This window comes from Spermophilus citellus, assembly GCF_964194105.1.
Source record: "Spermophilus citellus genome assembly, chromosome: 15".
Taxonomy (NCBI): domain Eukaryota; kingdom Metazoa; phylum Chordata; class Mammalia; order Rodentia; family Sciuridae; genus Spermophilus; species Spermophilus citellus.
The window spans coordinates 69,339,474-69,450,496 of NC_138195.1; the positions used below are offsets into that span (position 1 = coordinate 69,339,474).

At 40.4% G+C, this 111,023-nt stretch overlaps 1 protein-coding gene across 3 annotated transcripts; it reads right to left on the reverse strand.

Moving 5' to 3' along the window:
• Positions 1-7,863: 7,863 nt before the first annotated feature.
• On the reverse strand, positions 7,864-108,501 carry DNMBP (dynamin binding protein). 3 transcript variants are annotated; one of them, XM_081267538.1, is made up of 17 exons: positions 108,306-108,501; positions 78,731-78,883; positions 76,153-76,275; positions 66,292-68,298; positions 29,225-29,418; positions 28,376-28,475; positions 23,300-23,447; positions 22,444-22,461; positions 21,460-21,659; positions 19,842-19,972; positions 18,799-18,903; positions 16,113-16,241; positions 14,489-14,821; positions 13,914-14,093; positions 12,250-12,448; positions 10,251-10,795; positions 7,870-9,496 (listed from the first exon to the last, which is right to left on the reverse strand). In XM_081267538.1, exons 2-17 carry the CDS (start codon positions 78,873-78,875, stop codon positions 9,311-9,313), a joined length of 4,743 nt encoding a protein of 1,580 aa, XP_081123664.1. In that variant the 5' UTR covers positions 78,876-78,883; positions 108,306-108,501; the 3' UTR covers positions 7,870-9,310. The 3 variants fall into 3 exon arrangements, with proteins under 3 accessions (XP_081123666.1, XP_081123664.1, XP_081123665.1); XM_081267540.1 differs by lacking the exons at positions 66,292-68,298; positions 76,153-76,275; positions 78,731-78,883; positions 108,306-108,501 and adding an exon at positions 50,177-51,341 and having other exon boundaries at positions 7,864-9,496; XM_081267539.1 differs by lacking the exons at positions 66,292-68,298; positions 76,153-76,275; positions 78,731-78,883; positions 108,306-108,501 and adding an exon at positions 34,455-34,638 and having other exon boundaries at positions 7,875-9,496.
• Between the last annotated feature and the right edge of the window lie 2,522 nt (positions 108,502-111,023).

Consider the following 111,023-nt stretch of genomic DNA (forward strand, 5'->3'; position numbering starts at 1 on the left):
TATAGGGTGTTGCTTTTTTCCATTCTCAGTTAAGATTTTTTTTCCCTGCCTTTGGTCTTTTCTCCCTTGGAATCCTATTATTACCATTTAGCTTTTCTTACACGGGCACTTTCTTTAAAAGAACTCACAGGAATTTATGACCAAATTCATCTTAGATTTGAACCTAGACTCTCTCCAGTTTCCTATGTGTCAGGCAATGTTCTAGCACTTTTTTAAATGGACAAAACAAATGTATAGGTGTCCATCTACACCTAAAAATAATAAATAAACATTTAAAAAATTTTCTACATGTTGATGAAAAGAATGTGCATTCTGTAGCTTTGGTTGGGTGGAATAGCTGTACATGTCAGTTAAGTCGATTTGATCTTTACAATTATTTAACTGTTTCTTGACTTTTTTTTGTCTGAATGATCTGTCCATTGATGAAAGTAGAATGTTGAAATCCCCCTCTATTGTACTGAAGCTTCTCTCTCCCTTTAGGTCTATTAGTGTTTGGTTTTATAAAATTGGTTATTCCAATATTAGGTTCATATAGATTTATATCATCTTAATGAATCAATTCCTACAATACTTGAAAAAATATTTTTTAGTTGTAGTTGGACATGATATCTTTATTATTTATGTGGTCTGAGGATTGAACCCAGTGCCTCACACATGCGAGGCAGGTGCTGTACCACTGAGCTACAGTCCCAGCCTTCCTACATCATTGTATAGTGATTTTCTTTGTCTCTTCTTAGTTTTTGTCTCAAAGTCCATTTTTTGATGGATGTAAGAATAGCTACTCTACTAGCTTTTAAGTTCCATTTGCTTGGAATATATTTTTATCATTTCACTTTCAGATTGTGCATCTTTTCTTTTGAGGCGAGTTTCTTATAGGCAATGCGTTGTTTGGTTTCTTTTTTTAAAAATTCATTCAGTCCGTATATATCTTTTATTTTTTTATTTTTATTTTATTTTTTTTTAAAGAGAGAGTGAGAGAGGAGAGGAGAGAGAGAGAGAGAGAATTTTTAATATTTATTTTTTAGTTTTCGGCGGACACAACATCTTTGTTGGTATGTGGTGCTGAGGATCGAACCCGGGCCGCACGCATGCCAGGCGAGCGCGCTACCGCTTGAGCCACATCCCCAGCCCCGTATATATCTTTTAATTGGAGAATTTGTCTATGTTCAAGGTTGTTATTCATAGGTAAGGACTTCTGCCATTGATTTTTTTTTTTTTCAAGTTGTTTTGAATACTTTGTTCTGCTGTTGTTCATCTTTATAGTTTGATGGTTTATTGTATAGATAATGTTTGATTCTTTTCTATTTCTCTTTTGTGTATCTTCTCTTTAGTGGGACATATCTTTTCACATGCTTTCATGGTGGTAATTATCTTTCTCTTCTGGATGTAGGATTCCCTTAAGTATCTTTTGTAAGACTGGTTTGATTGTGATAAATTCTTTTTTTTTCTTTTCTCTTCTTGGAAGGTCTTTAATTTTTCTTCATTTCTGAAGAACAACCTTGCTGGGCATAGTAATTTTGGTTGGCAGTTATTTCCTTTTAGGACTTTGAATACTACATTCTACTTCCTACTGGCCTCTACGTTCCTGCTGAAAAATCTGCTATTAGTTTATAGGGGACACCCTTAAATGGGACTTGCTGCTTTTCACATGTGGATTTTAGAATTCTTTGTCTTTTACTTTTGACAGTTTAACTATAATATGCTGTAGTGAAGATCTTTTCTGCACATCTATTTGGGATCCTATAAGCTTCCTGTACATGAGTTCCACATTTTCCCCAAGATTAGGGAAATTTTCTATTTTATTGAACTTCTATGCCCTCAACTTTTTTCTCCCTCTCCTTAAGGTATTCCACGAATATGAACATTTTTTGTTGTTTTTTTAAAATATTTATTTATTTTTTAGTATTTGGCGGACACAACATCTTTGTATGTGGTGCTGAGGATCGAACCCGGGCCGCACGCATGCCAGGCGAGTGCACTACCGCTTGAGCCACATCCCCAGCCCAATATGAACATTTTTTAAAAGTGGTGTCAAAGATCTTGAATGCTCACTTCATTCTTCATTTCTTTTTTTCTTGTCTCACTGGAATATTTCAAAAGATCTGTTTTCAAGTTCAGATATTTTTACTTCTGCTTGATCTAATCTGTCGTAGTCTGTTGAGGTTTTCAATTTTATTTTTATTTAACTTATTGAGGTCTTCCACTTCTAAGATTTCTATTTGAAACTTTTTCAAACTCTTTTCTGAATTTATCATTAATTTCCTGCATTGTCTTCATAATTTTATTTAACTGTTTATCTGTATTCCTGTGGATGTCATTAAGTTTCTTTATAATCATTCTTTTAAATTCTTTATCAAGCATCTCATCCATTTCAATTTCTTTGGAATCTGTCGCTTAAAAGTTATTCTCTTTTGGAAGTTTTCACTACCTAATTTTTTCATATTTCTTGTGCTTCTATTGAGATTTATGCATCTGGTGGATTAGATATCTCTGCCCCCTGTATGGGGGGGTCTTCTTAGCATGTAACTCTCTTGAATATGTATCATGGGGTATTAATTTCTTATGCAATGTTGACTTTCATTCTAGCTGGTCTCCTTCGCAGTCTTCCTGTAGCTTCTTTGGCTGTGATCATTGACTTTTGCACAATGTATATCATGGCAAATCTGGAGAGACCCACTGCCTCTGTAGGCTGTGCAAAAGTTGGGTCTAGCAGTTCAGGTGGGTGTGGGGTTCTGTGGGCTGCTCCTCCATGGGAGCAGTGGTCCCTGTGAGGCAAGGTGGTTTCCATAGGCACTACTGATACTAGTTGTGCCACTATCAAGGTCCTCTGGCACTGGTGGCCCAAATAGTGGTAGGGGGCCTGAAGCACTTGTCCTTTGACCAATCAATGGTGTGGACCCAGACTTCGAATGGCGGAAGTGGTGGTAGGAATCACAGCACCTGCTTTGTGGTGCTGACACCCAGTTCTGACAGCGGTGCATAGTTAGACAAGGTTTGGTGTGACCATTAGTGGGAATCTAATAAGTCAGACTGGCAGCAGGAACTGTCCTGTTTATCTCTGCCATATCAGTGATAGTGATTGCAGGACCTTGGCCAAAGCCAGGCAAAGTTCCTCTCGGGACCCTCTTTGCTCTGTGTGCCTGGGGATCAGGAAACAGCTAGAGCCATGAAGTTGCTTAAGGCTCCCTCAGCACAACACTGTGGGCAGGGCAGCAGCAGTGACTGTAGCATTCCCTCCTTGCCCGGTCAGAAGCAAGTCTCTGAGCACCAGTGCAAGGGGAAGAAGTGGTGGGAACTGTGAGTTTCTGCCTTGGGTCTTGGCCCTTGTATGAGTCCATGTGCTGCTGGCGACACCCCAGGTCTCAGAGTACAAGCTCTCTAATCTTCTGGCTCAAGGGGGGCACCCTCCATGTTCCTCTGTGTTGCAACACCTGCTCCCTACAATGGAGGTCACCCAGTGGACTTAGATGACACTCACTCTGAGCCAAATTGGGCTCATGAGGCAACAACTCTAAAGGCAGCACAGTAGAATGTCTGGTATCCCAGAGACAGGAACGTGAAAGTGTTTCTGACCCCTAGGGTGGCCCAGTAGCTCACTTCTTAAGATGATCCTGGCAGCTCACTGGCTGGGAGATGCTGGAAGATTCTTTTTCAAAGCAAGGCTACTGTGCAGATTTCAGGTTATTTAAGTGGGCTGCAGGCCGGTGAGGTGAAACTCTCCAGTAGCTAAGATTGCCAGCATCCACACTGATAAGAGTTTCTCAGATTCTCTTTCACACTTACCCTGCAAAGGGGAGACTCCCCTCCCCCAGTTGTGGAGACAAGATGGCAAATACCAAGGTATTTTGCTTCTCTTAGTATGCCGTTATCCCAAGCCTCTGAATCTTATAAGGTTCTGGTCTCTTTCTTCCTGATTTTTGGTGTTCTTCCATGGTTACTTACCCTAAAATGCAGGTATACACCTATTATTTGGGCTCTTCTTTGTGGAGGAGGAAGTGAGTGTTAGAAAGTATTGGGTGTCTCTGTTTAGCTGTCTTGAATCCCCTCTTTCATTTTTTAAATATTTACATATGTGTATAAATTTTCAATCTGTTAAATTAATCATTAGTCATTTTCCTGAAAATTTTTTTGATTTTTCTGAAGTTCACTGAATTACTTTAAAAGAGTTATTTTGCATTATGTCAGGTTATTCATGCACGAATCAGCTTGGCAATAGGAAACTAGTAGAGAGAGGTTTTGAATTGGAAAAAGTTACTGATGCTCTTTTTCCTTTGAAAACATGCGTTCCTGATTGTTTTTGATCTTTGTGGCCATGCATTGGTGTCTGCACATTTGGAGAAGTAGAAGTCTATCCCAGTCTTTGCAGACTGACTTTATTTGGGAAAGCCCTTCACCAGTCAGCCCATCCAGTACTTCTGGGCAGGCCATCTGGTGTGGCGAATGAACAAGCTTGCTGCTGGAGTCCTCAGGCAGTCTAGCTTGATCTCTGTCAGCAGTCAGCCTGCCCTAGAACCTGGATCTGTGGGTTGGGGCCTGGGTCCTGGATCCACTGGGTGGACGTGTTGGTTGTATTCATGTTGGGAGCTTTGGAGCATGGGTCTGCAAGAGGGCCAGAGCCTGTATCCATGGGGGCTGGCCTGAAGCCTGAATCCACAAGGCCTGACCTGGTGCTAGGGCGGGTCTTGAGTCTGTGGGGGCTGTCCAGGTGCTAAGGTGGGTCTGGTACCCAAATCCAAAGGGCTGATGGCATAACATGTCTGCAGCTGGGATCTGTGGAGCTATTCTGAGTCCAAAGGGGCAGACCTGGGCTCCACTGGGTCCATGGGTGCTAGTGCTGTGGCTGGAAGCAAAGTCCTGGTGCTCACTTCCCATTCTTTTCCCCAAGAAGAGGTATCTCCATGCTGTGCTGCTTGGGGCTGGGGAAAGGGGTGACATGGGTGATGTAAACTGACTTTTTATCTTCTTCATTGTCTTTTTCTTATTTCTGAGTTATACCAGGTGCTATAAAATCTCACTTGGTTTCTTCAGTTCTTGTGAAGATATTTTCATGTGTGGAGAGTTTTTCAAACTGTTTTTGTAGGGGGGTTAAATTATGTTTTGTGATTTCTATCTGGGTAAATTTGGTCACATTTCTTATCCTTTGAGCATCAATTTTGTCACTTCTACCTATCTTAAAGCATTGTTGGGAGGAGTGAAATACAATAATAATAATACACAGTGCCTGGCTTACTGAGTGGAAGATGTTTTGACCTCTGAGATCCTGATTGTAGAATGTTTTCAGAATCTCTTGAGGATGTGATATTGTGTGCCACGGGATATCCCTTGAGATCAAGGAACACTGGCATCATATAGAATACAAAAAAAGCTTTGTAATCACTCCCATCTCATATTTGGAGGGAGTTTGCATAGCTTGAACATTTAGGTTTTTGTTTTGTTGCAATGTTATTAGGGATAACTGGGGCAGATGTAGATACAAAAAACTAAATTGACCTAAAAAACAAATGGGAGCAGAGATGGTGGGGGTGGGGGCAGGGGAGAAACTGAAGAGAATCGGCTTGGTAATAGGGAACTGAATGGAGAGGGATTTTGAATTGGAAAATCTAAGGAAGAGTCAGACTGATGCTAGATGAAGGCGAAGTTTGGGGTCAAGAGATGTTTGAAGGATTTTTGTTGTTGTTTGAGTGGTACTGGGGGCTGAAGCCAGGGCCTCGCACATGTTTGGCAAGTGCTGTAGCACTGAGCTACATCCCCAGCCCCTTTTAAAATTTTGTATTTTGAGACCGGGTCTAAGTTGCCTAGGTTGGCCTCAAACTTTCCATCCTCCTGCCTCAGACTCCCAAAATAGCTGGGATTACGGTGTGCGCCACCATGCCCAGGACAATAATTTTTATAGGAAGTTTTGCTTTAAGACATGTAGGGTTATCCTCTCCTTCCACATCCTCAAGAAATTTGTAGTAACGGCCTCTACTACTCTTCACTGCCTTGAAGGGAATTGTTTGTTAAGTAAAAGGTTTATTTGTTTTGAAGCCCAGAGAGGGACAAAAGTCAAGAATGGTGCTGCTCACGAAGGCCTTGATCTTTTTGGCTTTCCTCCATCTGATTCGATCCTTTCACATTACTAGTCTTCTGGCAGATCAGTAGAGCTGGAGGGCGGTGTGATGGTGGATGCTTTGGGTGAGGAGGATATTGTGGGAGTGACCACCAGCTAGTAAAAACCAGCTCCTGGGTAAAACACTCTTCATGCAGGACTGTATTCTGAGTTTCTCTTCCTCAAAGCTTTAAATTGAGTATAGAGTATAGGTAGAGGGACTGACTCAATTGAACATATCATACAAAGCATGAGGCTATGTTTAAGTCCTCTGCATAACTTCTTCCCATACTCATTATTTTCCTGCCCTTGTCTGCACTTTCCCCAAGCTGGAGATCTGGGAATGGCATATCCCAGAGCTTCCAGCCAAAAGGTTCAGAAAAGATACAGAAGCCATTACTATTCCTCTAGCAAAGATGGGAGGGAATGAAGTCTTGAGCAAACATGAGTGTTAGGAGAACATCTGGAAAATACCAATCAATTGTCTATACTGCAAATAGGTATAGAGTATCAACCTGCAGATATCAGCCTGCAGTCTAGGGCTGCTGGGTCTGCCTGGAGTAGGGTTTTACTGGGTTGGAGTCTGAGGCAATGCTGTACTCACTTCCCTCTTTCTCCCACCAGAGGGCGTCTCTCTTTAATGCCTTGCTGCCTGGGGCTGAGAGGGGTGGTGTAGTTAAGGTACAACTGCCCCTTCCTATTTCTATACTATGCGCAGGTGCTGTGACATCTAACCTGGTTTCCTTAGCTCTTAAGAAGGCATTTCATGCATGATGAATTGTTGAAATTGACATTTCCCTGAGGGATGAGTGCTGGAAAATCCTACCCATCATCTTGCTGATGGCCTGATCTAGCATTCTGCAGTGTTGACTCACTCATTCCTTACCACAGCCCTCTGAGGTGGACAGTATTACTACCTCTACACTAGATGAGGAAACCAATCATGGGTTAGGCCAATTGCAAAAGTCGGGCAGCTATTAAGTGTCAAGACTCAGAGAGCCTGTGACCCACATTTAAACTCACCAGAATCTTGATGTGTGACTTTGGCAATTCAGAATGACCTCAACCACTTTCCTAGCTTATAAAATGAAAGAATGGTCTATAATGACCTATAAGCTTCTTTCCTTGTCTGCCTATGCAGTCACATTTTTTTAAAATATATTTTATTTTTTGGTTTTAGGTGGACACAATATCTTTTTTATTTTTATGTGGTGCTGAGAATCAAACCCAGTGCCTCATGCATGCCAGGCAAGCGCCGCTACCACTTGAGCCACGTCCCCAGCTACTGCAGTCACATTTTCTATTGCTCAATGTCAATGTTGAGCAGTGTAATCCCAGTTACTCAGGAGACTGAAGCAGAAGGATCATAAGTTCAAGGTCAGCCTGGCCAACTTAGTGAGACCCTGTCTCAAAAAATAAAAAGGGCTGGGGAATGCAGCTCAGTGGTGGAGTGCTTGTCTAGCCTACAAGACTCCTGGGTTCAATTCCCAGTTGTAAGGAAGAAAAGCAAATGAGGCAATTGCTTTGTCACTCTTCTGTCCTCAATCTCTCTGCTACCATTCCTCCTCCTCTGCCCCCAACCTTGCCTGAACTGCTACTGTGTGACCTTGTTGATCTCTATTGTATCTAGTATACCCAAACCTGAAATTTTAGAAACATTTCATCCCTTAGGATTTCAGCTTTCCTATCCTGCTAGCGCTGACAGTAAAGGATGGCTTTAGGGAACCACCTGCAGCAACAGAAATTGTTGAACTATTTGACCAGATAAACTTGAGAAAAATGTTCAGCTTACACATGGAAGGAAATCAGGAAAACATACTCATGGCCATTAGAAAAGCTTTTATTTAGAAAATAACTACTTAAATATAGACATCTCCAAATATAAACACTTTTCACAGGAGACCTTGCATTACTGCCCGACACCAGCAGATGCTGTGGCCAAGGAGTCCATGGGGTCTCCTGATTCACCAGGATTTTAAGGCCAAATGTGGGGTTGGAGGAGTAGTGGCTGTGAGGCTGTTTTTAATTCCTTTTCTTAAATTTCAGTTTCAAATTCCAAGCTAGGCTTCATATCTAGGGAAGATCTCAAGTACAGGAGTTCTGCTAAAACAGGATTTTTAGGGACAGATTCTTAGGGTAAGGGATTAGCAAGAATCTTCCTGTGACTGGATGGGCGGGGGGTCTTGAGAGGCACTTTGGAATCTGTTTGGCTTTCAATATTGTCTCTGAAGCATGGAGGTTAGTGGTGAAACTAATCTAGGATGAGCTACTTCTGGGACCGTGTATCCTGACTCCTAAGTCCCATGGGCTGTCTTCTGCATCTGCAGATATAACCAAATGGTGGTAGTGTACTTTGAAGGAAAAATGCACCTAATCTTCCACCAGGCCTGACTGGTTTGAGATTAATATAGAACCAATACTTTTAATGGATGACTGGAGCTCTGACCCTGTTATTCTAGAAAATTCTATCGGTTACTCAGTACAGGGAGAGGTGGCCACGAGATGGCACACACAGATGCATCTAGCAAGGGAGGAACTTTCAGATGAAAGGAAAATGAAGACCTTAAACACTTCTTGGTAGAAGAAAGCAGTTGAGTTTTGTATAACCAATTTCGGAACACAGTGAAATAAAACACTGTATTTTAGCGGCTTTGTAAATCGGGGGTATTTGTGTATGAAGAGAGACAGAGAAAATGTGTGCTAGACACTGGAGGTGTCTCAGAAGCGTTGGAACACCAGGCTCTGTGCAATCCTGACAAGCTCCTTGCCACCAGCAGAATCCCAACCTAAAGGGTCTCCCCGAGCCTGGCTTTACTTTATCCAAGTCACAGCTTCAGGTCAGGTGATCGCGGAGCACGGGGCCACCCCAGACTCAGTAGGTTACAACCGATGCCAGCACAGCTTCCTGCATATACAGAACACTGGTCTTCTGACTGGAAATTTCTCACTTCCAAAGGCCAACCCCTGCACTTGCCTCTCTTCTCATGGTCACTGAATCACTGGCAAGCCCCAGGGTCCATTTCAAATTCTAGAAATTCTAGTGAGCATCAAGGTTTACAACCCAATCAAGAAGAACAAGACTTGTCTTGTGCCCTACCATGACACGGTTAAGCAATGTGGCAGGGCCTGGGTCTTGGGCACAGGTGCCTCTTGGCGGCCCACCAGAACCTTTCAGCAGACTGAAAGCCAAGGCAGCAGGGATGAGCGGCAGGCACACCAGGCTCAGGTGTACTCGGCTTTGCGGATATAGTTGGATGGGACATAGCCTTTCTTCCCGTTAATTTCAGCTAACCACCACTCTGTATTGCCTGTGACATCTTTGAACTCCAGGATTCTGAGTCTCTGATTGGCTGACACGCTCAACTCATTTGGGTTTCGTGCCTTGAAGGTGTAAACAGCAAAATAGACCTGTGAGGGGAGAGAGTGAGTTAGAAATGGAGCGTGCTTTGCTGTCCATGGAACGTGCTAGGGGTGGGCGGTAGGGGTGTTTTTGTAGCTGCATTCAGCTACTGAACACTTAAATGTGGCCAGTGAGACGGAGAATTGAATTTTTAATCTTAATTTTTAAGTTTAGATAGTTATACATGGCTGGAGGATCCCATAGTGAATAGGGCAGATTCAAAGAAAACCAAAGAACTTAACCAGAGATCTCCCAGTTGTGAATCTGAAAACAGCTTTTTTTTTTTTTTCTTAAAAACAAAAACAAAAACAAAGTGCGTTTAAAAAATACAAGATATAAAGGCTCTACTCAAATTCACAAGATAGGGACAGGTCATTACAAAAATAGGAAAAGAAACTCAAATAGTGCTGGAATTTCATTTCTAAATTCTACATATAAAACACTTTTTTTGAACTAAAAAACAAAACTAGGTTAAATAGCAAGCTTTATACAACATAAGAACAACTAGTAAGCTGGAAGAGCTAGAACTGAAAGAGTGAAAAAAGGTTTCATCAGGACACCTTTTTACTGCCCAGAGATAGTTCTCAGGCGCTCTCTGGACCCCTTTTGCTATCACAGAAGGTGCTCAGTGGTAAGGTGGGGAGGTTCCTGCGTGCTGGGTAAGATCTATCTGTGGGTTCTCAGATCACCTCCAGGTCTGGGCAGGCTTCTGCCTCCACATCTCCTGTGCCCACTCCCACTGGGGTAAGCTGGGGCACTTACCTGGTTGCCCTTTGCCTCACTGCTCTCCGGCTCTTCATTTCTATCTTCCAGAGCCTGGGCTGCTCGTGTACATCCTTTTACAAGGTCTCTACCTTGCCCATTTCGTCCTGGTACAGAGGAACCAACCACCTCTGGATGCCTTGAGCTTCGGCAGCAGCTCCTCAGGGCGGCAGCAGGTTGGTTTATATCTCTGGCCGCATCGACAGAGTCCCCTGGCCTGGGCTGGCAGGTGGGGTCTGGATCTGAAGGGCACCTGGAAAGGCCACTCTCTGGACTGCTCAGGTTCAAGGATGCACTGAGAATTCCTTGGTCATACTCCTTCAATAAAGATGCATCTTGAGGCTGCTTTGGGCAAGGCCCAGATGTAAAGGACACAGCCATGCTGCTGGGGTTGAAGGTTAAGGTGCTGTTGCTGTTCTGTCGTGGGAATCTGGGGGAGGAGCCACTGTGCTCTGACTCAGTGGAGGAGTGGCTGCTCACAGAGGCATCTGAGCGTCGAGCATTATACGGCCTCAAGAAGGAGCTGTACACAAAGCCTTTGGTGACTACAGATGTAGCAGAAGGCAGAGGGAGGCAAAAAGCAGGGAACCAACAGTGAGAAACTGGTTTAAAAGCTAGGTTGATGGTAGCAACAAAATAAGATGCCTAGTGACAAAACAGACCAGAATATTCAATCCTAGGATCCAAGGGACATGGATAGAATGAAAAGCTATGGCTACCTGTCAATTCATTCTTATCACAGGAGTAATAGGGGGCCTGTGGACAATGGAGAGGCTAGTAATTAAAAAATGCTGGGCTTGGTGGCACATGCCTATAATCCAGCAACTTTTGGGAGGCTGAAGCAGGAGGACTGAGTTCAAAACCAGCCTTAGCAACTTAGTGAGGCCCTAAGCAATAAAATAAAAAAATAATAATAAAAAAAAAAAACTGGGAATGTGGCTGTGGTTAAGTGCCCCTGGGTTAAACCCCTGTACCAAACACACACACACAAAACCAAACCAAACATAAAAACCCAAAAATAAACTACATGTTTGAGACTGGGTATACAAAGAATTTAGATCATCTAGACCATGGCTAAGGAAAAGACTCTGCAGAGTGTATGTTCAACAATACTACGTGTGGCAAAGAGGGATCTGAAGACCATCCTTGTGTCGAGGATCTCCTCATACAAGACCTCATTACAAGTTTGAAGCTAGCCTCAGCAACTTAACAAAACACCACCTCAAAATAAAAAGCTAAAAGAGGCTGGGGATATAGTAGAGAGCACCCCTGAGTTCAATCCCCAATACCATTTAAAAAAAAAAAAGATGATTTGGGATACTGTGAACATTGTTCAGTAGAAAGGTGTTCACGGGAGTTCAAATACACAGAGCTCACGTACAGCATAAGCTCACTTTTACAAGGGACTGTCCTCCTGTCTGAGAGGGCACATAATGCTTAAACTCTCCACAGCAACAATGTTAAACTAGGATTATAATTAGTCGCACATTGCTTTGTTCAGAATTTGGCAAAAAGTTACTAAAAATACTTCTATTTTTCAAAGCTTTTTGGATTTTTGGAATCAAGGAAAAAGGATGATAGACTAATGTTATTATTTGTAATCTTATTTGAATTCTGAAAACCCCCCTTGAGTTGTTTTAAAAGTCATTCCCTAAATAGTTAAAACTGTTTACTTTTTAAATTTTCTCCCTATAAACAAAACCCACAGGTTTCCAATCCACACACAAAGGCAAATTTACAGAAAGTGGAGAAGGCAGCTTATCCTGGGGCTTGCGACGGGGCTCCACCAGGCAGCCCCACTGTCTGGACAACATATAAAGCATGGCAAGATCTTGCAAGATAAGTCCCGGAACCTCTTCTGGAATTTGTCAAAACGGAACCAAAACAAGTTGGTTTTGTTTTGGTAATGATCTGACATGAACATTCTCCAGAGCTGAAGAGGACTTTTCGGGTTGTTTTCCTACTTTAGTTCCTTTCATCTGATATCCAAAATGCTTACCTCCATTGTCAATCAGCCAGCGGTTTTGACTGCCCATGGGGTCTTTCTTTTTGATCACACCCACCAGGTCACCTTCCAAAAGTGAGACATCCAAGTCCTGAGCAGCATTGAAGTTTCGTTCTGCCTGGAAGAGTTTCTCGGGGGGATACCTTGCCAGCAGGGAGGCTTTGAGTTCTTCTGACTGTAGCATGTAACTTGGCTGAAAGGCAACAGAAGAGACACATCAACAAGAAGCCCTGCCTGGCCATTACCCTAGCAGCCATATTTAAATTCATCTCAGTCTGAGAAGGGAGGCACTAACCATCAACTGCTCACCACCCCATCAGATGCTTTCATAACTGAGTAAGCCCGTGTAACCAGGCAAATCTCAGGGCCTCTTCGTAATGCTTTGGTACCTTTATAGTTAAGAAAAAATCAAAATGCCTAAGTAATATCACTGGGTTGTCTTATAATTTGCTAGATGCATCTAAATAATTGAGTTTCTCTATCTTGACTTTACCATCTATAAAAACAAGTAACAGTCATAAAAAGAAAAACTAAAGGTAATAATAAATTTGGTTCTCCCTTTTAAGGTAATCTAAAAATCTATGGGATTATAAAGAGCAAAAATATCATTAGCAAAGGCATAGCAGCATATTTTTAGATTATGAGCCCATATAATCTGTTGTTCCTTACCCTAATGTTTAAAATATGGAAGAACTGAGTTATAAAAGCAGTTGATGATTAACTGGCCAAAATACCTTTCTAACTCACGATCAAAAATTGGCAGGCCTAGCAGAATATACCCTTCAATCAATGTATTAATACTTCACTAAGAGCCAAGCTTGACATATCAGGTGTGAGGAAACTACAGATGGCTATTATCAGGTACCAGGAGGCACAGTGCTGATGCTCAGGAAAAGTAAATGAAGGCATGAGCCGGTGACAGATGATGCCCAATATAAACTGACCACCTATAGAGACACAGCCACGTCCACCAACACGGAGGAGGAGGATATGATACTTGCATAACACTTATATGTCAGGGATTTTCTTTTCTTGTACTGGGGATTGAACCCATTAAGCCACATTCCCAGTACGTTTTTATATTTAGAGACGGGGCCTCCCTGAGTTGCTTAGCCTTGCTAAATTGCTGAGGCTGGCTTTGAACTCATAATCCTCCTGCCTCAGCCTCCCAAGCCACTGGGATTACAGGTGTGTACCACCTCATTCGGCATGCCAGACATTTTCTAAGTGCTTTCCATATATTAACTCATTTTAACATGTGAGAACCCTATGATGTAGGTACAGTCATCAATGTCTAGAGATGAGGAACTAAGGCCTAGAACAGAAGCAACACGCTCAAGGACAGTGAGTAAGCATCCATCCTGATGAACCCAGATGATCCAGCTCTGGAGTTCACACTCCATTCTCCCCACCCCATCCCAGGAATTGAATACAGGGCCTCACACATGCTAGACAAGCTCTCTACTGCTGAGCTACCCCAGCCTTTTTAAAATTGTTATTTTGAGACAGTCTCACTAAGTTGCCCAAGCTGGCCTTGAACTTGTGATCCTTCTGCCTCGGCCTCCTGAGTAGCTGGAATAGCAGGGGTTTGCCACTATGCCCATTTGGAGTTCATACTCTTAACCCCAAGGCTGTGTTACCTCTCAGTCCATACTCACCAGGCCCAGGAGGGGCTTTCGAGCTGACTGGCGGTCTGTTGTTTTCCTCTCAAAAGGCTTTTTGGTAACTGGGAGAGACTCTGGGAAGAAGGTGAAGACCTGGAGTTGCTGCATAACCCTGCTGTGCTCCTCATGGAAGATGGCGATCAGGTTCCCCTCTCTGCCGGCAACTTTGAGTAACTGGAGTCAATGGAAAGAGATGAGACAGGAAATGAGAGAATAGGGATGAAAGATCCCTGGGATCAACAGAGCCTCTTTAGAACCAACCGGAAGCTGGAGTTCTACTGCAGTTTGCCGGTGTGAGCTACCAACCGCAGACAACATAAGAGAGGAGGTGCTCTGCATCACCTCCTGGGTGGCAGCATTTCCAGGGATTGCTCAAGGTGGAGAAAGTTTTAAAAGCCCCAGGTTTCATTCAGGGCACCATCAAGAGATCAAGAATTTCTGAAGGGCTGGACTGAACGTCACACTGAATCCCACTAATTCGGATAACCTTTTGAAAAACCCCACTGTGCGCTCTCAGAAAAGCCCCAGAACTTCAGAGATGGCTTTCCCACAGAGGGTAAGGGACTCACTGAAAGGAGCGGCTGCAACTGTTCCAGCGCCTGCTGCACAAAGTCGCAGTGGGCTTCGGCGTAGCCGTGGATGCAGTTGGTGAAGAGGCCCTGGGCATACTGCTGGAACTTGGGCAGCTCATCCAGCAGCTGTGCATTCAGGGCCTCATAGTTGTTCCGGGCAGACTGGAGCTCCTCCAGGGTCTTCTTGTCCTTTAACTTCTCTGCCCGTTCTGTGCAGTTGTAGAAATCCAGAAGCTTGTCAAAGCGCTTCTGTACCAACTTGTGGGGCCCTGTAAACATGCTCAGTAACTGATTCAAGGGAGAGATGACAAGCCGCTCTGTCCTCTCCTTCTGTAGGGACAAGAAAGGCACATTGTTCAGAACCCTTTCTTTCCGAGTCTCCAAAACACCTGTGAGGCTGACATTGTCGTGCCTGTACCAGCTGCTTTGTCCACAGTGGACACAAGCTGACCCCATGCAGACCTGCAGCTGGGCCCCACTAACAGATTCCATAAAATCTCAGCATACACATCAACAATTCTCAAACATCAAGGCATTTTTGCAAAGGATGCTAATCCCACTTTAGCTCCTCAGTTGATGTATGCTAAACTGCACGTGGATATTTTTGCATTAGAAACGAGATGTGATAGGCTGGGGATGTGGCTCAGTAGTAGAGCATCTGCCTAGCACGTGTGAGACTGGGTTTGATCCTCAGAACTGCATAAAAACACATTTAAACACATAAAATAAAGGTATTGTGTTCTCTACAACTTAATTTTTTTTTTTTTTAATGAGACCTGATAGTCTACCGGGTAACATTTGTTATGTGTTGTTCATACAGCTTGATTTTTTTTTTTGGGGGGGGGGGGCAGAGTAATTTTCACATAACTACTTGGTAATATCTGTTTTTTTCTTTTCAAATGATTTTTCTTTAATACCCTACCCTCAATGTTTGTCCTTCTAAACAGATAAAAGAAAATAAAAAGGTACTTGGTAGCATCTCATTAAAAGTAATTTACTGTTAGAACACCTGTGAATTTCCCAAGTGTGCCTCCCTGTTTTCCTTCAGCTATGAGAGAACTCCAAGAAACTCACCCCACCCAATTCTTTTTTTAGTTGTCAATGGATCTTTTATTCTATTTTATTTATTTTTACATGGTGCTGAGGATCAAAGCCAGGGCCTCACACATTGCAGGCAAGTACTCCATCACTGAGCCACAACTCCAGCCCCCACCCAATTTTTTTTTTTTTTTGTACCTGTGATGTGCAATTAATCCCATATACATCTGTTTAGAAGTTCCCAAGCAATTTGGCCTTTCTTCAGAAAATGGCTTATACTTTATAAAGATCTACTTGTTAACATTTTAACTTGAAAGGAATATTTAGAAATTATCTTTTAATCAGAATTACCAGTAATGCCAGATTAAATTTCCTAATTTTCCTTTCCTAGTTTGCCCTCTGAAACTAACTTGATCACAAAAAAATCCATTGAATACACACAGGCCCTACCTGTCCCCCAAACTCGATCATATTCTGAATATAAAGTTAATATGAACATAACTGATGGGCAGAATTAACTGTTGCATGAACTGACATTTGAGATGACCCAGCTACAAGAAATAGGCTGAATATAGCCACTTACAAAATTTGTAAAGAGCTGGTCACTGATGTAGCGATGCACCTTCTCAAACTGCTCCAGGTCGCGGTGTCCCCTCTCCATGCACAGGTCCCACATGCTCACGGCAGCCACCACTTTCACACAAGCTGATTCCTGGAGCCAGTTAGAGACACGAGTAAGAATACACAGAATTTTCTAGCCTTCAGCACTCATCCTGTACAGAAGTCTGAAACAAAGGGTTCCATCATGCAAACTCTCTTCACTAGTATACTATTTCAACTTTGAAACGAGCATAATTTTATAAACATTTATGGGGCACACAAAGAAGCTAAGACTTCTGGTTACGGAAAAACTGGCGAGGTTTAGAGAGCCTAACATTTTTTTGTGCCCTCTAGATGACAGGCTTTCTTAATTCACCAAAAAAATAAAAATTAGAACCAAGATGATTCCTGCAGAATTGATGATCAATCACCTCCCCCTCCTGGAGTCCTGGCTCCCGCTTCACCTTCTCAGGAATGACTGCCCGGACCTCCCCTCCCCTCTGTCCTGCTTCCCCTACTCTGACTTCAACTCCCCTGATGATTTTCACTCTGCTGCTTCCTGTCACTGTAAAAAAAATGAATGCTTGCTAATTGTCTCCATCTCCCTCCCCACTTAGTCAAGACAGTTTGAGTCCAGTGCTGGTTTTCTTTGCCTGGCACAATGTTGGGCTTTGCATTCTGAATTTTTTAAGAGAATATTTATTTTTTAGTTTTTGGTGGACACATCTTTGTATGTGGTGCTGAGGATTGAACCCGGGCCGCACGCATGCCAGGCGAGCGCGCTACCACTTGAGCCACATCCCCAGCCCAGCATTCTGAATTTTTATTTTTTATTTTTTGGTACTGGGGATTGAATACAGGGCTGCTTAACCACTAAGTCACCTCCCTAGCCCTCTTTTATTTTGAGATAGGGCCTCACTAAATTGCTGAAGCTAGCTTTAAACTTGAGATCCTCCTGACTCAGCCTCCCAAGCTGCTAAGATTACAAGCATGGGTCATCATTCCCATACCTGGCTTTGCCTTCTTTATTATGTTTAGGGATGCCTATTAACTCAAAATCTAAAAGTACTAACAACTCCATGAGGGTATTTCAGGGATAAACAAAGTAAACTGATCGGTATCAAAGCTTATCAATTACTCATACATTGGTTTGATATTTTATAATATTTTTTAGATCTTTTGTCTTTTTGTCCTATATCTATACACATAAATAAATCCAGTACTTTGCTGGGGGAATCCTCCCAATTCCTCTTCAATTCAGAACTAATGTAAAACATGATGTCCTTTTTTCTTTTAGAAAAGCATAAAGTCCCCAAATATCAGGCCATATGCCAATATAGATACCAAATTATATGGTCAATGAATTTTAGTTCTTCCAGGCGCTCTATCAGCTAATCTACCTAATTTTATTATTTGGCAAGACTTTTCATTTTATGTAAGTGACAAGATTATTTTACATGTTCTCTCTTCAATTTCTGCCATTGTGGTCAAAACCAAATTGTGCTGTCCACTGAATGGCTATCAATGTTATACATATTCTACCTCAAAATATTATCATCCATTACTATGAAAATGCCTTCTAAGTTGGGGGTTCAGGCTTGCATTTGCTATAGACTCATCAAAATTAGGCAATAACCAAAGAATCTGTAAGGCAAGGGAACATACTTGGTAGCTGCCCTAATATTGTTCTTGTCAAATTTCACTTTAAGCTAATGTGTCCTGGAAAGTTTTATAAGCCTTAGTTTAGATCTAATTACATTTTTTTTTAAACCTAAAGGGAGTTATTTCAGATCAGTGGGCACACTCAATAAAAAATGAAAGATCTGGAAAACAATGTTGGATGCCCACATCAGACCTTGTAACTAAAATAAATTCCAGCTAGATCAATGATTTAAACTTAAAATAATGGCACAATAAAAACACAGGAGATATTTTTTGATCTTGGGATAGGAAAGGCCTTTCTACATGACACCAATTTAAGAAGCCATGTTTTATAGCAACACAATCCACAAAAGCTGAGTTATGGATCCAGCCTAGATGCCCATCAACATACGAATGGATAAAGAAAATTTGGTATATATACCCAATGCATTTTTATACAGCCATAAAAAATGAAATCATATCATCTACAGGAAAATGGATGGAACTAAAGAATACCATGTTAAGTAAAATAAACCATACTCAGGAAGTCATAAAGAAGCTAGAGAGTAAAAAAGGGGTAAAGGGGAATTTTCACCAAAAAAGGATAGGGATGAGTGGGGAGGTAAAGGGGAGGTACCAGGCAATAAAACTGACCAAATGTTACGTGCACATATGAGTATATTGTAAAGAATCCTATTTTATAATTATGATGTACCAATAATAGTAAACAAAATTAATGCAACAGTGCTGATCTTGTAAACATTGGATTATTTTTAAATAACCTACAGGCATTCCAATGAAAAGCACATCTTGGGGCTGGGGCTCAGCGGTAGCACACTTGCCTGGCAAGTGTGAGGCACTAGATTCAATTCTTAGATTTTTTATTTATACATGGTGCTATCAACAACTTAAAAAAAAGCACATCATGTCAAAATGGTGAGTCTAGATTTCTTAACATTCATTGAACAATATGCTCCATGAACAAGAAAGTAGACAGAATTTCTAACTAGAGTGATACTGATACTTACCCGGATATGCTGGAGGTAGAGAGAGAGGTCTCGAATAAAAGATTTAATCAATCTTTCTTGCATTCGGAAATTCTTTTCTGTTTCTTCAAATACTTCATCTTTTATCTGTTCAAAATAAACAAGTGCTGTTAGGAAATTGGGACCTTCTCTCAGTCTATCTTACTGTCAAAATTGTCTTTCTTAGGAACATCTTTCATTTAAATATTAAGACTTTAATGTTCTCCTGAATCATACTAAACTGAATTTAAACACCTCTGTGTGGCTTGAAAGACCTCTAAAATACACATGGGCCCTCCTATCTCTAGCCTCCCCTCTTCACCATCCCCTGGTCCTGCCACACCTGCTGACCCAAGGCCTTTTCTTGAGGGGCTCTCCCTGCCTGGTAGGCCCTGTCCTCTCCCTAGGTCAAACCTGGCCCACTCCCATTAAAGCTCAGATAAACTTTTGGGCCAAGAAGAAGCTCACTTGTCGAAATTTTCGTTTTTCAAAGTATTACTGACATTAGGGGATAAGTGTAAAACTTAGCAACTGAATATTTTCTGGCTTGTACTTTCTTCTAATTGTCATCCTGAATATTTGATATAATAGAATGAAGATTAGAGACTTCAGATCTGCTCTCTGCACTGTTGCTAAACTGCATTTCAAGTCATGCAATCTCCTACCTTTTGTGTCCTTATTGGTAGCATAGGGTATCCAACTAAGTGATCTCTTAAATCCTTTGTAGCTTAATATGTCTACAATTTTAGATTTGCCACCCCAGAGAGATTACAGGTTCCTTAGAGTCTTTAAAAACCATAATAATTATTATATGCCAGCTTATCTGGCCTTCTAATTTGCCTTTGTGTATATTGTAAGTGGCTCACCAAGGAACAAATGGAGGGTTGAGGGATTGGATTCACTTCATCAGTAGCTGCAGGGGCCCTGCTTCCACTGGCTACAAAACCAGAGGAGGGAGCAAGAAGGGAACTGTACCCATTGACAGCAGGCAGGCTGCCCCTGAAAAGCTGTCAGATGCACTGTGCCTTCAGGGGCAGGGATCTCACCTGGGGAGCAAAACCAGTGAGGTGCTTCAGGTGACTGCTGACTCGGTTGGATTTCTTGATAATGGAGTGGATGTTCAGCTTGGAAATTTTCTCCATGAGGCTATCTTCATCACCCTTCCGATATTTGAGCACTAGGGGGCGAGTCAAGATGGTCAGTCAAAAAAGCACTTTCCTGAGCCTGATTAAATGAACCTAACAACCTGAAAACATGCACATTTTCCCAAAACTAATATAAGATGGAAATAACAACTCAAACTGGAGCTAGTGTTTGTCAAAGAGCTTACCGCTGAGTAGACAAAATATTAATCCAAATAATCATTTATGAACAGATTCAATACCTGAAGAACAGCAGAGAGAGGCTGTGGGCAGCTGGGAGAAGAGCTCAAGAGGAAGAGGAGAGGGGCAGAGGGACAAGGGAAAGAACCAAAAGCTGGAGTCAAGGAAATATCTGAGTCTGGTGCCTGGCTCTGTCACTTAACCAAGGTATGGCCTTAAGGAGGTGGTTTTACTTTTTTGAGCCTCATTTTCCTCTGCAATAAAATGCAGAAAGTAATAGCAATTTTGAGCCCTATAATTCCACTAAATTATAGTCTCATATACAAATGAGATCTTTATATCCAGTGGTCTCACATGGTTAAATGGTATACATTAGTTACCTGATTAACACTGTCGTATATCAGGCACGATCTGCAGAAATGCCTAGAGATACCAACAGAAGGATTTCAGGGGGAAGACTGGATGGGAGTAGAAAGGACACTGTTGTAGAAAACGAAGACTACATCACATCAGGAGACAGAACCAAGAGAAAGGGCTCAATGGCAGGGAGCTCTCAAAGCCAGTCAGCATCACATATGAATATGGTTGATGTGACCGAGGTAGAAGAGGGAACAATTTTAGATAACTTTAGATAAAGTGTGGAGAGCAGTAGACAGGGCAGAGGTTACACAAACTAGTAACTAGTTAGCAGTTACACTACATTATGGATTCTCCAAGGATACGAAAACAAGTCAATCCAGCAATCACCATGCTACAGCAGCATGGTGATTAGGGCCTCAGTATTGATAGCATGGAATGAACTGGATCTATTACTTCTCTTCTATCTAGAAGGAAGGTGTCTGGTCAACTGATGGTAAGGTGCTGGAAGGGAACGTGAGGGGCAGGAATGAGGGGACCCCGGGAGGCAGGCAGATTGAGGTTTTTCTAAAAGAAGATTAAAAAGTCCCAAGTTTACAGGAGGCAGTTAAGACCTCCAATTACCTGTGTAGAGAAATCTGAGCAGGGATTGAAGAGAACCGCCCTGAATGAGCAGAGCAAAGGTGCATGCTGCAGACCTCTCCTGGGCAAGCCCTGTCCAGTCTGCCTGGTCTGGGGTCAAGGCTCTCACTGCTTGCTGCTTTGTCACTGGCACCTTATTTCCAATGGCCCACAGAGGTGCTTTTCTTACTATTACTCTATTTTTTTCCCCGGCTATCACATTTGTTCCAAATTCTACTACCCTTTCTTTACCACAACCCTATTACACCTATCACCTGCCTTGTCCAACCCTGAAGTAATTCTTTCAAGAAGGAAGGCATTCTCACAGGGCACACCGACTTTTCAGCAGTAAAGCTGTTCTTACCCAGGTCCTTTCGACGTTTATATTCATTAATGTTAACGTTGATTTCTTTGACAGCAAGGACTGCGCTGGTTAAAGGCACTTTATCTGGGTGGGATTCTGGAGTGGAATTCAGCAGCTCTATTAGCAGCAGCGGGTAGCGCATCACTCTCTGTACTGGTTTGATGAGGAAGGAGCCCAGGTTAATATAATTGGTGCATCCCCTGTAAAGAAGGCAAAAAGAACTTCAGTCAGTTGTCAATAATACAGTGTCTTGGGATTCTGTTATTCCTGAATAGGGCTCTGTCCCTTTACTCTGCTTTCCAGTGTCCTTCATTCAACAAATACGTTGCTCAATGACTGGCCCACATTCTAAGAAATGTGTTGGTAGGGATCTTTGTTGTTGTGCAGACATTACAGAGAGCACTTACACAGACCGTGTCGCAGACAATATGGGTCTACCATTGTATACATAGTCTATTGTTAATTGAAAGTTTGTTATGATTACTTACTGGGCATCTGATAAATACCAAATACTGATAAAGAAAATGTGGTACATACACATAATGGGATATTACTCAGCCATAAAGAAGAATGAAATTATGGCATCTGCCAATAAATGGACAGAACTAGAGAAATAAGCCAATCCCCAAAAACCAAAGGCCAAATGTTCTCTCTGATGTGTAGATGCTAACACACAATAGGGGGAGGAGGGAAGAATAGAAGTTCATTGAATTAGAAAAAGGGAATGAAGGCGGGGGATGGGAATAGAAAAGACAATAGCGTATATTGGACATAACTTTCCTATGTTCATATATGAATACATGATCAGTGTAACTTGACATCATGTACAACCACAAGAATGGGAGGTATGAATGTTTGTAAAATATGTCAAAATACACTCTGCTGTCACAAATAAAATAAAAATAAATAAAAGAAAGTCACCCTTTGAAGGGTTAGGAAAAATCAACAGAATGAGCTCACACATCAAGTAGCAAGAGCACTTACCATTCACTGTACAGGGTCCTACAGGCAGGGGGCATGAGGACAAAGAGAGAGAGCTTATTAGAGAGATGACATTAATTTTTTTCATTCTTCTTAGAATTTACCTACACACTGGGAAAAAATTACGTGGGATAAAAGAAAATGAGGAATGTCTATGGTGGCATATCTAGTCTCTTAAAGTTAGTAAGCCCCTATCTTCACTTTGATCTATTTATCTGTACATTTATAACTTGCCTAAGACCAGGAAAATCTTATCTAAGAAGGTATACTTGGTCTTCTCATATATGCTCTTTATTTTTTTTTTAATACTGAGCATTGAACCTATGCACACTAACCACTGAGCCACATCTCCACATCCTCAGCTTTTTTTATTCTTTATTCTGAGATAGGATCTCAGTAAGTTGCTGAAACTGGCCTTGAATTTGCAATCCTCCTGCCTTAGCCTCCTTGTTCCTGGGATTACAGGGTTATGCTACCACACCTGGTTCTTATACATTCTTGTTTATTTGGACCAAACTATCTTTTTGAGTTCTGCTTTTCCTTTTTCTTCATCTTCCTTTATTTTCCCCAATACTGGGGACTGAACCCTGGGCCTTATGTATGCTAGGTAAGTGCTCTAATTCCTGGCTGCTTCCTACCCAAAATGTTGACTTAATACTTGGTACAGAGGACAAGTGGTTTAAATGGCCAAAAATACAAGCAGGAAACCTTTAAGATTTCCATGTATATAATGAGAAAAGGGCAAGCAGGTCATTTAATGGATCCTGTTTAAGACATGACAGACAGGTGTCATAAGAAGTCTGGGCAAATACAGGCTGACTGCTACAACAACAATAGAAGCAAAGTGGTCAAATCCTACTTGAGATCTGCCAAGGAGTTCTGAAGATGCTTCTGGATCTTCTCATCCTTCTCATAGATTTCCAGCAATGAAATGGCCTCATCATGATTCTGGCAGTAGACTTTGTATGTTCCCTCAAGTTCATCCCGGTGGTCAAGAAACACAGGTCCTTTGGAGTACATAGAGGCATACAGCAATGTCAGTAACTTTCTTCTCGTTATAAAGTGTATCACCAAATTTTAACATCAGCTAAATCCTGTTATAAGACTTGAGGAGGCTATCCATCAAATTAATACATTTCCATGTAATAGCTTAAAGTTGGAATCATTTAAAGCAGAATTAACATTTTACAGAACTACAGATTAAACCCAGGAGTGCTCTACCACTGAGTTATATCCTCAGCCCTTTCTATTTTATTTTGAGATGGGGTTTCACTAAGTTGCCCAGCCTGGCCTTGAACTTGTGATCCTCCTGCCTCAGCTTCTCAAGTAGCTAGGATTATAGACATGCACCACTGCACTGAGCCCAAGCAAAATGTAGAGAACCACCTTATTTATGTATTTATTTTTTAGAACCCACACACAGCTATTCCCTGAAGTCCATTTAATTACAGTAAGGCATTTATAAGCATCCTCCATGTGGGCGTGTGATCAGAACCCTATAAGAATCCCCTCACACTCCAATCTCCAGGAAAATCTGCACAAGGACAAAGAAATCCTTCTACAACAGTGGTTTGTGACTTTTATTTGTGCATAAATTAAAAACATAGGATAAGTGCAATTTATTATGCTATACTATATTATATTTGTAATGTTTTTAAAAGCCCTAATCTGTGGTATAACAACACATGTATTTCTTTTTTTTTTTTTTTAATATTTTTTAGTTGTCAATGGATCTTTATTTTTTTATTTATATGTGGTGCTGAAAATTAAACCCAGTATCTCACACATGCTAGGCAAGCGCTCTACCACTGAGCCACAAACCCCAGCCCCACATGTACTTCTTTATACAGCATTAAACAAAAAAATACAGCAATCAGCATGACAATCACCATACTTTCAGTGACATAAGAAACCAGGAAACATTGCTTCTAGTTAAGTGTTGCTGAAACTTTAAGATAATTGCAACAATCTAATGTGATATAAACCCCTGACCTCACTTGGTAACAGTCACAGATATTGCTAATACTTCATGGTTGTTCCTATGTTCACACTTTATACATGTTAAATTTCAGCTCAAAATTTGTAAAAATTTTTTTCTAACCAAATCCATATACTCTGAAATCTATTCACAGGCTCCTAGTCCATGGCCAGTTAGGCATATAGAGCATATAGTTTCCTAACCAAACTTCTACACAGAAGTTTCTTTTATAGCTGCTTCCTGAGTGTGCTGATTTCCTGGCTTGTTAAAATTATTCTTCCTCTTGCCCTGTTCCTTCTGTCAATATACTCCATCCTTCTACCTTCAGCTTGCAGTGCTCCACAAGAAAACACCTCATCCTTGTTCTCCTCCTTCAAATATGATCCTGCGTCCCCATGACTGTTCCTACTATGGCTCTGGGCATAACCCTCCCTCAGGGGACCCCAACCCATTCTCTATAATGTCACCTTTGTTCTTGTGTTGTGTCCCACAGAATTCCCTGTTCTTGAAGTTAAATCCATTCCCTGATGTACGGCTCCTTTCTCTAAGAGAAACTGGATTGTTTTCTGCCACCTCACCACCTGCCACCCATCTAACTGAAGTCTCACTTCCGCCTCCTGCACTCAGCAGACACAGCAGTGAGAGTGGGGCTGCTACTTTTTGATCTTCGGAGCGACTGAATTCCTGAGCCTCCAATGTGTTCATTCCCACCATCCTGGATTTCCCTGCCTTTTTCTCTGCATTTTTCCTTCTATCCCATTCCTGACCAGCATCTGAGAACTCTCACTTGCTGGCGACTAATATCAGTCACACCCTCTGTTCACTGTACATCACCACCAACTAGCAGAGCTACACTCCAGTCTCCAGGGGTGCATGATCCAAAAATGGGCCATGAAATCTACTTAATGGGTCAAGATCAGCATTTTTTAAATGAAATAAAATGGAAAAGGACACATGAGAAAACATCACATATAGTAAAACAACATGTATCCTGTGCCATTATGTAAAACACCCCCCCAAAAAAAAATGTTTAAAATAACTTAAAATCACAGCCTGGGTCACATAAACTGTTGGGAGATACACTGTAGAGAGGACAGTCTACATTATGTGCTGCCATTGTGTGGCTGAAAAAAATGAGGCTAAGGAACTGGGGTAGAGAAAATGTGCAACTGATGGTATGTGATAAACCGTCTCTGGGAAGAGACTTAAGGACACTAGTAACTGGTGGCTTCTGGTTGAGAAGAGCAGGGTGGCTGGGAACAGAGAGGAGGCTTTTCATTAAGTGTTTTTTTTTTTTTTGTACCTTTCTAATTTTGTGCTATGTAAATGTATTAAAATAAAAATTAGACTAAAAATATATTTCTCTCTCTCTGTTTCCTGGCTGCTGTGAAGCAAGCAGCTTTCTTCTGTTAAGTCCTCTTGCCACAATGTTCTGCCTCAACCTGGGCCCAGAGCGACGGAGTTGGCTGACTGTGGACTGAACCTCTGAAACCTTTCAGATTATTTTCAGGCCCCACTTCTTAAAGATCTCACCTCCCAACATCATCACCCTGGGGACCAAACTCACAACATAGGAATCTTGGGGGACAAACCACATTCATACCACAGCGCCTGCTTTGTGCTAGGTACTGGGAATAGAATACTTCTAATTCTGCCATGGGCTGCCTTCTGAGTGGAGGTCCTCCTCATTTCATCTGAGATCCAACCCGCCCACAGGGGGCCTTCTGCAGGGATGCTCTCCTCATCCAGCTCAGGCTCTGACATCCTGCTTTGGGTCATGGCTGGATGGATGCCCTCCTTACCTTGCTTAACCTGGGACACTTTGTGTTAAGCATCTTTAATGCTGACATACCATCTTCACCCTCCATGAACTCCACACAGAACACTGGCTGCCATCTCTTGCCTGGACACTTTCCTCACCCTATTCAGGCTCTGACACCCAGCTCTCCTTACAGCTCAGAGTTCCTTCCCATCTGCGGATCTTCCCACTTTTGTTATTTTACCATATTTACCTCTAATCTTTTTTCCATATATTTTTTTTTAATTTTTTATTGATTATTTATATGCTGATAATTAACTATGGTTTTCTATTTTTATCCTGTTTGTAAAAACACATTTGCCCAAGACATTAAGAATATTTCATATAATAAAAATTTTAAAAATATCTTAAATAAAACAGGAATGATTCATGTTAACATAAATGACACTTAAAAATAAAATAAAAATATACTAAACTTAAGTTTTTAAAAAATTGCTTATATAATTCATATCAATCTATAAAACCTTTGCTAATGGTTTCACAAAGCTTTAATTTGCCTTTCTTGTCCTTTTCAGATCCTGCACTTATCAGATGATCAAATCCTGTCCTTTACCATTCCCCACTGAAGGAACTGGCTGGCCTTGGGGGTGACAGTCCAAAGCTACACTGCAGTGTTCACCCCCCCACACATATGTGCCCTGCCTGCAGCCCTTCTGTAAGGCAGGGCCACCCTGGCCTGGCTGCTAAGCCATTCAATTTCCACGATTCTCCACCACTTTTCCCTCTGTGCCTCAACACAGCTAAGCCTGCCACCTGAGCTTTGCTTGACTTAGGACAAGAAACGAAGGGAAGAAGAAAAAATATTAAGTGTCATCCAGCAGTGTGATGAAGCCTGGCCTGGGGATTTCCCAGAGGCAAGACCACCTCAGTGCAGGTGCAACTCTCACAACCTACACCTCAATTCACCCTGACAAGAATAGCTTACCCTCCCTTTGTGAAAGAAACAGCTGCCAACTGACCTGGCATGAACATAGGTATGAAGAAGGGGGAAGAATCCCCAGGCTCAGCTGGGTCTGAACGGAGGGCCTCTTGGTCAGGCGGTCCTCTGACCCCTGACTCTATCTGGCCCAGGCCCTCAGCCTGCTCCTACTGTCCATCCTATGTAAGAACAAACCATTTGCTATAAACTGTAAAGTCTTGAGTCATCTTTGATGTGAATGGGACTAAAGGAGAAAAGTCACCCTAGGAAGCTCGTTAACTAGGACTAGTAGAAAGCTGAACACAACAACAAGTAACAGAACAAATTGGAAGAAAAATGAGTAATTACTTGATTATAATTAATCCCTCTCATTGCTTTTATAATTCAAATAAATGAATTATAGGTACTTATAAAATCTTATAAATTGGCCCTTATGCTTTATTTATTACATTAAAGCTGGGTCACCATGGCTTCTTTCTAGTCAACTCATCATTGGCTCCTCCTTTCTCACCTTCCTGGCCTCCAGCAGCAAGGCCCAGGCTGCCGTTTCTTTACTCCTCTATAAAGTGACAGACATACAGTTGTATTCTATGACTGACACAGAGGTTAGTGGTGTGAACTTGGAAGACAAAGACCTGAGCTGAATGTCAGCCCATCGATTACTAGCCATGTATACACAGGCAGATTTCCTTCACTTTCCTCATCTGTAATACAAGACTCAAGAGTAGAGAACTGAGATCCAGTGTGATAATCTTGAGATGCGGAGTGTGTGATAAACACTCAAGAAACATTAACAAGGTTGCACTGTCCTTCACATTCCTCAGCCACTTCCCCCTTCCTTCAGGAGGACAGAGCCCTCATTTTGTTCCCATATCCACTTTTCCCCAGGTAAGTTGGGTAAATGCTGCCTAGTCTAACCCAACAGCATGACCCCTTGCCCCATTCCAGTGATCAGTTTAGGAACATTGGGACTCAGTTCTGGACAATGGCTGGCCACAACCGTCAGTCTGAAAGACACCGTACTCTATGACATCTAAAACTTCTATTACTAACATACTTTACCACCTCAAAACAAGCTGAGGTTAAAGGAGAAGCAGCAGTCAAGTAACCTCTGAACTAAATAAGTAACATGTCACGTTCCTAGCATAATGTTTAGCACCAGGAAGGCCCCTTCCCACCCCCCACCTCCCATCGCTGAAACAATGGCAGGAGCTCATACCTACAGCATTGCTGATTTCCAGGGCAGCCAATAATTGTTTTGAGACCTTAATCACCACTGGCATATTTCCAAAAAGCCCTTCAAAATCGATGTTTGGTACCTGAGAAAAGGAAACAAAGTATAAAGATGCATGGAAGTGAAATTAATGGCATATCACTAATATTAGGAACATCTCTTCAAGGATTACACAAAATTTGCCCAGGTCATAGTCTTTACTTGCTTTCACCAAAAAGTTTCTAGGACAGAGACTTCCAACGTTTAGTGACACACTTTATCCTCAATTCAACTATGCTTCAGTTTGGATGTAGAGTATCCCCAATAGGGCCATGTGTTGAAAGGACTGATTGCTAGCTTGTAGCACTATTGGGATGTGGGGGATCTTTAAGAGGGAGGGCTTAGTGGAAAGAAGTCAGGTCACTGGGGACATGCCCTTAAAGGGGATCCTGGGACCCTGGCCCCTTCTTTTCTTCTCTCTGATTCCTGGCTGCCATGAGGTGAGCAGCTCTGTTCTACCATGCTCTCCCCACCATGATGTTCTGTCTCACCACAGGTCCCAGAGCAATGGAGCCAGCTAATCAAGAACAGAAACCTCTGAGACTGAACTCAAATAAATCCTTCTTCCTTATAAGTTGCTTACCTCAGGTCTGTGTCACAGCAATGGAAAGCTGACTAATACAAACTACTCTTTGCTCCTTCCCCACCATCACCTTAGTCTATAATTATAGTGCAACAGCCATCAGAGATTTTATTTCAAACCCAATAATCTGTGGTGAGAACTCCCACATCCTAATGCTTCAGGTTTGGAGGACCACGTTCAAAGCCAGGCTAATTGTGTCCATTAGTTCCCACCTGTGCCTGCTGCAGGGGAATCATAATCCGCTCAATGCACATTTCCAGGTCCCGAATATAGTCTCTTTCTGTCTGAAGAAGTTCTTCCACCACCTTGGCTCTCTTCTCCAACATTCTCTGCTCTGGGTTTTCAGTGGACACAGATCCAGAAGGAGCCACCAGAGAAGAAGACTGAGAGGAGAGGAGTGTCATTTCTAGAAGGAAAAGAGAACTGTTCAGAAGCTCTGAGTGTGAGAGCAGGACTCTTCTTCAACAGCTGAAGTTGGGAAGAAGCATTCCTTGAGAGCTAAACCTCTCTCTGTTGTTAGCCAATCATCATTGAATCTGACTGAAGTTGTCAGTTCTAAATACAAATGGATGGAGAGCTTAGCAAGCCATGCCTGCAGAGAATTCTGACTGTGCAATACCATTTCTAGACTGTCCTAAAAAGAAGCCAGCTCACTCAGGAGGACAAACAGTACTTACAAGTTCTTTGTGAAAGAGGCTGGAAAGGGGTGCAGGCTTTATGGAGAACCATACTCAGCCAGGTACAATGGAGCACACCTGTAATCTCAGCGGCTCAGGAGGCTCTGACAAAAGATTTGCAAGTTCAAGGTCAGCCTCCACAACTTAGTGAGATCCTGTCTCAAAATAAAAAAGGGCTGGGGATGTGGCTTAATGGTTTAAGCATCCTTGGGTTCAATCGAAAGAAAGAGAGAAAGAGAAAGAGAGAGAGAGAAAGAAAGAGAGAAAGAGAGAAAGAAAGAGAGAAAGAGAGAGAGAAAGAAAGAGAGAAAGAGAGAGAGAAAGAGAGAGAGAGAAAGAGAGAAAGAGAAAGAGAAAGAGAAAGAAAGGAAGGAAGGAAGGAAGGAAGGAAGGAAGGAAGGAAGGAAGGAAGGAAGGGAGAAAACTGTTTTCACTGAATAAGCTATAAGGCCTTCTCCCTGACCTCAGCAGTAAAAATACCAAGCTAGAAAATAAAAACATCGATACTGCACATTAAAAAGAATATTATAGGGAACATACAATGGCAACTTGCCAATGGGAAGATAAAAATTAGGAATCCTCCATCTGAGATCTGGTAATTGCTGGGCCTGTCATTTATCATTCACTATGATGGTCAATCAACATTAGCCAAAAGTTAGGGAAAAAACCCAACAACTTAGAGTCTCCCTGTTGAAACATCAATCAAGACCCAAAGCAGATTTGGTTATTTCACATGTCCTAGAAGACAAATACAAAATATTCTAAACATGAAGTTCTTTGATGGTATTGTCAATTACAAGAACTTTTGCAGAACTAGATTGCATGATTCTAAAAATGTAAACAAATATGTACCTTGTTATTATCTCTTATAATTACCTGTTCCTTAGAGGTACAGGATGAGTTATTTATGAAAACGGGACAGCATTTGTTCATTTAAAATGCACATCAACAACTAAAACAATTGAAAAAATTCAACAGGGAAATGATCTCTACTTAGTTTGCTTCAAATTCCTTAAGACCCACTTAAACAACTGCAAATTTGGCAAGTAAATATAATTTTAAGTATGAATATGATTGTGAGAAGCAAAAACACAAGTGTTCCAACCACTATGGGAAGCTATAGTGTCTTTCACAGATTTTATTCTCGAGAAATCTTTCCTATTGACCCTTCTCTAAGGATTTAGGGATTCCAATATTTAAAAAAGAATGCAGCTAGATTCTGGTTTCTAAAATCCCTTCTCCATTAAAAGGAAACAGGGTTCTTTGGAAAAATGGCTAATTTCAGGGAGGGGGCAGGTAATGCTATAGAGGAGCCTGAAATATCCTGTGACGGAAAGCAAGGAAGACGTGATGGAAGGGGCTCCCACTGACCCAAGCTGGCACAATCTGAATATGAACCTAAGTTAGCACAGCAACAGAATATAATCCACTGAATAGAATAAAAATCCATAGCAGGGCATACGCCTGTAATTCCAGTGGCTTGGGAGGCTAAGGTAGGAGTATCCCAAGTTCAAAGCCAGCCTCAGCAACTCAGTAAGACCCTGTCTGTAGATAAAATACTAAAAAGGGCTAGAAATGTGGCTCTGTGGTTAAGTGTTCCAGTACCAAAAAATAAAATAAATAATAAAATAATAAAAATCCATAATTTTACACTGATAAGTACATAAATAAATAGAGGAGAAAACAATCTTATGATAGAATATCAATTCACAAACAGCAGAAGAAATGATGGAGTTAGAAAATCACCATTTTGCAATCAGGAGGAAATTTGGTTCAGGTACAAAAAACCACCAACAGACAATTCTGGTGCTACTGGTGAGGCTGAATGATGATCAGAATATGTGCATAGTTTTTTAAATTGCTTATTACAATTTACATATTAATTATAAAAATGAAAAAAAATAGAGAAATGGAAAATACTATGACCTATTATTACCAAGAAGGGACAAACACACATGTGCTCCACATCATATCTAGAAGCGATACAATATCCCTTGTGCAGTATACCAGTCACAAATGCATGAATTGACACAAGTCTTGAAGAAACATCAAACTCAAATTAAGGATTTGTGTCCTTCAAAATGCAATGTCATTAAGGACAAATACCCCTGAGGAACAGTTCCCACAAAACAAGGCTAAGGAGATGACAGCTTAATATATCCTGACTCTATCTTGGATCCTGATTTGAAGAAAAAAGTCACTACAAAGGACACTACTAGGACAATGGTAGTGCACTCCTGCAATTCCAACAGCTTGGGAGACTGAAACAGGAGGATCACAAAGTACAAGGCCAGCCTGGGCAACAGAACAAGACCCTGTCTCAAAATGAATTTAAAAAGACTGAGGATGTCCCTCAGTGATAGAGCATCTCTGGGTTCAATCCCCAGCATCACAACGCAAACAAACAAAAAAATGAATAATATGCTAATAATAATGACTACATCAGCTGAAAATTTCCCGAAGTGGCAAATCTACTGTGGCCATACAAGAGAGTACCCATGTTCATACAAATTACACACCAAATGGACCTAGTCACAAATATGTACTGAAGCCTCATACTAAAGGCATAACACATACAATTTATTCTCAAATAACTGTGAAGAAAAAAAATAGGGAAAGAAAAAGAATTAAAAACAAAAACATGGCAAAATATTAAATACGATGATTTTAAATAAAGAATATAAAGGAGACTCTTTGTATTATTGCAATTTTCTGTAAACATGATATTCAAAACAAAGTTTAAACAGACATAATAGAAAAATATCTTTCTTGAAGAAATATCCTTTTAGTTTTTGGTAGAATAAATGGTATAATTTCAAGTATAACTCTCATTTCATCACAATGCTAAAATATGGTTCTAAATTAATTGTGATGTAGACACTATTTTTACAGTGTTGCATTTATGAGGCAAGTGCTGTTTTCAGTGAGCTACACTCCCGGTGCCATAAAATTTATTCTTAATGGACTTGTTTTACATTTTCTTTGTAACTTCAAAGAAATAGGTTCTTGGTGCCAAATATGACAAGTTTAGAAAAGAAATTCATTTTTAATGCAAGACTAGAAGGTTTTGGAAAGAGAGAACATGTACTGAATTCCTACCACATATGAATTTACAGTCTATATCCCTGAATTCATTTCATGTGCACACCAAAACTTTAAAGCAGGTATTACTACTCCTACTTAATAGATTTAAAAACCTAGGTTTTGAGAAGCTGACCAACACCACAGAGGTTATGCAGCCAGTAAATGGCAGTTTTGGAAACACGACCTAAATATATTTAAATCCAAATCCTATGTACTTAGTCAACGCCATTTTACTTCCCTAGCCTGGAATCTCCACTAGAAAAGGTCAGGGGCCTATTTGCTTCAAATCTTAATAATTCCCTGAACAATATTCTCTTCCAGGATTCAAAGTTCTATTAATTGTGGTAGTTGAAAGCACAAAGTACCAGCAAGCACTTACTCATCAAGCAGAGTATATCCAGAGGGTTCAATTTCTTTTTTACATTAAAACCAAGAAAAAGAAATAACAAATCTTTCAAACTCTCAGCAGTTTTTTTCAGATGTGATTAATAGGCTTTTGAACAACCTTTAAAAACCAAAACCCAAAACACTTTAGTGTGATTAAAACCCCCTATGTTTTTGCTAAATTGCAGTTTCCTAGGTATCATCCCTAAGAATCTCATTCAGCAAATCTGGATGGGAACCACCTCGAATTTGCAAATTTAACAAAACCCCAGGTGTTTCAGAACAGACCAGTAATCTTCAGGCTCCATAAACCTATTAACACTCCAGGAATTTTCAAATAGGAGGTCAAATAAAGTTATCTGTCTTGAAGAGACTCCAAATATAAAAACAATTTTCCCCTTATTCCACATAATATGCTAATAAAAAGTCTGATCTAAGAGTATAGTGAGCTCAGTATTAGGCACTTGCCTCGCATATGTGAGGCATATGTGAGGCCCTGCGTTGGATCCCCAGCACACATGCATGCATACATGAGTAAATAAATAAAATAGATATTTAGTTTCTGGGACAACCAAGTGAGGGGGAAATGGCCTTTGCCCTCAGTCTGCTACAGTCAGAATAGGCTTGAATCTTGGATTTTCCACTTCTTAGGTGGGGACCCCTGGAAATGTTCACCTCTGGGCCTCAATTTCCCCATCTGTAAAATGAAGAGAATAATACTGGCTTTGCAGAGTCACTAAGAGAATTAAATATGGTAATAAGTTTGTCCTTTCTCCAAGATGGGCCAGAATTTGCTGTGTGCACCATATTAAGATAAAATTCAGAGTAGAAAAAAGCCACGTGCATAGACTCTAAATTTTTTTCCTCTAAGAACAATAACATCTGGGGATTTGCAAGCACATAGAGGAAACTAGGCTCGGTATCAGATCTTGAATAAAATGCACAGACCAGCTCTCACTTTCTTCCTAAGATGGCCCTGCAGGTGTTAAGGAGCTGGGGCTGTCTGCATTAATTTACTTTCCTTGGGTGGTAGCTCCCGCCTCAAGGCCATTCCTTCTCAAGTTAGTGGTTCATCCCCAGGTTCATTTCCCACAGGTCTAAGGAAGCTAACTCGCAGCTTACCGAGGCTCTAACACACACTTCAAAGAGCAACCTCTTCCCTGCCCCGGGAATTTGGTTGCCTTCGGCAGGCAAAACCTCTGTCTCCGGGCAGGCGAGGTCCCAGGCCGCTGGGACCTGGCTCAGGGCCCCCTCTCTTTGTGCCGGCTCCCACGGCTCCCATAGCCCCAGCAGGTACCTGTGGCGCCCAAAGCCCGCTGCGCGCCGACGGTGGGTCCCAGGCGTCAGCAGACCAAGCAGAACCTTCCCAGAGTTCAAGAATGCTCCTCAAGCCCCCAGGGCCCTTTGAATAGGGTGGGCACGTCCCCTGGGCTTCCCTCATTTCCATGTGAATCGCCCCTAGGCACCCGGCCTATCACGGGGTCAGCGCTAAAGGATGGAGCTGGACTCACACCCTATCGGACTGAGAGAGCTGGCCTCACCCTGCGTGCTCAACGCCCTCCTTCCTGGTTGTTTTTCCTTTCCTAAAACCCTCATAATTTCACTTCCCGATTTTTAAACCAAGATTATTATCTCTTAATTTTCCTACTCTTTGCTAAGACTTGTTTTGGAGAGGATGCCCTTTTCGGGGAAGAATTGCAAGGCCACTCCACGCCTTCTGGAAAGACAACACTGAGAAGTGGGCACACTTGTCTGCTCAGGCCTCTCTCTGCAGTCCCTTTCCCTGGCAGGCAGCGCCCTCACTTTGCCAGGATTTTGCCAGACCTCAGACTTTTTACTGTAGCTCCTTAACCCTCAGGCCATAGGAATGAGCTGATCTCAGTTGGCACCCTAGGCAGCCAGAACCCAGGAGCAATTCACAGGAACTGGAGCCCCCTCATACCTTGTGAACACTTATGCTTTAACGGAACTGGGGTAGAAGAGAGATTCACAACTTGCCATTTTTGTAAGAAAATGAAGAAAGGAAAGGAAAAAGAGAAAAAGAAAAGAAAAATTGTAAACTTTCATACACATTTCTATATATAGGTAAAATATATAAGTACACAGAGAAAGGTCAGAGAACCTGCCAATTTTATCACAGAGTTTGCCTCAGGGAAGGCTCTGGGATTGGGGGTAGAAGCTGGAGTCAATGGAGACTGAGCTCAACCATATTTTGTTTTTGTTTTCCCTGCTGGGGATGGAACTCAGGGCTTCATACATGCCAGTCAGGTACTCTATCACTGAGCTACATCTCCAGCCCCCAATCTGTATTTTTAATATAACAAAAGGACAAGATATTTTTTAAAAATTTGTCAGGCTACAATACCTCTCTACTGGTGAAAATTTAAGCAATCTGAGAGAAGACAACTTTTGGATAAGAGCCCTTCCCACTGCTTCTAAAATCACACCATCACCTTGTAATGTTGACTATACTGGATGGTGAGCTGCAGGGAGGCTGCTTCCCTCCACCTTCTAATGGAGCTCTTTTTAGTTTTAAAATATATTTAAAGAAATGTTTATGGGGCTGGGATTGTGGCTCAGCGGTAGAGCGCTCGCCTAGCATGGGCAGGACCCAGGTTCCATCCTCAGCACCACATAAAAATAAAGGCATTGTGTTGTGTCCATCTACACCTAAAAAATAAATATTAAAAAAAAGAAATGCTTATATGACACTGTGTGTCTCAAGAACTGTTCTAGGCACTTTATGAATATTAGGTGTTTTTATTCCTCATAATGATCTTACTATTGTCCCCATTTTGCTGATGAGGCAAGAAGAGTAATCAAGAAGTTGGCCCAGTAAGTGCTGTGAGCCACTGCAGTCCAGTCTCTGCACTTGGCCAGGAGCTGTCTTACCTCCAGTGCTTTTCCCGGGCATCCAAGTCCTGTGAGTTGTGACTATGACTGTGAATTCCACTTCTGAGTTTTGGTGGCCATCTGGTAGTTAGTGATGGGGGCTGGGGGGGGTGGATTCTAAAACACAACCTAATCTATTTTTTTATTTTTTTAGTTGTTGATAGACCTTTATTTATTTATATGCAATGCTAATAATCGAACCCAGTGCCTCACACATGCCAGGCAAGTGCGCTTACCGCTGAGCCCCAGCCCAAAACACAGCATAATCTTTAGACCCACAGTCCATGAGACTGTGCACAGTGGAGTATTTGAGCATCATCATATAACTGTATCTATTAAATCTATTGAGTATAATGTAAAATTTAAACCCTTCAGATAGTCAAATGTATAGTAGATATTTACATAGTAAATATCCAATAGTGTTCCAGATAATTTATGGCAAAAAAATGATGTGAATTGAAGCAAGTAAAAGGCCTATTTTGTCATATCCTTTAATTTCCAAATGAAAAGAAGAATAAAGAGGAATGGGTCAGCAGATTATAAACTTTAGTATTTTATCTACTTAACACACATACACTTACTCCCCCCCCCCAGTACTAAGGATGAACCTAGGGCTTTACATATGCTAGACCAGCACTCTATCACTGATCCAACTCCTAGCCACCAAAACCTTTTAACCCAAGTCTTCACTTTCAGGAATTTATCCTACGTAAATAATTAAACAAGTGCCCAAAATATGTACCTACAGAGATATTCACCAATCTTTTAAAAATTTTAAAAATCACCTGAACAGAAAACAACCAAAATCTCCTCAAAAGGATCCTCGGTTAAAAAAAAAAAAAAGGCATATTCATATAGTAGAAAACAATTATACCTACTAAGATATAGATTTTTTATTTATTAATATGAAATTATATCTAATAATTATTGTTGAAAAATCAGGATATAAAACAATTTACAAAAAATTAGTTTCGCTAAGAGGGGATTTTGTATGTGTGTGTGTGTGTGTATGTGTGTAGTACTGGAAATCGAATCAAGAGGCAATTTACTACTGAGCTACATCCCTAACCCTTTTTATTTGAGACAAGTTCTCACTAAATTGCTGGGGCTAGCCTCGTACTTGTCCTGCCTCCTGAGTTGCTAGGATTACAGATGTGCACCACTGCACCGCTTTAAAAGAGAAACATTTTAAATGCACAGATTTGAAAAGGAAAAGTGTGGAAATTCTGATTTTCTCCCTTCTTTTCACTTATTCTCTTTTCTAGTATTTCTATAGAGAACATGTAATATGACAAAGAATAATTAAATAGAAAAAAAGGACACTTGCTGTGAGATGAGAACATTCTAGCATTAACAGTTTTCAATTTCCTGTTCATCCATTTCAAACTCTTTCTTCACTTTTTAATAATCGGAGTTTTCTCTCCTAATCTAATCCCTTTAAACTGATGAAGAAAATAGGTAACAAAACACTGTTGAAATAACTTACAAAAACAAAGCAGCATTACAGTCCTCTTCTCAGCACTCTATCTAGAAGCAATCTTTTTGAGCAAACCCTGAGAGGCAGCAGTCTCTGTAAATTTGCTCATCTCCTCCCAGACCCTCTGGAGGAATCACAAATCCTGGTTTTCCGTATTCCCACACCACTCTGGCCAGCCCCTACCCCCCACCCCCCACTCTTTTTCCTTTAGCACCTACTCCACTTGGTTTGGAAGCAGTTTGTCCTGTTCTAAGTAAAGCTTTGAGTGCTATGAGGTCACTGGTCACTGTCTTCTGTGGGGTTCCCAGTAGACTTTATAGATCACCAGCCCTAAACCTCAGAAGTAACTTCCTGGTGGTTAAATTGCTGCTAATTCAGGCAAGTAGCTGCCAGCAAAATCCCTGCTGGGAGGGATTCCTCTAGACCCAGCTCAAAGCTTCCCCTCCCCCCCCCCTTCTTCTCCAGGTCCCTTATCTAAGCTAAGGAGCTAACCAGATCTGCTGTTTAATCTGCAACTTTGTAGGCTGCCATGGTAGCGAGTTTATTACTAGGAGCAACTAACATATCATTTCTGAGCATTCGCTAAATACACATAAATCCTCAGGAGGTATGCCTTTGGCAGGCTTAAAACGGAGGTTTTAAGCAGCATAAGTAAAACTATCAATAGGGCAAAGGTAGTTTCTGTAAAATAATGTATTATAAAGAAGTTAGCACTGTTCACTAAGCAAATTCTGAGTATATGTCAGCCAACAAAATTTTTCATGAAGCGCCCCCCACACACACACCTACACACACACCCACCACATACACACACCCTGATGTTATATTTACCAAGTCTCTCAAGGGAAGGTTTTATTGTACTCATTAACAAATGGGAAATGGGCCACAGAGGAAAGAAATAACTTGCCCACAACCACACAGATAGTAAGACAATACCTTCAAAACCAGTATCCTGAGCCCATGCTTTCCATTAAATGTCAAGACCTATTCTGGGTTATATGCCCTCTACATATGAACAGGACCATTTCCTGCATTATATTTCCTTTTAGTAATAATAACACTTCAGTGAGATTTCAAAATGTGCTCATCTACATGACCCTCTAGCCATTTTTCTTTTTTTTTTCCATTTCTTAATTTTTTTTTATTGGTTGTTCACAACATTACAAAGCTCTTGACATATCATATTTCATACATTAGATTCAAGTGGGTTATGAACTCCCAATTTTACCCCAAATGCAGATTGCAGAATCACGTCGGTTACACATCCACAATTTTACATAATGCCCTATTAGTAATTGTTGTATTCTGCTACCTTTCCTATCCCCTACTATGCCCCCTCCCCTCCCCTCCCATCTTCTCTCTCTACCCCATCTACTGTAATTCATTTCTCTCCTTGTTTATTTTCCCATTCCCCTCACAACCTCTTATATGTAATTTTGTATAGCAATGAGGGTCTCCCTTCATTTCCATGCAATTTCCCTTTTCTCTCCCTTTCCCTCCCATCTCATGTCTCTGTTTAAAGTTAATATTTTCTTCCTGCTCTTCCTCCCAACTCTGTTCATAGTTGCTCTCATTATATCAAAGAAGACATTTGGTATTTGTTTTTTAGGGATTGGCTAGCTTCACTAAGCATAATCTGCTCTAGTGCCATCCATTTCCCTGCAAATTCCATGATTTTGTCATTTTTTAGTGCTGCGTAATATTCCATGGTGTATAAATGCCACATTTTTTTTTTTATCCATTCATCTATTGAAGGGCATCTGGGTTGGTTCCACAGTCTAGCTATTGTGAATTGTGCTGCTATGAACATCGATGTGGCAGTATCCCTGTAGCATGCTCTTTTAAGGTCTTCAGGGAATAGTCCGAGAAGGGCAATAGCAGGGTCAAATGGTGGTTCCATTCCCAGCTTTCCCAGGAATCTCCAAACTGCTTTCCAAATTGGCCGCACCAATTTGCAGTCCCACCAGCAATGTACAAGTGTACCCTTTTCTCCACATCCTCGCCAGCACTTGTTGTTGTTTGACTTCATAGTGGCTGCCAATCTTACTGGAGTGAGATGGTATCTTAGGGTGGTTTTGATTTGCATTTCTCTGACTGCTAGAGATGGTGAGCATTTTTTCATGTACTTGTTGATTGATTGTATATCCTCATCTGAGAAGTGTCTGTTCAGGTCCTTGGCCCATTTGTTGATTGGGTTATTTGTTATCTTATTGTCTAATTTTTTGAGTTCTTTGTATACTCTGGATATTAGGGCTCTATCTGAAGTGTGAGGAGTAAAAATTTGTTCCCAGGATGTAGGCTCCCTATTTACCTCTCTTATTGTTTCTCTTGCTGAGAAAAAACTTTTAAGTTTAAGTAAGTCCCATTTGTTGATTCTTGTTATTAACTCTTGTGCTATGGGTGTCCTATTAAGGAATTTGGAGCCCGACCCCACAATATGTAGATCGGAGCCAACTTTTTCTTCTATCAGACGCAGAGTCTCTGATTTGATATCAAGCTCCTTGATCCATTTTGAGTTAACTTTTGTGCATGGCAAGAGAAAGGGATTCAGTTTCATTTTGTTGCATATGGATTTCCAGTTTTCCCAACACCATTTGTTGAAGATGCTATCCTTCCTCCATTGCATGCTTTTAGCCCCTTTATCAAATATAAGATGGTTGTAACTTTGTGGATTAGTCTCTGTGTCCTCTATTCTATACCATTGGTCTACCCGCCTGTTTTGGTACCAGTACCATGTTGTTTTTGTCACTATTGCTCTGTAATATAGTTTGAAATCTGGTATCGCTATACCGCCTGATTCACACTTCCTGCTTAGAACTGCTTTTGCTATTCTGGGTCTTTTATTTTTCCATATGAATTTCATGATTGCTTTATCTATTTCTACAAGAAATGCCGTTGGGATTTTGATTGGCATTGCATTAAACCTATAGAGAACTTTTGGTAATATCGCCATTTTGATAATGTTAGTTCTGCCTATCCATGAACAGGGTATATTTTTCCATCTTCTAAGATCTTCTACTTCTCTCTTTAGGGTTCTGTAGTTTTCATTGTATAAATCTTTCACCTCTTTTGTTAGGTTGATTCCCAAGTATTTTATTTTTTTTTGAGGATATTGTGAATGGAGTGTTTTTCCTCATTTCCGTTTCAGAAGTTTTGTCGCCGATATACAGAAATGCCTTTGATTTATGCGTGTTGATTTTATATCCTGCCACTTTGCTGAATTCATTTATTAGTTCTAGTAGTTTTTTTGTAGACCCTTTTGGGTCTTCTAGGTATAGAATCATGTCATCTGCAAATAGTGATAATTTAAGTTCTTCTTTTCCTATTTTTATGCCTTTAATTTCTTTTGTCTGTCTAATTGCTCTGGCTAGTATTTCAAGGACTAAATTAAATAGAAGTGGTGAGAGAGGGCATCCCTGTCTTGTTGCAGATTTTCCTCTAGCCATTTTTCTATCCTCTGTAAAACCAGACTTTCTCCAGTTTATATTAGATGGTTTACTTTCATTCCTTCTCCTTGCTTTTTTAACAGTTCAACTATCTTTCATAACTGTCTTCCTTCCTACAATGAGTTGAATTATAATCCTGCTTAAAGCTTTAATTATAAAAGTTTATACATATTTAGTAGAGAGTGCCCCAACAAAATATTGGGAGATGGGGCAATGATAGAGAAAGTAGAAAGCCTTCCAAAGCTTTCTTGAGTCTTGGACAAGTCATTTCATCTGTCTGGACTTCAGGAACAGCAATACAAGTGGGGTTAAAGGAGAGAGTCTCTTAAAATAAGGATATTTCCAAGAAAGATCAATATTTGATGGTAAAATCTGATTACCAAAGACTGTGGATTACCAAAGGAATGTGGGGAAAGACCCCTGCTTCCCCTGGCTTAGGTTTCTGGGGATGTATGTGGAGCTGCTTGTGGGGTATGAGAAGGTTCAATGAATACAGCACTGGCGTGCAAGACAAGCCACCTGGGCACTTGCCCTGCCTCCCCTCCTACCTGTGTGATCTTGGACAAGCTCTGTCCCTTTCTCAGAGCTGTTTCCACACCATATGGCCTCTTGGGTCCCTTCCCGCTCAGGAATCTTACATGATTTCCCAATCTTTCACTTCACTTAAGCCCCTCAATTCAGTACAAGCACACTAGCCTCTAATTAGTTCCACAGGAGCATTATTTGTGGGGCCTCTTAGGACTCACCCAGACAGTTAGTCACCTCCTGTCAGCAAGCCCAGAGAACTGGCACTGCTGCTGTTATAAAACCTATAACAACATAGTTTCCTCATGATCTCATGACCTTGAAAGCCCAGCTTACCTCTGTCTTTTCCATCCATTCTGCTCACCTCTTTAAGGTTCAAGTTCCAGCTTCTCCATGAAGACTTCTCTGGCCCTTGGAATACTCTAAACTTCCCTTCTCAAGTTGCAAAACAAAATAATCCCTGCTAGTTGGCTTTCGATATGCATGTTCTGGGCCCTAAAATTGAATATTCCACTTGATAACACACATTTATTGGGCACCTATTATATGCTACATACTATTTTAGATTCTGGAAACACCACCTTCATTTCCTGCCTTCATGAAATTTAGACCCCACTGAAGCATCCAGTATAGCTAATGTGTGCCTAGTATTTTTAGTACTTACCACAGGAACTGCATTGAATAAATGGCAGCAATCACAGCGTTTCAAGCATTGTTGTGCTGTGATTATGATGGAAAACACTATACCAAGACTTTTTTATTTACTATTTTGCCACACCTGGTTAGGATTTAGGACTGCACTGATCTAAATAAGATTTCAGTCTGTTAGGGTCTGTAAACAAGTCAAGATGGCACCTGGCATTTTGCCAGAGGGAGTGGTTTGTGAAGTAACGCCAGCGAGCCATTAAGTGTGGAGATTCCTTATTGGTTGACTGCTGTATCTAGTTTATGTTAATTAAGATAAGCTATGTGTAATGTATATACACCCCTTCTGTCCTACAATAAACAGCTCCCACTCCTGCTGTATCAATCTACACAAGTTGCTCCTCACGCCCTGGTTTTTTGCTGCAGCCGGACTGTGGCAGATGGTGGCCAGTACCGGGAGCCCCAGGACACTCGGGGGTAAGTGACGAAAAAAAGCTGCCCGTCCCTAGACAGGATGGGAGCAAATCTGCTTGTCCCTAGATAGGGCGAGAGGAAAAATGGCCATTTCGAGAAAATGGAGAGGATTGATAACAGTATGTTTGTGTCTTGTTTTGTCTTGGTGTATTGTATTGTCTTTGTGATGAAAATATGGAAGGGGTGAGAAGTAAATTACTAAGGGAAGGAGGCACCCCAGTGGAACCAAGAATAGTTAGGGCATGTGTTGATGGAAGCCCAGGAACTCTAGTCAGAAAGAAGAAAAAAGTTCAGAGGAGAAAGGATTATCAAGAAAGGAATTGCAAAAGGCTACTACTAAATACTTTTCATTACCAGAGGGTGCATGAATCGGCCCAGTGGCTGCCACGTGTGCGAGCCGGTCTTGGCGCAGCAAGGACTTTCCAAGTGGCGGCAGCAGGCTCTTCCCTGCCCCCCCACCCGGGGAGCGGGAGGCCACTGCGAGAGCCCAAATCCAAACCTGACCGGGAGGCACAGTCTCACAGGCTCTTGCTCCCTGTGCCCAGTGGCAGTTTTGAGTCCGGAACACTCCCGGACTCTCCCCGGGGCCATCTGGGGCTGCTCGGGACGCTGCAGGCGGAAGACAGCCTGCGTCCCTGAAGTTTGATCATTTCCAAGGCCAGTAACTACAATGGTTCTCCCACACCTGGAAACTCATGAGTAATGAGCACTATTAAGGCTTATTTCAAATATAAAAAACCTTGAGATAATGTACTAAATTGTTCAGAAGGTTGTTTTCTTAGTGCCTGCTGGAATACTACAGGATTTTCTTTAGCATCATTGCCGGAGTTCCTGCCTTCATCCCAGTGCTGGTGAAGACGAAGGTGAAAAAAATTTCCAGTGTTGCTGAGAACCGGACGAGACTTTGGATCAAGCTAGCTGCCTGCAGAACTTACCTGGACTGTGATTTACCTGGACTATGAGTTAATCTATTGAGACACTGCTTTACCTGGACTGAGACAACAAACTGTAATCTATAACAAATTGTAACTCAGTATCTTTGCTAATGGTGTCATTGCTGGTATAATTTTTCCAAGGGCTTCTTTCATGGAGCCATCAATTGGCTTGGTATTGTGGCATTTTGTATCCTCCCCTTCTGCTTGTAGCAGATTATTTATGGTGTTTGTGTAAAAACCACTATGGTCGTTATCTAAATTAAACAAAAGGGGGAAATATTAGGGTCTGTAAACAAGTCAAGATGGCACCTGGCATTTTGCCAGAGGGAGTGGTTTGTGAAGTAACGCCAGCGAGCCATTAAGTATGGAGATTCCTTATTGGTTGACTGCTGTATCTAGTTTATGTTAATTAAGATAAGCTATGTGTAATGTATATATACCCCTCCTGTCCTACAATAAACGGCTCCCACTCCTGCTGTATCAATCTACACAAGTTGCTCATCACCCCCTGGTTTTTTGCTGCAGCTGGACTTTGCATCAGTCTTTGTCTGTGGCTTGGATGGGCGCTGGAGAGCAGAAGAAACTGAATCCTCTATCCACAAAGCACTGAGTAAAGGACCAGAAGAATTCCACATTTTTTTTTTTTTGACCAAGTATTGGTATGGGTTGGCAGTAATCCATGGCATTTTTGTATTTCAGTAGATGCTAAAATGTACATTTTCCCTCACATTTTAACACCTCTGAAATTTACAGCATGTCACAGCTTAATTAGCCATCTTTATAATGATAAGAGAATGAATTAATCTTATGCAGTGTCATTCAATTGATGATGTTATAGATTCAATGAAATGCAAATGTATATTTCATCAACTTGCCTCCTCTCAAGTTTACAACCAGAGGAAAGGGGTTTCTTGATCTCGTGGAACCAGCTCTGCTGTGGAACCAGGCACATGAACTCAGTGTCTTTCTACCAGCTGTGGCTACCATCACTGCCACACCCAAGAAGCTTGACAGTCTAATTTTTACACACGGCCTTAGGTGCTTCCTGGTTTCAGAGGACATATCAAATTGGAAAACTCTAGTATCAGGGACATGTCATGATACTGCAAGTTACCCTTGATTCATCCTCTTCCTTCTGCTCCCCATAACTTCTTGGTCCAGACGAGAGACCACACCTAAGACTGCACCTCCTTATCCTCAATTCCTTGCCTTCCCTTGGTACCTCTTCTTTTTGCAGAGACTCTGTAAAAGACACTGCATACCAATATTCTCCGTTGATGGAACACAATGCACAAATAATTTAGGTAACAGCTTGGGAAGAAAACAGCCCAATTACTTAAGAATATAACTCATGATCCCAGGAAGTAAGGCCTTCACATTGGATGGGAGATGGCTAGACTGGAGTGTGCTAGTCTCTAGAGTACATCATTGTCTCTAGATCATCAATTACTCCCAACTCTTAAAGAAATATGGCCCTACATTTATTTCTTCTTGCCTCCACACATTTACTCCCCATCCCTTTGCCTCCTATCCACCCATCCATCTTCAAACATTGACATCCTGATTTTAGGAAGTGAGAACTCTTCAGCTCTGCCCCATTCAGCTGCAGTAACATCTTTCATACTTTTTGCAAAAAATCTTGCAAGAGCGCTTTATGTGCCCTCTCTCAATGACCTCACTTAGATCTCTTCTAAATTTTTGGCAGTTAACACTGCATTCTTATTCCTCTAGTTAAATTGTCTTCTCAGTCAACCAGTAACTTCAACTAATCCCCTGGCATTATCCTTGATTCCACACAGCAGTTGAAAATGTTGGCCATTTTCTCTTTAGTTCTGATTTTCTCCCGACCTCTCAAATGCTTTTTCCCCATGTGGCCTCCCTCCTCTCCTGGCCCATGATTGTGGACACCTCTAGGCTCGGCTCCCAGACACTCCTCTACTCAGAAAGTCCCAGGGATGATATCATCGAGAATGACCTGGCGTGCACAGGTCAGCTCTGACTTCCTCCTGGCTGGGTCCACACTGCCACTTGGTTTGTAAGATTTCAGGAGTCCCGTTCTCCCTGGTGTGTTTCTCACCACCTTCCATACACGGCTTGAGAGGTATTGTCACTGCATCTCTCTGTATCTTTGCTCATAAAGTTTCCTCAATTAGGAATGTTCTTGCTTCTGCTTATCTCAACCTAATTTTTCCTTCAAGTTTTAGCCAAGTTCAAACATCTGACGTCTTTTCCATAAGCTGAAGTAAAACCCGATCTTTCTCCCTCTGATTGTTCACGTATTACTGTCTGTACTTCTGTACTTTATTTAATTGTTCACAGTTTTACATTTTGTTTCTTGAACAGATCTGCAAACTCCTCTGAGGGTGGGGGAAGGTAGGCTTCTCTGGATACCTCAAATGCTTACTACAGAGGTTAGCTAATAAACACCCGTTCAACTGCATTCAAAGGAGATGTGGGATCTGTATGTTGGTATAATAAGCTTGAATACCAACTCTCTCTACAGAGATCTCATGTTCACTTATTTACAATGAAAAAAAAATCTTGAATATCACAGTCCTAAAAACTCTTGAGTTGTCAAAATGCCTTCAAATCTGTAGGTTTTTCTTATCTTGGGACAAAAACAAAACAGAAGATTTTCTTGGAATCTGCCATTCCACTATAATTACTGTCCAAACTTTTAAGGAATTTCTGTAATTTCCTTATCAACATTTCCTCCTCCCACCCTCAAACTCCCCATAGCATGCTTTGTGCTCCAACTACCAAAGGCAGGTCTTTTCTCAGGCCACATCCTGTCTTGCCCTCTGCTGTGTGACACATGTTGCACCCCTCTGCAGTGCTTTTTGATCTTCTAAGTTCATTTATGCAGAAGGAATCCATTGCTGTGCTTTCTGGCTTGGATTATGGTGACACAGCAAAAGCACTGGTCGGGGCATCAAGGGACTCACTGATCTAAAGCTTGGCTTAGTTTCCTTGGATATACATTTCTGTTTCTCTGTGCTTTCTCTTCATTTATAAAATAAGTAGGTTGCATTTAAATGTTCCTCAAACATTTTTTTCTGTGATCTACACTTTACATTGCGACCTAGTGTGTGTGTGTATACATTTACAAAATGCTATGTATATGTATACATACACAGTCACATACACAAAATTATTTGCTACTTATTTTTACTACATGAGATATATTATACAATATTTATACATTCACTTATATTTTATTTTTCAGAAATTATGGTTGCAATCCACTAAAAACATTTCAAGACCCAAACATGGGTGGTTATTCATTATTTATAAAAACACTGAGCTTAGGTGGGTATAGTGGCATATGCCTGTAATCCCAGTGGTTCAGGAGGCAGTGGCAGGAGGATCACAAGTTCAAAGCCAGCCTCAGTAACTTAGTGAGGCTCTGTCTCAAAATAAAACATAAAAAGGGCTGAGGATGTAGCTCAGTGATTAAGTTCACCCCCCCCAAAAAAAAAACCCCAAACACTGAACTTGTCAATATAAGATTCCTTCTAGTAATAATATGAGAGGATTCTATGGTGCAACCTTCCAGCCTTTCTGATGCTAAAGGTTGAACCTTTGGCCTCAACTCTCACCGGCATTCTAGTTTTATATTTCTCTCTAAAAGAGAGTTTTCATTCAGATATCCTAATATCTCTTAAATTCAACACAAATAACACGGAATTTGAAACACTAAGTCCTCCTCCCATCAACTATTTGTGTTAGTAGCAAGTGCAAAACCTTAAATACAACTCTTGGCCTGATAATAGCAGAGCAGCTTTCACCATACTTCTTATACTGACAACTATTAAAAAAATCTGGACAAGAGAGTAAAACAATAATTGTATGCAGACATTAAAAAGCAACCAAAAGCAAACAGAAACTGGAGAAACATGACCAAACACAAGAAGAGGAAATTAGGTTAGATCCATATTTATTCAATTTTGTCTCCGGGATAATCCCTAGTCTTTTAGCATAAAGGGGAATAAAGTAATAATAGAGCCCAAAATGGCAATCTGACCTGATTGAGGAACCAGAGATTTAAGTCTGGGGCTCTGAAGGGGCAAGATATGAAGGGGGAATCCTGGAAAAGGGGAAGCCACACAGAGGAGAACCCCAAAACTTGTGTAAAAATTCCCCACGGATCCTTGCATTGAACTATGCATGTTATGAGACTCCCAGGAACCCAGCAGAAAGTAACAACTGAAGCAGAAGAGTCAGCAACCAACAGGTGCTGGGAAGACAGATCTAATATTTGAGACCCTCCAAGTTAGGAGGTTTGATCAACATTTCCAGTTTTCCACTAAAACCTTAGAAAAGCCCCATTTTAGGATTATGGACCACCTCCTAGGACTAGGAGTCCACCACCTAGTCCTAAGGGCAAAATCATAACAGAGCTGTCCTAACAAACCCAAAACAGAGGCCTCCAGAGGAGAATGAACTGAAAAGTCAGGCGAAGGAAAGTGAAAGACCTGGTTTCTAGCCTGGGAGCAGCCACTAAGACCCTTGTTTCTCCAAAGGGTGTGGGGTATATTGGGGGAAAATGGAGAGAAGAAAGGAAGAAAGAGATGGAGTGTTGCATTTGGATCTCAAAGTTGATGTGTTTACAAGTCCAAGAGCAGATGTCCAATGGGGAGCAGTGACTATCGGTCTGAATCTCAGGGAACAGGGGACCATGGAGTGACAGTCTGGTGGGGCCACTTGTAAAGGAGAAGGGAGGAGGATAGATGAAACACAAAGAAATGGTAGTTCTGAGCACCTTCTGTGTTCCAGACATGGAAATGCTGTATTTCTCTTATTTCACTGTGAGACAGGAATTATTTTCATTTTACTGGCAGGAATCTGAAGCTCAAAGAGGTTAAGTAATTTGCTCAAAGTTCTACTGTTAGTAAATGGGGAGACCTATATTTGAACTCAAAGCAGAACCACTCCAATGCTTGTTTCCTTTCTGAAATACTTGGTAAGGGCCACTGACTGTACTAAGACAGCTGGTGGAACCCTGGAAAGCAGAAGCATTTCTAGTAAATATGAATTTTTTTTTTTTTTACTGGTCAGAGAGGATATCAGGGAGGCATAAAAGGAGTGCCAAATATAAATGATATTTTCAAAAGTTAAATTCTCAAATACAAAGAGAGACAACTATAAAAATAGAAATGATGTAAGGTGGAACTGAGTTGGTTTCAGAGAGATCAGAGGGCACATTACAACACTCCAGTGAGAAGGGTTTGACTCTGTTAAATCAAACAGAATAGAAACACTTGATTACAGTTAGGAGGCTAAATACAATAAGGAACTTAAGAGAGGGAGCAAAGTCCACTGAAGGAATAGATGTGGGGGAAAGGGAGGGAAACCATGCAAATACCAACACAGGGAATCACAGAATCAGATTTTTTTTTTTTTTAAGTTGGAAGGAATTTAGAGTCACCCAATCCCTATCATTTCAGAGAGAAAATGCACTTAGAAGAAAAAAAAAATGAACTAAATAAATACTGCTAAATACCTCAACCTCTCAAAAAAAGTCGGTTTGGTTTCATTTTTTCTTTGTAATTGCAGGTAGAGAGCCTACTTTGTCCAGAATGGTGCTGTGGAAATTGGTGTTAAATTGAGCCCATGTTGGATGATTACCAGATAAACCACTGGCAGTTACAGGATCATACTGGGACTTACCCTTTTGGTCTTTGATAGCCCCTAGTACAAATTTAACCAGCCAGACTCTTCCAAAGGAGACTCAGAAGAGAAAGTTTCCATTTGGGAGGAGGGTGTGAAAATACTGCAGATCATCCACCTTCTCCAGCTCTAATTAACCTCATCCTCTGGTTATGACTGGTACTCCCCTAACTGGTCAGAGCCAGACAGGCTGCTTGGCATGAGGAGAATATATAATATGAGAAAAAAGTTCAGGAAAGAGTCCAGAAGTTACAAAACAATACAGCAAAAATAAAGTTCATTTCTTAACCTAAGAAAACACAATGGCAAGAAAGAATCTGTTCATGATCAAAGATTCTTATTTTACACATAACTTAGCAAAGACTCAGTGAGATTAAATGATTTGAATACCTAATATATACAAAGCACTATAAAAAATGGAAATGATCTGAATTCCACCAGAGTTTTAGTGTCCATTATCATTTAAGACTCCAGAATGCCAAGGAATGAACACTCTATACAGAAGTCAAATCTTTTTTTTTCCCCCACTAATGTCTAAAAAAGTATAGAGATTGAGAGAAAGAAGCATGACAGGACAATAAATTTCAGCTTGGTGCCCTGACAATGAACTTGCTGTCTCCACAAGACAAACAAAAATATTATCGTACGAATGAAAAGAGGTTTGAGATTAGAGACAGTTGACAAAATCAAGAGTAAAGGAAAGTTCCCATGAGATCTTGTCTGGTTTTGAAAGCCACACTGCACATTTATGGCACTACACATACTCTTGCTCCATAAAATGCCTCACATAGGAATTACATCTCAAAGGTTGTTCTTATGCAAGATACACTAGCTAAGAACTTGGGGGGCAAATTCCTTGAGTGCACCAGAGTTCCCTGGACCTGGTACAAGCACCCTTCCCATCTATTTTCATGCCTTATCCTTTATCCTGTCAGAAGCAAGGCTGAGTTCCTACCTTGGGGATTCTTCCTGTTCTGCACAAACTCTGAGCGCCTCAGGGTGCTGGGTGCAGTACGGCGGAAGCAACTATTCCTCCTCCAAGTCTCTGTTAATGTTCTCTCTTCCTCTGAGTACCAGGTGTCCTTCTCTAATGAAGGGCTCTGAGGAATCCCAAAATGATTTTCTCCTTGTTCTCCCCTAGGATATTGATTCTGCAGACCATCTGGGATGATCCCTCTGTCCCTAAGTGCCAAGTTTCCTGGTCTGTTGATGCCATTATACTTCAAATTATCTACTTGATGGAGAGAATCTTTTTCTCTATAATTAAGAGATTTATGCTCACAGTTTGCAAAAACAGTATCATAGCCTTTATTTTCTGTATCAGAATTACTCTGATCCATGATGTGAGCCTTTGCATTAGGATAGATTTTATCATTTTGATAAACATTCCTGTCCTCTTCATGGTATTTAACAAATTCTTTACCTCCATTGACATTCAAATCTGGTAAATCCATACACTGACCATTAATAGAACACCTAGGAACATGATACAAATTGTTGAGATCTCTATAGTGCAAGTTAGTATCTTTATAATCCTTAAGACTACAATTAAAATTCCTTAGGCCCATATACAAGTTTTGAGGTTGATATAAATTCCCCAAAGAATCATCCAAATTCCTATAACTGGCCCACTGTTCAGTTCTTTTTAAGTTCTCAGGATTATAATTCAGATCCTTACAATCAATGTAGCCATTTGTCTTCTCATATCCTCCTGCTTTCCGGATTACCTCTGGGCTTCCTGAAAGCCAATTATCCTTCATCCCAGGCCTTACATTCTCATAATTCACATTTTCTGGATTCCTACAATCATCATCACATCCTCCTTGGAGCACACAGTCCTTTCCAATTTCATTCGCTTTCCCATAGTCCATGTAGTTTGGTTCACTCTGCTCAAAATCCCAATATCCACAGTCCCTTTTTCTGTAGGGCCGATTCCTCCCCTTGGATGGGTATGTGGAGTCCAAGCCATTTTCTGCATAAAGTCCATCCTGCACCGTCAGGTTCCTCTTCCGGAGACTCCTGCAGTCTTCATATTCCCAGCTGGAGCCCGGGGGCCCTTTCTTCTCCACTTCTCTTTCTTTTTTAATCGAGTGAGTTTCACTCATATTTAATACAGACACGAGTTTTACTTCTCTTTGCCATGGGCTCTGGCTGGGCTGAAACACCAACAGGTGCAGTCTAGCCTCAGGCTGGGTCTGTCCTGCTTAAAATGTCTCCCAAAGCACCTGAGACACTCTTCCTGTTGCTCTGGTTGGAGCGTGGAGAGAATGTGAAGTCATTTCAACTTCAAGATCCAATCAGTGAGCTACTATATCTTTCCCTCAAAGGCCAGAAGATAATTAGTAACCAGAGTTCATGTGATTGGAGTTGGCAGGCCTGTTGGTGTTTCCCTCAAGCCGGTCAGACTGGCTTGGCTGCTTCATGTGCTGAAGATAGAAGTATTCTGCTACCCTAAAGGTTTTACAGAAAAAGCAGTGTGAAAGAGAAAGAGCCCCATTTGAAAGCCCCAGCTAGAGTCATATATCAGCCTATCTGCCTCTTTAATCCTTTAGTAAGCCCCTAGATGTATAAACAAATGCTTGCATGTACAGCCCAAAGTGCACTCCAGGGGCTGGGGATGTGGCTCAAGCGGTAGCGCACTCGCCTGGCATGCGTGCGGCCCGGGTTCGATCCTCAGCACCACATACAAAGAAAGATGTTGTGTCCGCCGAGAACTAAAAAATAAATATTAAAAAAAAATTCTCTCTCTCTCTCTCACTCTCTCTTTAAAAAAAAAAAAAAAAACAAAGTGCACTCCATTCCCTGTCCTCCAAGTCCAGCTTTCCAAACCGTGGCCTCTGAATCTCTTCAGGACTCCCTTTTATTCCCTTTCCTTTACTTAGAGGATGAACACTCCCTCCTTTGAGAGTTCTGTCTCAATGGGATTCAAATTACAAGATACTGTCACTCAAATCACAAGACTTTCAGGCTCCCACTGCCTAAGCCAGCCCACTGAAGGAGGAAAAGGTACTTTTTTTCACTCATCTATGGTGTGTGGGTAATTCTGTGTTATAAAGACTCTTGTCCAGAAGAAGAGAGTTATATCTGCTTTCACATTTTCATGTCAGAGAAGCATCAAAGCCATTCATTTCCTAACTTTCCTTCCTATCCATTCATACTGAATATTTAGGAACTGGAGAATGAAGCTAGAAATTGTAGAGGCTTGTATTAAAATGCTGAATTAAATTCAACAAACATTAAATAGATACCTATTTATACATGAGGCACTGTGGAAGAGAAAAAGGTGAAGCTAACTCCTGCCCTGTACAACAGCAGGAGCCACACACTATTCAGTGATATCACATGGGGTACATGCTGTGTGATAAGCAAAAGCTGCATGACAACAAAGCAAACTCCCTGGTGTGGCAAGGGAAGAGAGGTGGAGGTGGTGGCATCTGAATAGTTCTTTGGGGAATATGCAAGAAACTTTCTATGCAGGAAGAAGTAAGAAGTGCCGAATAAGGTTTAAAGGAGAGTACATGTGGGAAAAATAAATAAGCTGAGGGGGCCAGATCCCAAGGGATTTGAATGCCATTCGATTTATTCAGGGGAAAATGAAGAGTCTTTGGAGGTTTCTGATAAGCTAATAACACCCCAAGAGACAGGCTTTAATTAGACTGCTTTTTTAAGCTGTGTTGTCATTTATTGAATGCCCAGAAATGACTCCTTGAACCTTCACCTAATTCCTATTTGTCCATAATTAGACGTCTGCTCTGCTACTTTCAAACTATGTAGTCTCTCTGGGATTCAACCAACCTATCCCTAAGATGAGGCAGTAGCCTCAGTGACTTGTCTGATCCCTCTAGCTTTAATAATCCATAGATCTCTATTCCTCACAACTTCTTTTTTCTTTTCTTCTAATACCTGAAGTACTTGTGCGCACCTTCTGGGTTCTACACTGACAGTGATAATCTCTAGAATGTCAAAACTTCTGATGTCCTCCTTAGACTTTCACCCACCTGTAGGTTCTCTTGTGCCTTCCAAACCAGCAGCAGCAACAGCAGCGGCAGCAACAGCACCAGCAGTGACAGCGCCACAGTTCCTAATGTTCCAGCAAGCACTATGTGCTATGACTGGTGATACAAAGTTGATATAAATTTTCCTTTTGATCTTCACTATTATGCAAGGTGGGCATGTAATTATTCTTATTTTTCCACAGACAAAAAAAATAATCTGGGAGTTTGAATAACCCATCGAAGACACATTAACAGTACACAGTGTGGCCATGATTTGAACCTGGATCCATTTGACTTCATGACACTTGACAAAGAGAACTACCTTTAGAGATAGTAACCCTTTAATCTCCCTCAAACCAATTAAACCAACAAATAAACCCTACTCTGGTCTAACGCAGAAGAGGATCACTATGTACACTATCCTTCTATCTTGTCTCTGCTCCTGCTCTACTACCCACCCCTCCCCATTCAGGCCCAGTCCTCACTATCAACACATGAGCATGCAGACCCACACAGGAACATTGTCCAGTACTGACTGAATGGCTCAGTAAGAGGTGGTGTGGAGCCAAAAGAAATCGTTGTTAGATAAGTGGAGTGAATAGCTGGTTATATTATGGGGGCTCTCTCTGCTTCTCCTTTTCTAAGTCTTATTACCTTTAGGGCCTTAAAGATGCACCCCTGGATTCAGGTCCTAGTACCAGACAAACAACAACAAAAATCCTAAACAACCCTATGAACGGGTTGCTATTTTTGAGTAATAAATCTTTATACAAAGCAATGGTGGCCAAGAGAAGGAGAGAATAATTTTTTCCTTTTCCTGGTGCCAGGATTGCTGGTGAAATGCAATCTTTCCCAGCTTTCCCATTCTCTTTACACAAGGGAAAGGCTCTTTTCAACAGTCCCAAGCAGCATCCTGCCCAGGGTGCTTGTCATTTGCTACTAGAGGGCGGGTTATCAGCCAGTGACTATGTGGTAATTCCCAGTGTGGGTAGGTCCTGCCATGTGGTCTACAAGTGAAGATGGGGCAGCAGGTTTGGAAAGAGAGAGAAAAGATGGAGAGGCAGAAAAAGAGTAAAAGAAGAAATGGAGGAGATTGAAAATGACATCAAAAAACTAGCAAGAACAAGTAATTCTTGAACATTTGTAAATTACCTGGTGCTGTTCCTCCAGGCTGAAGGTCAGCTCCTCATTTCCTAAGACTGCCTAGTGACACTCTCATTCCTGCAGTTCCTGCTGTTTTCTAGGGAACCTGAAAATACTTCTCATTTTTACCTATACTATTTAGTTCATTGTATTTGCTCATCTCCTTTTAGTGTAGTGAAAAGTCCTAGAGGACAGGGACCAGCACAACTCTGTAGCTGGGATACACAGTAGGTACTTAATGTTTAATGAATCAATGCTTGGAGCATTAATTTTGTACATTCTAGATAGTTGGTAGAGGGCAGTGTCTCTGGGAGAGTAAGACCACAGATTTTGAAAGCCCTGGACTTGAATCCTGACTTTGCCACTCACTTGCTATATAATCCTGGGGAGGTTACTTAATCTCTTCACTTTTTCAATATTAAATCTGCCATGCTACCCCAATCTGTCCCCTAGCTGTCTCCCTGCTTCCATCTGATCTGGAGGAACTAGCTCTGTTCTACTCCCAGGCCCATCTCTCTGCTGTTCTCTGCACCCCACCCCTGCTGGCCCTCACACACTATGCTCCAAGAGTTAGGCCCCTTTCTCATGCATCTTGAACATACCTACCCTAGTGGATCAGTCCCTGGAGCCTAGGAACACAGGGCAATGTTTTCCATCTTATAAACTTCCACTAGCCCCTTCATCTAATGTCCCTTCCAGTCACCACCCCATTTCTTTGCTTTCTTTTATAGCGAAACTCTGAGAAAGAATTTTGAGCAAGTAGAATATTAAATGCTTCTACTTATTACCTCTCATTCTCTTTTGAATTCATTCCAATAGGGCTCTCATCCCATTCAGTAAAACTGCTCTGACAAGGTCACCAAACTCAATGATCGTTTCTAGGCTTCATCTTACTTGGCCTCTCAGCTGTAACAGAATCACTTGCTTTCCTTCTGCTTGTCTGGCTGCTCCTTCTCCTTTACTGGCTCATCTCCCTCATCTTCCACACTTCTAAACACTGGAATGCCCCAGGGCTGGATTCTGGATAAAATTCTCCTATAGCCCAAATTACCTAGCACACAATAGGAATTCAAGAAAAATCTGTAGATGTGGCTTGGAAGGGGGCTTCTACTCAGGTTCAATGCAGCTGCTGCTCAGCCTAAGAAGGAATGGGGGCGGTAAGGGGGGGTTCTTAAAGAAGACCCCACCTCATGGCTAATGTTGCTCCTAGAATGACAACAGCACCACAGTCCCTGGAAATGAGAGAGGAGAAAGGCACCTGAGATCCAAAGACAAGTTCCCCAATAGAGGAAGAGTCTAAGTGCTGGTCAAAAGGGAGGACTGGCTGGAAAGAGAGATGATGGAAACAGAGAAAGAGTCTGGGGGTGCTGTGCAAGGAAATAAAAGGGCTAAAATATAGAAAAACAAGAGGTATTTGGGGAAAATCTGATGTATTCTAAGGGTGAATGTTCTACATGGGACAGGACTGTAAGAAGAGTTTAGGAAGTATTAGAGCTTAAGATGAATTTAGGGGCTACAAGTCAAGGGAAGTTTCAACTCGAGAAACAAACCTGAGCAGCTCGTGGGTATCACTGGCATGAATGGGGGAACATTTTGGAAAACTTCAGGATGAACTAGCAGTTAAAAGTATATCTGCACCAGTCATGGTGGTACACCCCTATAATCCTAGCGGTTTGGGAAGCTGAAGCAGGAGGATCGAGAGTTCAAAACCAGCCTCAGCAACTTAGCGAGGCCCTAAGCAACTCAGCAAGATCCCATCTCTAAATAAAATATTAAAAAAGGGTTGTGGGTGGCTCATTGGTTAAGTGCTCCTGGGTTCAATACCTAGTACCAAAAAAAAAAAAGACTATATCTGCAAGGAAGGATTAAATACTCTAAACAAAAATCAACACATACATAAACGCTTTTATACCCATAAATATATTGAATCTAGCAAGCAGCTTTCAACAGAAGAGAGTACTAAAATATGTTATGATGGCATAAGTTAGTTTGAAAGTTGGCAAGAGTTCCTTGGGATCCCCTAAGCACCTACAGTGTGATACAGTAAAATTGTACATAACACTGTACAAAGAAACAGACCCAGATTGGAATCTGAGTCTTACCACTTATCACTGAAAATAACAGGCAAACCTCAGTTTTCTCATCATGCTCTCAATTACCAAAGTCATATCTCCATTCCTAACCTGACCCCTGAACTCTGGTTGCTGTGTCACACTGCCCAATCAATATTTCAACCTGGATGTCTTATGGCAACTCAATTTAACCAAAACTGACTCCTGACTCTGCCCTAGGACCCTCTCCACCAACCAGCTCCTCCTGTAGCCTTCACTACCTTGATTAATGGCAACTCCTGTCCTTCCAGGTGCTCAACCTCAGGGTTGTCCTTTGCTTTTTTCGTTCTTTTATACCTCACATTTAATCCACTAGTAAGTCCCTTCAGCTCTAACTCAAAGTACATCTCAACTGAGCACCTCCCATCCCTGCTGCTACCAGCCTGGTCCGAGCTTCTGTCTGAATGGCTGCACTGGCCTCCTAACTGGTCTCTCTGCCTCTGCCCAGGGTCTCTTCTCTCAATACGGCAGCCAGCCTGCCTCGGTTAAGTTGTGAGATCATACTACCCCTGCTCAAAACACTCTGACAGCTTCTCTTAATGTGAATTGTGAATGACCATGCCTGTTCTGTTCTGGCTGACCTGCACTCTGTGCTGTTCCTCAAACACTAAGGACACTCTCATACTCGCTGTCCTATCTTCCTGGAACAATTCTCCTTCATCCCCCCAGATAGCTTAGCCGGCTCCAGACCCTCTCACCTGCCTTCTCACTTAAATGTCACTTTCCAGAAGGTCTTCTCTGATTTCTTTTCTCTATAATAGATTTCTTTTCTTCATAATAATAAATGCTTGTGATTGAAGGTCTCAGGTTAACTGAAATTCTTTTACTGTGTACTTCAAAGCCTCAGTGAAATCTGAACTGATACTTGGAGTGCCTGGATGACTCCAGCTCTCTCCCCTGTGCCTGAAACTGAGGCTGAGGAATTGTTCATAAAGCCATACCATGAACTGCTAAGAACAGTGACTCATGGGTCAATTACAACTCAGCCATTCTAAGCTACATTTCTTGACATGTATTAAATCTAAAAGGAAAAATGGGTTACTGTTTTGAATTAACATTGCCTATTAACAGGTTTTGATGACAGTGGTTATTTTATATGAGGAATAAAATCCATTAGAAGTAACTGAGCTCATTTGTACTGAGCCAATGCCCTGAACCAGATGCACAAGTCAAGGGTGCTTTTATTTTATTTTATTTTTTTATGTTATGACAAACTGAAAAAAAATATTATTTCCTTTATATAAATTGTTATCATCTTAAATGACCCCAAATTGATTTAGCTACTTGCTAGTTTGGGAAAGAATTCTGAGGTATTCCAAAGAGTCGTCAAAATGACAAATTGCTTTTGTATATAGAAAAACTACAATTTCAATTTTTACAAATCTGCCTAGAATGTTATATATCAGGTTTCTGTGAAGAAGTTGTGATTCCCTATCAATAATTCTCCAATTTGATAATCTACTGACTCTTTTTATTTATTTTTATTTTTATTTTATTATTTTTTTTAGAGAGAGAAAGAATTTTTTTAATATTTATTTTTTAGTTTTCGGCAGACACAACATCTTCGTTTGTATGTGGTGCGGAGGATCGAACCTGAGCCACATGCATGCCAGGCGAGCGCGCTACCATTTGAGCCACATCTCCAGCCCCGACTGATTCTTTTTAATGAACTATCTAACATCTTGCTGAAAATATTCTTTCCTTAAAAACATATTCTGATTTGATTTACAAGATGTCATTAAAAATAACTGGGAATCTCTATCCAACCTCCCTCTTGGCATTACCTTAAAGGCTGGGAAGAGAAGCTCAGGAGCCAGGTTCCTGATGTGGGAGAGGGTGATTCACTCCACAATTTATTAAACACTGTACTGATTGAGAAACAATAGGGTCCTGGCACTGACCCACATGGAAAGTAACTCTATGGCCATGATTCAAAGGCAGCAAGACAGACGGCACAATTAACTACAGAGGTCCACATCAGTATGATTAATAGAGTTTCCAAGACACACAAATGTGAATGATACTATGACTATGTTGTTTTTACTAATCAACCTGTAGCCATCATTTGGCTCACAGTATGTGCTCAAGAAACATTTGCTAAATAAAGAAATGAATACACATTGTGACTGTTTGTCAAATTCAAGTATGTGAACCTCACCCAGAGATAGAAAAGGACTGAGGTATGTTAAATGAGATTTCCTCAGGGAAACACTAGGTGGTTCTGACCAGAGCTTCTAAAAGTAAGATGTGCTGGGAAACCTAAGTGTCTGAAGGACTAACCTGTAATGCTGGAACTGCCTGCAAAGTCAATGGGTTTGTTGATTAATAACTAATTTCACTGGAAGCTCCTTGAGGGCAGAAAGTATATCCATAATGTTCACTGCTATGCACCCTGCCCTCAGCAGGACAGTAAAACTAAATGAGTATTTCCTGAATGGATGAAAGACTGAGCTGAAACCCACACTGCAGCCCACACCGAACAGCATTTTCACTCCCCAACACACACCAGCCATCAATACCATCTAATATTCTACCCCTACTCTGTATTATAATCCCAAATGTAAAACTCCTAATTCTCAGTTAGAGACAAACACTGGCTTTTAAATTTCTAATAAGTGAAGTCTAAATATTTGGACCAACCATCTCATAGAAAAAAAGCTAAGAAATTTAGAGGAAATATTTAGCCCCCTCCCCACTTGCTTAAAACTATCATGCTGACAAGTAAGTAAAGAAGTAGAGGCTAAAATCAAAGGGAAAATCAGAATGTAAAGAGAGGTAAATAACCACAAACACTACATCATGTGAGGGCATTTGCCAGTCCCTGAAAACCTGAACTTTTGTTCAATGGTGCTTTGAGGAAAAGAGGTCAAAACTCAAAGCCCAGAGCCTTTGCAAAGTGAGGAGTCCAAAGGGAGACCTTCTCTATGACAAGCTAAATTTCTAGAGGACTCCTGAGGATAAACTGAAATTGCACTAACCCTCTTCAGCTGGGGTCCTGATCCCTTGGACATCCAAGGTACAAGACACATTAAGTCTTGGGATTGGTGTAAGTTGGATCTGGGCTGAGAATAATTAATATTTCCATGTGGAAATTTCTTCTCTGCATTTTTGGGAAAAGTTCTGTCTTTTCTAAATCTTATTCTAAGTTTTTTGTGAGATTAACGGCCAAGAATAAGTGTAGAGACACTGTGGGTTTGAAGGAATCCACTAATGTTAAGTTGAAAGCAAGAGGAGAAAATACTAACACAGAGAATAAAGAATTGCTATTGACACCTCCTTTACCCAGGAGGAGAGTGTGTAGGATGGTGAGAGGTGTGCAAGATCTAATCAGTTAGTTTTGCTTGCAACTGTTGCCATGTTACATGTGTATTTATGAGCAAGTGTGTTCATGGCCCTGTGCACTGATAACAGTGAGTCATTCTTGCAAATAGATTAAGTGTTAATAAGCTTATTTGCATAGTATGACCTTTACAAATCTTGTAAGTGATGGTACAAACAAAGTCCTTAAACTGGCAGTTCTAGATGAATGTTCTTTCATCTGAATACTACCCAAAAATGCTTGCCCAGTGTTTTTCAGTATTTAATATTTGCTATGCGTTATATTTTTGCAAACTTTGGGGGGAGGTGCTGGGATTGAATCCAGGCCTTGCACATGCTAAGCACACATTCTACCTCTGAGCTACACTTCCATCCTTCTCTGTAAATTTTTGTTTGTGATGTTGGGGATGGAACTCAGGCAGTAGACATATCAAGGAAGTGCTTACCACTGAGCTACATCCCTCAGTGCTCTGTAAATATTTTAACAGAAGAAGCAAAGATATCAATATTGTTTTGAAATAGTCCTATACAAAATTAGAAACTAAATGTAAATTAGGAAAAATAATAAATTTCACTGACAAAGGAAAAGGCGGAACAAGCAAACGAAATATTTTCATTGCTAAAATAGAAAGTAATATTAAATGAAGCAAAATGCACCATAACACCCTACCTAGAGATGCCTTCTTACCACTCAGCAAGCAAACCAACAGCAGTGTAAAATGAAAACTTTTTCAGTCTGAAATGAGTCACAAAACAAAGATCAGTACTATCAGGGCAACTAATATTTTGTGTATTTAAAATTCTATTTTAAGAGCAATTTTAAATACTAAATATTTGTGATAATTTGTAAAAACTTTAAATATTTTCTAAGTTTGGTTACTTTTATTCTTACAATTTTCAATATGGAATTTATAAGCACTTTGAACAAAACGCAAGCTTTTTAATCAGTAGGCTGTTAGAGAATCCCTTAGTACAAAATAATAGGTATTACTGCTATCCTGGGAAATGTGTATTTTTAAAAAAGTAATTCCATCGTTTCTTGGATTTTCTTTTTTTTTAAGTGGTGCTGGGGATTGAATAGAGAGTGCTTTACCACTAAGCTACATCCCAGTGCTTTTTAAAATTTTTTAAACATTTGCAGTGGGGTCTCACTAAGTTGCTGAGACTGGCCTTGAACTTGGGATCCTCTTGCTTTAGCCCTCTGAGTCACTGGGATTGTAGGTGTGCACAACCATACCCAACTCCTGATCCATCCTTGAAAACCATTCACCCACTACAGTCACGTATGCTAAAAAAGATCACAAAATTCGAGAAAGGAGGGACTATTGTCCCACACACTGCAAATGAGTAAATTTAAACTATTATTAAAATAAATAAATGACCTAACTTGGGTTAAAAAAATTTCATGATAAAATATACCATACAACATTAAAACCTGTCCCATTTTCCTGACAGGCAGCTTACATTCAGCCTAACTATTGGAATCCCATGCACTGGGCTGCAATCTTGAATGTCACAATTGCTCCATATTGTTAAGGCTAAAAGATCCATTTGCACATTTGTTTGGCAAACAATCATAATAGAATGTTTTCTGGAAAAAAAAATCTTCCAAGTATATACCATTTTTTAAAATCCATTGTTTCTGGTTATGGGTTATAATAGCTTGACTAATAGGATGTGTAATAATAAATTAATTCTCCTAAAATAAAATGTGAAAAAGGAGATTTTAATTAAAATTTTAGATAATTATCTTTGTGCTATAATCTCATGTTTATAACACATGATTCTTTGCAGAATTTCTAAATCAGGAATTTTTTTTTAATGTTGAACTTAAATTTTTTGACTTAAAATTTTATTTTTAACTGACACATAAAAACATCAAAATTACACAAATACAAAATTATATTATTAATGAGATATTAGCCAAGTTCTGTGGTGCACACCTGTACTCCCCAAAATTTGGGAGGCTCAGGCAGGAGGATCACAAGTTCAAGGTCAGCCTCAGCAACCTAAGAAGACCCTGTCTCAAAATAAAACATAAAAAGGACTGGAGATGTAACCCAGAGTATCTCTGGGTTAAGTCCCAAGTACTGCCCCCCAAAAAAGGGGGGGGGCAGAACAGGGGGATGATGTGGTGGTTCAATACATCAATAATCAATACATATATAATACATTGTGTAATCTTTTAAATGGACATTTTATATTAAATGTTCCTTTAACATTTTAAATGATCAAATGTCAACTATCATTAATTTTCTGATTTTGTTAAATATGTTATAGTCACATAAGATGGTAAAGTTAGGGAAAGCTAGTGAAAGGTACATGGGAACTCTATTATTTTTGCAAATTTCCTATAAGTCTAAAATTATTTTAAGATAAAAAGTAAAACATGTTTCAGAAATGTTGTTAATGGGGGAAGTTATACATGTATAGGGGGAAGAGAGATATGGAATATGTCTATATCTTCCTCTCAATTTTGCTGTGAACCTAAAACTGCTCTAAAAATATCAAGTTTTTTTTAAGCCTATTATCAGGTGTGGAACATTTTAACATGGTTCTACAATATACAATCCTGTCACAATAGTTTGGTTCACAATAACAATAAGCCATGCCTTTATTTCATATATGTATAAAAGTCTCTAAAAATTTTAGTGTAATCCTAGCACAGTAAAACCATTCACTGATGATTATTATGGCCACTACCATTATTATTTACAGGGCATGTAAATGAAGAGTTCTTTTTTCTTTTTTATTAATTTTTAAAATTTATATATGACAGCAGAAAAGTTTTTTTTTTTTTAAATACAAAATCAGTTGTAATTTGGGAATTACCAAGAATTTCAATTTCTTGTTCCTGAATCCCAAAGATACCTATCCTTCAGGAATTTGTAAACATTAGCTGACACAAACTGACGGAAACAAGTACAAATCATCTCTGGAGTCAGGTGTCTTCATCTCAGGTCTTAAAATTTCCCAAGTTCTGGCTGGCTGTGGGGGTGCACGCCTGTAATCCCAGCAGCTTGGGAGGCTAAGACAAGAGGACGGGGGATTCAAAGCTGGCCTCAGCAACAGTGAGGTGCTAAGCAACTCAGAGAGACCCTATCTCTAAATAAAATACAAAAGAGGGCTGGGGGTGTGGCTCAATGGTTAAGTGCCCCTGAGTTCATCCCTAATACCCTCCGTCCCCCAAAATTCCCAAGTTCTATGAGCAACACAATGAAAGACAGCCAGATATACAAGACCACATGAATGAGAACTATGTGCTGCCCAAAATAGCCCACTAAGGTTTAGTATTTTGGGATCATACACCAACAACTATGGAAACAAACAAATAAACAACCACTGAAACAGGAGATGACAGGTAACAGAGCAGATAAGAAAAACAAATAGAGCTTCTAGAAAATGAACCTTCATGACTTCTTAATTCCTGGGACTTAAGAAGTAACAATAGTTAAAGAGCCTCACTGTGGGCATGTACAGCATTGGATTATTTTGCTACATTAACTGTGTCTGATCAGGGAGCTGGCATCGCTACACTGACCCTCCTCAGCTCCCCAGGAGTCCAAGTCAAAGCAACAACAGAGGCAGGAGATTCTGAAAGAAGTCAAGGTAGAACAGGCCATTCAATCCAATCTCGTTTAGTTACTCAGGTGTGGTAGACTGCTTTTCATCTCTGTGACTAAAACACCTGACATAACAACTTGAAGGAAAAAAGGTTTATTTTGGCTCATGGTTTCAGAGGTTCAGACCAAAGTTAGCCAGCTACATTGTTTCGGGACCTGAGTGAGGCAGAACTCATGGCAGCCAGGAAGCAGGGGAGGATAGGAAGAGGCCATTGATAAGAACAGTCCCCCAAGGGTACACTCCCAGTGACCTACTTCCTCCAATCAGGAACCACCTGCCTACAGTTTCCACCACCTCCTAGTAGTCCATTCAGCCATCAATGGGTTAATCCACTGATGAGGTAAAAGCCCTTGTGAACCAATCACTTTCCAAAAGCCCCACCTCCAGACATTGCTGCAACAGGGACCACGTCTTTAATATATGAGCTTCTGGAGGACATTTCAGATCCAAACCATAACATCAAGCATTTAATGAGCCCCTACTATGTGAGGAACACCACACCAGGTGTATGAGAAATGATACACTGATAGGTATTACCTGTTTTTTCAGTAGGCATCCAACAACTAAATATAATATTGACTAGAATCAGAATATTGAAAATTCTTTAAACCTTAGGCCTTTAAATTTCAAGATTAAAGATTATGCAGGACTGGATTACAGAAATAAAGCCTGGTACTCCAACTGATGAATTTCTGCCTTTTGAGGGACTATTTATATTGTTGGAAATAACATTCATGAACATTCAAAAAAAGAGGTCCTTAAGAGGCATCGTCTGTGATTGCAAGGAATAAGTAATTTCAACATACTGACAGCAGATATAAACAATACACCGACTAGCAACACATAAGACCACATTAACTTCCCCAATGCTGTATTTGGGGATTTGAATTTTTAAAATTCTTCATGATTGAGACTCCAATTACCTACTGTAGGGCTTTCCAGTATGAAGTTTTTAGTAATTAAAAAAAAAATACATAGTAACAATACTGGTTGTATTATTACTAAACTAGTCCTGAAAAAGAAGGTCAGGTGAATAAGCAAGAACAGCAATGTCATCACTTAGTACTTCCAGTCCCTTAATCCATGAGTCCCTCTGAACACATGGCACAGTGTTCTTAAGCATGGGAGACAAAAATAGCTCAGTGGAACGTGATTCATTCCAAAAAGTGTGGTTTCTGGGAAGTCCCTGCTACCTGGAATTTGAGAGCCTTTAGTTTTCTCACCTGTATATGCAACGAAAGAATAGTTTACAAATGTATCTTGAATCTTTTAAGTATGGTCAACAAGAGAAGACCCTAGTACTTGCTATGGCTTTGGGGATGCAACAGCCAGCCAAGGTTCCTTTAGAATTTTTTTTTTTTTTTTGTAATCCAAAGTCATCAAGGTACCTGGTATTCCTCCAAGAGCTCAGGTATGCATGTTATAGGAACACCTTCTTAAGGACATGTCTATGTACCTATCTAGTGCTCAAGGACAAGTGTTGCTGTTGTTCCTATTCAGCACAGGTGACGATGGGGCTCAACTGTTCCCTAATTGACCCCTCCTATGCCATATCTCTGAATTGGAGTTCCCTTAGAACTGTCCTCCTCTCCTGAGCATATTTTGGATAGAGGTTTCCTCCCTGTCTTCACTACTATCTGCTTTCCATCTTTTAAAAAACTACTTGGTTTCTGGCCTTCTAATAGCACCCCCCCCCACTGCCCCTGCAGTACTGGGGATTGAACAGAGGTGCTCTACCATGGAGCTACATACCCAGCCCTTTCAATCTTTTTTTGAGACAAGATCTCACTAAATTGCGGAGGATGGCCTTATACTTGGGTCCTCCTGCCTCAGCTGCCTGAATAGCTAGGATTACAGGTGTACACCACCATTCCTGATTCCAATAATACTCTTTATTGTGGAAATTTTAAAATTACACATTCCTTATTCTCTTTCAGAGATCTAAGGTAGAAGAAGAGATAGGTCTGCATCCTCAGTCTGCCAACTTGACCTAAGCTCTCTGCACCTCCATTCTTCTGCTTTTATTCTTATTAGTATCCTGCAATTCCTAGATTCTCAGGTTACTTTTTATCTTTTCCTTTTCTGATGACATGTAGGTTCAGTGGTCTTGTACACATGCTAAGATGACTAGCAGTCATGAACTCCTAGGGACAGAGGCCAATTGCTCATGGCTCCCTCTCTTATTCTTCCTACTCCATAAATTATTTTTCCTCTGAATCTGGTCAATGTGAAGTCTCCAGAGACTGGAGGCTTCAGAATATGATTTTTTGAATATGCAAAGTGGAAGTAATAAACTGTAGTAGTAAAAAGCATGACCTTAAATCCCAGCTCCCTTGACATATTAATCTCTGTAAGTCTTAGTTTCTTCCTTCCTAAAGCAGCCTTATGAATTATCCCTACACCTTTAAGGAATCCATGAAGACTCTTTACTTACTAGTAAGTTAAGAAATGTTAGCAATTATTATTACTGAAAATGAGTCCTTGGACCACAGAGATACAAGTTGTAATTTTCTCAAGAGTCAGCCTGGAAGCCTTTAGTCCTTATAGATCCTGATGAAGAAAGTTATATTTAGGGACTTCTCATCTGCACTACACCAGGGACATCATAGCTGCAGAGGAGGTACACATGTCAATGGGGTACACACGTGTCTCTAAGTCTTGCACTTCTTTAAGCAGCAAATGAGGTCAAAGGACACTGGTCATAGAATATAGCAAGACTGAGCAATTTCATTGTAGTGACAGAATAAGAAACTAGGTAATGAAAATACAATTCATTCTGTCATCAAAGATGGCAATAACCCCTATAACACAAAGGCAGGCTGTTACTGGGACTGGTGGGTGCCAAAAAACAAGTACACGTTATTTTCCTCATCACTCACCTTTCAGTTGCTGGAGTTCCAGATTCAAACTTTCAATGTTATTCTCATAGAACTCTAGATTCTCAAGGGTCTCCGCCCTTAAGGATTCATCCTGCTTCTCGTCCAGCATCAAGTTCAGCTCCTCCTGAGCCCTGGTGTACATGTCCAAGTCCTGTTCCATTTCCTGGATCCTCACTAGTACCAAGGGGCACAGGGATGTCTGGTCTAGACTCTTTTCCATATGCTCAGGGTCTTCCTTCTCTAGAGTGTCCCAGCTAGGATGGTGACAGGAAAGGGGCTTGGGAGAGGCTGCATTCATCCTCTGCTGTGCATAGGGAGGCAAGGGAGCTGGGCGAGAGGGCCTCACAGCCAAGGGGGGTGCAGGTTTTGGGCTATGGTCAACCAGCAAGTGGGAAGAAGTGGATGATGGAGTGCAGGGTCGAGGTGGTGGTGGCCTTAGGGCTTTTCTTCTCTCAGGTAGCATCTGTGGGGGAATTAACTTTGAGGAACCTCGGACAATATCCTTCTCAGAGTTAAAGTCTGTGATTGAAAAGTGGCGTGAAATTTTCTCTATCTCTGTACTAGGCCCTGACAGGCTCTTCTCAAACTCTATCAGCTGTTGTGTCAACTTAGAGTCCAGGTCAATGCTTCCATCTCCCTGTGGAAGTGCTGTTACTTCCATAGTGGATCCCTGGCCTTTTGGACTAGGCTTCCTCTCTGATCTCTCTGATGAGGAGCAGAAGCTGGAGGCATTTTCTTTGGAGGCTGGGTGCTTTTTAACACACCTTGTCATACCCTGGAGCTGAAGGCTCAATTGGCTGGGTTTGGCTACCCTTGAGGCTGCAAGGGAAGAGCCCCTGTGAAGGGGAGGCTCTGGCTTCTGAAGAAATCTCTGCTGGGCATACGTTCCTTTGGGAGGTAGGCTGGAATAGTCTCTAGTCCTGGCTTCTAGAGGAAAGTGGCCAGAGAACTGTTCTGCACTTTGGTAGCTCCCTCCTACAGTAGAATAATACTGGTTTTTCTGCAATTGGCAATGAAAAGATACCTGAGGTTGGGAGTAAATACCATTGACCACCTCAAAAGGTTCAGTCACAGAAGGGTCTTTTGCAACAGGCTCTATGTGCTCTACACCTGGGCTTCTGGGGGACCCTTCTGAGAAGACTTCACTTGGATCAGAGTTTTTATTTACATCACATTCAGGAGTCAGGTGATCTAGGGGAGAAGTAGAAGTTTCAGAAAGCACATAGTTGGGCATCTCTGCTGTGTACTCAAGAGATTCACATCTTGGTTCCTCCATTACTACTGTGTTCTCCAAACCATCCAAAGAGCTTTCTGGGGTCTTGGTGAGGCTGCCTTCCTGGGGTGGGGCCATGGTTTCTTCCACTCTGGTGTTAGGACATAACTTTACAAATCTGTGAGGAAAGATGCCTGTTCTTCCCTTCAGCCATCCTTCTAGCCAGCCATCTTCCAAGGTTGCCAGGATTCTAATTTTATCCCCTACTTCGAAATCTAACTCATTCGGCTCTAGGGCTTGGAATCTGTAGAGGGCAATTCCATAGGTCCCTGATTGCTCATCCTCCTCATCTGGCCCTCTTTCTTCTTCTCCAAGAGGAATATCTACCTCACCATTAGCAATGCAGTCTTCTCCATTTCCAGCACTTACCAACTCATCCACAGTCCTCAAAGGCCCCAAAAGTTCTACAAAACCTTCTGGAAAAATGCCTCTTCGACCCTCTAACTCCCCCTCAAACCAGCCTGGCTCAGGAACTCCAATAATGGTAATCACATCCCCTTCCCTGAAGTCCAGCTCCTCATCCAGCTGGGCAGAAAGCCCCATCAGGGCACGCGCTTGACCCATGGAATATTCAGGAATCTGAAGCTGTGTACTCTGTGAGTGCCACTGCCGGCTTTGAGATGAGAGGCAGAGCTCCCGGACACACGAAGATGGGAAGAAGCCCCGGGCACCCCAGCAGCTTCTGCCCTGCAGCCAGCCTCCAGTGGAAGTGCCATCAAGAATCACCAGGTCACCTGAAGAAAGAGAAAGAATGACCTCAGTCATCATCCCAGCAGAGCATTACTGTAATCAATAGAGCAGGGCATCACTTCAAACATCGACTGAATCAAGGAAATACATACCTAGAATTTTAAGAACATGAACACTTGTAATAATCGAATGAATGGAAACATTCCTATAAACCTAGGATTTTCAGAGTGATCCATGGAACCTTAGGGGTGGGTCCCTGAGATCCTTTCTGTGAGGTCAAAACTAATGAATACTTTATCCACATTTTCCACTGCATTGACATTTGCAATGACTATAAAAGCAATGGGGATAAAACTGCTGGTGATGCATAAACCAAGGCAGCGGCAACAAAGCACACAGAACTGTTGCAGTAGAGTCACTGTATTCTTCACCACCAAGTGTCCAATGGTGTAAAAAGCAAATCCAATTGCAGTTAAGAACATCCTTGATGAAGTTACATTTGTTGTATTAAATTTCAACTCTTGAGAATGCTTCCTTTGTAACATTCTGTGTGACAACATGAGAATTACACACACACAGCTTTTGCTGTCTGTCTTGAGGAAAAGTAGTTGAGGAGCCAAGTTATATGCTTGAACCAACTGCTGTTTTTCACCCAACACTGTTTTATGTGAAAGAATGACTGGCAGACAGTTTATTCAGGCCTGGATATCCTGGAGACACTTCCTCTAAAAGGGAAGAAATGAGTCTGTAACCTCAAGGAAAATAAGCAAAAATATTTGTTGCCCATGGTAAAATTCCAACTTCCAAGCTAAAATAAGAAGGAAAACTCTTATCTACAACCATGAACTTGACAGCTTTCCATAGTTGAATATTTTTCTGATGAGATCACTAGAAATATTAACAAGTGTAATTGCTGGTGTTGTATAATAAAATGGCCCACATTTGGTAATAACTCATTGAATCAATATTTTCTACATATCCAATGCATGATATTATAAAATCATTCATGGTTAAAAGATTCATTAAAACCAAAACAGACTAATGGATTTTAGTGTAGTAGTATGAAAAGTTCACTGATATGATTTCAGTTCCCACACTGCAATTAATCCTTAAAAAAACTACCATTTGTTGCATTTTGGTATAGTGTTAAAGAAAAATATTCACAATTATCTGAAAAGACTATTAAAAGACTCCTCTCTCCCATTACATATCTGTGTGAGGCTGGATTTTTTAGAATACACTCCTAACAAAACAACATATTGTAATAGATTAAATACAGATGCAAGTATGAAAATCCAGCTTTATTCCATTAAGTCAAACATTAAAAAGATTTATAAAAATGTAAACCAATGTCATTCCTCGCTAAATTTGATTGGAAAGTTAGTTTTTTTAAAAAATAAAAATTCTATTTATGCTAATATGTAATGAGTTTTAGTTAATTGATAAATACTTTAATTCCCAGTTTTAATATTTAATTCAAATTTCAATAGATATAACCTTTTGAGGTCTCAATATATATATATATTTTTTTGGTACTGAGGATTTAACCGGGGGGCACTTAACCACTGAGCCTTATCCCCAGCTGTTTTTTAAATTTTATTTAGAGAAAGGTTCTCACTGAGTTGCTTAGAGCCTTGCTAACTTGCTGAGGCTGGCTTTGAACTCACAATCCTCCTGCCTCAGTCTTCCAAGACATTGGGATTACAACTGTAATCCACTGCACCTGGCTTATATCTTTTATGAGTGTGTTGGGATTGTAAAACCCAAAAGTGTTATAAATGCTGCTGTAAATAATATTATAGTTCAAGCTTCTGGGCCTAATATAGCTCTTTGGATAGGATCCACCATGGATCTAACTGCTCACACTATGTTGTTTATTATCATAAATGGAACAGTTAAGAAAGATGTCTTCAGGAATTGGTTCTTCATTGGAGGCCCAGGATACCATTTTATCATATCCCTCCTTTGCCCAAACTTTTACCATAAGCATGAAGAGCCTACTGCCCAATGACTTCCTCTCTAATAAACTTTTTTTTTTTTTCCCAGTTCTGGAAAATAAATCCAGGGCCTCACTCATCTTACCTCTGAGTTACATCCCAACCTTTTTTATTTTATTTTGAGACAGAATCTCGCTAGGTTGCTGAGATGGGCCTTAAACTTTTGATCCTCTTGCTTCAGCTTCCTGAGTTGCCAGGTCTCTAGGTGTACACCATCGCACCTAGCAAATCATAGTATTCTTATACCCCAAATAAATAAAAATAAGTTTTTTTTCTGGATACGCTCTGAAGAGGTTTACTTGCCAAGCTACCAAAAACAAAAACAAAAAAAAAACAAAAACACTATTCTTTGTTAACCCCAAAGCAACCTAATGTTCATGATGATCCAGTCCTAACCTCTTCCCTTTCTAAACCATCCCCTAGGATCTACTCTATGAGATGAGACCCTATTCCACAAGGGGATTTTCACTGTTCCCCATACAAAGCCATGCCATTATGAACTCCAAACCCTTATGCATACTATATCTCTCCATCTCAAACCCTAATATGCTTTTCTAAAAAACCTTAGAAACTATGTTCATTTTGGCTATCTGTTACCTACAAAACTGCTTTTATCACTAATTCTGGCACTTGTACTTTTACATACTATACAGCACCTAAAGTAAGTTTTAGACTTAGTGCAAGGTATCAAATACATTTTCCTGATATTATATTATTTTGACTAAGTGTTCCTGAAAAATAGGAACGTCTTGGTCCTATATTTCTATACTTCTTTAATTTATGATTCTGTATCCATGGTTAGAGTTTTGGATCCTAAGAATTATCAGTGTTTTTTTCCCTTACTGGCCCTAAGGCCTGCCATTAGGATGACAAAGGGAACTCACTGGTGATGTGTCTCTGTTCAGACACAATGGGCCTCTTGGTGAATAGGAAAATAAAAGCTGCCCTAACTCCCACTCTTCAGGCTTTGAACTGAACTGGCTTTCTAAAGCTGTAGAATTACAGTATTTTCTTTGTTAGGCCAGATCTCTATGAACTTGTGTAAGAGAGTTTGTTTTCCTGTCTATTTTCAGTGAAATGACTGTTTTGGTAGGCTTTATCATGTGGCAGACTATAATTCTATTTGTTATTTCTACTTAATAAAGGTAAATTTAAAAAAAAAGAATCATAATTAAGACCCTGGAAGACACTCTTCTTTTTTTTTTTGTTTTTGTTTTTGTTTTTTGGTTCAATGCCCTTACTTTCCAGTCCTGCCTTTCCCTGAATGTTCTGCATGAGTTTCTTATTTTCATGAGTCATGAAAGCTCTTCCTCTGAGACCCGGGGTGACTCCTTAGAAATGAGGGCTTCCTAGTGGTCATTTCAAGACTTCCCAAAGCACCAAAATGAGAAACTCCTGGAGTGGTATGACGATTTGAAAAGAGAAAAATAGGAAATGTGGAGACCCGGGTCAGCCCGAATCTTTGGTACAAGCACAACCAAACCCAGCCACAAACTGCTTGTTTTCTCTGGTTGGGTTTTTTATTTGAACAGGAAATGAATATGGATTAAAATGATAAGAACAAATGCAAGTCTTAGAATCTGATATAAGAACTCTGAAGAACTAGGTGACTCACTGACTCTGACTCCAGATGCCCAGAGAACTGTGTGCTTCTTGAAGACTGACCACATATTTTAGTTTCCCCATGTAAATCATATGAGAACTTTCATAATAATAATTTATAACACATGTGCTTTGACAGATAAATACTATTTATTTATTTTGCAGTATTAGGGATTGAACCCAGGGTCTCACACATGCTAGGGAAGTACTCTGCCACTGAGCTACATTCCCAGCCCTTTTTATTTCTTATTTTGAGACAGGTTTCACTAAGTTATCCAGGCTGACCTTGAACTTGATATCCTCCTGCTCAATTTATTTTTAATGGATTTTTTTGTGTGTGTGGTGGGAGAGGGGGGTCTAGAAACATGAGGCTATAGGCGAGGCACAAGTGTTCTGTCATGTAGAGCAATCATTAATTATATTCTATCACTCCCTATAATACATTATTTTTTTTTCCTCTCCTTGGTCTCTGTCTTTCCTTGTCATAGTCCCTTGTTTGTTTTGTTTTCTCCTCTCTTTAGTTTTTAGGACAATCAGTGGCCCTGGCCTTCTGTATTGACCCTTCTTCTAAAAGATAGTCTTGTTCTTGTGTTTAAATGTAACTCAAAATGCAAGGAACAGTGGAAACAACTGGGTAGCTTGTGGAAAAGGAGGAAGGGTGACACCTGCTGGAAGAACCACTAGTGATTCTGATTCTGGGTAGAATCTCCCTGGGAAAATGTAGGTGCATACAAAACTTTATGGAATGGTTAAGGAAACTCAGCCCCAGAGCACATCAAGTAACCTCAGAAAAATAGGTTAAGACTTGGGCTGGGGATGTGTCTCAAGCGGTAGCGAGCTCGCGTGGCATGCGTGCGGCCTGGGTTCGATCCTCAGCACCACATACAAATAAAGATGTTGTGTCCGCCGAAAACTAAAAAATAAATATTAAAAAATTCTCTCTCTCTGTCTCTCTCAAAAAAAAAATAGGTTAAGACTAATAAAAATAGCTAAAATTTATTGAGTGTTTACCTTTTGCCACATGCTTCACATGTAGAACCTCATTTAATCCTCACAATTACCCCAGGGTGGTTATTATTTTCCCCATCTTTGATTTTTTAAATTTTTTTATAATATTAACTACAGACTTTTCTTTTTTATTATTTTTTAGTTATAGTTGAACACAATACCTTTATTTTATTTATTTTTATGTGGTGCTAAGGATCGAACTAGGGCCTTGCATGTGCTAGGCAAGCACTCTACCACTGAGCCACAACTCCAGCCCATTTCCCCATCTTTTAGAAAAGGAAACTGAGGCTGAGAGACTTAGCTCAAGGTCATAGCTATTAAGTGGAAGAGTGGATTTAAGGTAGAGCAGTCAGAATTCTTATTCCTAAGCTATATTACCTGCTATTGATATATACATATATATATATATATTTTTTAGAAACTTTTTAATATTTATTTTTTAGTTTTCCGTGGACACAACATCTTTGTTTGTATGTGGTGTTGAGGCTCGAACCCAGGGCGCATGCACGCCAGGGGAGCATGCTACCGCTTGAGCCACATCCTCTATATATATAATTTACATATGTGCATGTATAATTTTTTCTTTATTAATCCTGATGATACTACTTAAAGATAAATAAATAACAACTGAAAGGCAGCATGGTGAATAGGAAATTAAAGTTAAAATAAGATCTTCAGATTTCATGAAACAAAACAGATCTCAAACATTATTCCACATACTCTTAAGGTTTCCAATCTCTTTCTGATAAATTTATCACTGAAACTTTGTGACCAGGGACAGAGAAAGAACCATAAGAGTAAGCATTAGCAGTATCAGAGGATAGGGATAAGGGAGTGTGTACTACTCATGAGCTGAAACACTGATCTAATGGGGGAAAAATTCAGTCTAAGAAGTAGAAGAGCCATTCCAAACACTAGATTTCAAAATCAGTAGACCTAGACTGGAATATGATAAACTATATGTGGTTATAAAACAATGCTTTCATTTTGTAGTGATTTTTATATCCAATTAGCAAAATTAATACCTGTTGATGTGACCTGTCATGTATTAGAAAACAAGAGGAACTAAAATTAGGTCAGTATTTCAAGTTAAACATCCCAGAAAAAAACAAATGATGTAGGTATACCTAACTTTCCTGCCCATGAAAGTGTGTGCTTTCAGACTAGAGAACACATACAGGAGCTGGCTGGCAGCAGATACACAAAAAAACCACTGATAAAAAACCACTGATAATTAGTTTACCGCTTTCTACCTCCTCCTCCACACACCATGCCCCCTGCCCAGATCCTCTTTCTTTGGGCTCCATTTACATCATTAATCTTACTAGGATTAACTAGTCAATAGGTAGTTAAAATAAGATCTATAAATTTTGGAACCCTGCTTGACCTTGATACAGTCTTGACACAGGTGATTCAGGCTGAAAGTTGGCACAAGTATCTTCTAAGAATCTCTCAGATGGCCCTAGGATTCCTGAAATCTGCATTTTAATTTCAAAGCCAGTTCATCTTTCCATAGTAGGTTTCAGCAGAAAATCCTTCTTTTTTATTTTAGTACCAAGACTTGACTATAATAAGATGTAATTATAAAGCAAATAAGCTAATTCCAGAAATGACATCCCTTAAATTCCTCATAATGTTGTAGACATACTGCATATTTCCATCCAGTATATTCTTCTATCCACTATGTACACCAGGAACCAGGGAAATATCCTGCTATCTACATCCTGGGCACAGCTGTGATAGAAGCCAGGGCACTTTCACCCTTTCTCCTCTCTAGACCTGGGGCGGGTCTGATGTGGACTCCAGACTATCACTGGGAGAGCTGTCAGTAAGGACAAAGTCCCTGCTATAATCTGCTTCTATTCTGACAGAAATTAACCAAAGACTGTATATAGAGTTAAGTGCAAGAAACTCCCTGGTGGTGCACACCTCTAATCCCAGCTACTCAGGATGCCAAGACGGGAGGATTATAAATTCTAGGCCAGGCTGGGCAACTTGGCAAGACCCTGTCTCAAAATAAAATAAAAATACAATTTAAAAAGATTAGTAATGTAGCTTAGTGGTAGAACACTTGTCTAGCTTGTTCAAGGCCCTTGTTTCAACAAATCCTGAGTAACAAAACACCCCAAATTACAAGTTTCCTTCCTTCTCACTGACTGGGGGTTAGAGAAGTTTGTGAGGTTTTTCTCAGTGGGGTGGGGGTGAGGGATGGGGAGCATACCATTTAAGAAATTAAGTGTATCCCTTTAGTGTCATACTCAAAAGAATAAGTAACAATATTAGTAACACAACTATGAAGCTCAAACTTTTTTGTTTGTTTGTTTGTTTGTTTTTTCAGCCCTGGGGATTGAACCCAGGGGTACTCTACCACTGATTTAGGTCCCAAACCATTTTTCTTTTTTATCTTTATACAGGGCCTTGCTAAATTGCTGAAGCTGCCCTCGAATTTACAATCATCCTACCTCAACCTCCCAAGTTGCTGGGATTACAGGCGTGTGCCAATGTGCCTGGTGACATTCTGCCATTTTGATGACTGAGTCATCACAAAATTGGATGGATTGTAAGTCTCAATCTGTGGAACACTACTAGTTTCTGTGTTTATGCAGAAATGTACAGATCTAACTAAGTATTTTTGTTGAAATGGTTTACAGTCTATCTTTAAAAGTTTATAGTCTATCAGAATGCAAGAAGTAAAGAATACTTGAAATATCTTTGAGACATGACTAAGACTATCCATTTTAAATTGTTTCCCTTTAAACTGGTTCTGGTGAGAACTTCTGTAACATTATCTACTGGTATAGGAGTAAAATGGAGTTGTTTGCATTTGTCTCTTAAATTACCACATCAAAACTACTGTATTACTATTATGCATTAATAAATAGTGATGTTGTTAGCAAAACCATAGCAGTATTTATGGGAAAAAAGATAAATATAAAGTGTGGCTACAGCATGGGGGGCAGTAGAAAGATAATACTGAGAATAAGGTGATATGAGTCCACCTCCTAAGGCCAAACTTCTCACCTGAAGCTAAAGCCTTTGAACCTCATTTTATAAAGTACAGTTAAAATAATACCCACTTTGCTTACCTTGACAGTCTGCACTGAGAATTAGATGAGAGTGCATTTGTGCAAAAATTATAAAATGCTACAAAGATATTATGTATTATTATTATTGCCTGTGCTACCTTGGTGTTTCTGAGGACTCTCCAGATGTTGGCCACTTAATAAAAATTCAAAGACCTCGTTATCAGAATGGGCAGACTCCACCAACCTCATCTTCAGATCAGCTTACCTCGATGGAGGGGAAGGCTATTGAATTCTTGGGATGTAAATTCACAGATGCAGACAAACAGCCTCTCTCCCTCTTTTAGACTGGGGATGGTCACAATTTCCACAAAACTGCTGGGGAATTGTCCTGAAAATAAAATCAAACATACTGACTAGTGACACTCAATATTAAATACTATATTTTCTTTTAATATTGGAATTTCTTTTTCTATTTGTGTAAAAAGACAAAAACTTTTTCTGAGTCCCTTAATAGACCCTTAACTAAAAGCTCAGAGTACTAATAATTGGAGAATCTTTGTAGACTAAATACAGTACACAAAATCTGAGGCATGCAGGAGACAGAGAATGCAATTCAGTAAGCGTTTACAATGCCACAAAGCACACTGCAAAAGAAAACATGAGCCAGGCAGTCTTGGTCTTCAAAGATCTGAAAAAATCTGGGTTAGACATAAATAATAACTCAATCCTAAAACCCTATGTCACAATGTAGGTACACAAATTGCTAAGAAAGCTCAGAGAAGGCTGATAATGGGTCAGGAAGAACATGAAAGTTCTTAGGAAAAAGATCATATTTGTCTGAAGATAGTAGGATTTTAACAGGTGGTTGTAGAAGGACAGTACCTGCTATTTGGAAAGAAAAGAAAGGCTTATGGGTTTTACATTCTGAAGTCTGTGGAATCTGTCTACTTATCTTCAGACCTACCATCTTGGTCCAAGCTATCATTGCCTCCTACTTGGGTGACTGCAATAAACTTCAACTTGCCTTCCAACCTTAGGTTTTGCCCCTTCCTATCATTCTCCAATCTGCAGCAGGTAGCTTCCAAGAGACAAATCTGAGTAGGCTTAAAGTGCTTTCCCAGTTTCCCACTTAATTCCTTGCCTGGCATACTCTGGTCCCATGATCAGCTCCTGCTCCTCTCTTCAGCCTCCCAGCCTGCTCTACCACTCATGCTTCATGCCTTCCTGAACTTCTCTTGGTCCCTCTATGTTCACTCTCACCCCAAGGCCTATGAACAAGCAAGTCTCTCTGCTTTGCTAACTACCCAGCAGTTTTTGTCTCTGAAGAGAGGTCACTTTTATTAGGAGGTAATCTATCTCTCAAATGTGGGTTAATGTCCACAGTGTCTGCTCTCAGGACTATGTCACATACTTAAACCTAACATAAATGTATGCGAGTCAAGGATTGGATTAATACAGGTGCATGTTGTGTGGAAAAATATATGCCCTTCCCTAGACTAGTTAATGAAAGAAATCCATGTTGAGGTTGAGAGATATATATGTTAATTTTATATATATAAAAGTAACCAGAAGTATGGAATGTGGGAGGCAGGTAGCAGCCAGGGCAGAGGGTGGCTTTAACTAATTGGGTCCAACTGCAAATCTAGGAAGGAGTGAACAGGATGAGTTAGGTTCCCTTGAAAAGAAAGGAAGAGTAAAAATTGTTAAAAGAAGACAGCCAGAAGAAACAAGTGGGAAGCACCTTATGTTCCATTGATCAGAGACAATCTGATTATGAAAATAAATGATAAATAGTAAGGGTTCTGAAGAAAGGAATAATTGGTATTTTGATAAGAGAAATAAGTGCTGAATATGGGGCTGGTATTGTGGCTCAGTGGTAGAGTGCTCACCTAGCATGCATGAGGCACTGGGTTCAATCCTCAGCATCATATAAATGTGAAATAAAGATATTGTGTCCACCTAAAACTATAAAATAAATATTAAAAAATAGTGCTGAATACAAAGGATAAAGAGCTGGGAAGAAGCCAGCCCACATTGATGCACACAAGCTGCAGAGCCTGATGAGGACCTGTACTGACATCCCATCACTTGTCATCTTTTGCTGATCCTCTGCGTGGTCCTCACCACTCTCAAACTCTACAGCCACATCTTGACCCTGGTGAGAGCCACAAATTCTCCCTAGACCCTCTCCTCAGCTGGCCATCAGCTCCACCCCAGTTGAAGCCTGCCTTGGTTCCTGACCTGATCACCATGGTCTGAGTGAGTTTGCATCTGCTGGACTTAAAGCCTAAGGCTTGAGACTTTTGATCTGACACTTGAACTTTGCACATAGAAGGAATGTCTGTCATTAGCCTGTCATGATTAAGTGTATTTGCAGTGCTTAGAATTAATTAATCTAGAATTGTTTGCTGTGAATTAGTTAATCTAGAAGTGTTTGCTGTGAATTGATTATGTCTATTGCAGTGACTAGCATTAAGGATTGTCATTTTCTTGATTAAGAACCTATAGAGTGAAATTGTATTGAGTGATTTGAGTGAATAAAGCATTGTCTAGGGGGAAAAAAAGAGAGAGAGAGCGAGCTAGGAAGAAAGGAGAAAGACAGGGATGGGAAACCAGGCTGGGCTGCTGGCATCTAAGCATTCAGCTCCTGAAGGAATTGGTAAGGAGAGATGGAAAGATGACAAGCTTTCTCCTCACAGGTAAGACCTCCGTGTGAGTACAGAAGAAAACAGACAGGATTCTGAAGTTAGCGACTTAGGCATCTCATTTAAACTCTATTTTTAATGTGGAAAGAAGGGAGTGGCTATGGTCCATTGTGCTCAGGAGGAATTAAAGCCTCTTACCTGTAACATCCTCCTTCTTTCCTAGAAGCCAAAATTCATCCACCACTGCCAGCACCTCGATGACATCTCCCACAAAGAGGGGCAGCTCTTCTGATACGCTAGGGCAGAAGTCAAAGATGGCTCGAACTACCGAGCCAGTCTCCATGGTTCAAACTGGAAAGTCAAAACAAACAAAAGCATCAATATCTAAGACATAATATAAATCTATTTATTTAGAATGATAAAGCTTAAAATATAGGCATATGTAAAATGAAGCCAAAGTTATACAAAAAGTTTGTAGTTTATATTTTTAAAAAATCAAAAGTACTTTTTCATTCTGTCTGCTTTTGTCTTTTTTTTTTTTTTTTTTTTTTTAATCTTTTATTGTGAGACAGGGTCGAAGTTGCCCAGGCTGGCCATGAATTTGTGACCCTCTCCCTTTAGTCTCCCAAGTGGATGGGATTAGAGATGTGTGCCACTGTGGCTGGCTTCATTCATTTTTTTTTAATTTATTTTTTAGTTGTAGTTGGACACAATACATTTATTTATTTATTTTTATGTGGTGCTGAGGATCGAACCCAGGGCCTCGCATGTGCTAGGCGAGTGCTCTATCACTGAGCCACAAACCAAGCCCTCATTCATGTTTTTCAAAATAATAAATTCTTCACATATTTTCATTTAATTCTCAAAGTAAATCTGGAATTGGAAAAATTAAAAAGGCAACCTTTGCCTCTGAGTGATAGAAGAGATTCAAGTTGGCAGCACATGTAGGCTTTTCAGATGCCTGAAGAGAGCAGCCAGGAACTGATGTTTGAAAAGTACCACAAAATGCAGTACTTTTAAAATGGAATATTAAAACTACAATTTTTAGATACGGCATTTCATTTATTCCCCATTATCATCTTAAAGGTTGGGATACTGAGGTTGGTAGGTTAGAAAACCTAATTTGTCCAAGATCACAGAGCTCATTGCAGTAGGGCCAGGGCCCATACTGAGGGCATCTGGCTCTTACTGACTGAGATTGCATCTGCAAAAATATAGAGTGCAGCCCTCTAAAGAGCAGCAGGACCACACCTCCACAGGGTGAGATTTAAAACACACTGAAAAGTAAAAAAATCCATGAAAAGAAAGAGATAGGGGTGTGTGGGGCCTCCAGACAATTGAGTACACTATACCAGATCATTTATGTTTCAGGTTCAGAGGTGCCTGTGGCCCAACAGGGGAGAGTCCCTGCACTGCCCTCCATCTGTGCTGTAAGCAGATGACGAGTCTGTTCCCACGACACGTGTAGCTGTGTTTCCAGGGTGTGCCTAAGCACTAAAAGACAGGACACAACCAGTGTGCTGTATCCACCTGTGAACAACCAGCTGTGCATCACTAGAGCCACGTCCTGCCTAGGCCTTCAACAGGAGCAGCTGAAGATCCCTGCTGACCAGTTCCCAGGCCTATTTCTTTATTCACCTCAAGTACTCATTTGGTGTTGGTGGAGATGAGGTCTCTAACTTTCATCTCCGTACAACTATAATCTGACAAAAAAGCTCTAAGAACCTAGAGACAAAAAAATAACAGATGGTTGTAGCCTTATTAAGTTTATAATCTAAGAAAACATTCACATGGAAAAATGTAATAGGTATTTAATAAAGAGTTCAGTGTACCAATGCAGAGTTATCTATAAGATTTTAATGTGCCAGGCAACTCAATTAAATATTATGTATTTAATTTGTATTGTTGAGTAAAAGTAGTTTATTTTTGTGTTACTGGGGTTATTCTTTTCTATGAGATGATTTGGGTCCATAGTGAAAAGCAGAAGTGGCTAGTAATATTTCCCACATCCTCTGTCCTTTCTTACCACAGATTTTTTCTCTTTTTATATTTGTTCTTTTTAGTTATACATAACTGTAGAATGTATTTTGACATACATACATGGAGTACAAATTCCCATCCTTCTGGTTGCACATGATGTGGAACTACATTGGTCATGTATTCATATATGAATATAGGAAAGTAATTGATTCTACTATCTTTCCTATTCTCATTCCCTCTCCCTTCCCTTCATTCCCCTTTGTCTAATCCAAAGTACTTCTATTCTTCCCTACCCTCCCCCCCTTATTGTGAGTTATCATGGGCATATCAGAGAAAACATTTGGTCTTTGGGTTTGGGGGACTGGCTTATTTCACTCAGCATGATAGTCTCTAGTTCCATCCATTTATCAGTAAATGCCATAATTTCATTTCTCTTTATGGCTGAGTAATATTCCATTGTTACCACATATTTTCTTTTCTTTTTTTTTTTTTTTTTTGTGGGGCTGGGGATGGAACACAGGGTCTTGTGCATGTTAGGCAAGCGTTCTACCCCTGAGCTATACACCCAGATCCCAGATTTACTTTAAGTTTAAAAAAAATCAAACTATAATTATATGCTGAGAATACAGCATAATGTGAGTGCAAAGCATAGGGTTCTACTGTCAAAGAGACCAAGACTCCAAACCCAGCTCCATTATTTTTTAGCCATTTCACTCCAGATATGTCACTTAAACTCTCTGGGCTTCAACTTCCTTGTTCTGAGAAATGGAGATAATAATACTTTCATAATAATCATTAAGAAGATGAGTATAGCTGGGTGCAGTGGCATAGGACTGTAATCCCAGTGGCTCAGGAGGCCAAGGCAGGAGGATCACAAGTTCAAAGCCAGCCTTAACAACTTAATGAGGGCCTAAGCAAGTCAGCAAAACCCTGTCTCTAAATAAAATATAAAAAGGGCTGGGTGCCTCCTGCTCCACTAAAGAAGAGATCTTTAAGAGAATATGTTCATGTTAAATTATTAAAAAGATATGAATGTAAAAAAAAATAAAAAAATAAAAATAAAAAGGGCTGGGGATATGGCTCAGAGGTTAAGTCCCCCTGGGATCAATCCCCAGTACCAAAAATAAAAATAAATTTAAAAAAAGAATGAGTATAATGATAAAATAATTATAACAGTGCCTAATGCTTACCAAGTACTGACTATATGCCATGCATCCTTCCCTCACTGAGTCCTCAAACCCTATCATATATTATTAGCCCCCATCTGACAGGTGAGGACATAGACCCACAAGGTGATGTGATTTGTCCAACATCATATAACAAGTCAGAGGCAGAATGAGAACAAATCTGTTTCCAAAGCCTTCACCAGTCTGCTAATCATGTGACAGCATCTGCAACAGGGCTGGTTACATTAACAATTAACCCAAAGCATTTCATTACCCAAAAGCTCAAGTCTGTGTCACTGATTACCAGAGAATATGCTGTTTCAAGTATATAAACACCATAGAACTTCCCATTTCAACATCTCCAAACTTGGTTAATTCTGACCATGTTTAAAAATAGACACATTAAATACCCCCTGACCTTTTCCATGGAAGAAACTGAACATGACTTTCTCTTTGGTTGATGGATGCAAGTTCCTTAAGGCCAAACATTACTGTATTGTATTGTAATAATAATACCAGTGCAGTAAAACTTTCTCTCTCCACCTCAGCCTATACCCTGCTCTCAATCTTCTCCATCAATATTTCCACCCACCTTTTTTTGCGGGGTGGGGAGGTTACCGGGAATTAAATTCAGGGGCACTCAACCACTGAGTCACATCCCCAGCCCTATTTTGTATTTTATTTAGAGACAGAGTCTCACTGAGTTGCCTAGCACCTCGCTTTTGCTGAGGCTGGTTTTGAACTCATGATCCTCCTGCTTTAGCCTCCCAAGCCACTGGGATTACAGGTGTGCGCCATGCCCAGCTTCCACCCACTTTCTAGATTGCTATTTACTATCTGCTGGGAATGAAGGACCACACATACAACTCAAAAATTATTCAAGGTTCCCAGACACATATGTGGTGGTAAAAGTCAGTACTAGAGGGCTGGGGATGTGGCTCAAGCGGCAGCGCGCTCGCCTGGCATGCGCGCGGCCCGGGTTCGATCCGTAGCACCACATACAAATAAAGATGTTGTGTCCACCGAGAACTAAAAAATAAATATTAAAAATTCTCTCTCTCTCTCTCTCTCTCTCTCTCTCTCTCTCTCTCTCTCTCTCCTCTCTCACTCTCTCTTTAAAAAAAAAAAAGTCAGTACTAGAGTTTTTCAACAGTTATTTCTTATGTGCTCTGAGGTCCCTTGCTTATTTTCTGGCCATCTTCCAGAGGACTGAAGTGGCTAGATGTCAGATTTCCACAGAAGGGTGGTGTCTAAGTATTTTTTTTTCTTTTTAGAAAACTAATTGTAATATTTGCAAATCTCTTAGCCATCTATATGTTATTAAAACAACTCCTCAGGGTTGAGCCAAATAGGTATTATTTTCCTTCTTATAGTACATTCTTCTCAAATTCCATCTCACCGTCTAACTAAATATGTACCTCATTATCTAAAACATCAAGTAAAGAATTCATGAAAGTCCCAGAGATTACTTAGAGAGCTACCCCTCTTACACTTTAGTCCTTATGATCGGAAAGCGTTAATGCTTCTCCCTAGAACCTTTCCCTCTACCCGAAAATGACTCAGAAGCAAAGAAGAATCTGGTTTAAAATACTTTTACTGACTGACCTACTCTGTTAGAATGAGTGCGTAATCACTGAGAAATACACACCCTAGAAGGGTACTGAAGTCACAAACTTGCTGAATTACATGATTCAAGTGTGAGACCAGAAAGCAGGGCTTCACATGCCCTATTTTGCGTATAATTTGGTGGATTTCATCTTGGTCTCCCCTATCCTGCACATACCATTATTATTCATTCAGGGCCATTTGAGAAGCCTGAGCATCTATTTTGAAACTCAATCATTAATGGCTTCTATAAGCTGTCCCACCACTCCAGATGGAAGTAAAAAAGAACTGCTGAGGAAATCAGTACACAGATGAGCTTGACAGAAAACAGGAAATTACTGTCCAAATGGCATGACTTCAGGGACATCAGAAAAGTCTGCTGTGGAAACAACCCCTTCTTCTTTCCTGGCTGATGAATGCCTGCATTTCTACCTCTGGAGAGATGCTCTGTTTGAAATATGAATATCTTTGGAAAGATAATTCTCCAAACCCTTCTTTATATAAACTCTGTGAGGAAAGTTCTCAAATGCTTCACTAAAACATAGAAATATACATGAAATATATGAATTCATACCAAACTCTCTAGTTCCACTTATCTAAAATTAAACAAACCATCTGTTTCTCACAAGTAGTTTCGCTTTCTAGCTTGCCTATGTATGACTCTGGCAGTGGTGTCATCTAAATATTCCAGCTCAAGCATTAAAATATGGAACTTGTCCTTTATTCTCAGTAGCTGACAGTACACTAATAACAACAGCTACCACTTGATCATCTGCACGTACCAGATGCTAAGCCAGGAGCCACAGCAAGATGGACAGACAGCAAGGCTCCAGGGCCAGGGTGCCTGGGCTCAGATTCTACCACCACCGCTGAGCATTTACTTACAACCTCTTTAGCTCACAGGTAGCTAATCCAGAACCAGAATTCAGATTTGTTAACTCCCTGGCCCATTTTCTTTCTACTACAAACATTGTTTCTCTTAAATATCATTGCCTTTCCATCAAAATCTTCCAGACCTCCATTTTCCTGTTTCCCCAACATTTTATCATGAAAATTTCCAATCAGTGAGTTTGAAAGAATTTTATACCCACTGCCTAGATTCTACCAGTAACACCTGACTGCCATTAACTTATCATATGTCATCCATCCTTTTATCCATTTATTGATTCACATTTTTTGATGTTTTTAAGGCATTCTTTTTTTATCCATTTCAAAATAAACTACAGGCATTTCCCACTGAACTTTGGCATACATATCTTAACAAGAGCTCAATACTTGTTTAGTTTTTTTTTTTTAATTATTAAGTACCTTTTTCCTCTTTTCTTAGACAAAGTTACAATTCTTTTCTCCCCACTAAGATGTCAATGAACCTGTTTTCTCTCTCCTGAATGTTGATTTTTACATATTGCTCAGTTGCTTATGAGTTTACAAAGTCTTCCTATTTTTTCATAATTCATTAACATATTCAACAAATATATGTCAAGCCAAATGGAGTCCATCAAAATTCCATGAAGGTTAACTCAATATTCTTTAAATGTTTATTCTCTGATCTTGGTGGCTAACAATAACATTTAGACTCTCCTCTAGTGCCCTAAGCAATTAAACTCCTACCTCAGAGATTCAACCCTGCTTAAGAAAAAATAAAGCCCTACAGATAACCTGAGCACAAATTACAGAAGGAGATAGTCTTACTCATCCAAGGGTAGGGTCAGGAGACAATTAGATCTACTGTGATTTTTTAGTGCCTCAAGGAGGTTTTAACATCTTCTATGAACTAATGCCTTTGGCCATTACCTCTTACTCCAGCTTTCCTCCCATGATGTGTCCAGGAACATTCAAGATGGTGTGTCATGGTGAAGTCCCTGCCCCCAAGAAGCTTAGCTTAGCCCTGCCATCTCCCAAAACTATTCTGAGGACCCTAATTTCTGTGCTCTAAAATACAAGAGCACTGTGGTCATTATAAGCTTGAAAGAAAGCTATGGACAACATTTCCCTCTTGGAGGGGCATTTAAAAATACTCCTATATTAAAGACAGAGACAATCTAGCTAAGAATCCTTTTTAATCCCATTCTCTAGACTTACCTGACCACACCGCACTTTTTTTCAGGTCATGCTTTAAATTTTTTTCAACATGCTCAATACAAGTAGGTCCAATTTAAATGGTCTCTGCTCCCATTAAATACCCAGAACTCCATTTTTTGTTTGCACAGTTTCTTTTACCCATGGTAGGGAGGTCCCTCTCTTTGCACATACTTAAACACTTCCCACAGCCTCATTCCTTAGAATGATGGTACTCTCCTGCTCAAGTCTCCCTCCATCTTTCACATTTTAACCCCTATCGCCCTTACTCTTATATCATCTTGTAGATTTGTGAGACATCAGATTGGACTTCTAAAAGTTAAGCCCAAGAGAATAAATGCATTAATAGAGACATGGTAAGAAATAAAATAAAATTTTACAGTGTATATCACGTAGATCAAGAATCCTTCAGCAGAAGGTTGAATACACAAAACGTGGTATATATACACAATGGAATATTATTCTACCTTAAAAAGAAGGAAAATACTGACATATGCTACCACATGGATGAACCTCAAGGATATTATGCTAATAAACCAGGCACAAAAGGATAAATACTGTATGATTCCACTTCTGTGAAGTACACTGAGTTTTCAAATTCAGAGATGGAAAGTAGGAAGGTTCACACCTGTAAGCCCAGCTACTTGGGAAGCTGAGGCAGGGGAATCACAAGTTCAAGGCCAGCCTGGCCAACTTAGAGAGACCCTTTCTCAAAATAAAAAAATAAAAGGTCTCGGGATGTGGCTCAATGGTAGAGCACTTGCCTAGCTCTACCTGGGTTCAATCCCCTGTACACAAAGGAAGTGATGGAGGGAAAGAAAGTAGAAGGGTAGTTGTCAGGGGCTTGGGACCGGGAGTGGGGAGTTGTTATTTGGGTGTAACATTTCCAATTAAGAAAAAGAAAATGTTCTGGAGTAGGATGATGATAATGGTTACATATCAATGTAAATGTACTTAATAGCACAGAATTATACACTTAAAATGGTAAATTTTATGTTCTATACATTTACCACAATAAAATGTTTTTAAATGTAGGTCATAAAATGTGACAGAATGTGAAAGGTACCCTGGAAACTTCAGCTATTTTTAATAAGCAACATATCTACAAGTCTGGACAGTTTGTTAAGAATTACCTGAGATCACAAACTATTAACTTTTACCCTGATAGATACTGATATCAACCAGCTTAATAAGTAATTTCTATGCAGACTTTGGGGTAAAGGTCTGAACTTGGAACAGTCTGTGGGTTCTGAACATTTGCCCTTCTAGTTCCACTGTCCTCTACCCTGCTCTGTGTCTGGGAGGCTGACCACAAGTATTGCACCCAGTCCTCCCCTGGCCTCTGGCTTCCAGCTGGGATCAGTTCATGGGTGGTACCAAAGGAGACTGAAGGCAGAGGCATCCTGAGGTTGGGGCATTTCGCTCCCCTGGCTCTTTCTCTGCTGCGTTGTGAGTTGGCTGTCTTCTTTCAAAGACCTGGGCTACCATCAGAAAGCCCCATCCGAACAGCTCTCTCCAGTCAGGTACTGTCCTGTTCCCTGGCCCTTCAGCGGGAGGGCAGCTCTCCTGCTAACCTTGGTACATGGCACAATCCTTTAGTATTTTCCCTACATATGTTCATTCTGTTTTAAGATGGACCTCCTCAAAATTACCCAATTGGAATGTGTTTCTGCTTTCTGCAGGGCCCTGGAGTGATACACACCCAAAAGGATTCTTAGGATTTATGAGCACTATGCATGAGAAGAATGGAGATAGAGAGTATAGGAGACTATAAAATAGTTTCCTAAAGCTACCACTGTAAATCCAGGAAAGAGAGAGAGGTGCCAGAGATACACATTTTGAAGGCTTTAAAAACATTGAGAAAAATTAATGCCTGGGTCCCAACATCACCAACCAACCAACCAATCATCAATCAATCAATCAAACAAACAAACAAAAAAAACTCCAAAACCAAATTTAGCAGTATATTCAGCCAGTATATTCTTTCAAAAAGTACTGGTAACATCTTCTACTTCTCCTTTACTGAAAGGCAGCAGACTGCTGATTCTTCTCCCTCTCTGTTCTTGCCCTGGCTGGTGCTGGCACAGCACAGCTGGACTCCTACTCCCTGGGAGGAGCTGGGAAGGAGGCTCCTGTTTGCAGGGACTCTGCAAGATAGGTTCCTTCAAAAGACATGCTTTCACGAGCATCTCAAAAATTTCTGTCTTGGAACAGAACTTTCAAAAGCAAAACATGACCTTTGGGGAATTGAGAGTCCATTTTAACGATTTCAAGTCCCAGCAGTGAGAAGGAATATTACATCTCAGAAGCAATTGCATGTTTCTCTTATATTGGACAACACAGGGCTAAAAGTATTTTTTTTCCTTTGTGGGAAAGGAAAAGAGGTGTTAAAAAATGAAGTCTAAAACTGCTTCAGGAAGGAAGGAAGGAAATGAAAGAAGCTAGGAAAACAGCACTTCCCCTGCTGCTTATGTCACTGGAGTTCATGTTGGACAGAAGGTCAGTAATCACTGCCAGGTGATTCCTCAGAGAACTGGCAGCACATGAACAGGAGGAGTACAGCCATCCTGACCATGGTGACCTCTAGGGCTGAGAAGGACAGCTAGAGCCATCTGTGGGCTCCCTCAATAGATGTTCTCCCTCCTTCCCTGAAGTGTGCTCCAGTTCAACTAGCTGTGGAATGTTGGAGAAAAGGAGAACTCTGCTCTGACTCAGATGAGATAATTAGAGAAAATAGGGTAGAAGAGTAAAGGAATCTGCTATCACACATCAACTTAGAATTTGTAGTCCAACATTTGGCTTATCTCAAAGTTGTCCCAGTTTGAAAGCAACAACCTCAGCAGACTGAACAGGAGATAAGTTCCTGACAACCATCAAAGGGTCCTCCAGTCCTTCTTAGGATTTGAACTGAACAACCTTCATCTAAAAACACCCAAGTACTTGTATAAAGTTTGTTTTGACAAAGACAGAATCTAAATGACAAAGCTTCAAGACTGACCCCCCCCCACACACAGCAGTTTTAACTAACTTAAGACTTCCACCCCACCCTAGGAGTTGATGTATGTTTTCCTACATTTCCTTTTTTTTTTTTTAAATTATTTTATTGTTGGTTGTTCAAAACATTACATAGTTCTTAATATACCATATTTCACAGATTGATTCAAGTGGGTTATGAACTCCCATTTTTACCCCGTATACAGATTGCTGTGTCACATCAGTTACATTTCCATTGATTTACAAATTGCCTTTCTGGTGACTGATGTATTCTGCTGTCTATCCCATTCTCCACTGTCCCCCCTCCCCTCCCCTCCCCTCCCCTCCCCTTCTCTCTCTCCATCCCCTCTACATTTCCTTTTTAAAGAAACTGTTTACGTATATCTATCTCAATTTTGTCTTTTCGACAAAATTGTGCTGGTGGAGAAGATCTCATGACTAATATTTCAGGATCTATAATGCTGGTGGAAATTCACATTTAAAAACATTTAACCTAGGAGCTCCTTAAGTATTCTCTCAGACTTACATTTCTTAAATCATGCATATATCTCAATTATGGGTGGAAATTTAAAAATCACTGACTCATAGCTAAATAAATTGGACATGTCTGAGCTAAGTACCTTAGTAACACATTAAAATAAATTGCTCCACTACATTGCATATGTAACAAATGTGCAGATAATCCATATGACAGTGCAGATTAAGGCGAAACTATAAAGTGAAACTTTAGGGTGTGACTGCAGATAACAAGGAGTACCATGTACATGTAAAAACAGGCAGTTTTTGAGACAGTTTCCAGAAGATGATAAGAAAATGTATTAACCCATCATTCTAAGCTGAGAGGACAAATGTTTCAGAGATGTGCAAGGCCAGCACGGTGTTTCTTTTCCTTATCTATTCAAGTACAAGCTAGCTTTTTGGCTACAGAAGACTTAAAAAGACACAAGGAATTTCTCTACCCTTCAGTCTATTTCAAACTATAAAATATTCTTGATATTTTGAAAGAAAGAATCAGGAGTTAAGAAAACTGAAGATTCTGAAGCGGGGTGGGGGGTACCTAGAAAACAAACCATCCACTTAGAGTTAAAACTATCAGAGACCATTCTCAGGAGAGATGATTCTGGGTCATTTTAAGGAGTACCAACATCTAAGCACCATGGTAATTGGGGACTTGCAGCTTTCTACAAACAATAAAACTGTCACTTGCCTTTTATAGAAACCAGGGTCACTACTAGAAAGCGACATGTATATATGGACTCTCTGGTATTACTATTCCAGGTGAATCAGAGAATATGCCAAGACACAACACACCTAGTGAATGGCGGTTGCTCAGATGTTGTAAACCTGGAAGATTTAATGTCCTAACAGGCAGTCCTTCTCCCTGTCTCAGACAAAACAGATGCACACCTTTCTCACCCATTCAAGAAGGAACACAGGAACAACAGTGAATAAAGCTAATACTATTCTAGAAAAAATCTTGACCCACCTTAATTTATTAAAGTTATGATTTAAAAATTTTTAACTGTCATTAATAATAACTGAACACAACACACCAGGGATAAAACGACAATGATATAATATGTTAAAGGCCACTCTTCACAAAAGAAGGAACAAAGATTTCAAACCAAATTTAAGGAAGGAGAAAAGGAAAAATATAAAATCCCATAAGAAAACTACCAGCTTGGATAGTATGTAGCATACCATTTGACAGAGAAGAAAGAAAACAAACTGTGTGTGGGTTTGGAACAACACCCAGAGGTTAGGATATCTCTATACTATCAAATCCCAGAGTACAAACAACAGAGTGAACCTGAAACTGCAATATAAGAAAGAAAACAAGCCTATCAGTCCTGTGGTGTGTGGGAACTTAGGCCTCAACATCAACACATGAATGAGATCTCTGACAGGAGAGAAAGGAGAAAACATGATGTAAAGAAAACAATACATTCATATATACACGTCCCTTTATAGTTGTGGCCCTGGTTTCTACAAATAGTATATCTACTGGAAACCTGTGAATCTGGGAGTAACATTATGAATAGTAACAAAAATGGGGGTGGGGGTGCTGGGGATGTAGCTGAGCAGTAGAATGCCTCGGGTTCAATTCCCAGTACAGCAAATAAATACAATGTATGAACTACACAGCAATAAAATTCCATCTGTACCTCAACCCATTCTGTTATTGTCATATATGTTACTCTGAAATATTTTGCAGAGGTTTTAAAGTATCTCAGTAATTTTTCAAAACTCCTCCAATCAAAGGGAGGAGTCTAATTCCCCTCCTCTTGAGTGTGAGCTATCTTTAGTAATTCACTTCTACCTAATGTGGTGGTAAGGACAGTGTGTGATTTCCAAGACTGGGTTGTAAGGCACTCAGCCTCAAGAAAAGGCTCATGTGGTGAGGAACTTAGGCCTCCCGCCAACAACCACATGAACAAGGATATCTCAGAGTCCATTAAAGTCTTCAAATGAAGACAGCCCTGACCAACATCTTCATGGCAACCTCATAAGACTGAGCCAGAGCCACCCAGCTGAGCTACTCCTGAATTTCCAGCCCACAGAAAATAAACATTTATTTTAAGCCTATGAATTTAGGAGTCATTTGTTATAGCACAGATGTACAATTGCTTTAAATTCTTCATGTGCTAAATCCATCATTTGGGTCATAAACATGGTCGGCTATATCTTTTTCTCTACAGTCTAAATCAATTTTCTTTTTTCTTTTTGTGGTGCCAGGAACTGAATCCAGGGACCCATCATGCCAGGCAAGTGCTCTGCCACTGAGCTATATTCCTATCCCTTTTTGCTTTTAATTTGGAGACAGGGTCTTGCTAAACGGCCCAGGCTGGCCCCATATTTGTGATCCTCCTTCCTCAGACTCCTTAGTCACTGGGATTATAGGCATGCACCATTTACCCAGTAAAATCACATTTTTCCTTATTTGTCATATTTTTACTTCTTGGTATTCTGATAATATTTATTGTGTGCTAAATATTGTAGATAATATGCTATAGGCAGTCTGGATTACTTTGTCTTCCATTAATGAGTGTTGAATTTTGGTTTGACAGGCAGTTAAATTACTGGACGATCCCTTGATCCTCTTAAGCTGGGCTTTATACCATGAATGGTTGGTCTATTTTGATTTTGTCCTTAGTCTCAGTGGTCTGGCCTTTTTTTGAGGGTATTGTTCTAACTGCTAAAGTTGTCCTTTTGAGGTCTCAAATGAATACTAAATATTCCTCAAGGTCTCTCTACTCTGGTTAGACCAGAATTCCAACATTTTTGAGCACTGTGCACCCTCAGATACACTGTTCAACTTGTACCACACAACAGTCACTCTCTGTCAGGCCTCACAGAGGTCTGCCTTGTAAATTTCTGATCCAGTCCTTGAGAAAAGAAAAATCTCGTGTAAGACTCTGACCCAGACCCATTTGCTGTTCCCTGACCTCCAATTCTCTGTCCTACAAATCCCAGCCATCTGCAGCCCCAAACTCTGATGTCTGTCTCCTCAGCTATGAGTGACCATTGCTCTCATTTGAGCTTCACCTTCCAGTGCTGTAGATGAGAAAATGACTCCAGGCAAAGAGTCAAGGTGAATTGGGGGCTCACCTGGTGTTTTCTTTCTCTCCAGGATCACAGACCTGTGCTGCCAGGTGTTCAATGACTGAAAACAGTGTCCTCAGTCCCACCCCACCCCCCAGGCTATAGCTCTTTACCCTGGAAGTATAGGTCTCAAACCATTACTCAATTATAAACACAGCGTGCAATGGCATTTTTTTTATTTACAAGTGTTTCATATTAAAGTTTCCTGGTTAGATTAGAATGTCTTTTTGTTTGTTTTTAACTATGAAATCCCTTTGTATACGTGAATGACAAGCTTTTCCGTAAGATTAGAGCCACCATCATAGTGTAAAGACAGAATTCCACTCAGTGGCTTGGGAGGCTAAGATGGAAGATCAGGAGTTCAAACCAGCCTTAGCACCGGTGGCGAGGTGCTAAGCAACTCAGTGAGACTGTCTCTAAAAAAAAAAAAAAAAAAAAAAAAAATACAAAATAGGGCTGGGGATGTGGCTCAGTGGTAGAGTGCTCCTGAGTTCAATCCCTGGTACAAAAAAAAAAAAAAAGACAGTTCCTTCTCCAGCTTTCTAGCATTCTGTAGAATCAACAGATTTTTTTTTTTTTTTTATACCATTGGGTCCAGAAAAGGAAGAAGGGCACTAAAGATGCCTAAACTAAGTTTCCCAATAGTCAGGTGAAGGGGAGTTTAGAATAGGTAAAATATGATTTAGATAAATTAAAAAATGTCTTTATATGATAGCGTTGGGAATTCAAATTTATACTAGCAACACAGAACTAAAACAAGTTCAAGGTCAGGGAATCACTAGAGCACTGGAATTCACAATTTATCCTCATTCCTCTGACATGCTCTAAGAAATTTTAGCCATTCCTGTGACCATGCCCATTCACCTCTGTATTCACACCCTGCTTGGCTATTCGTGTTTATAATATATCCTCTAGTAGGCTGAATTGCCATTTCAAGGTGTAAGTTCCTTGCTTAGCACCTGGCTGCCATCTTAATTGACAACCATCATTTTAAGAAAAATTCCTCTTTCCACCCAAGGGCCTTTCTGGGAAGGTCTCACCACTCCCTCATACCAACCCCACCCTAACTGCAGCATTAGGCACACATATAAATCTCATCATGGGGGTGAACGATTATCTTTTATATTCCACTCAAATTGGACCTCCTCTATTTAGCTCTAGGACAAGTCCCATCTCCTGTGTGCTCTATAGGGCGGGGTTCTTCTTGTCTGTTGCATTCACTGGTGTCCATCAAGGACCCAAGCACTGCCTGATACATAGCAGGCCTTCTAGGACACTTGAACATACTGAACTACTTCAACTCGTACTTTGAAATACATTCACATTCTGGAGGAAGTTTGGACTGGGCAAAGGGGAAGAGGGGAGAAGGAAAGGGGGTAGGTAAGAGGGTGGAATGAGATGGACATCATTACCCTAGGTATGTGAATGATTGACAAATGGTGTAACTCTGTATCATGTACAGAGAAATGAGAAGTTGTGCTCCATTTGTGTATAATGAAACAAAATGCATTCTGCTGTCATTGTATAACTAATTAGAAAAATTTTAAAAATAAATAAAACACATTCACATTCCCCATGAGCATGCTACTCTTCCCCACAGCTCTGTACAGGGCCTCACAGGCCTCGCTTCCAGGTTGGGAAGGCTGGGCTTTAGTTTTTTAGGCAATTGGAAACACCTAAAGATTTCTGATTAGGCAAGTATAATGGTGGAATTAGAATTGGTTGAAAGTATCTGAACACCCCACATTGAAAAAAAAAGAAAAAGAAAAAATGTGTGTTTGTGTGTGTGTGTGTAAATTTTTTCAGACAAAGATAAAGAATAATCATTCTGATTGTTTTTCTTTGTATCTTTTTAAAAAAACAGATTGACACGTAATTCACATGCCATATAATTCACTCATTTAGAGAGTACAAATGGGTTTTTACCATATTGACAGATGAGTGACCATTATCACCATGGACTGTAGGACATTTCAACACCTCATAAATAAATATCATATCCATTAACTGTCACTTCCCATTTCCCCAACAGCCCCTCTCCTCTTTAGCCCCATATCAACACTAATTTACTCTCCCTGTATTTAGATTTGGCTATTCTGGGCATGTCACCTAAATAGAATCCTGCAACATGTGGTGTTTCTAGTGATTGGCTACGTTTTCTTAGCACAATATTTTCAAGGTGTTCAGATCATTTTCAGGCAGAAATATGATCAGCTCAAAACATATGTAATAATTCAGAGTCAGACTGCCTGGATTTATACCCTAGCTCCCTCCCTTATTAGAGCTACAGAATTTGGAACAAGTTATTTAACTTCCCTCCATCTTGATTTTCTCATCTGTAAAATGGGTTTAATAATAGAACAATATTATAAGAAATTTATTTATTTTATAATAGAAATTTAAATAGCTTCCCAAATCTTCCCACTACCCACACCGGCACGCCCTGAAATGTTCCTGTACTTCAAATTTTAGTAAATATTCTATACTTGTACTTTTCACCTATCAAATGGAAATGCATGGTAGGTAATATAGTGTCTGATTAAGTGAACTTTCACTGAGTAGGGCTACATAAAAGAGCAAATTTAAAAATAGAAATCATATTCACTACCAAATTTATTAAGTAATAACTAAATACATATCGGTTAAGAGCTCAGACTCTAAGGTCAGAAAGAATTTCAATTTCTAGTTCTGCAATTTGTCAAGCTGTGACCTTAGGCAAGTTACTTGGAAACCTCTCTAAAGCTTAGTCTCCGCCTCTGTAAACTGAAGATAATAATAGTAATTTACTTCATAGGGTGTGATAAGGATTAAGTTTGCTAATGTTGGTAAAACATTTCATACAATTCCTGACAAATAGTAAGTAATGTGAGAACAGTGATGTTAAGAGAGGAGGAGGAGGAGGAAGACTGTTATCATCCAGACTGTAACATAAATAATACAGATGAGGCTGAGGCAGCAAGTTCTGGGAGGAGCTAACATCTCAAAAGTTTTACTGTCTTCTTGAGAGGAAGGGGGAGTAATGTGACTCCTTGTGGTTACTGGCTACCAGGACAAAGCAATTGACATCCCCCTCTACCCTAAGCTCTAAATATGAGCTGTGTATTCACAACATACCCACAAGGATTTGGCAGCAATTTACAAATGAGATCCCTGGATATGGGTCCAAGAAAACCTTTGCCAAATGCCTTCTAGGGATAGAGGAGGGATATGAAATTAATTTATTTAGTCTTCTAAAAAAAAATCCTCTACTTCTAGGAAAAACATTGGTACCATTGTTAAAACCTTTAAACACATCAACCTAGGATCTCACCACCTCTTCCTGGGGGGACTGCAATAGCTTCCCACTTGCTTCCTACCAGTCTCATCTTCCTCTGTCCTGTTTTCCACATTGCAACTAGGATTATCTTTGAAAAACCAAAACCTCATATTTCTCTACTGCCTGAAGTTCTTCAAGGGCTCTTTACCCGTCACCTTCAGGAAGTTCTAAAACTCCTCTACAGACCAAAGCTCATCACAATCTGGACCTGGGCCCCAGATCTGGCCTCATTTCCTATACTTTCCTCCTAGCACACACCCTAGATTTTAGCCTCACCTCAAACTGGCAGTTCTCTGCAAGCCATGTGTACTTTTGCACCTGCTTGTTCCTTTGCCCGTGGGAAAAACACATTAAAAAAGAGAACTGAGCCAGGCATGGTGGCACACACCTGTAATTCCAATGGCTTGGGAGGCTGAGACAGGAGAATTTTGAGTTCAAAACCAGCCTCAGCAACTTAGCAAGGCTCCAAGCAACTCAGCAAGACCCTGTCTCTAAATAAAATACAAAAAAGGGCTGGGGATGTGGCTCAGTGGTTGACTCCCCAGTACAAAAAAAAAAAGGAAAGAGAGAGAGAGAGAGAGAGAGAGAGAGAACTGAAACACAGCACAGTAACTGTTCTCATTAAACATAAAGCATGACACAGCATTACAAAACACATTACTATAATAGTTATAACCACAGGCTGCTTTTCAGTACACTGTTTCTTAGATATATTGTTGTTACCCATGATCAGGTGTGAATATGAAGTGCTCACTTTTATTGTTCACTAATAATTTCAAGAAAGAACTATCTATAAACCAGCAAATTGCCTCTGATTGACATTTTTTGGGTGAATAATAGTTCTATTTTAATTTTTATGCATTTCGAGTCACATTAGAAGAGAATATTGACCAAGCTTGAATCCCACCTATGGAATATAAGAAGAAAGTGTGAACATACTGGTAAAATTCAACCTGAAGATTTTAATTGAGTTACTGCTAATCAATATTCTTAATCAAAGTTAAAAAACTAAGCTTTATGATATATGTATAAGTAAAGTAAATGTATAATAAATTCATTGAATGTTTTTCCTTTCTGTCAAATTTTTAGCCTTGGTTTTTTAACTATTTGGCTTTAAAACTAGATGAAAATTCTGACATTAAGATACTTTATTGTTTCAATCTGTAATTACTAACTAAATCCAAACACAGCTTCACACTTCAGCAGTTTTCATTCTTCTTACTTTAATATTGATTCATTGCCCCTGTAAAACCACCACAATTGATTAGCAGGCAAGGGCAACAATGAGCAAAAGAAAAATAAAACAAAATTGAGTTTCTTCACATCTACAGTGGTCTAGTTATTGTGATTACTGAACAATATCTGGATACTATAGTAAAAACAACAGATACTGAAAATGATGGGTTTGAAAAATATATGTACAAGTGTCATGATCCTCAGTCTCATGAGCTGCTCAGGAATCCAAGACTGCAACAGGCACTCATAAAGCCTGGGTCCAATGTAAACGCCCTCTCCTCTTACCTGGCCCTCTGGGGATTCTCAGACAGCTCCTGATAAGCAGATCTAAATGTAAGACAAAAATATCCCAGGGAGATTCTGGCACTGAGCCCCAGAAATCCTTAAAGCAACAAGTACTGTCTAAAAAGAAGAAAACCAGAGCACTTGTTTGCAGTTCTCTCCCCTAACTCTCAAAACACCTAGCCAAGAGGGAGTAATAAAATTTCTTCCAAGGCACAGTGTGTTTAGATACAGATGGTCTGCTATAGATAATGTTATTTCCTGACACCTGGGACGTTTTGGAAGATTCCTCAGAAATGACCTTGGGGCCAGATCAAACTATATGGGCCAGTGATTTCTTTCTATTTATGGAAACCTCAATAACTTGGAACCTCCTGTAAAGACCATCACAGTAAAGGACAAAGTTAACTCACTACAAAGACAACATGAAGTTATGACAAAAAACCTTTTTAAAAATCCAGAATGTGGGAAACTGTAGAACAAATGGCCAATTTCTTCAACAAATAAATTGTACACAAAAAATTTAAATGTAGAAAGAGGAACTTATTGGGCTGGGGATGTGGCTCAAGTGGTAGCGCGCTCGCCTGGCATGCGTGCGGCCCGGGTTCGATCCTCAGCACCACATACAAACAAAGATGTTGTGTCCGCCGAGAACTAAAAAATAAATATTAAAAAAAAATTAAAAAAAAAAGAGGAACTTATAAATTAAAAGCTACTTAAGAAATACATTAACTAAATGCAACACATATATCTTTCTTGGAATCTTATTTTTAAAAGATGAATTATTCAAAAAATGAGACAAATAGGTAATTTTGAACATTGATTAGAATCTTGATTATATTAAGGAACTACTGATATTTTTAGGTAACAATTATGGTGTTGTCATATATAAATAAAAAGGAATCTCATTTTTTTTTTTAAGTCAGAACAAAAACAGGTCTACAAAACAGCAAAAGGAATAGGAAAACCAACTCACTTTACAGATTTTTTTTTCCTAGTAATGGGGATTGAACCCAGGGGTGCTCTACCTCGGAACCACATCTCCAGCCCTTTTTACTTTTTATTTTGAGACAGTCTCTCACTAAGTTGCTGAGGCTGACCTTGAACTTTCCATCCTCCTCTCTTGGCCTCCCAAGTTGCTGGGATTTTAAGTGTGGGCCACCTATTTAGATCTTGAATGGTGAATGCATGGATATTGGTTGGATTATTCTATGTTCAATTTTGTAAATCTGAAACACTTCATAACAAAATCTTTCCATCCCTACACAACTGATATGCTGGTGAGCCAGTCTAGCACCCGTGAGAAAGGACTCATCTCAGCAACTGCCAGGTTGCACACCTGTTACTCACTGTCCTCAGCACTAGTCCACATTGGACCCACCGTGGGTAAGAGCAGGGACCCTGGAGGCAAACAGACATGAGTCTGAACAGGACACAGTTCTTACTGAACTGTATATGAGATTTCCCATGTATAAAATGAGGGTTATAAACAGCACCTTCTGGGCTGGGGTTGTGGCTCAGAGGTAGAGCACTCTCCTGTGTATGCATGAGGCAGTGGGTTCAATCCTCAGCATCACATAAAAATAAAAATACTATGTCCACCTATAACTAAAAAATAAATGTTTTTTAAAAAATAAAATAAACAGCACCTTCCACATAAAATTATTCTGAAGACTAAATGGGTCAATGCATTTAGTACGGTAACTGGGTGAAATATTAGCTGCACTTATTGTATGATTGTTGCTGTTGTTGTTATACATTCCTTTCCTTTCACTTGAATCCAGACTGTTGGTGAAACTCACTAAAATGAAAAGAAGAGACATTTAAACCAGAATTAATAATATATTTATCCTCTAGGAAAGAGAATGAATCAGACATAATTTTCCTATATTTATCTATGAATACACCACCAGTGAAACTCCAAATCATGAACAACCACAGGAATGGGATCCTAATTAGAAGAAGTTATACTCCATGGATGTATAATATGTCGAAATAAACTCTACTGTCATGTATATCTAAAAAGAATTTTTTTAAATGGAGAAAAAAATAATATATTTATTCTTTTTTGGGGGTACCGGAGATTGAACTCAGGGGCACTCAACCACTTAGCCACATAGAGACAGGGTCTGAGTCGCTTAGCATCTTGCTCTTTGCTGAGGCTGGCTTTGAACTCACTATTCTCCTGCTTCAGCCTCTGGAGCCACTGGGATCACAGGTAGCACCACCGAACTTGGCTATATATTTATTCTTATCATGACTGTTAAAAGAAAGAAAAAAAGACCCATTTGATTAGAGTGGAATGTGGGGACCTGGAAGTAAATCAGTGCACATAAGTAGATTTGGAGCAGACATGAGTGCCTGGTATCATGAAGAAGATTGTGGATAGCAACAAATAAGTGTCAAGCAGGAGAGCAATAAACAAAAGCAATATTTTAGCCCTGAGTCCAGCAATGTTCTCTACAGGATAGACTAGGTCTGTGTCACTGGCCTTGAGGACAGCACTATAATGTATTATTATTATTAATAGCATTCTAGCAGGGCGTTGGGGCACATGCCTGTAATCCCTGCAGCTTGGGAGGCTAAGGCAGGAGGACTGCAAGTTCAAAGCCAGCTTCAGCAACTTAGCAAGGCCCTAAGCAATTTAGCAAGACCTCAAAATAAAAAATAAAAAAAAGAGCTGGGGATATGGCTCAATGGTTAAGCACCCCTGGGTTTAATCCCTGATACAAAAAAGTGGGGGGAGGGGAAGTATTCTTTATGATGCTAATACAATTTGAGATCTTGCTTTAGAATAAAGTGACTAGGTATATAAAATATACCATTCATCACGACAACTCCACCCCAGGTCTAGAACACTTATTGTTCAGAAGTGAGAGAAAAGGCAAAAAAGTGTCCACAATGCTGGTAATGGGAGGAAAGAATATGCTAGAAAAGGGAGGATGTGGGCTGTGAAGCTGGGGAGTGAAGCACAACTCGGCACATCCATTGCAACTTTTTCTGCTGATGGGGCAGGCTCATTTATCCTAAGAGAATTACTGTGTGAAAACAATGCCGAGTGTGTGCTGGGCTCAGAACCCGTGGCTGGAGGTCAGCAGTCAGCACTGACTACTCTCTGGAGGGCCCTACTCCACGGTGCATCTGTCAGCAACACACACACTCACCCTCTGCTTTGGGGAAAGTGCAGGTCCCCAGCAGGGGCTGCTGCACATGTAGCTGTGTCTGGGCTGAAGATTGACCTTGGCTGTGCAAAAGAGGTCAAGGAGGAAATGGGGACTCCCTGGAAGGGAGGCCAAGAGAACTTTCTTTCCTCACCCCTCTCTTGAGTTTTGGGCTCTGGATTCCAAGCTGCCTCTTGACTGACTGATACATTTTATGAATTCATCAGTGAGGCCAGCTATAAGCCAGGAATTGTTGGAGGTGCCTGGGATATGACCACAAACACAAGAGATTCTTGCCCTTGAAGAACTCTCTACTTGAGGGACAGGGAAGGCAGATGACTAGGTTTTAGAGTGACAAGTATTAGGGCAAAATGAACCAAAATAAAACAAAGCATGGTAAACGAAGGGGTGAGAAGGAGGATAGCTGGATGGAGATTGAACCTGCCCACTGATAGGAATGTCAACTTAGGAATTCTGTCACTTCCTGCCATTTATGGCCACTTGGCCTCACCACATACCACAGCAGCAAAGATGATTAGGGAATCAAAATTATTGTGTTGGGGTTTATTTCAGAGTCAAAAGAAAAATCAATTACTATTTTCTAAAAGATGGAAGCAAGTGTGGTCTAAAGAGAGAAGGTGAAACCAAGGAACTGAACCAAAGCAAAAGGATATCAAACTCTTCCTGCTCTTCCTGCCCCATAGGATAGTCTTTGGTCTGCAGGGATTCGGACTATACTGCTCCACATTGTGATAATGGAGCTGGGCTGTTGGTACACAGTTGTTCCCCCAGGATCCCAAGTTATCTATGAGCTAGCTCATTAGTTAAAAGCTAATCCTATCTTTGTAATTGTCCCTCACCCCAATGACCAATCAAAGCAAGATGAACAAAAGTTGATGGGCTAACCCCCCAAAAGGGGTGATGCAAAATTGCAGAGTGCAATTTTAAATGTACTCCCCTCCTCCATGAACATACCTCCCCCAACTACCCAAAAAAAAGACCAGAGAGGGAAGTAAGAATGTTACAGGAATTGGACCCAGAAGGCAGGATTACAGAGTTGTTTTCTATATTTTGTGAACTTTCTTCAATGAAGATGTATAATTCTTATAATTAGGGGAAAAAATAGCTGGAAAGAGGGGTTGGGGGGAGGGAGATGACCATGGAAACCAATTGTCCTACACCCTTGCAGTGATCATCACTGAAGACCTTCCTATGGCTCTCACTGAAGAACTACCTCACTATTTCTTGAGATGTATTTAGCTAAGATTTACACCTGGATAGAGACTGATCCAGAGTAACAAAACTGTAATTTCACATATCTTATATTTATATTCGTGCTGACAGCTACAGTTATGATGCTGAACATGGATTGCTCTCTCACTCTTCATATCAGCTATTTAAATTCTGACTCTTAATAGCAGGAGAAAAAGTTGACCGAATCATGAAATAAGCTCATATTAGAATCTTGGGATATTTACCATAAATTGATATATGTAGGGTGCAGAAATATTGAGGACTCTTTTTTATCATCTATTTGAAACTACCTCAGTGTAGATTTAGGACTTTGGCTTAGAACCTGACTGGTGCCATCTTATTTCCTGAAGGACAAATCCTGAAAAAGTTTTCAATAAGGCATAACAATCATTTATGATGAAAGCTCTAAGTAAATTAGGAATAGAGGGAAACACCTTAACTTGGTAAAAAGGTTATAATACTCAAAACCCAAAACAAACAAACAGAAATGGTTAGACTCCTCTTAAATTTGAGAATAAGACAAAAATGCCCCCTAGTAACTGTTTTGACATAGTTCTGGAAGTTCTGGATATTCTGTAAGGAAAGAAAAAGAAATATGAGACTTAAGGATAGAGAAGAAGCAACAAAACTATCACTGTGTTCAAAGGCTATTATTAACCACGTGGAAAAATAAACAATCAACAGACAATTTGAATAAGACAGCAAAGCCAGGCTGCACTATACAAGATCCGCTTAGAAGAATCCACACTATATCTCTTCAACTACTAATAACCAACTTGAAAATAAAGTTAAAAAGAAACATGATTCACAACAGTAACAAAAGTAAGTATTCAGAAATTAATTTAACCAAAATAGCCTCCTAGACTTTTATAGGGAAAACTTTAAAGTTCTAGTAACAGGTTTAAAAATGAGCTGATAAAGTATTAAGAGATAAAATTTGGTAATGTCTACAACAACTCAAAGGGGTCAGTGGGAAAAATGTACATAGAAATATAGAAAGGAAGTAATAAAGCAAATATGGCAAAAGGCTAACGATTGGTGATTCTGGGTAAAGAATACATAGGAGTTCTTTGTACTACTCTTAAAACTTTTCTGTTAGTTTTTAATTATTTCCAAGTTTTAAGAAATGCTAGGGGAAAAAAATCCAAATCACTGGAAAGGCATGTTACATGCCCTTGGATGGAATATGTTACCATCAAAAAGATGTCAAACTTCCCCAAAGTAATTTATAAATTTAACATAATCCCAATAAAATTCCTCAAAAATATAAATTTTTAATAACTTGGTAAACTCACAATAAATTTATATGAAAAAATAAAAGTTGGTTCGGGAAGAGCTAAGTAAACTTTAAAATGAATGACCTGTGGTGCCAGTTATTACAACAACCACAAAGTCACTGTAATAAAATCAGAGCAATAAAAAATGGAGCAAGAACTTCAACTAATGGCACCAAAGAGAGGCTAAGACAAACCAGTGGATCCATGAAAATCACATGAGAGGAAGGGGGTACCACACTTAGTGAATGAAAGCATATTTTTGGTTTTTTTTTTTTTTAGATGCTACTGGAACAACTGGTTCAATAAATAGTAGGAAAAAAACAGGACTGGATCAGTGTCTAATACCTCATGCAAATGTGGGCTGTAGATGCATTAAAATCAAAGGCATGCCCTAGAGATCAAGAAAGGTTTCTTAAACAAAACTTCAAAAGCATAAATCATAAGTCAAAGGATTTTGATGATTACATCAAAATTAACATTTTTCCCCTTAGTCTGGGTGTGGTGGCATATGCCTGTAATCCCAGCCACTTTGGAAACTGAGGCCGGAAGGATTTAAAGTTCAAGGTTGGCCTGGGCACATTAGCAGACCCTGTTTTAAAAAAAGAAAAGAGAAAGAAAGGCTGTGGCAGAATGCTTGTCTAGCATGTGTGAGTCTCTGGGTACAATCCCAGCCCCACACAAAAGTAAAAGAAAAAAAAGAACATCATTTTCTTGATCAAGGGATGACAAATGACCAAATGAGAAGATATCTACAAAGTCTATACATGCCAAGGAGCAAATATCTACATTATAAAATCACTTTTGCAATAAATGGAAACAACTATGTGCTCCAACACAAAATGCCAAAGATATGAACAAGCAATTTACAGAAGAGGCTATGATTTCAAGAGATGTTCAAAACTGTTACTAATCAAAGAAAAATTAAAGTGACAAGACATCGCTTTGTACTTATTTGAAAAAGTGGACAGTTGAACAAAGCCAAAGGTTGGTGGAACATGAGGACATAAGAACCTCACATGCTTCTTGAGGGAGGGACAGAGACTGGTGCAACCATTTTGGAGATGAATCTGGCACCATTTAGTCAAATTCAGTCCATGCAAACCTAAAATCCAGCAGTGCTCTTCTGAATATATGCCCTACAGAAATATTATGCAGCTTTATAAGAGGAAATGTGTGAAGATGTTCTTTGCAGCAATATATGTGGTGTTGGGGAGATGGGTCAACCTAAGTATCCATACGTCACTCAGAGTACAGGTAAGAACAACTGTGGTAGATACACAACAGCAGGGAGTGTGATGCAGCACTCAGAAGCAAAGAGTCAGATGCACACATAGCAACAGGCATGAATCCTAAAAGCAGTACTTAGGGAAAAAGAAACAAAATGCACTAAAGCATTATAAATTAAAATACATAAATATAAAGCAAACACTTCCACTTTGCAAGATCCTACAGACAAAAAGATACCTGTGAAATGCATTAAAATGAGCACCTATGAGACATGAGGTGAGTGGGAATGGGGCAGAGGAATTTAAAAACAAGAAATCATTTAGACCCTTTGTGTGTTATAAAAGAAGAATTCAAATGACCTATGATAAACACAAAATTAGAATTGTTTCCTTCCCAAAAGTTCCAAATTTTCCTAACAACAAAAGCTACTCTGGTTGCCAACTCTGTTGATGAGTAACAGCTTTTCATCCCTTTTCAGGCAGGAAGGGAAATTCAGGGATCAGCAGAGTATGAAAGAGATCAGCAGAGAATATTGACAGACCAGTGTTTTGTCTCATGCCCTGACAACTGGACTGAAAAGGACCTGATACCACTTGATTTGGGGTGATTCAGTTCAAGATGGGTTGGTGTCAAGTTTTCAGGTCACTTGAAACCATGTGCTTTTTTAGAACCTCTACCCACACAATCCTCTTGCCTCCCTGTTGAAATATTGCACAGAAACTAGAATCTCAAAATCTTGAACTAGAGGGGCTGGGGGACATAGCTCAGTGGTACAGCACTTTCCTGACATGCAGGAGGCCCTGGGTTCAATCCCCAGCACTACTACCAAAGCAGAACAAAAAATCTTTAGCTAGAGGGAATCATTCTATGGAAACAAAGGCCCAGAGAAGAATTTTGGTTTAGGGTCACACAGCTAGACAAACTCCATCACTGAGCTACACCTCCAGCCCTCAACCCTTTCAACCATACTTCACCATCAGCTTCTCTGTTCAAACACCTATAAAGGCTTCTCCTTCACTCAAAGTCAAGGCCAAAATCCTTTAATGGCCTACATTGATGCACCTCTCACCATTCTCACACCCTCTCATCTGTTGTCACTTTCTCCTCATCCACATTCAGCCTGCCTGGCCACCATGAATGATCTTGCCTTGCTGTCCCTCAAGTGTGCCAAACCTGCTATTGCATCAGAGCTGGGAACTTGCTCATCCTTTGCCTCCTGTTTACTCCCTCATATCCTTGAAGTCTCAGATCAAAGTCATCTCAGAGCAGGACACAGTGGCAAATGCCTGTAATTCCAGATATGCAGGAGGCGGAGGCAGAAGGATTGCAAGTTTCAGGACAGCTTCAACAACTTAGCAAGTCCCCATCTCAAAAGAAAAAGAAAAAGGAATAGGGTTATAGCTTTGTCTGTTTTGCTCACAATTGCATCCCTGCACCTATGACAGTGCCCAGCTCATACGGGTACTCAAAGAATATTGTTGACTGAGTCAGGACCCAAATGCATCCCTCAGACTTCAGAGTCCTGCACACCCCATTTGCCCCACTGTGCCATCAATTCTCTGTAGTCACACCTTTTAGTCAGAAGACCAACAAATCCAAAAGTGAAATGACAAACTTTAATTATGTCTATTTTTACCTTCCAGGGTTACTCTTTTTAGCATCAAGGATAAAGTACCTAACCAGAAGTTAATGCCTTGGAGTGTTTAACAGCTCTTTTATTATAGAGCTGCTCTGTGATCTGGATTTAGGGCTGCTACTTTAGACCTCTCTGCCTTTCCAGGCAAAAGTCTATCTCCTAATTAACTCCTGACCAACAAGACTACATTATCCTATTTTGAAAATTAGTTTATTCAGATATTTCGCTAGACAGAATATAATAAACTATCTCATATTAATTGAATTAATGTTGTGAAAATTTTCAGCCATATTCTGAATGAATTTTAAAGATGTTTTAGCAGAAAACCTAGCACAGGAGAAGTTCACTGGCAATATCTTGTTATGATGCATGTTATAGGTAATATATTAACTAACAGAATAATACTCCTAGAAAATAAATCAAGTCTTATACCTGGTAATGGGTACACAAATCTCCATTTGCATTCTATTTTAATATTTTAACATTTTTAAAAAATCCCCCAAATTTAAGACTAAAGTACCTATAGTTTGAAGTACTGCTTTTCATTTACTTTAGCCCAATACAGAGTGATTTGGAAGATTGGGGATAATAATGAACTTGAGACAGGGTGCAGTGGTGCATACCCATACTCTCAGTGGCTCAGGAAGCTGAGGCAGGAAGATCACAAGTTCAAGGCCAGATTCAGCAATTTAGCAAGGCCCTACATAACTTAGCAAGACTCTGCTTCAAAACAAGAAATAAGAAGGCTGTGGATGTAGCTCAGTGGTAAAGTGCCCTTGAGTTAAATCCTCAGTATCAATCAATCAATAAATAAACAAACTTGACGCTTCACTATGCACCATCGCAAGAAGAGTTTCCTTCTGAGACAGAAGTAACAAGTTGCCTGGCTCTGGAAGCTTCCTATATGGTAGTTTTCAAGCATAGAGTAGATAAAAAATTAACCTGGGTCACTTAACCCTTTTTCAGAAGCAGAGACTCATAGAGTGTCACTATGTTGTAAGAATGAACACCTATGGGCTGAGGTTATAGTTCAGTGGTAGAGTGCTTGCCTAGCAATACCACATAAAAATAAATAAATAAAATAAAGGTATTGTGTCCATCTACAACTAAAAATAATAATAATAAAAAAAGAATGAACACCTACTCTTAGATCTTAGGAGATCTTAGATGGTGATTCAAGAATCAAGATTCATCTTGTTCTCTAAGAGAAATAGTGTAAATTCAATCAGTGCTTTTTAAGGAGGTTCTGCATTGCCACATGGATGAACCAGGAATGTGAAGAGGATCTCTTCAGGTAAGAAGTGCACTCAGAGGAGAATGGAGAGAGAAAAGAGAGATCGGCCCTGCTTTGTGGCTGCAAGACAAATAACTCATACACATTTGAACAGAGTCTACAGAGATTATTATATTTCAGCCAAAAAATACAATATGAATGTTACAGAAGAGCCATCTTATCACATTTTCTGAGTCAGGATGTTCTTGGTTTATTGCAAAAGTTATGTTACACTGTACAGAACCTATTCCCAGGCCAGATTTAGCTCTTCTCCACAATACACCAAGTACTCCATTACAGTCTCCAAATTCAAATGAATTTAACACTGAAGTATTGGTAATCTGAAAATCACTTTTTACTTACTTTAGCCCCAAACTGACAGAATAATAATGAATTTGAAGATCCACTATGCATTATGCAGAATTTTGAAACTGTTTTTTCTTAAAACTTTTTGTTTTTGTCGCAATGAGTGACATGTGTTACATATTAACATGCAAAATCAGAGAATTTGAAAGGTAGAAGGGGAGCTTAGAGATGCCTTAATTCAATATTTTAGAGAAAAAAAAATGGGTGCTGAGGTATAAACTTAGTTGCTCATCACATTTACTCTGCCAGAATAAAGCAACACAGCACTGATTTTGAGAAATCACACCTGTATGCTGTCAGTACTTCAGACTTACAAAACATACTAATCAGTGCTATTCACCCTTGTAACTCAGTTATGTAAATGAGTGGACTAAACTACGCTCAAACCCTAAATAATAGAGTTCCATTAACTTGTCACACATCATAGCATCTCTAATTATGAAAAGAAAGTGTTTCAACACAACATGTTCATATTACTGTAAAAGAATTACTATAAAACAGACCTAAAGTCAGCAATATTACAGAATAACACGAGTACCAAAAATATTTACCTTTCACTACAGTATAATTGAGACAGTAAAGGATAATGAGATTGTAGTTAAAGTTGGTTTTGGCTTTGATTTTGTTTTTAAAATTTAACTCTACACGTCAAGCATTCTTCACAGTTGCTAATTTGCACCAGACCCTGGCTGTCTGGTAACTCCAATATCCATTTATTCAATTGACAGCATCTCTGACACATGGATGCTTGGCGGACATCAGTACCCGCAGCAGCAACACAAGTGTCCGTGGGTACCTGCAACACTCCACCATGTAATCAAAGCTGCATCTCCAGCTAAACAGGTCCTACTCTTGCTTGGGAAACTAACCATCCTATCCCCCGACACAGAATCACGGACTTCCAGACCCACGGGCAGCGTGGCTTGGCGCATTTGTAAAAGCCAAGGGCTGGGCTAATGCCGAACTCTTTCCAGCTCTCCGATTCCGCCCCAGTGCCGAGTGGCAAGGCGGTGCAGTGGAAAGAGCCCCGGGCTTGACAACACTTGAAAAGCCCACGTCCGCGCCCTCTGACTGCTCTCCAGCCCCCGGGGCCCGCGGCGGCCTGGCGGTCCGCTACAGGAGCGCGAGCCGGCCCGCGGCGCCCACCGCCCTGAGCGGGCTCCGGACGCCGAGCACGGCGTCTCCCGGGGAAGGGGCGGCGCAGGCCCGGCCGCGCGGCGCGTCCCGCCGGGCTGCGGTACCCTCTGCCCGCGGCCCTGGACAGCGGCCACGGCCCCTCGCCCGGCCCTGCCAGGCCCCGGCCCGCCCCGGCCCTGACCTGCTCTTCGCCGCCCGGAGGTCCCTCGGTGCGGCTGGCAGTGGCGGCCGCCCGTCCCGGGCCCGCTGTCACCTCCGCCCCTGGCAGCGGTGGGCGGACCGATCCCGTGTGACTCAGCGCGCCGCCCCGCCTACCGCCTCAAGCCGCGGCTTCCGCCTCGGCCGGCGCTCCCGCTGCCCGGGGTCGCCAAGCTCCGCTCCCCGCGCGCCCACCTCCCCGGCGCCCGCCCCGCGCTCACGCCCCCTGGCGGTCGGCCTGGCCCAGCCGCCCGGCGACGTCAGAGAGGCGGCGCTCCGAGCGCCTCTGCTGGGGAAACTGAGGCACTGGGACTCCGCTACTGCGGGGCATTCAGCCCTCGGGGCTGGTCGGGCTAGGAGTAAGTTCCTCACCTCACTCGATGTTCCCTCGCCCCCACGCCAACAGTCAACTAGAAGAAAAGAACGTTCCCTTCAGAGAAGCCCAATCCCATTCCTGTTTGTGATGCTGTCCTCTTTGCTCCCTTCAGGCAGTTTTCATTACCCTGTCACACAATACTCGCTGGTGTTCACTTCTGTCCATTCCACTCTCTCCTGTCACCCCGTTCCCGCACCATCACCACCACCACCCCATCCCCACCAGGGAAAGTCTCAGTACAGCTTTGAGAATTTAAGAGCAAGGACCAAAGGAATACAAGTAGGCAGGGATGAGAGAACACCCCCATATAGCTCTCGAATCCCCCACGAGATTTCTTCTTTGTGCATAAAAGATCACAGATCACAAAGTCATTTTGCTTGGCCATGTTGTTTGAATTGATGTGTTGTAAGTTTCTGGGATCTAGGAGATTCTAAAGAATGCAGCAGGTCTATCACCATGCATGCAGAGCAGAGATAAGCGTTTATTTTAAAATTTTCACTGGATATGTTATTTCCCTTTCCTCTGCTTTTTAAAAATCATTATGAAATTTATCATCCTAACCATTTTTAAACGTGCAGTTCAGTTGCATTAAATGCATTCACACTGATGCAACCATCATCACCATCCCTCTCCCATAAGGAGAGCTTTTCATCTTCCCAAAAGGAAACTGTCCCCATTCCCTACCTCCTGACAATCACCCTTCTACTGTCTGTCTCCATTAATTTCACTGTTCTGGATACACATCACATGAGTGGAATCACACAATACTTATTCTTTCTTGTTAGGCTTATTTCACCTAAAATAATGTCCTCACAGTTCATCCATGTTGTAGCATGTGCCAGAATCCTCTTTTTAAGGCTGAATAATATCCTTTGTTCCTATAATACCACATTTTATTTATGCATTCATCCTTTGATGGACATTTGGGTTGTTTTTACCTTTTGACTGTTGTGAATAATACTACTATGAACACTAATGTATGGTATCTACTAAAGTCCCTGCTTTGAATGTTTTTTATATCTCCATCCAGAAATGAAATTGCTGGGTCAGATGGTAATTCTATGTTTAATTTTTCATGATATTGTTAAGCTGTTTTTCTCCTTTGCTTTTTGAAGCATGTGAATACTGAGGGGAGAAAATTTTGTAGTAAAATATTAATGTTGTGGGTTTTGTTAAAATTTTTAGAAAATACTTCATTTGTCTGTAAAACTGTGACTTTTCCTCAAGAAGGTAATTAATATTATGCAAGGTTGTACATGCCTGTAATCCTAGCTACTGGGGAAGCTGAGTCATGAGGATTACAAGTTCCAGGCCAGCCTGGGCAACTCAAAATAAAAACTAAAAAGGGCTGGGGGATGTAACTTGGTGGTAAAGCACCCCTACATCTAATCCCCAGTACCAAAAGAAAGAAACAAAATAGAAAAGAAAGCTGCAAATCTATTGCCTTTATTTTTGAATAATGATATCATTTTCCAAAATAAAAACATTAATTACAGTTTTGCTTTTTGCAGATGTACTTTTCTAATGATTTTTTGAGCCAAATACACATATGAAATCAAGATGAAGTAAAAAAATCAAGCTTTTCATTTTAAAAATAAAATGTCAGATTGTCTTAACATATACTTAGCCCAATCTAAACTTTTTTATTTCACCTAAAAGAGTCAATTCCAAAATAATTTGATTATTGAATCTCAGAAGTAGGTTCTTTAGTGTGTACGTTGAAGTTTAAGAATGACTGACCTAGTCCCAGCAGCCTTGGAGGCTGAGACAGGAGGATCACAAGTTGGAGAGCTGCCTCAGCAATTTATGGAGGCCCTAAGCAACTTAGTGAGAGCTTGTCTCAAAATAAAAAGGCAGGGAATGTGGCTCAGTGGGAAAGCACTCCTGGGTTAAATCCTCATTACCAAAAAAAAAAAAAAAAAAAAACAAAAAACAAAAAAAAAAACTGACTTTGGACGTTTCAAAGATTCTAAAACATCAAAGATAAAATAATATTTTCCCACTCATCAAAGATTTACTGTATTTTAATGATGTAACAGGAGTTTTTCTACGTGTTTGGGATTCAGCCTGATCAACTGTTGGGGTAAATACAAATCAGTGCCTAGGAAGTCTTAGGCCTGGTGAGATAAGGGTTCTCAAGAATGTGATAATAAAGAAAACAGAGAAGGGAAACTGGCCATTTCCCTTGACTCCAATCTCTTTTTTTTTTTTTTTTTTTTTTACTACCAGGGATTAAACCCAGGGGCACTTAAGTACTGAACCATTCCCAGCTCTTTTTAAAATTTTTTTGAGACAAGGCCTCACTAAGTTGTTGAGGCTGGTATC

Bases quoted from the DNA above. Each gene is read 5' to 3' on its own strand.
- DNMBP (XM_081267538.1), bottom strand. From the start codon at position 78,875: ATGGAGACTGGCTCGGTAGTTCGAGCCATCTTTGACTTCTGCCCTAGC. The intron at 29,419-66,291 runs GTGAGTGATGAG...TTTTCCTTCTAG, and splicing joins GGAACTCCAGCAACTGAAAG to AAATGACACTCCTCTCCTCT. The intron at 10,796-12,249 runs GTAAGCATTTTG...CTACATCTGTAG, and splicing joins CTGGCTGATTGACAATGGAG to TCACCAAAGGCTTTGTGTAC.